The sequence below is a fragment of the Thalassophryne amazonica genome, chromosome 17 (assembly GCF_902500255.1).
Source record: "Thalassophryne amazonica chromosome 17, fThaAma1.1, whole genome shotgun sequence".
In the NCBI taxonomy this organism is placed as follows: Eukaryota; Metazoa; Chordata; class Actinopteri; order Batrachoidiformes; family Batrachoididae; genus Thalassophryne; species Thalassophryne amazonica.
The window spans coordinates 36,335,828-36,457,723 of record NC_047119.1 but is presented as its reverse complement, the minus strand read 5'-3'; the positions used below and the strand labels follow the sequence as shown (position 1 = coordinate 36,457,723).

General features: G+C 41.3%; 3 protein-coding genes across 7 annotated transcripts; all 3 read left to right on the top strand.

Annotated features, from left to right (window-relative positions):
- Nucleotides 1–3,591: 3,591 nt before the first annotated feature.
- On the top strand, nt 3,592–25,721 carry LOC117529653 (adenosine receptor A2b-like). Its single transcript, XM_034192505.1, has 5 exons — nt 3,592–3,690; nt 11,025–11,479; nt 13,609–13,740; nt 21,103–21,206; nt 22,708–25,721. Exons 2-5 carry the CDS (start codon nt 11,280–11,282, stop codon nt 23,667–23,669), a joined length of 1,398 nt encoding a protein of 465 aa, XP_034048396.1. The 5' UTR covers nt 3,592–3,690; nt 11,025–11,279; the 3' UTR covers nt 23,670–25,721.
- An 11,973-nt stretch (nt 25,722–37,694) lies between these two features.
- LOC117529654 (small nuclear ribonucleoprotein Sm D3) lies at nt 37,695–45,230 on the top strand. Its single transcript, XM_034192506.1, has 4 exons — nt 37,695–37,827; nt 39,570–39,711; nt 41,760–41,952; nt 45,012–45,230. Exons 2-4 carry the CDS (start codon nt 39,586–39,588, stop codon nt 45,074–45,076), a joined length of 384 nt encoding a protein of 127 aa, XP_034048397.1. The 5' UTR covers nt 37,695–37,827; nt 39,570–39,585; the 3' UTR covers nt 45,077–45,230.
- A 1,641-nt stretch (nt 45,231–46,871) lies between these two features.
- On the top strand, nt 46,872–100,829 carry LOC117529468 (calcium/calmodulin-dependent protein kinase kinase 2-like). Of its 5 annotated transcripts, none has more exons than XM_034192266.1 (18): nt 46,872–47,124; nt 76,392–76,671; nt 77,845–78,186; nt 81,710–81,757; nt 82,501–82,554; nt 84,617–84,668; nt 84,813–84,946; nt 87,640–87,676; nt 87,802–87,823; nt 87,914–88,002; nt 92,591–92,790; nt 93,017–93,070; nt 93,185–93,258; nt 93,372–93,459; nt 96,019–96,150; nt 97,580–97,683; nt 99,988–100,065; nt 100,422–100,829. In XM_034192266.1, exons 2-17 carry the CDS (start codon nt 76,438–76,440, stop codon nt 100,058–100,060), a joined length of 1,737 nt encoding a protein of 578 aa, XP_034048157.1. In that variant the 5' UTR covers nt 46,872–47,124; nt 76,392–76,437; the 3' UTR covers nt 100,061–100,065; nt 100,422–100,829. The 5 variants fall into 5 exon arrangements, with proteins under 5 accessions (XP_034048157.1, XP_034048156.1, XP_034048159.1 ...); XM_034192265.1 differs by having other exon boundaries at nt 100,153–100,829; XM_034192268.1 differs by having other exon boundaries at nt 46,873–47,124; nt 97,580–97,677; nt 100,153–100,829.
- Nucleotides 100,830–121,896: the final 21,067 nt, after the last annotated feature.

Here is a 121,896-nt window from a genome sequence, read left to right as displayed (position 1 = left end):
ATTAAGCTTTTTGGGAAAGTTAACTACTGTTTAAGCACTATTTTAATAATTGTAATATTACAACACTGGGCCAAATTGCACAGCAAAGTACTGTAATAATTGTAACAGTTATTGCTGAATTAGTTCAGCTTACTGTTAAGGTTCCAGAGAAACAGAACTACTGTTGTTATAATTATTACAAAAGTGGGCCAACTTGCATAGAACCACTATTGTAATGATTGTTACAATTATTATAATAGTGGTTATATTTACCATTAACTTTCCACAGAAACTCAACCACTATCATAATAATTGTAATAATATTACAATACTGGTCCAAATTGCATGGAGAGCTTAACTACTATTATAGAAGTTGTAATAATACAATTATTGCAATAACTATTATTGTGTAACTACTATTGTAATAATTGTAATAATTATTACAACAGTGATCAAGTTGCCAGGGAAACTCAACTACTATTGTAGTAATTATTGCAGGAGTGGGCCAATTTGTTTGTAACCCTACCAAGTATTGGAATAAATATTACAGTTATAATACCAAATTGTATTGGAAACTTAATGATGATAAATGAATTTTGTAGTAATGGGCCACCTTGCTTGGGAAACCTAACCACTGTTATAATAATGGTAAGAATTATTACAACAGTGGTCAAGTTTACCAATAGTTTCCAGAGAAACTTCACTACTATTGTAGTAATTATTGCAGGAGTGGGCCAACTTGTTTGGAAACCTACTCAGTACTGGAATAATTGTTATATTATTATACCAAATTCTAATAAAACCAATTTTAATAATTATTACAATCATTGTTACTTTTCCTGATACACTTCACAACTGTTGTAATAATCATTATAATTATTACGACAATCATTAACTTTCCCGGAAAATATAACTACTTTTGTAGTAATTATTGTAGTGATGGGCCATTTTGCTTGGGAAATTTAACCACTATTGTAAACATTATGTAAACAGTGCTTAGGGTGTACCATTAAATTTCTAGAGATGTTTAAATACTGTAGTAATAATTATTGCAGTAATGGGCCAACTTGCATTAGAAAACTATTGTAATTGAAATAATTGCACATGAAACATAAGCACATTTGTATAATTATTATATGCGTGATTAAGTTCCCTGTGTAGTTCTGCCTGTTTTTGTATAAATTACTGGCAAAGTGATGATCTGAGTAAGAGATGAGACATTAGTTACATTACTAACATTTATGAGGTTTGTGGTTGAGTGAGCTGTGCATTTGTGTCTACTGTTATAATAATTACTACAACTGTGGCAGTTTTTATAACAGCGGTTGCAACACACCTGTAGTGTTTTTGAAAAGCCAAACTGTCAGCGTGCGGTAGAGGACTAAACCGTCTTATTGCGCTAAAATCTGCATTGTTTGGGTCTGTTGATTGTCTGCATGTCTGTGTTCTCCATCATCAACTGTTTGCACAGCCTTTAGTTCCATCCATTAAAAAGTAAATGCAACATAAATGTTTAATTTTGCTGTGAAATGTCTAAAGATATGGAACATATTGCTCTATATGAAACTTAATGGAAATCTCCATTTATTGTAAACATTCCATGACCCTACTATTTACTAGATCGCTACATTTCCATATTATATGTAATATTTTCAAGTGTCCGTTTCTCTGACATCACGCTGAAGCTAAATTAGACGTGGTAGGGTTGTTTTTGTTTGTTTGTTTGTTTTTTATTAAAATGTGAAGCTGAGGATTTGTGACAAACTACAAACACTTTCTCTTTTTATCTGCCTCAGCTCAGACTTGTTCAATATTCAATGTTCTGCTTGTAGAACTGTAAAAAGTAATACTGTATTCTGAAGGCAACATGTTTGAAAGGCATTTGCAGCCTATGTTTGTACACAATGTTAAATAAAATCTTCTGTATCTACACAGTTTGACATTTTACTTCTTTTTTTAACAGCAAACCTGCAGCCTGGTTGCAACTTAAAGGGAGCAGTGCAAAATACTTTTACAGTTATATATGGTTTGCTTTTGTAATTAAATATCCACAACGTCTCACAATATTATGACTTACTTACTTATACATGCTCAAAATCCAGCTTTAAATTGAATTTGGGCTTTAAACTGCACTATTTAGACTTTTGTGACATGTCACGGAAGTCCGTATCTAGACTCTTGGTTGGTTGTTGCCTGATGAGCCTGATGTAGAGAAAAAGGGTAGCGGGTGGGGCCAGCAGGAGATAAACTCTCTGTTCTGTGTGTAATTCTGTGGAATGTTGCTTTCTTGACATGGTTACACAGATTGTGTTCGTGGACTCTGTTGAAAACAAATGCACATGGAGAGCGGTGGGAGGAGGGGAACGCTGGCATTGAGTTTTTACAAGTTTTGTGACATATGTATTACGGAGCTGTAGGAAGAGCTCCGTAGAGAAGAATGCAACCAAAAAAAAAAAAAAAAAAAAGATGAAACGATGAGAAAATAACCAAAGTTGTATAGTACTTTAAAGAAATGGGGACAGAAACAGCTTTTTTCACATAGGCCTGAATTATTTTTTTAAAGATTTATTACCTCAGTGTCCAGGATATATTTGGCCACAAACATAAATATATTTTTGTTGTGGACTATATTAACTTTGCGAAAATATGCATATGACAAGCCCCTTTAATAGTCAATACAATGTCAAAATGATTTGAGTTTATGATTTTAAAAAAGACCAATTTAAACTGAATAATACAGTTACAATCATTTGTTTTTAGTCTGTCCTACATGGGCGTGGTCTCGAGAAAGAAATCTTTTAAGATGAAAGACTGCTTATTCCGTGCACTGAACATTTATGCCCTTATTTTTAAAAAAAATCAGTGAAAATTAACGAAAAAACGTTTACACTGACACCTACTGGCTACTGCTTGGTGTAACATTTTTAAATAAAAAATCCTACAAAGGTAAGTTTATTATGACGTAATAAGAGCGCCAAAATAAAGTACATAAATTACCTTAACGCAGATATAATTATGGGAGTATAAAAAGGAACAAATACTGAAAAGAAAATGGTAATATTAAAAACAATGAAAATTAAACTCATAAATGTGTAAATATTAAATACATTTTATTGTATACTGTAAGGGATTAAATACTAAGACTTTGTGGGCTGTTTTTTTTACTGACATCATCTGCATGTCAAACAAAACAGAAAAGAATTAAGAATTTATTGGGGTGTGTGTAAAATAAATAAATAGCATGAACACGAATAACATTTATTGTGAAATATTTTCTAAATGTATTTAAAAAGTATTTACACAAAAACTACGAGAATTTATTCTTTATGACGCTGCATTATTTGTGGTTGGTTTCTGATTTAAAAATGTGTTTTTTTTTCTGTGCTTAAAAGTCCCATTCTTTCATTTTTATGTTTAGCCATTTTTTGGGGACTTTTTTCCCCACACAGTTTGCGCATTTTATTCTGTTTGCGCCAAAAATACTGCTTATTTCCATTTTCTACGCGTCTCTGGTTTAAAAAGCAAAAACGCGCCGTGCGTCATGACGCAGCGTAAAAGCGAAACCGCTCGTGGACCGCACGAGTCCCTCCTTCCATCGACTGTCACCAGATTTGGAAAAAACGGCTTCGGTCTTTTGCCGCTTTGACATCGACCAGCTGAAAACGAGTGGGTGGAAAATTCAAACCTTTTTGATTTCTAACTTCAAGGAAGGTAAGAAATGAAACTGTTTCTTGTTAATTCTTCTTCTTTTTTTTTCCTGAACGCATTTCTTAACACAGCAGGTGTGTTTTTTCAGAAATCCGGTTTTAATTAGATGAGGCACCTGTGGAGTGCACACATCTACCAAACCTGAACCATACTTGAATTTTCCATTAGATTAACAACAGTTTAGTCATTTACAATGAATTACATTTATTTGAACTTAAACAAGGAGGTAAAGGATTTAGATTTATGTAGATCCTGAATTTATTTAAGCTATGTCAGATGCAGCTTTTTCAACATTTCCATGAATTTTGCAAAAGCATCAGCCTTACCAAGAGGAAGAACTACTTTAGTTTTTGTGTGGGTTCTGGATCTACATATTTATTTATTTTGTGAGACAGAACATTTTAGAACATTTTCATCAGTGTCAGGTGTTTTTCTGTAAATTTGCAGAAACCTTCATCCTGATCAAGGACATTTTATATTTGGGTGTTGCTGGAAATATTTAGCCTGATGAGCTTTTTAAAAAGATTTAATTTTAAATAACTGATTTCTAATACTTTGTTTTTTGCTCTTGATCACCACAGCATGGGGCCACTTGTTGGTTTTGGCACAGGTTTTACACAGGATGCCCACCTTGACTGAACTCGTATGTGAACTTTTTATAGTTTGTTCAATTTCTCAAAAACTGATGAACCCTGACAGACAAACAAGTGAAATCTTCTGCAAATCCTCAGCAATAAATAAAATTAAAAAAAGGTTTATAAAGAAGTGTTGTTTATTCATTTAAAACATGGACACAAATGTGATGTTTACACTGTCAGAGTGCTGTTCTAGTTTCATGTCTGAGATGGAATATTTATAACTGACAGTTTTAACCAGTCACACAGAAATGTTGCAGCTTTACTGTTTCTTTATTTGCTCCCCATGGAGAAAAAAATGAAAAAAAAAACTTTATTTATTTATTTTATTTTTAAGGTTCATGCTTTCACAGATACTGAAACTTAAAAAAATCTGCAAAATGTTACAGAATGTAGTCATGGAAAAAAGTAACAACACAGTAGCTGGAGTACCATAAAAATACTGAGTAATAACAGAAAATATTGATCACTGCAGTAATTTTCATGTAATTTTGTATCGTGCATCATAAAATTACAGTTTTTGTTTTTTAACAGTGTATCTGTGCTTGGATGGATTAAAACTGAAGCCTGTTGTTTTTTTTGTTTGTTTTTTAAACCTCCCAGATGTGACTGAATGATTTTTGGATACAGGTGCTTATGTTTTCAGTTGGTCTCTGTTATGTCTGTGCTCCATGCCTATATCCTCAGTCCGTATCATGATGTCATCATTGCAGTTGCCAGTAGCAACAGAACAGTTCTTATTTTTGTTTTTCTTTGACGTTCTTGTAGCTGAGGTGGCCTATTGATTGACAGGGTGGCAACAGATACCCTTCAGCAGGATGTGCATTTGCTTATCAGTTCCTCCAAAGCCTTTAGTATACACAAACACGCGCTCGCGTGCACACACACATAAAACTATACTGTTTTATGTCACTTTGCACCACAGTATAGCGTTTTTTAAAGACACTGTTGATATAAATATTCTTTCACTGATTTGAGTTGTTTGTTTTTCTTTTGCACGCTGTCTGAGTGTTACGGACACTCAGGTTCCAGCAGTTGCAGCAGCTTTCCTTTAAATCCAGGTTTTTAAATTCCAGCAGGCCAAGGGGTCAGACTTTGTTCTGACAGACTGCTGGGCAGCTCTACAGGTTTATTTTGGAATATGTGGATGTACAGTGACACTTTTTTTTTTTTTTTTGGCTGTTCTTTAACGTTGGCACACAGTGACAGCACATGCTTCCATTTCCACTTAAGTGCACTAAAGCGTCATCATGGCTCAGCCTTCTTCATATATTGCTCACTGAGAGCATCTTGCAGGCCAGATGAAGTGCTTTTTATTTGAGATGAACTTATGTCCACATTGTAAAATATCTTTATAACACGCACTTAGGAAAGTGTGACTTAAAGGCGTTGTAAGATACATTGTATATGCAAGCCGTTATTCTAGGTGTCTTGAAAATAGAGGGTAACGTTCGTAGTCACAGTCAAATCTAGATGCATCCTCAAAAAAAAAAAAAAAAAAAATATATATATATATATATATATATATATATATATATATATATATATATATATATAAACGGCTGAGTGGATCCTTGTCATTTGATAGGTGCTTTGTGTGTCACGTGACATGGATTATTCATCCCATTTGTGTTGCGTTGCATTAAGCGTGCAATTTGGTTGCATTTACCGTGCAAATTTGGTTCCATACGTTTTGTACCATTGCATGCTGCAAACCCCGCCCATTTGTGGGGGCGGCGTTTAGCTAAACATGACAGTTTCAAACCCCACCTGCCGCATTGTAATGTGGCGTTGTCAGGAAGGGCAGCTCTGCATTTTGTATCATCAGTTATACAGCTTCATGATAAAGTGGTATAGAGGAGGATTTTCTTAAAAAGAAGACCTGAAAGTTCAACTACAAATTGCCAGAAGGTACATCTGAGATGCAAGCCTGGATTTGATCTGTTTTGGTGAAAGAATGTCCTTCTCTGCTCTACTCCACTATGAAACTAAGAGTGGTGATGCAAAATTTGCTCTGTGCACAATTTCTCCAATCACAGCCACATCAGCCTCTAACTTCTTCTAGGTTGTCTGGGTGTCTTGGTGGCTTTCCTCACTCTTCTCTTTCTTGCACAGTCTCTCAGTTTTTGAGAACTGTGTACTCCATGCAGATTTACCATAAAGTGCCATACTGTTGGTATTTCTTTGTAATTAATGTAAATAAAGTCCAAGACATATTCAGTGGCAATTTTACCATCAGAGAGCCTTGTCCACAACTACCACAAATACTCCAAACTGTCATTGATGTTAAAGGGGGCAATAAACAGCATTAAGAACAGGTGTATGTAAACATTTTATCATGGTCATTTTGGTAGTTTCTGTTGTCATTATAATTTAAAAAGAGGAAACACAGTTGTTTGACAACAGATGGCTTCACCCAACCACTAACCATGAGTGGAAAAAAAGGTTTTTGTGTTATCATTCAAATGGCCAAAAAGCCCAAAATTCTGCCAGGGTATGTAAACTTTTGAACACAACTGTACGTCCCAGCAAATTTTGCAAATGCCTCCAGATGGCTTATGGCGTACTGGATTTGTTTTTTCTTTTGTGTTAGAAGAATGAGTCGTGTCAATAAGATGCTAAGTGCCATTCCCGCTCGTGTGTGCGTGTGGTGGTTTCAGCGTGCAATGGTACAAATCATATGGAACCAAAACTGCCCACTAAATGGAGCACAATAGCAGATGGAATGAATGATCAATATTACATGACATACAAACCACCAATCAAATGACAAGGATCTATTCAGGCGTTATACAAAATATACATATTCACAATATTGGCAACACTTGTGGGCAGTTGGTAAAATGTATGCGTATAGATTACTTTTTTTTCTTCAGTTTTTGTAAAATAATTTGCAAAGAAATTCTCCTTTTTCTTCTGTTATGAATTATGACGTAACAGAATAGAGTTTTTAGTTCCCTCTACTTCTAGCCATAACTGTGGTGTTTCCACAGAGGTGCCAGACTTGCAGGTGCAGAGAAAATGAACCCACGGTGGAAAACAAAAATGATGCTAGAAACTGCTTGGGGTTGAGAGACTTAATGATTTAAAAATAAATAAATAGATGAACAGATTTTGGTCAAAGAACCGATGCAATTTTAGCAGAACACTGAAGGAAATGTTTTCCATCATTTGGAAAATTCTCTTTAATTCGATGGTTTAAAGGGTGGGGCAGGATATTAACTTTAATTCATCGATATTTTCTTTTAAGATGAGGTCATAATAAATTGACTTTTGCTCTAAAGAATACAACAGGCTTCAATTCATGAATAAAATATGACTTCTGTAGGATTGAAGCGCAGCCTGAAAGTTGACACTAATCAAAGTGTGTGGTCATTAAAACATTATTGCCTCATTAGTCTGCACAGACGTCAGCCATCTATTTTCCAGCACTTAGCCAGGGCCGCGTTGTGGAGGAGCAGCAACAGGCTAATGACGAACCTTAGCCACATCCTCCAGATCCTCTTAGGGGACCTCAGAAGACCCTAAGTGAATACAAAAAGCGCATCTGACAGAATGAGAAGCAGAACAGCCTGAAAATCAGCTTATTGCTTGTCTCCACCAACAGGCACATGTCCATTTTTCTGTCTGTAGACGATAAATCTCAGAAAGCAATTCAGAGATCAATGGGCTTGTCTTTGGAGGACGGTGACTGGAGCAGAGCTGAAGGATCATCCGCTGCACAACGGTGCCCAGCTCCAAATGTGAGGTGGGCACATGGAACATCCTTTCTCTGAACAAGGATGATCATGTTGGAAAACTCGTGGAACCACATGGCAGGAGTTTTATGTGGGGGTTTTGTGCATGTAGAAGAGCTGTGTGTGTGTGTGTGTGTGTGTGTGTGTGTGTGTGTGTGTGTGTGTGTGTGTGTGTGTGTGTGTGTGTGTGTGTGTGGAGTGGGGGGGTGTTCGTGCATGTGTACGTATCGACACTACAATTATATGCAGGGGTAATCATGTGTGGAGGCTCTTAAAGACATGATTATGGTCATGTTCAAACTTCATTCATCATTTTATTTCAGTGGCAGTAGACCAAGCAGCTTAACCCACACTTCCCTATCCTTTAACTCAGGGGTGGCCAAGTTCGGTCCTCGAGAGCCACCTTCCTGACACTCTTAGTTGTCTCCCTGCTCCATCACACCTGAATCCAATGAAAGGCTCATTAAGAGTCTGCTAACGAGTCTTTCATTGGATTCAGGTGTGTTGGAGCAGGGAGACAACTAAGAGTGTCAGGAAGGTGGCTCTCGAGGACCGAACTTAGCCACCCCTGCTCTAACTCTTCCTGGGGGATCCCAAGACATTCCCAAACCAGCTGGGAAATATAATACCTACAGTGTGTCCTGGTTCTTCCTCCCATTTCGATGTGCGTGGAAGACGTCCCTACGGAGACAACCAGGGGACATCCTCACCTTGTGTCCAAACCATCTCAGCTGGCTCCTGTTGATGCGAGTCCTTCCCGCATAGTAAAGCTTCTCACCCTGTGCCGGAGTGTAAGCCCAGATACCCGACGGAAGAAGCTCATTTTAGCTGCTTGTATCTGCGACCTTGTACTTTCAGTCATTACTTAAAGCTCATGGTCTTAGGTGAGGACCTCAGCGCAAATGGTGAGGCTCATCTTCTAGCTCGGCTCCTTCTTCACCGCGATGGTCCAATACAGCATCTGTAAAACATCAGATGCAGCCCCAGAACAAACTCATTTAGGATATCCAATTCAAATTTGGTAAGATTCAAACAAATAATACTCAACTTATCACATGCATAGGAAATTGTGGTTGGTGTGTGTGTGTGTGTGTGTGTATGTATGTATGCATATATATATATATATATATATATATATATATATATATATATATATATACGAGGTCTATTAGAAAAGTATCCGACCTTATTATTTTTTTCAAAAACCATATGGATTTGAATCACATGTGATTCAGACATGCTTGAACCCTCGTGGGCATGCGAGAGTTTTTTCACGCCTGTCGGTTACGTCATTCGCCTGTGGGCAGTCTGAGTGAGGAGTGGCCCACCCTCTCGTCAATTTTTTTTTTTCATTGTTTAGGAATGGCTCAGAGACTGCTGCTTTGTTTGATCAAAAGTGTAAGGCACAACTGAGTGGACACCATTTGATAAATTCAGCTGGTTTTCAGTAAAAATTTTAACGGCTGATGAGAGATTTTGGTCTGGTAGTGTCACCGTAAGGACGGCCCACGGCGCCTGACGGCAATCTGCACTTCGAGGCGGCAGCGTCTCGCCGTTTCAAGTTGAAAACTTCCACATTTCAGGCTCTGTTGACCCAGTAAGTCATCAGAGAACAGAGAACTTTCAGAAGAAGTCGGCATGAGGAGTTTATTCGGACATTCCATTGTTAACGGACATTTTGTAATGAAAGAACATGCGGGCAGAGTCGCATGTCAGGCCGGACCCGACCGCGGGGGGTCGCGACAGGAAAAACACCTCCGTTGGAAACCTTAACGGGCAAGTTGGAACATGCCCAAGCTGTTAAACAGTTTCTCAGTTACTCACTTGTTGAAAGCCATCAAAAGTGGAATGTCCGCATAAAGTCCTCATGCCGGCCTCTTCTGAATCTTCTCTGTTCTCTCACGACGTCCTGGGTGAATTAAGCCTTAAATTAGGATGTTTTCAGGTCGAAACAGGCCGACGACGGCGCCTGGAAGCGCTGCAGGACATCCCGCTCTGTGGGAAGTCCTTACAGCGACAGAAACACCCCATAATCTCTCATCAGCCGTTAAACTTTTCACCGAAAACCATCTTAATTTCTCGAATAGTGTCCACTCGGATATTCCTCACAGATCCAGAAAAAATTTTGATAAAGCAACGCGCGCCGTCTGGAGCAGCGTGTGAAACAAAGGAATTCAGCCGAGAGGGCGGGACCACATCTCACTCAAGGCCTGCCCACAGGGAAATGACGTCACAGACACGCGTGAAAAAACTCACGCATGCGCACGAGGGTTCAAGCATGATTGGTGTAATCGCACGTCATTCAAATCCATATAGTTAAAAAAATAAATAAAAGGGTCGGTTTATTGTCTAATAGACCTCGTATATATATGCATACATACACACAAACACACACACACAGAAGTACAGAGTGTAATTCTATATCCCCCCTTGTGACCATATACATGATTATTTTCAGACATGATTGGCAAACCTAGACCCCCTAACAGTAAACGGAATAACTTGGCCAGCGTTGTTGACAAAGGTTATCTGAGGTTGTATGTAATAATAAACCCTAATCCGCTCACAGTGCAGAGGAATTTTGCCAAAAAACACATGAAGAAAGGTTTTAGAACACAGCAAGTGTGGCTTTGATAAAGACCTCCAGTAGTAACACATTTAAATTTGTAGGTTTCTTATTCTGCGTAATTAGCAGTGATTTGGAAGGGAAGCACGTCAGTGCCAACAATGATTAGTGTGTGGAAGGCTTTTGGGAAAGTTTTCCTGAAACAAAAGGTGTATTGTTGAACTGTCTGCTTGGCTGTGCATGGAAAACAAATGGTGCCCCTGACTTCCAGAGATAGATGTCCTTCTGACATCTCTCGGTGTGTGTGTGTGTGTGTGTGTGTGTGTGTGGTAATGTGCAGTCTGTTTGTTCAGGCCACACCAATGACATTGCGTTCTCTACGTGTCCGTCTCCCTTCAGGACACCGTGTGAGCCGGTGGGCAGAACTCTGAGCCCCTCCACAACAGACTCACCTTCCAACTCAGACAAAAACGTTCAAGAAAGAACATTTGGAGAGGAAGAGTAATAGACCAATTGGGTGGGCCTGACGGTGACATCAAGCTCCACCAGTGGTGACTGTGGTGGGAACTTCCTGCCTCCACCGTCAAGTGATGCAATCGCACTTCCCCGAAATTGTGCCATGCTGTACTGCGCTGAGGTATTTTGTCTGAAAACATGTTGAAGGATAGCCAGCTGGTCTACATGGGTCTGGAGCTGATGATCGCTTGTCTGGCTGTTGCTGGGAATGTTCTGGTCTGCTGGGCGGTCTACCTCAACTCCAACCTGCAGAGTATCACAAACTTCTTCGTGGTGTCCCTGGCAGTTGCAGATATTGCTGTTGGGCTCCTGGCCATCCCCTTCGCGATCACCATTAGGTATCGTTTCTTCTTCTTCTTTCATTTGATGGCAGTCATCTGATGTGAGCATCTTGATGTAACATAACTCTGTATGAGGGAATGAACAGCATTTGTAATGTTAAGTTTATGATTGACGATGCCACGCTGCAGTAGCACAAAAAAACAAAAAAATAACTTTGGACTACTGCAGTAATACACCTCGGAAATGGTTAAAAATCAGACAGATTCATGAAATTCTGACATTTTTTTCACAAGGTACCTCATTCCTTGGTGTTTTTGGTCTGGAGTGTGAGACTGCAGTGCACTGGCGTAGGAGGTGGGGTCTGTTTGGGGGGGGGGGGGCGACACCAAATTTGGCTGAATTACAGAAACCCCCATGACTTTTTAAATTACCATATATTTATATACCCATATTTATATTGGTGACCAAATAGCGGTTTGATTGTTTACATTAATTGCGAAACTGTAAATACTTGTTCACTTTTCTGTCCTTATTGTCGAAATGTCTTGTCCTGTCATCACCGAGGGAAGGTGAGAAACGAAATTTCAGTTCCTTGTATGTGTAGTACCTGTGAAGAATTGACAATAAAGCTGACTTTGACTTTGAAAATAAGTCTGACAACATTTTAGGTCATTCTATTCTGTCTACATGGCCCATGCCCGGATTTTCCAGCCCATCTGCCCAAATTTGAGCATTTTGCCGAGCCTGGGGGGGGGGGTTGTCTGTCAATGGTCAATACTTTCTCCATATTACTTTATGCATTGTGTAAAATAAACACTGTGGTCAATTCATCTGATGCAGTACTCATTATTATGACTGCTGAAAGTTCTATTGTCAGAAGGCACCTTTGTCACATTTTGCATTCACTGACTCCAAAATACTTTTAGAAATGTGTGGAATACCTCCAAACCTCACATGATTAATTTGGCCGCCACTACCTCATCCAACAACATTGAATCGCCCAACAGCTGTTATTAGTACACCCACATTGTGTACACTAAGACTGAATGCAATACTTCATGTCCCTGATGATTTATATAGTGCACTGTGGTATACAAAAAACATCTCTGTTATGAAGTAAGTTATCCCCGCAAAATATTTGTAAGAAAATGTACAAGAAATAATGCGCAAACATTTCTATATATCCCATGTGTTCATCAGCCGGGTGGATGAATTTGGGATTTTCTGACAGAAAAAAGTGCAGTAATGCATCTTAATGTTATTGTTATTCTAGCCCTAATGCACATTTCTGAATGCTAAATACAAAATGCACATTGTGCATGCGTGTGGAAATTTGTAGGAATACGCACAAATTATTACACTTAATGTTTTGCATGATGTCATACGAAGGGCATCATAAGAATATGTTTAATGGAGGGTGTAATAGCAATTTGTTTTTTTTTTGGGGGGGGGTTTTCGGAATTCTCCTCGCTGTTGCTAGGCAGCACAAACAGTCCTCACAAATGCCATACATGTGAAAGTAGTACAATCAATGCTTTTTTCATCGGTGGTGAAATTTAATGTGATTATTTGAACCAACAATGATATAATATTTTAGTACACAAGAAGGATGTACAGCCCGCAGTGGTTGGACTTTTTCGTTGTGGGTGCTCGTCCGTAATTGCCACAGTGGATCTTGTATCTCCGCTTCGGTATGAATGATCATTTTTAGGCTCTGCATATTGATTTCTCACAAGTATTGCAGTGGATGCTCTTTGTCATGCAACTCCATATCTACTCAGAGAAAGAAGGGCAATTCTACAGTTACAGAATTATAATGACAGCAAATCCTGTCCATATTTTACCTTACTGTTAAAAATTTGATTTTTACTTTATTGTAATTCTGTTCCCGTAGAATTACTGAGCAAATGTGTGGTAGCGGAGGTATTCAGACAGCAAAATAGCGGAGGTATTCAGACAGTGGAAAAACGTTTAGTTTTTTTTTTTCCCCCCCCCTCATCATGTTGAGTGACATGCATGAATGTCAGTAGTTTTAGCTAAAGGCTGAAATCCAACAGTGGTCACAGGAATGACTGACTTTTCACATTGTGGTGAAGGATGTGGCTCTTTTTTAATGTCAAAATGGATATTTATTTTTAAATCTGTCATCACATCTGCCTTTTGTGTTCTTGCAAATCAACATCAGTACCGGCTTCTGTTCCAACTTCTACGGCTGCTTGTTCATTGCTTGTTTCGTTCTGGTGCTGACGCAGAGTTCCATCTTCAGCCTGCTCGCTATCGCTGTGGACCGCTACATTGCAATCAAGAATCCACTCAGGTGAGAAGCTTACAAGCCATATCAATTATGCTGATAAGTTGAATTTCAGATCACAAACACTCAGCTCAGTGCAGGTTAGTGGTGGTTGGTTGCTTAGGTCCTTGGGGTGGGTGGTATCGGACGGTACCAGGGGCGCGGATGTAGCTGAGGTGGTGTTGAACTGCTTAACAGTTTCTGGTTTATAGGCCAGTGTCTAGTCTCGGGTAAAATGTTGGAGAGGTCATGTGGTAAGGCCACCAGCAGTTATGTGTTAGTTCTCACATGAAACCAGTTTCTGTAGTTAGACAAAGCTGAGAGTCTACACATGGTTGGGTTGCTAGTCTGTCGCAAGACTGGTGCTCTACAACCCCAATTCCAATGAAGTTGGGACGTTGTGTAAAATGTAAATTAAAAACAGAATACAATGATTTACAAATCCTCTTCAACCTATATTCAATTGAATTCACCACAAAAACAAGATATTTAATGTTCAAACTGATAAACTTTATTGTTTTTGTGCAAATATTTGCTAATTTAGAAATGGATGCCTGCAACACGTTTCAAAAAAGCTGGGACAGTGGTATGTTTACCACTGTGTTACATCACTTTTCCTTCTAACAAGACTCAATAAGCGTTTGGGAACTGAGGACACTAATTGTTGAAGCTTTGTAGGTGGAACTCGTGCCGATTCTTGCTTGATGTATGACTTCAGTTGTTCAACAGTCCGGAGTCTCACTTAATAGGTGTTTGGGAACTGAGGACACTCATGATTGGGTATAAAAGGAGCATCCCCAAAAGTCTCAGCCGTTCACAAGCAAAGATGGGGCGAGGATCACCACTTTGTGAACAACTGCATGAAAAAAATAGTCCAACAGTTTAAGAACAATGTTTCTCAATGTTCATTTGCAAGGAATTTAGGGATTCTATTATCTACAGTCTACAATATAATCAGAAAATTCAGAGAATCTGGAGAACTTTCTACGTGTAAGTGGCAAGGCCGAAAACCAACACTGAATACCCGTGACCTTCGATCCCTCAGGCGGCACTGCATTAAAAACTGACATCATTGTGTAAAGGATCTTACCGTGTGGGCTCAGGAACACTTCAGAAAACCATTGTCAGTTAACACAGTTCGTCACTACATCTACAAGTTAAAACTCTACCATGCAAAGTGAAAGCCATACATCAACAACATCCAGAAACACCGCCGCCTTCTCTGGGCCCAAGCTCATTTGAAATGGACAGACCCAAAGTGGAAAAGTGTGCTGTGGTCTGATGAGTCCACATTTCAAATTGTTTTTGGAAATCATGGACGTTGTGTCCTCTGGACAAAAGAGGAAAAAGACCATCCAGATTGTTACCAGTGCAAAGTTCAAAAGCCAGCATCTGTGATGGTATGGGGGTGTATTAGTGCCTATGGCATGGACTACTTACACATCTGTGATGGCACCATCAATGCTGAAAGGTACATTGTTTTGGAGCAACACAGGCTGCCATCCAAGCAACGTCTTTTTCAGGGATGTCCCTGCTTATTTCAGCAAGACAATGTAAGCCACATTCTGCACGCGTTACAACAGCGTGGCTTCGTATTAAGAGTGCAGGTACTAGACTGGCCTGCATGCAGTCCAGACCTGTCGCCCACTGAAAATGTGTGGCGCATTATGAAGTGCAAAATACGACAACGGAGACCCCAGACTGTTGAACAACTGAAGTCGTACATCAAGCAAGAATGGGAAAGAATTCCACCTACAAAGCTTCAACAATTAGTGTCCTCAGTTCCCAAACGCTTATTAAGTCTTGTTAGAAGGAAAGGTGATGTAACACAGTGGTAAACATACCACTGTCCCAAATTTTGAAACATGTTGCAGGCATCCATTTCAAAGTGAGCAAATATTTGCACAAAAACAATAATGTTTATCAGTTTGAACATTAAATATATTGTCTTTGTGGTGTATTCAATTGAATATAGGTTGAAGAGGATTTGCAAATCATTGTATTCTGTTTTTATTTACATTTTACACAACATGCCAACTTCATTGGAATTGGGGTTGTATTACAGTTGGATGGCCTGGGGCAATGCAAAATAAAGGACAGACAGCCACACGTGGGAATAACTAGAGTTGAACTCTGGTCTTAAAGTTTACAGTTCATATCTAGTGAACCACCTGGTATAAGACACACAAAGAGCATGAACAGAAATTAAGCCATCTTGGAAATATGGTCTAAACATGCCTGTGTTGCGGTTTACCACTACACTGAGATAAGATAGGACCCCAGGATGCAGGACAGCCAGGACACAGAGATAAGGGCAAAAACCAGGGTGTTTAATATTCCAATTTGACAGTGAATGACAGAGGTGACAATCCCATGTGACAGTATACCGAACATGCCACAAATGACTGGGTGAAAAGACAAATGATGAGGTTAAAAACACCTGTCAAAAACTACAGCAGGGAGTGATACTTACAAAACAGAATAATCAGGTGATGACAGATGGAATGCATAACAGGAAACAAAGGTAAACGTAATTGACTGGCAAAGGAAAGACAAACGGAAGTAGCTTAAAAAGACTAATGACAAACAGGTGTGCAGGGGAAAACGGAAGGAGGAACTAACAGGTGCACGTGAAATAACAAACACTCGGAGAGGAATAACTAAACAGACAAGAATTGAAGATCATGAACACAGAACAGCAAACGGTGAGTAGATCAATAACTGACAACAAACAACCCAAACCAGAGATTATAACAAAATTCACACGGAAAATAAAAGACAACCACAGATGACAATACAGTGAAAATGGACCTCAAAGAAGACATACATGAATAATCAAAACCAAATCCACAATCAAAAGGAGAGTACCACAGAACAAACAAGGACTTTTAAGAGGTTTACTTTGAGATTTTCCAGAGACACAAGTGGAGGCCAGTGTCCCAAACCTGGGATAGGTGGCATGATGAGCAGGAATTCCTTTCATGGTATACTTTACTGAGCTCTTGACAAAACTCTGTTGTACTTGCATTATGTGTAAATGTCCACCAGGTGGAGATATTGCTCCATTTCAAGAACTTTGAGTATAGGCTGCAGTTGGACACTGCTAATGAAGACCATCCTGTTGCTTATTTTAGTAGATAATAATAGCCGTAGAGCCTCACTTCATTGGATCTGGCTTAAATTTGGAACAGTAGCCCTCCATAGGTTGGACCAGTGGTGTTTCATCATCTTCCTACCAGAGCAATAGGTAGCTCAGTAGGATAAGTAGAGATGCCAGTTTGGAAACTTGGGTTCAGTTCCAGATCACGCTACCTGTGTCTTTGGAAAAGGCATTTCATCTGCATTGTCCCAGCCCACCCAGCTGTAAGCGAGTACCTAAATTGTGTTAGGGTTAGGGTAAGTCATAGACTTTTGTCCACTTCACACTCCAGAATCCAGAGAGAATTACCATCCTCGGTGTCCAGAAAGGAGTCACTTCTTCTTTTCATACCAGAACTCAAAATGTTATAGATTTTTAAACTTGATTCAGATTAGCTGAGTAAGATGATGCATCTCTTTAAATGTGACCTCAGGTTTACCTCATGATTGGCCACTGCATATGGTACTTAATTTGTGGCTTATTTAAGGTTTGTTCAAGTTCATACTATTCTTTGTCCCAAAAGGACAATTTAAGTTCAGCAGGAATACACCACATGAAAAACATACAGCAAATAACACAACGCAAAGGTTATTGGGTTAAAAACACAATGTAATTTTAATGTAAATAGATGAAAGGCATCACAGCTCTACATGTTGCATTAAAAATGTACATGTAAATGCCTGCAGTGGTGTTTTTTTTTTTTTTTTTTTTTTTTTTTACTGTGTATGACCCCATCATATGACTTGTGTGTGACTTCATTATAAGTGGTCAATCACAAATATTTTACTGATCAATATATGCTTTACATCATTTGTCTAGGCTTCTTGGTTGTTGAGATATACAAAAACAAGAAAAGGTGTTTTTTGGGCCATGGTTTCCTTGATCTTTGAAAAAAAAAACTACTCCAAAATCAAATCATCTCTATATATCTTTACAAGTAATATTCCCACCAAGTTTCAAGGAAATCCATCCATCAGTGAAGAAAATACCCTACTATCACCTCTTCACTGACACACGGGCTACTTGTCTCTGTTAAACGTGCCGGTTTCAAATTAGGTGGAGGTATTCTTCAGCCTGGGAATGGCTTCCCAAGACAGTAGAGTGAAACTAATTACATATATAAAATGTGAGACGACTTGAAACTTTGTTGCCGCTTAAAGTCTGTCATGCAGCAAATGCAATGAGAATAACTGACCTGTTGGGGTGAAATGGTCTATAACTGCCACTGGATTTGCAGCACGCTGATCAGTTGACATGTGGCACCTAAGACATTAGAGCTGAGAGGTGTTCAGGGTGCAGAACACATTGAATTATCTTGGGCCGTTATTCACTTCAAGCTAATTTAATGTCTTGTGGGGAGGACAGTGACAGACGTCTCCGCGGGCTTTATTGGGTTAGTTATTGTTCATCTGCTGTTGGAAGAATTAAACCTGCTAAAGGCTTTGATCATTATATCTCAATAAGTCAACACCAGTGCCTGTTCAAAGAGATTCTTACACAATTTTTCCAAAATAGCTTCTGATTTTGCAGCTTAACAGCAATCTGTTGTGTTCTTTCTTCTCACTTCTTCCTGCACGTGTTTCACCAAAGCTGCTCTTGTCACAGCTGCAGTCTTTGCTGATGTCATAAGGGGATATTTCCTCCAGTAAGCCTCAGCAGGTGACACATTTGCATGAGTGATTACATAACAGGCTGGTTTGGTTTGTGTGTGTGCGTGCATACTTTCATACCACAACCAAAGAGTGTTAAACAGCTAAGTATCACATTCCTCTTGCTGCCACCCAGGACATAAAAGTCAGAAAAGTGATAAAACATGTGATAAGGAAATTCACATATTATTCAAATGTTTAAGTTGAAGGATAAATTCACTTTTTTGTCACAACTGCAGTCATTGTAAAATCTTGTTAGCAATAGGATTGTTACCACTTTTCACCTTCTACATTTGTTAAGTTTGTGATCTATACTTTTTTGAAAAGTTATCTTTGGAAATGAATCTATAAAATGCGATAAATCAGCCTTCATGGGAATAAAACAATCACATTATGCTCAATATAGCAATGAAATAATGCAAGCATTCATCCATCCATTCATTTTTTTTATACTCGCTTATTTCAGTTAACCCTACGGCCACATTGGCTACAAGCGGCAGCAAATGACAGAAACAAAGTGATGACCTGCCATTCATTTTCAATTAGAGTGGGCGTTTTGTAGCAGTAAGAAAAAAAACGGTAGTTCTGCCGCGGGGCCAAAACAGACCAAAAGTCTATTTTATACAAATGCCAAGCGACACGACGTGAGTCAGTGTGATGTCACTGTCAGATGGTGGTTCGCACGAACAGAATAATCCAAGATGGTGGAAAACACTCCTAAATGGCTTATTTCTGTATAAATCTCATGTGTTTCTCATATATTTTATAAAAGTTAGTGAGAAATAAACACTTCTATATCTAAAAACACTGTTTTTGTAACCAGATAAAACCTCTGAAGTAACTTACAAGACAGCTTACGAACATGCTAGCGTTCATGCCCTATGAGGGTGATTCTTTAACTACGGGCACTATTGGCCTTGTAAATGTAATTTCCACCACACCATTGCCTTACAATATTTAGAGGGACATTACAGTGTTGTGGTGGAAATTACGGCAATAGTGTGGGACAACTACATTTTGTTTAAAAAAAAAATCACAACAGTTGTATGACATTGAATACCCCAATTATGTTTTGATTATTTTACTGATATTTTATTCAGAGATATTTTAAAACATTAGAAAAAACGTTTCTTTACCATTCATTTTTATCATTGAAGATCAAAAGTCTGGGTGTGGGACAAGCACAAAACGGCAATATTTGCATATAATGATGCTGAAAAAAGGTGAAAAAGTCATCATAGACTACTAGAACAAATTTCTTAACACACTTTCATTGTAAAGATAACTATAAAAGTGTGAAATTTCCCCTTTTTTCTGTTTTTCATACAATATGATCAAAGGACATAATAAGTGCCCGTAGTCTAAGAATCACCCATGAATGCCCATCAAGCATCAAAGCCAACTGCTTGTCACTGTCATTTGTAGCTAATATGACCGTAGGGTAAGGATCGCGGTGGATCTCGAACCTATCCAACAAGTGGGGGACAGGATGCTAGTCTGTTGCAGGGCCTAATGCTAACATGCAACCAAAATTTAACCCAGAACTTTCCACATATAAAGATGTCAAAAACAAGACTTTTGAACTTTTAAAGCAAAATGAACCAGTTGCTTAAAATTTGAAACGCAAAGGGTCCAGTTGCTTCAGTGATACACTGTTTCAGAATGCTTAACCCTCAAGCGACCAAGCTATTTTAGCGACTAATATGACCGAGTGGAGTTATTTATGACCCCATTGACTTTATATTGGAATACTTCTATATAAATGCTTGTTTAAGGGTTCTTCATATTTATTTCAGTCTCTAATATATTTGTGCATCATCCTCACTCTGGGCATCAAGAACCAGTCTCAATGCTTGTGCAGCTGTAAATCTTGCTATTCTGGGTCTGTTGGCCATGCTTCCCTGCAAAACAGTAAAATATAATGATTAGAGTTGGCAAATTACAACACCATCTGAAGCTATAATGTAAAAAATGTCATAGATCTTCCCACAGTAATAAGTGACCCTGCACAAGTTTGGATTATACTTGCCACATGGACTGGACGATTCTTGCAAAATCCTATGAAGAAATGCAGGACAAATAGATTAACAAATTCATGGTAGGAATTTTTTTCAGATTTAAAATGAGAAAAACGGTGCACAAAAATATATTCCCGGGGTCATAAATGACCCCACTCAGTTGCTTGAGGGTTAAAACCCAAAATAAAACACTTCTTTTGCAACAGGAATCACTGCTTGAAACACTATATTAAACAGGTGCGTCAGAAAATGAGTCGTTTTAAAATGCTTAAATAACAATGTGAAGCAACTGATCCAAGAAATGATTTAATGTGCCCCTCCCCAAGCAAAATCACTTTGTGCCTATATATATATATATATATATATATATATATATATATATATATATATATATATATATATATATAATGGGGAACCGGACAATTGCATATCCTGCTTTTTTCATAAATCAATAATCCATTGTGTCCAGAATGCATAAATACATTTCCTTTGTGTAAATGAGCAAATATTGGCGTTGCCTTACAGTGAAAATGTTACAGTGAAGTTAAAGATAATGTTTTGGTTTGTTCTCCTCCTTTCTTAGGTACAACAGTCTGGTGACAGGGCGGAGGGCAAAGGGCATCATTGCTTTGTGTTGGGTGCTTTCAGTAGGCATCGGTCTGACACCAATGGTTGGCTGGAACACAGGTGGGAGATTTATTTTAGACTGGTCCATTGAAAATAGTAAAATATACAGTATGCTTGACTGCATCCAGTATGTTCTCACCAAATACAAGGGGAAAGCATGAATGTGGCATCTCTTCCACAGTACGAACAAGAACAATGTAGCCGTTTTTAATTTACAAAGGACTGACGCATTCATGAAGACATGACCTGTCAAACATTTGGCACACTATATTTTTTCTGTATTTATGGCAGTTTTTTTTAAAGCATTTCCAAGTAATCATAAAATCATCAAAACTACAAATTAAATGGAGTTCTACATAACAATAATACTGTGAAAGTAATGTGAACAGAAGGCCTTTGATCAAAAACTAGATAAGTACAATCTGGCAGACTTTTGAGTGTTATTAGATTTAAACAAAGACACCGCAGTTATATTACAGAGAGCTCCAACACCAACAATCCTGTTTGAAATTAAAGCTGCAGTGTGTAGGATTTAGGGCCACTTATGGTCAGAAATGGAACAATGAGTTAATGTGTTGTCATCAGCTTCCGTTCATATTTAAATGAGAGCAGACCCACTCTTGGAGGCCGCCGTGTTCCTCTGCAGTGTTGATACTGTAGCCCAAAAGGGGCCGTAAGATGTCTTGGAAATCACTTCAGAGGTATTATTTGGTTACAAAAACAGCTTTTTTAGATTTCAAGTGTTTATTTCTTGCTAACTTTTACAAAATATATGAGAAAATGTCAAACATATTATATTTATAAAGCGATAAGTTGTTCTTGGAGCATCAAAGTGTCTGGGTTTGCACTTGTCCTGGATCATGACTAACATCCGGTCTTTCCTGGAGTCAGCCATCAGGAGTGTATCTGTGTACAGTGAAAGCGGCAACCTTGTAAAGAGATTAAATTGTTGCAGCAGTGACGTTCATGTTTTTGGGTTTGTCTTTGGCATTGAGAGATGCCTGGGAACAGCTTTTGGAGTTATGAGGACACTGGACAGAGGTGTTTGGGGATGCCAACCCCTTTGCAGAGGACAAAGGTCCAAGTATGTCCCTAGTGCTTTCTGTGTTGATGTATGTGTTTGGATGCGGGATGTGTTTTTAGGTCTCTTCAAAGGATCTCTGGGTACTGCTGGAATGACTGTCATTCCAACAGTTACTTATGTAGATGAGGTATATCGTTTATTGTATCACATGTAACATTTTGGATACAGTAAGTAAGCAAGTGTAACGTGTTTCTCTGGGCACTATCCAGCACACGGGTTCTTCAGGGCTGAGGACCCCAGCAACTGGCAAAGGCCAACCGGACCCCTACATTTATTCTGGCTACTGTTGATTTTTACTTTAGACGTGTAGAACATGGGTGTCTGCGTGCTCCCAGATCCAACATAAACTGCATTTTGGGGGATATATGTACACGTTTTTATCCTTTCACTATATGTAGCTGACTGCAAACCATAATTGGTTGAAAAACATGTCAGTTAGTTGATAGCCCTAACATTTCTTTTGTTTCTGTTGAACAGGTGCAAACACCACCTCCAACAGCAGCAGGTGTCCTGAAGGCATGACCCAGTGCCTGTTTGAAGGTGTGGTTACCCTGGACTACATGGTCTATTTTAACTTTTTTGGCTGTGTGCTGGTGCCCTTGGTGGCCATGCTGGTCATTTACATAAATATCTTCATGGCTGCGCGCCACCAGCTCCAACTGATAGGACTCAAAGTTGCGCAGACACCATCGCGCGCAGTAGCCACACTGTCCTTGAGCTCATCTCGTTCGACCCTGCAGAAAGAAGTCCACGCTGCCAAGTCGCTGGCTATCATCGTGGGTTTGTTTGCCTTCTGTTGGCTTCCAGTGCACATCATAAACTGTTTCAACTACCTGTGCCAAGACTGCAGTCGCTCACATATCTGGGTGATGAATATAGCAATCATACTCTCGCATGCTAACTCGGTTGTAAACCCATTTATCTACGCCTATCACATTCGAGAGTTCAGACTGACCTTCCGAAGGATTATGCATCAGCACATCCTAGGACACAAGACTGGACATGGGTTTGGTGTTGGGAGCAGCAATGACAGGAATGATGGGAGCAGCAGTATTACACGGACATCTTTTCATATAAGTAAGGACGGCTCATCATGCAGCACAGTGGTGAATAGTTACGTGTTGGACTCCAGTCCGGATCTTAATCTCCCTGCTCACAAGGGGTCCAGCAACCAAAGGACAACAATGTTTGACCCTTCATCAAAAAGCTATACGACTAATGGCCACCACATAAGTGCTCTGTCACCTACAAAACAGCAACCGGGCATCATGGAATTTGCTATTCAGGTAGGACAAGAATCAACCACATATTTCAGGGGGACAACACATGCGTCACGTATAAAAGACAGTGGAAGTGGCATTTCTTTTGTAAATGTTTGCACTCTATCACCGACACAAACCCACACCGTCTTCTCTGCAGAACTTCAGGAAGCGATATAAAACACCCACGTGTTGGGTAACATCTCTTTGTTTCTGAGATGGGACAAAGTAAGACCACTTTATTTATACGCCACATTTTGTCACTAACTGTAAGCGCTGTTTCACATTAAAAACAAACCTGGAAGAGCTTCTCAAATTGCTGATTATCACACAATAGACTGCACAATCAATCAATAATTCCACACCAACAAACATCTCTCCAAGTTCAATTACACCATCAACAAAGTTCGGCAGACGCAGATGACACACGTGCAACTTATAGGAGGATCACACCAGACGTTTTGGTTGTAATTTGCATAATTACAGTACACTGGGTAAAACCACATTTGCCTGTCAGAGGGCCCAAGGTCAAGCATCAGCCCACCCCCTTTTTTTGAAGAAAGTTGGTTAAACTCCCACCTGAAATTAAATTACTAGTAAATTACATGGAATAATTTAATGAATAAGAAAATGACAAAAAATTGGACACAATCAGGTGAGGTATTTGTATAATGGTATACAATATTTATTTGCGATGAAATTAGAAATTTTATTGAAATCGGCTTTCCAATGGACATGGTTTTGGCCATGCTCGTGCATCGGCCCATCCCCTCTTCAGGCAGAATTTTGCATGGAGAGCCCTGGGCCCTCTGGTGGGAGAATGGGGTAGTACTTGGGGGCATTAAGGGGTTTGGTCCAAACTTTTTATTGGTACTGTTGGCCAGGTTTAAAATTAAATTCCTTGACTTTGACCTTTGCCAAAATGAATTCTTCAAGGGCAATTTTGAGGTCATCCTTCATTGATGGACCAACTTTAATAGCAATACGTAAAAGGACCTGGGAGCAGTAGAACAACAAACAGACCTTTTGGAAATATTGACCTCTGGCCAATTTGACCTTGCTGGGCAATTTTGGAACCCACCTCCATATGTTTGCCAAGTTTGGTGTATCCCAATGACTTTGACCCCAGCGCTTGATCTTTGGTCAATTTGATCTTGTGTGGACTATTACAGGACACACCTACATATGTATGCAAAATTTGGTGGACAGCAAAAATTTAATTTTAACCTTTGACCCCAATGATCTTGGACTTTTCCAAAACAAACCCCTTTGAAGGGCAGTTCTGGAGTTGACCGTCATATTCTCATACCAACTTTGGTTGAAATTGGCCAAAAGACATTAGAGTTGGGCAGCAAAGAGGAAAAATAAGCACATATTGCTCAAGTTATAGTATGATACACTAGTGGCAAACATTTTCTTGGTCATGCAGCTTTGCTAGATTGTCTGGGTGCCTTTGGTTTCAGTTCTTTCTGGTACACAGTTAAAATGGCAGACTTAATCCATCATATGGAACAATCAGCCTGTTAGGGTTTTTCTCTAATGCATGCATTTTTAGTGTTTTTATTTATTTATTTTTTGGTGGGAAGTACAGAGGAAGTGTTCACCCTTTATTGGCGACGCATTCATGCAGTGCCTTAAAACCCTCCACATCACTGCAATCATGTCGTGAACTTAAACACGAGAACAACAATAATTCAACACAGATTCACTATTTTTTTACTGAAGTTAACACTTTATGATTAATTACAGTGAGGCTGAATGCGAAACTCCTGTCAGATTTAGAAGCTAAACATTTTATTCGCAGAAATAGAATATAGGTGTCAAAACCATCTGCTTATTTGGGTATAATTACCTCTAACAGCAAATCGATTTGTTTTCATGAGCAGAATAATGCAATCTGCAACGTCATCACTAGATGATACTAAATCCTACACACTAACTTTAAAGGATGGGTTCACTGTTTCAAGATGTAAGATGTCAAGAGAAATTACTGTCCTTCTGTCCACCCTTCCACCCGTCTGTCTGTATGACCAAACCTTGCATGTCCTAAAACTTAGAACCATAAAACTCTCAATATTAAAATTTTTATGCAGTAATACTGGGAGGTTAAAGATCTGCCTGCCAAAAAATTTGGCATTTCTGACATTTTTAACTCATTGAGTGCCAGCCATTTTCAAAGTTCAGAACATCCCAGTGCCAGGATTTTTTTCAACATTTGAGTGTTTTTTTCAAGACCCATAGAAAATTGAGTTCCATGTCAACAACAAACATACCAAAAGAAACTTCAGACTTTCCTTTATCATCAGAAAAGAAAAAACATCTTTGGCGCTGAGCGTTACTATCGGAAAAGACACGTTTAAGAGCCAATGGCATCGAGTGAGTTAAATAGCTTTTTTTTTTTTTTTAACTGAATGTTGTGTTTCAAATAGGAAATGTACCAGAAGCCCTGAAAGGCCCACTGGATGGCAACAAAAGCTGCACAAATGTGCGGCAATGTCTTGACTCTTTATGCAATTGAGAAATTAACTTTTAGTGAAAATAAGTTGTGTCCATTGCCCTTATGGGCCATTTACTTGTTTTTAAAAGCATTGTTATGTTGAATCATTTTTTCAAATCAAACCTCTGAATACTGTGCTGACCTTTGATGATTGCTACATTTGTGAGAAATCCCTAAAAAAAAAAAAAAAAAAAAAAAAAAAAAAGAATGAGTCCAACCTTAAATCAACCAAATCATTAGAATAACTTTTGTTTGTGTGCTACATTGAATTACTTCTGCCAGGACATTTTCACTTATCAAGTTCACATAAACAGTATTTTTCAATAAACTGAAGACACGGCACTCAAGAAAGGTAGGAAAACGGGTGGCAACTTCTCCTTTTAGTCGTATGGTTTTGAAAGTGGTCCACCACTGTGTGACAATTCTACATATTGACCTGAAACATCAAAATGTCCAGTGTAACATTCCAAGATGCTACCCCCCCCCCCGCGCCCCCACTCAGTCTATATCCAGTGTTAATGTGCAGTAACCAGTTTTATATACCTGCCACGAGGCATAAAACATGCTCAGATATTTCATAATGCCCTAGATGAGATTATAACCCCCTCCCCAGCCCCTCACTGCCATACACACTGAGCCAGACAATGTAATCAGGGGTACAGTGTTAAATTTTGAGTTTAAAGCTTACAGACTAAAGTGGTGCACGTGATGGTGCTGTCCATTTTCAAAAGCTATAAAGCATTGCTACTGCAGTGTCACTATTTTTAAGGTATGATGGAAAATTCATTAATATTACAATAAATACTTAATTCTGAAATGGTCAAGGGGGTACGATTTGGACTGTCAGGGTGTAGTCTGTTCTAGACCAAAATATACCCCCCAGTGTATGAACCACCCAGGACTATACCGCAAGGGTGTATTTTGTGTTATGCCAGGTATAGATTGTTTGGGGAGGTAGGGATGGTGGCCAAGTGGTTAGTGCACTTGGGTTCAGTGCGGAAGGTTCCCGGTTCAAATCCCACCCCTGCAACATTTCTCAATGTAATGTGGAGTTGCATCAGGAAGGGGGTCCAGTGTACAACTTGCCGACCTGTGGACCCATCTCCGATCTGCTGTGGCAACCCCTTGTTTGCAGCTGAAGGGATTTACTATAGATTGTTTGGGGGATTAATCTTGTGTTAAAATCAGACTATTTGCAAATGGGTGGAAGTCAACCATGAAATTGCAGCCAGGCAATATTTGTTCCATATTTCTGGTGAATCTGCAAACACCCACACAAAAATTAGTAATAAAAATTGTGTATTTCTAGTAAGGGCTCGTGCATTTTGTTGACATACAATAACTGTAAGAGTTTGTGTGTAGTACTGTTGTATATGTTGTACTCTTCATGTGCACCTTATGATGTATTCAGCTCAGTGTCTTGCAATGTCTTTCTGGATCTGTTCACAACCACCTGAACTTTTCAAGGCTCAGTGATGATCGCTCACATCTGATTATGTAAAACACTTGAGGATTTTTTTTTCTCACAGAATTAACTTGTAAAATTTGGTGAAAGAGCTTTGCAATCAATACATTTTGGAGTAAACCCATTAGATAATAAAAAGGGCAGATTAAGGAAACACTACACGATAGGACGCTTGGATACTGGCAGAGGTTTGCGCTCTCATGTTATTCATGTATGGTGTCATCATTTGTAATGGTAATCCTGAATGTTTTTACTCATAAAATGAAAATCCTTAAACAATTTTGGTGGTCTGTTTGTTTCACCAAAGTGTGTATGTGCTGTCGACGTTAAATGACGTGACGTCACCCCCACCTATAAAAGCAGCTGCACTAAGCGAAGCACTAAAAAGACAACTGTTCCTGCTCAAAGACCTCATTAAACCATAAAACACTGTCCTCTCTGTCAACACACAAAAAAACACATTATAGTACAGAGAAAGGGTATTATACATACATCTCAGGAATCAAATTCAACATCAAAGAAAATCAAAGACAATTTTGTAATTTATGTCTGTAGCATGGCCCAAGCAGAGGGTCACCCCTTTGAGTCTGGTCTGCTTGAGGTTTCTTCCTCAGAGGGAGTTTTTCTTTACCACTGCTGCTCTGGGGGTTAGTAAGGTTAGACCTTACTTGTGTGAAGCACCTTGAGGCAACCTTTTTGTGATTTGGTGCTATATAAATGAAAAGAAATTAAAATTGTAAATTGATCATTCTAATTACTGAAGTAAAACAATTATCCAACATGACTATACTTACTGTATAAGTACTATGGCATTTTTAATACAAGTGAAAATAGTAAAATAAAATAGTTGTTTGTGCAGCCAAATGTTCAATCAGGTAACTGGAGATCAATTTTCACATTGCTGTGGTGGAATTTTAGTGTGTCGTTATTTGCAGAATAACGGCACACCACTTTTTAACAACATTGGAGCAACATGACCCCTGTGCAAACTGAAATTGACCTTTATCACCATTCTTAATGGGTTTTTTTTAAGTCATAACTCCATAACATTCAGTCACAGACAGTACAAACTATACCGTTTTGGAATCTTTATATTCAGACAAATAATATGGTATAGTTTTCCATATGATTGGATAATTTTTAAATTTTGACTCCTCTGTAGTTCTACAATTGACCCCTACCTGGTTGCCTGTTGAAAATTCAAGTGGCCAGTTAGTTTTTCAAGAGTGTCTAAGGAGCATTTGTGCCGAATTTGGTGCTTACATCACTTTTTGAATGATTGTTTCAGTTATCTGCTGTACTATATCTAGACAACTTGATTTCAGTCAATCACCTTCTTCCTGGCCTTTTGTGGAATTTCTTTTGACCTTGGCGTAGTGTAATAATTGGCGAGGCCACTGTGCTGAATCTGTTCTATTTAACTGAGGATTTGATATGAATAGGACAGACACAGAATAGCCCTGGGTGTCTTGTCCATCCCAACCCAGATATCAATCCATTTTGGTGGATTAACTGGAGGAAAGAAATACTTTACACACAGCCCTGATTACTATCGGATAACTTTTATTTTACTTCCAGTAAATCTGTCGAAACATTTTCGGAACAATGTATATGGTGTGTTAGGTAGGCGCAGTGTATATCTACAGAACTGCTGATGTTGCCAAGATTAATCAGCGATTTAATCACTGCCAGGCAGTGTGACACTTGATGGTCTCACAACTATTCTCAAAACAACACATTTGCACCAACCAGCCAGAACAAAGAGCTGATTTTATCTATTCAAATATTCCATACACCTGTAACATTGCTGCTTTTAGTCTGGGTTATGTACACATTCACATCATGGCACACTGCTGAGCAAAGAGGCATTTACCAAATCACTCGCCTGCTGACGCCAGGCCATGAACCTAATGCGGTCTAAATCAAATGGAGGTTTATTTGATGGTGTCTTTTATTATGCCATTATGTTTTGACTGTCCTCATTAAAAAGCCCTTAAAGTGTAGTGAGGCCCCGCATTAAGCAACACGTAGTCACTGAGCAATCCTGCACAAATGTGCTCACAATCGAATATACTGTGTGGGTATGTACAATACAGCATAAATAATTTTGTGCCTGAAACTTTTTAAAATAAAGGAAAGCTGATAAATGTGTAATATTTCATGTTACATAAAAATAAGTAAAATGTTTTCAGCTTTATTTTTATAATTTCTCATAGGCAGTTAATAAATTATTTTACATCATTTTATGCAACAACGGGTGATTCTTTAACTACGGGCACTATTGGCCTTGTAAATGTAATTTCCACCACACCATTGCCTACAGTATAAAGCGCCTTGGGGCAACTGTTTGTTGTGATTTGGCGCTATATACCTGTGCTCTGATGTCACTGTTTATCTCCATAGAAACTACCCAAACAATCTTTCATACAAACTGTTTAAAGGGACATTACAGTGTTGTGGTGGAAATTATGGCAATAGTGTGGGACAACTACATTTTGTTTAAAAAAATCACAACAGTTATATGACATTGAATACCCCAATTATGTTTTGATTATTTTACTGATATTTTTTTCAGAGATATTTTAAAACATTAGAAAAACGTTTCTTTACCATTCATTTTTATCATTGAAGATCAAAAGTCTGGGTGTGGGACAAGCACAAAACGGCAATATTTGCATATAATGATGCTGAAAAAAGGTGAAAAAGTCATCATAGACTACTAGAACAAATTTCTTAACACACTTTCATTGTAAAGATAACTATAAAAGAGTGAAATTTCCCCTTTTTTCTGTTTTTCATACAATATGATCAAAGGACACAAGTGCCCGTAGTCTAAGAATCACCCTTATATTTAATCAGATTTATCCTTTTTTTGTGATTGTTAATTACCCTGTGTGCCAGCAGTAGTGCAGAGAATGGTAACAATTGATTGATGTTTGCCTGCGTATAAAATAACTCGGAAGGAATTTACCAGATTTTCATAAAACTTTGTAGGAATATTCCTTGGACAAGTGTCTCCAGATGATTGACTTTTGAAGCTGGTCAGTCAAAATTCAAAGTCAATGTCATGAAAAATACAGTCTAAAAGAAAAAAATTCCAGGATGTCCACAACCAATAGAGACAAAGTGAAGATATGTAGATTATATCTAACATTAAATCATTTGTAATCAAATTATGACATCATAATGAAGTAATATAATAGTTTTTCAACACCCCCGTCTCTCACACACACACACACACACACACACACACACACACACACACACACACACACACACACACACACACACACACACACACACACACACACACACACACACACACACATTTCACAGGAACTCTCCACAACCAGAAGGGTTAGACAGGTGAGCCAAAGTTGAGTTTGATCAGCTACCCATTTGTCATTACATGGCATGAGTGACACTATGATCACATCACGTGAGCCATGAAATTTTATTTAATTTAACCTTTAACCAGTTTAGTCCCATTGAGACCGAGATCTCTTTTGCAAGGACAATTAGAAAGTTTCCAGTTCACTTAACCTGCATGTCTTTAAATGTGAGAGGGAACCCATGCAAACATGGGGAGAACATGCAAACTCCACACAGAAAGGACACAGGTGGGAATCAAACCCAACAGTGCTAACCACTAAGCCACTGTGCTGCCACTGGAGACCAAAAAAAACCCTGCAACAAATAGGTATGGAATAAGAATTCCTGTCTTATCATCTTGCTGAATCACCACTTCTGAATCATGAAGTGACAGTTGCAGTCTTACAAATCCATATTACTGTTGTGTGGGCCGCCCGAAGACATTACACCCAGGACATTACATTGCTGCTCTGATGCCTTTCATTGTCTTTGACTTTTCATATACAAGGGAATACACCTACAAATAAACCTGTGATGATGATTATAATTATTATAATTATATTATTTGAAAATTAAAATTGAACCTCAATAATTAAATTGTTTTTTATTAACTTTTCTGTGAAAAGCTACTTAAAAAAACAACTTCAAAAATTATTTTTCAAAAGTCTATATAGGGTGTTTGAACCTTTGAATATTGTGTGTGGCTTTTGATTTCCAAATTTGTGGATATACCTTGTACACAGTGTGATCACGTACAGGACTATTAAATAGAAGGAAGCTATTTCATTTTAATGCTTTGTTTTCTTGGTAATCTCAATAAAAGCCAGATAAGGATTATGAAAATATATATTTCTAGACAGTAAAAAAGGCAAACACAACTCCTAAATAAATACAGGACAGTCAGACAAAGATGCCACAGCTGCCAAACCCTCATAACAGACATCATTTGCAATATAACAACAAAACTGGCTCCACAACAGTCTGTGTTTACATAATGACAATGAGGAACATAATCCAGATGACACATTTATTGCAAATTATGGTAAGCCTGACATTTGGCAGGCAAAAATTTTATATACATCCTTGCGCAAAGAATAAATAAATTATCTGAAGACAGTAGGTTGTTGCTGAGTTTGTTTGTTTGTGTCTTATGACCCAGAGTGTGAATTAATGACAGTGGGGAGGTTGTAACCTATAAGAACATCATTCAAAGAGAACCACACAGCATAGAACAAGCCTGGCAGAGGTAGGGAGTGAAAGATTTCAAAGACTCTGGAAAGAAAACTGGTGAGAGATGTGTCTAAAGACCCCAGAACAACTGTCAAGACACAAGTGAATGATTTAGCCAGGGCGGGAATTGTAGTCTCAAACAAGACCTGAAGAGTTATAGACAGAGGTTTCAGACCAAGAAAAACTCCTCTTCTGCAGAAGAGAAACCTTCAAAACAGACTGAAGTATGCTAAGGACAACCAAAGTTTATGCATGCTGGAAGCATGTCCTTTGGTCAGATAAGACAAAACTAGAGCTCGTTGGCCATAGAGACGTTGCGTATGTTTAGAGAAAGAAAGGAGAGGCGTATAGTCCAAAGAACACCGTTCCTACAGTGAAACTCGGCGGTGGGAGTATTATGTTGTGGGGATGCTTCAGTGCGTCTGGAAATGGGAATCTCAATCATGAAGACAGAAGGATATGTGAAGATTTTGAAAGAAAATCTGAAGCAGTCAGCAGCAAAACTGGGTCTGGGTTGTCGCTTTGTCTTCGAACACGACAATGACCCAAAACATGTGTCTCTCCTGGTGAAGAAAACCAAAGTGAACGTTACTGACTAAGCAGCACAAAGTTTGGACATTGAAAATCTGAAGACCAACTTCCATACCAGAAGACCATGAAATCTGGAGGAGCTTGAGCGATTCACCAAAGAATAATGAACTGAGATTCCTCAGGAGACATGTCTGAGACCTGTTGAAAACTACAACTAATGGGTGCAGGCTGTTATCCTGCAAAAAGGATACATAATTGACTATTAGCATCAGGAGGGCTAATAATTTGACCCTAAGAATTTTGACCCTGGTAGTTTTTGCTTTTGTGAAATAATTTTGTTTCTGTGTGCAAAGTACAATTATGTAATAGTTGTAATAATGCAGTGTTCTCTCTGTTTCCCTGCTGATTTACTGTTGGTGAACTCATACCTTAGGTGCAGTTCTCTCTGTCCGAGGCACTCATGAGACCTCCTGAAGATGAGGGAAACACACCCCAGAGCACTGGACTGACCACAAGACCCTGGCTGAAGCTGGGGCAGTGGCCTGTGGACCACCTTGCCGAGGGTGATCTCTCTGAGCCACTGCAGTCTGCTTTTGGAATAAAGTCTTCCATGAAGACAGCTTTTATTAAAGTGAAACTGATGAGGTGATGGATGGACGCTGGCCCTGTGCCCCATGGTGTTGGACTGATCTCACAATCCCCTGCCTGTGGCGCCAATGAATGCGTGCTCACCTCAGTACTGCACTGTTTTTGATGCTATTCTGTTTTTTTATTTCCTGTTTCTTCAGCTTAGTAAAAATTTTTTAAATCCTTTTAACTGTTAGAATGGCCTAAGTAGTGGGACGCCCTTCTGAGTCTGGTCTGCTTGAGGTTTCTTCCTCAATATCATCAGAGGGAGTTTTTCCTTACCACTGTCACCTGTTAGTCCATGGGCCAAGCAGGTTTTCAGTACCACTTAAGGTCATGAAACAACACTTAGAATCCAGCCTCAGTGTACCATGATCTACACAAAAATGTATTACAGCCATCCCAGGGTGGTAGCTGTAGCCAACTAGGGGTCAATGAAGAATTACACAGAGGTCAAAATGTAAAACTGCTCCAATCATGTGAAAAACTATACTACATTATTTGATCATATCAATTCCAAAAAGGTATAGTTTGGACTGTTTATGACTGAATGTTCTGGAGTTATGGGGTAAAAACAACACAAATGGTGACAAAGGTCACTTTCAATTTGTACAGGGGTCAAAAGTTAAAGTTGCTCCAATTTCAGAAAACAATTATGCAAATTATTGTTTGGGTTAATGGGGTTCTAAATAGGAATAGTTTACACCATCTGTCATGCTTTGCTATCATGTTACAGAGTAACATATGTCACATATCAATGAATCCAATGGACGGCGACCTTGTTTGACCTTTACTTTGGACAGCAAACATTCAACACATTCAAAACTATTTCATTTGTTAATCCTTTTATTTGAACCTTTGTCACCATTTTTGCTGTTTTTACCCCATAACTCCAGAATATTCACTCACAGATAGTCCAAACTATACATTTTTAGAATCATTATGATCAAACAAAAATGTAGTATAGTTTTCAAAAATGACTGGAGCATTTTTACACTTTGACCTCTGTGTAATTCTTCAATGACCCCGAGCTGGCTACAGCTACCACCGTGGGATGGCAGTCATGCATTTTTGTGTAGGCCATAATACACTGAGGCTGGAATCTGTGTCGTTTCATCACCTTACGTGGTACCAATTACACTCAACAAAAATATAAACGTAACACTTTTGGTTTTGCTCCCATTTTGTATGAGATGAACTCAAAGATCTAAAACTTTTTCCACATACACAATATCACCATTTCCCTCAAATATTGTTCACAAACCAGTCTAAATCTGTGATAGTGAGCACTTCTCCTTTGCTGAGATAATCCATCCCACCTCACAGGTGTGCCATATCAAGATGCTGATTAGACACCATGATTAGTGCACAGGTGTGCCTTAGACTGCCCACAATAAAAGGCCACTCTGAAAGGTGCAGTTTTATCACACAGCACAATGCACAAGATTTGAGGGAGCATGCAATTGGCATGCTGACAGCAGGAATGTCAACCAGAGCTGTTGCTCGTGTATCGAATACTCATTTCTCTACCATAAGCAGTACATCCAACCAGCCTCACAACCGCAGACCACGTGTAACCACACCAGCCCAGGACCTCCACATCCAGCATGTTCACCTCCAAGATCTTCTGAGACCAGCCACTCGGACAGCTGCTGAAACAATCGGTTTGCATAACCAAAGAATTTCTGCACAAACTGTCAGAAACCGTCTCAGGGAAGCTCATCTGCATGCTCGTCGTCCTCATCGGGGTCTCGACTTGACTCCAGTTCGGCGTCGTAACCGACTTGAGTGGGCAAATGCTCACATTCACTGGCGTTTGGCACGTTGGAGAGGTGTTCTCTTCACGGATGAATCCCGGTTCACACTGTCCAGGGCAGATGGCAGACAGCGTGTGTGGCGTCGTGTGGGTGAGCGGTTTTCTGATGTCAATGCTGTGGATCGAGTGGCCCATGGTGGCGGTGGGGTTATGTATGGGCAGGCGTCTGTTATGGACGAAGAACACAGGTGCATTTTATCGATGGCATTTTGAATGCACAGAGATACCGTGACGAGATCCTGAGGCCCGTTGTTGTGCCATACATCCAAGAACATCACCTCATGTTGCAGCAGGATAATGCACGGCCCCATGCTGCAAGGATCTGTACACAATTCTTGGAAGCTGAAAATGTACCAGTTCTTGCATGGCCGGCATACTCACCGGACATGTCACCCATTGAGCATGTTTGGGATGCTCTGGACAGCGTATACGACAGCGTGTACCAGTTCCTGCCAATATCCTGCAACTTCGCACAGCCATTGAAGAGGAGTGGACCAACATTCCACAGGCCACAACTGACAACCTGATCAACTCTATGCGAAGGAGATGTGTTGCACTGTGTGCTTGCTCAGGGGGTTTGATAAGGTTAGACCTTACTGGTGTGAAGTAGTGTGCCTTAATTGAGAGAGTGACGTCAACTCAGAACATGGCGCCATTTTGGGCCCAACTGTGCTGAACTACTGGATGAACCTTTAATGTTTTCAACTTTTTTAAAATCATTTAACCACATACAGCAACACATCCAGGTACAGGTGCTATCAAAATAAATATAAAAATAGTTAAGCTTTCAAATTTACCATTTATGATGATTTATTTAATTAATTTAAAGCAGGGGTGGTAGCCACGTGGTTGGTGCGCTTGGTTTCAGTGCGCAAATCCCACCCCTGCCACATTTTTCCATGTAATGTGGAGTTGTGTCAGGAAGGGCATCTGGCGTAAAACCTGTGCCAAATCAACATGCAGATCCACTTTGGATTTGCTGTGGCAACCCCGAGTGCAAAACAAGGGAGCAGTCGAAGGGACTTACTTTTTTATTTAATTAATTTAAAGCCTAATTTATGCTTCTGCAGCTCTGTAACTCCGTGTCTTGCAATGACGTACATGACAGTTTTAAAGTTCTCCGTCTCTGGATTTTGCTTTGTTCTGTACTAATTTGACCCTCAACAAGCTTTTCTTTCTACAATCATCACCTCCAAATCAAAGGTAAGATGTACATTTTCCTCTTTTACTGACTTCATGCTGTAAAGTTGCAAACTTTTGTGATCCATTTTTAATCAGCGTGAGCACCGCAAATACTATTATAATATGATGGCAGACAAAGGAGTAAAAGCAGAAAAGTGTCAAATCACAGCCATTTGTGTCGATTTAACAGGTGCACGTCAGGCTTCAGGTCCGAGTCTGAACACAGTTTTTAAAAAAAATAAATGTTTGGACTTTTAATCACAGAAATTCACTCAAATCAGCGAGTATCAGAGCTGAACTTTAATTTGTACCTCTGTTACTGTGCACATCCAGACTGCTCAGGGTTTTTAATGGAAATACATTGCGACTGGACGGGACATTTTATCCAATGTGAGCGGTATGTATGTAATGGATTAGTTACAGTCAGGAGGCGCCGAACATCTACAGAGAATCCTAAATTGGGACGTGTGCCTCATTTAATGTCAAAATTTGCTCTGAAAATTTTTTGCTGCTAAATGTATTTGATCCATTATCAAAATGTAATCAGTGCGTGCACTGCAAAAAACTATTAAAATATGATGGCAGACAGAGCAGTGAAAGCAGCAAAGTGTCAAATCACAGCCTTCTGTCTCTGATTTAACACGTGCACATCAGGATGCGGCGCCGAATCTGAACACTGCGTGAAAAATAAACGGTCAGGCTTTTAATCAGGGAAATGACTCCGGTCCCACATACGAGGGGTTTAATGTAAATACATTGCATTTTATCCGATGTGAGCGAAAATCTGTTATGCAAAATCCGTTATATACTGTGTTTATTACATGGAAAACAATACAAAAACTTTGGGACTTTTTTGCCCGGTGACTGTGAATATCTGGTTTAAACGATGACGGTTTAGGTGAGTTTTACTGTACATGGGACGGAACAATAAATTTACCTCTCAAAAGCTTCAACAATGAAGTCGGCGTCCATCCCACACGGCTGACTTTATTTCCCCAGATTCTTCTTCTGTTAGGATCTGAAGGGAATCTGTACATCTTGAAGTCCTTGTTGTGTCTATTTGTGCCTCCAAATGCTCAACAACCCGGCATTTTCAGCGAATAAATAAATAAAATAGCTGTATTTTCATGCAGATAGATTAACAGCAAACGCTATTTTGGAACCAAGATGGCACCATGAGTCACGTGACCGATTTTTTTTCCGACTTGTCATGTCATCACTTTCAATTAAGGCACAATAGTGTGAAGCGCCTTGAGGCAGTTTTGTTGTGATTTGGCGCTATATAAATAAATCGAATAAAATGCAAGCATCCAAAAATAAAACTCGGATACTGGAAATGCTGTGCTGAAAATCCTTGTTCTGTTAAGAACGCACTCGGGAAAATGTTGAAGAAAAAGTTAAATTTCAGAGGGCTGATAGGTTGGTCCCACAGAAAAAACTACTAATACCACAGTGCATTGCGCTCTTCTCCCGGATGCACTTCTTTCACCGATTGGCATTGTGGGTAGGCGGAAAAAGGCTCGAAACTGTGCGTGAAAGCGACGAGTGCACGTTTTTTGTTCTTACAAAGAAAGGGGAGAAGTTCGACAAAGACGTAATTTTTCAGGACAGAGTTAAGGTTTGTGGTATTTTTCGTTTAAGCATTGTTACTAGTTTATAGTGTTTTATGATTTTGGGTTGTATATTTCATTGATTCACTCCGCTAGCGTAACTACGTGCTTTGTTGCATTGTGCTGGATAAAAATGCAAAATCTAACGTTTCAGTAATAAGGTCGTTGTTGTAAACTCTGAATTATATATATATTTTTTATTATGTACTCGGTTTTTTCTTAACAACATAAGGCGTTCGTGAGTTTTGCGTTTGAAGTAATGTATTAGCCAGCTAACGGCTAATGTAGTTAGCTTGGCTACAGCTAACTTAGGGAAAAAGCAAGTCGATTAAAAGCAAAAATGGGTTATTGTAAACACGGGAGATGGTAAAAAAATAAAAGATGTGTAAATATTAAAAACAAACGATATGAAATAAAAAAAAATTATTAAAAATTAGATGTCATAAGTCGTGCTATAATTCAAACATTATTTTTGGGATATTTTTCTTGGTATCAGGTCAGAATGTCCACAAGCAAAAAAAAAAGTCCACACCCAAAACGTCCACACTCTACATTTTCCCACAGAAAATAGTAATCATAATAATCACAATAATGATGAAGCAAAATAAGACACTAAACAGTAATCACATTAAAAGCAGAATATATTTGCGTATAAATTAATTTTCCATGATGATCATAAATTAAAGCAAAGGAAAATTATATGCACAAAAAAGATTAACATTTGGTAAGAGCAACATATATTTAACACTTGTTTTGATCAGGAAGCAGAACTAATGATAAACAAATTCAAACTATGTGGATGTTTTGGTCTGTACTGTGGATGTTTTAGGTGTGGACTTCTTGGTTTGTAGACGTTTTGACTAGAAAGCTTTATCTTGATCGCGCTAAAGCTACAACTTCCATAAATGGTAACGGGTTTGTTTTACCATTTAAATTTTTGCTCTGATTACAATTCTGTTGCTGGATAATTACACAGCTCTCAAAGTATTTACTCGTGAATTGTGTTTTAATGTTTGATTGTGCTTTTTAGGTCACAGAAACTGATAAAATAAGGGGATTGTCTGGCTGGCAGCTTGTGTAGACATAAAAAAAAATCCTGTAAATCATCAAATTAAGAGAGCATGTAATCAAGGTGAAATGATTAGTTTCTGGTATACCTTGATATGTTTCCTGTGGAATTCTGCTACTTTGAGCCTTTCTGAGTTGTGCAAACTCTCGTCTTGAAGCACAAATGTTCAAATTTCCATACTTGTTGCACATTTCAGGAAAAAATAAATCAAAACCCTTATACTAATCATAATCCTAAATCATTTCAGAGAAGTAGTTTGCAAGGTTGCTAGGCAACTGAGACATCAAGTTTAGAGCCTTGTTCTAACTCAAAAATATTATTCGAGTTGAACATCCAGTGGTACCCAACCTGGTCCATAGGGTCCCCTTAATCTGCACATTTGCCATCTATCCCTGCTTTGCCAAAAGTAAATTAGCTGATTCAGGTGTGCTGAGCCAGTCAAAAGCAAACACACCTGAACAAGCCTCAGCTTTTGGCAGAACAGAGAGTTATGGAAGATGTGCAGATTAGGGGGTCCCTGAGTACCAGGGTTGGGAATCACCACTTCATTGTTCAAATGCTTTAGAAAGAGAAGTGATCTTTTTTTTTTTTTTTTTTTTTTAAGTAATTGAGATATGTAGTATTGTGTTGTCTGTCATGGTGTCAGTTTGTAATATGTTTCTAACCCCTGTTGCTTTTCAGTAGCAAAGCTGTAAAGATGTCCATTGGTGTACCCATCAAAGTATTGCATGAAGCAGAGGGACACATTGTGACCTGTGAAACCAACACTGGAGAGGTTTACAGGGGCAAACTGATAGAAGCTGAGGACAACATGAACTGCCAGGTAGGCCCATAGCAATGTGAACCCCCAAAACTGCTTAACTTTGGGCCGCGTTGCCCGAGGCTGCTTATTTGCCGTCTTTGGACGGTTTTCAGTCTTTTTGTAAATTGTTGCCATCTAAAAGAACGCTCTTGTGAGGGTAGTAAATGCGCAACAATGTCTTGATGTTCCAGACAATTTCCTACCTACTTCCCGCGCCAAATCTCATAGCATCGTTTAACAAATTTTCTACCTTGTCAGTTTCTGATCGTTTATTTCCAATATTACACAAGATAAATGCAGGTATGGCAATAATTTAAACAACTAAATTCTGTGATGTTTTGGTATTGTATGATAAATGTAACGCTTAGTAAGCTTGGGTGTCAGAACCCGGTTCTCTTCAGGTATCGTTAAGAAATTATTCGATCCACTGACATCAATAGCCTATTTGCTTAACGTTCCCTTATCGGTCCTTCAGAGTAGTCGTTGTTTTGGGGGGTGTTTGTTTGGAAAATGATTGTCTCTACAGCATGGCTCTTCTTTAAAGCATTGATCTGATCCACTGCTTCGTTGGTTTTATTTCACTTTATCTTAATTTCTCCCTGCTAAAACTCCAAAGAGCACGTGTCTGTGAGTAATATTTACTTTTTTATGTTAAACTGACCTGTTATGGTCTTCTGAAACAGTTGATAGATGTATTTTATAACTTAAAAACGGACCGACGCTAACGCGTTAGCATGTCTATAGCGTTTTCAATGTTAAAGTTAGCATTAAGCTCTTTGGATCTCAGCATGTTTGTGTGCATTTGTTTTCTGTATAATAATGGCTCAGCGTTTGTAGAAGTAAAAAATGTAAAAATGTATTACAAATTCTAATTTTTAAATTTATTTTTGTTTAGATATTAATAATAAAGCAACAACAATAATAGTAATAACTAATGTTACAATACAATTTTAGAGGAGACAAAAACAACCTGATTAAAAACACAACAGAAAATATAAAACCAACTAACGATGAACATAAATATAGAAACAAATGTTTTCAGTGAACACCTAGTGACTCTTACACCTCTACTTCATCCCTGTTTTAAGTTTAATGATAATTTGTCAAACCATATTTTTAATTTGTTAATTACTTCAGTGATTTCCTCCAGAACCATCTGCCAAGCTAGAAAACTGCTGCTTCTTAGTAAGGGCAGAATATTACTGGAGTGAATTTAATAAGGAAAGTTGCGTTTTTCTCACTAAAATGGATGCTACACTCAATGCAGTTTATTGTCTGGAATAGTCCCAGATTGCATTTCAGAGCTAGAATTAAAAAAAAAAAAAAAACTTTTTTTTGGGGGGGGGGTGTGTGTGTGTGTGTGTGACTTTGGGTTACAGCCTTTTTTTTTTTCCAGGTAAATGTTTAGTAATATATATTAACAGGTGGTGATATGGTTATTCCAAACAGTTTAAACTGTTTGGAAAACTATTGTTATATTTTGTACATGCTCCTACATGACACAACATGCATTCAAAAGCCACATGTCAGATGTATGGGTATGTGGATGTAGTATGTTGCACATTTTATGTGGATGTAGTATGTTGCACATTTTATGTGGATGTAGTATGTTTTTTGTGATGTGCCGGTATGCAGGCTGCTGAAATTAATTGCCCCTGTTGGGATGAATAAAGTTGTCTAAGTTTAAGTCACATGTTGTGCCATACTGCATGTGATCACAAGAGAAATTTAACAGCTGTTTCAGGTCCAAATTTAGTCCAAAGAATGCACCACAGGGCACTTATATTCTCAAAATTTCCTGGGGGGGGGACACCCAGAATGTGGGAAAAGATTGAGGGTTTGTCTAATATGAGTGTGGGGTGTAATGGACATCAATGAATTGTTCCACGAATATTCACACTGTAAAGATTGGTTTCTCCACAAAGTTTTGAGTTTGTCAACTGGTGTAGATTCTAAGTATTGTTACCTTACTAGCTTAGGCTTTGTCCACTTGAATTGTAATACATTTACTACTGTATGAATGTGAGCTCACAGCTATATCATTTAACTGGTCTTGTCCCCCCCGGCAGATGTCTAACATTACAGTGACTTACCGTGATGGGAGGGTGGCACAGCTGGAGCAAGTCTACATCCGTGGTAGCAAGATTCGTTTCCTGATCCTACCAGACATGTTAAAAAATGCTCCCATGCTAAAGAGTATGAAGAACAAGAACCAGGGGTCGGGAGCAGGAAGGGGCAAAGCAGCCATTCTGAAAGCACAGGGTGAGTCAGAGCCTCTGATTCCTTAACACATTTACACTCTGGTCTATGCATCATGTATGTTTTCTGTACAATATTCAGTGGTGGTAACAGTTCTGCTAGCCGCTACTTATCAAAGCTAATGTTTTCATTAGCAGATTAGCTTTCCAGATAACTTTGAAAACCATTAGTGGACCAATTAGCTTCTGATAAATTTAGTTGTGATGACTTTTAGACCGCTAACACATTTTTTTTTTTTTGGGCATAGTGAATAAAGGATAACAGTAAAAAAAAAAACATTTGGTAGAGCTCTATCCTCTGCAGGCAAAGAGGAGAGAGAAAGGAAGGGAAAGAATTTCTCTTCACACCATACAGACCTGAAAGTCATTTCACTGGAGTCTTGCACAAGCAGACCGTTTTACTTGTGGTTATAAACGTAAGCGGAAGGCCGAAAACCAACATTGAATTGAGGGATTCTATTATCTACAGTCCACAATATAATCAGAAAATTCAGAGAATCTGGAGAACTTTCTACGTGTAAGTGGCAAGGCCGAAAACCAACACTAAATACCCGTGACCTTTGATCCCTCAGGTGGCACTGCATTAAAAACTGACATCATTGTGTAAAGGATCTTACCGTGTGGGCTCAGGAACACTTCAGAAAGCCATTGTCAGTTAACACAGTTCTTTGCTACATCTACAAGTGCAAATTAAAACTCTACCATGCAAAGTGAAAACCATACATCAACATCCAGAAACGCTGCTGCCTTCTCTGGGCCCAAGCTCATTTGAAATGGACAGACGCAAAGTGGAAGAGTGTGCTGTGGTGTTAGTCCACATTTCAAATTGTTTTTTGGAAATAATGAATGCCTTGTCCTCTGGACAAAAGAGGAAAAACACCATCCAGATTGTTACAAGTGCAAAGTTCAAAAGCCAGCATCTGTGATGGTATGGGGGTGTATTAGTGCCTATGGCATGGACTACTTACACATCTGTGATGGCACCATCAATGCTGAAAGGTACATTCAGGTTTTGGAGCAACACATGCCGCCATCCAAGCAACATCTTTTTCAGGGATGTCCCTGCTTATTTCAGCAAGACAATGCCAAGCCACATTCTGCACATGTTACAACAGCGTGGCTTCGTAGTAAGAGTGCGGATACTAGACTGGCTTGCAGGCAGTCCAGACCTGTTTCCCATTGAAAATGTGTGGTGTATTATGAAGCGCAAAATGACAACTGAAGTCGTACATCAAGCAAGAATCGGAACGAGTTCCACCTACAAAGCTTCAACAATTAGTGTCCTCAGTTCCCAAACGCTTATTGAGTGTTGTTAGAAGGAAAGGTGATGTAACACAGTGGTAAACATACCACTGTCCCAGCTGTTTTGACACGTGTTGCAGGAATCCATTTCAAAATGAACAAATATTTGCACAAAACCAATAAATTATCAGTTTGAACATTAAATATCTTGTCTTTGTGGTGAATTCACCTGAATATAGGTTGAAGAGCATTTGCAAATCATTGTATTCTGTTTTTATTTACACTTTACACAACGTCCCAACTTCATTGGAATTGGGGTTGTACATAATGGAAATCAAACACCAGTCACATGATTAAGTCATGCGTAAACAAAATACCATATGCATATTGTCATGGGTAGAGCATGCATGAATCAGTCAATGCATTGGTGCTGTTAAAACTGCTTTTCAGTAACTCGTTTCACACCAGATGTCTGTGAAGTCAAAGTACTACCGTGCCTGAAAAACGTCTTGGAGGGGTGGGATAATGCGCCATCTGCTTTATTTTTATTTATTTATTTTTTACTGTTTTCAAATTAAATTTGTTGAATAATATAGTATCAGTAATTCATTGATACAGTTCCCACATTTATTTTTAAAATATTAAAATCTTGAAATTGTTAAAATCAGGTGCACATAGCAAAATATTTTAATTGGGCTTCTACCAACAGAACCATAAAATGGTGAAAGCTGCCAATTTAAACATAAAACATGAACATCTCCACTATGATGATGTAGATGACCAATTTTATTCACTTTATACATGCTTCCCTTAGGCAGTATTATTAGACGGTATTGCTTAAATTTTTATTGTTACGCAGATGATACCCAGCTTTATCTATCCATGAAGCCAGAGGGGACACACTAATTAGCTAAACTGCAGGATTGTCTTACAGACATAAAGACATGGATGACCTCTAATTTCCTGCTTTTAAACTCAGATAAAACTGAAGTTATTGTACTTGGCCCCACAAATCTTAGAAACATGGTGTCTAACCAGATCCTTACTCTGGATGGCATTACCCTGACCTCTAGTAATACTGTGAGAAATCTTGGAGTCATTTTTGATCAGGATATGTTTGTAAGAGTAGAATGGGAGGCAGAGCTTTCAGGCTCCTCTCCTGTGGAACCAGCTCCCAATTCAGATCAGGGAGACAGACACCCTCTCTACTTTTAAGATTAGGCTTAAAACTTTCCTTTTTGCTAAAGCTTATAGTTAGGGCTGGATCAGGTGACCCTGAACCATCCCTTAGTTATGCTGCTATAGACGTAGACTGCTGGGGGGTTCCCATGATGCACTGTTTCTTTCTCTTTTTGCTCTGTATGCACCACTCTGCATTTAATCATTAGTGATCGATCTCTGCTCCCCTCCACAGCATGTCTTTTTCCTGGTTCTCTCCCTCAGCCCCAACCAGTCCCAGCAGAAGAATGCCCCTCCCTGAGCCTGGTTCTGCTGGAGGTTTCTTCCTGTTAAAAGGGAGTTTTTCCTTCCCACTGTAGCCAAGTGCTTGCTCACAGGGGGTCGTTTTGACCGTTGGGGTTTTACATAATTATTGTATGGCCTTGCCTTACAATATAAAGCGCCTTGGGGCAACTGTTTGTTGTGATTTGGCACTATATAAAAAAAAATTGATTGATTGATTGATAGTGAACAAAAATGTGTGCGCACATGAGAGGTGACAGATTTGTGTACATATTGAGCTTTGTTGGTGTAAAACTATTCCCTTGACCAACAGATTAACTGATTATTAAAATTGGTTCCTGTGCTTGTTTGTCTTTGCAGTGGCTGCTAGGGGTCGAGGCCGTGGCGGAATGGGAAGGGGCAACATCTTCCAGAAGAGACGATAACTGCTTGAGTTGGCAATAAAATTAATCTTTTTTTTTTTTTTTTTGTATAGACCTTTTTCTGGAATTGGATCCTCCCAGTTGATTGGTGTTTCTTATTGGTTTTCTTATTCTTTAAACGAAATAAACCTTTCGATTAAAGCTGTCTCTTCTTGTACTAAATTTGGCTTTTTTTTTTTTTCTCATGAGGTCATAGATTCCCAGAAGCTGCAAACTAAAATACTTATGCAACTTGATCATATTCACACATTTGCCACAGTGCCAGAGACTTTTCCGAACTCCCCCATCACTGAAGACAAGTTTCCTTAAAATAAAAAACAAAGTCTAATTGTCTGAAACAATTGGTAATTTTTAAACTAAACCACATGGCTTTTGAATTGGAGTGTTTGTTTTAAAAGCAGACACCAGTACTGGCCACTTTGTATTTTTAAAAGCTGGTGGTGTGGCTGTGATTTGTCTTCCCCAGCCAGGCACGAGTGTGCACTATTAATTTAGACACTTGCAAGTTGAATTTTTTTTTTTTTTTTTGTTGGTAATCATGTTAAACCTGAGGTGGTGGGTTAATCTATTTGCTGATTGCATTTTCCTTAGGCTTGTCATTGAACTTGCATATAGACATGGATGTGTATTTTGATTTCTGCACAAGCTTCACGCCAGGTACAGATGTGAAGTAGAGGCTGACATTGTTTCAGAAATCCCATGGGTTGTGGGATTCCCAGGGGATGGGAGTGAATTTATGCTATTTATCATGTGATTAGGACGGTACGGGATTAAAACTTTACAGGAGCAGGCATAGTGGGAACCAAGGTTTTAGGCAGCGAGCCGGCCTGCCATCATTTGGGCAGTCAATTTTAGAAAAATGCTGAGAAATAGAAAAAAATTGGGACTGTATTTAAAATGAAGATTAAAAAATAAAAATGCTGCACTATTCCCAGTTTTTCCACTCACACCCACAGAAGTCAAAAGCTCTTCCAGAGGTGTCTTGGTGGCTTCCCTCATCTCGTTCCAGCATGAACATTTAGTTTTTGAGAACTGTCTACCTGACACAGATTTACCATAAAGTACCACACTGTATTTCTGAATGATCTATATAAATGAAGTCTACAAAATATTCAGTGACTTGGAAATGTTCGTTTTCATCCTGACAATTCTCAAGAAAACTGGCTGTAAAAATGATTAATTCTTAAATTTAGTATAAAATGCCCTGTCCCAACCTTTTTTCTTTGAAAATGCTGCAGGCCTTAAATGTTGGAATGGATATATATATTAACAAAAACTAAAAAATAAAGCTGACCACACAAAATATATGGTTTCATACAGTCTGCAGTTACAGAAATAGAAGTCAAAGTAAATGTCAGGATCATTACGTGTCCCCCACTACCACATTGTTAAAAACTATAAGTGCCTCCCTGTATTATCACAGATGAATGGTTCCTGATGCGATATCTTATGAAATAAAACTGCAGAACACAAAGTAATCAAAAAACGAATGGGGAGAAGATCAAATTCGATGTATTGCCTTAAAACTAGAATAAAAAAAAAAAAAAGGTGCAGTACAGGAGTGGGATGGGACAAGAATTTTTCCGTGGGCGTGGGGTGGGACAGGAGTGAAAATCTACTCCCGTGTCATCTATTCTTAAGTTATAAGGAGAAATAACAATGTGCATGTTTTGAGAGGAAATGTAGCACGCACACGCGATGAGAACATGCAAGTCTGTGTGTGCAGCGTTCAGTCATTTCTCGTTAGGGTGCAACCCCATGTTTGACCACCAGGTGGAGCCAGAGCTACGAAATAAAATTATGAAGTATGCCAAGTGAGAGGAACAACGTCAGACGTTTACACAGAGATGCTGGTATTCGTTTTTATGGACTGGCTGACTTGAAGGTATTTTCCGGACACTTTAGGTCCGTGTAGTTCGGGCCTGTGTGTGTGTGTGCGCGCGCGCGCTCTCATCTGGATCGATGCTTTCTATCACACACACACACGGCTAGCTAGCTCTCGCCCCGGCACTGTAATTCTGAGCTCGCACAGACCGAACAGGCACATTAAGGTGAGGGGTGTTTTTTTTTCTTTCTTCATATTTTTACTGGTGCTGTTGGTTCGTGTATTCTCTGCGGTTGTATCGCTGTCCCGTGTTAGATGTTAGCATCCTCAACATCTGTTTGACAACTGCTAGCGTTAGCAAAGCCGACTGGTTTTAGCTTACAGTTCAAACAACTTTTAAACTATACATTCATTAAGTTCGTTGCTATTAAGATACTCTCATTGCCGTGACATTTGTAATATTCAACACTGAGTTGTAAGCTCGCCTTTAAAGGGGTTATATTGTGTATAGTCTATATTTATGCACCATTTTACACTTGGGACCCGGGTTGTTCAACATCCTCAGACTCCCACAATTCTGTGATTATGCATTAAATTAAAGCCTGAAACGGCTTGTTTTAGAATCCTGTGACTTATGTCACAGAGACTTTTGTTCACTCTGAGACACGCCCACATTAGCCGGTTTGTGCTGTGTGACATGCCCACACTTAGTGGGAGGGACATACTGTTGTATACTTAGTATGTGCTTAACGTTAATTAGTACAGTCACTTGCCCAGTTCCGGATCACTGCTGTAGTTTTTGCGCCACCGTTTCTCGTAATCAGCACGAATAAGCTAATACTTGGTTCCAATGTAAAGATTGATGTTTTGTCTACAAACGACCACAAGCTCGACCGGATCCAGCCATCCTTGTGATCAGCAGAGGAATCAAAACATCCCTGTGTCTGCGGTGTGCACGCTTTTTCTGACTCACTCATTCCTGCAAGTTTTAAAATAACGATCTCTAAAACGTAGCAAAGGTGAGTTAGCCATTCAGTGTCATTGGTTCTAGAGTGGGAAAATACTTACTTGGGTAGAAAATGTCAGTGTGTTATGTCTTGCTGTTTAATTGCTGTGCACATTTATCTCCGAGGCAAAAATTTGCCCGTTGTGGATCACTGAAGCAGCAGCCTCGTGTCTGTAGTTGTCAGTCATGTGGACTTTGGGGGTCATCTCAAAATCACGAATGGGCATGAATGTGGGGGCTTTTACTTTTTAATTCGGGAGAAATCTCATCTCCACACTTCATTTTTTGCTTGTAAAACGTATAACGGCGCCTTTTGAAACAAAGTAAATTCTCATTTAATAAGTATAATTTATATCATTTTGTGTTCAAAACACATTCTCGGGCACAGTGTGTGTCATTCTGCATTAGAAGGGCTCCAGCCAGATGCCAGGAATGCCCCCAAAGTGACACAGAGTGTCGTGATCCGGAACCGGCAAAAGTGATCCATTTCTGGCAAATATTTGCACCACACATAATGTGGCTTCACACTTTAAGTAGAAGCGCTACTCCAAAATACCCAATACAACAATAAAGGACATTCAGTTGCATTATGGCTCCGTATAGTGGGACTTTAAAAAGGTGATCCGGAACTGGGCAACCGTCTGTACATACTTTTAAGATAGTTTGTGACGTCTTGTGCAACTTACATTGAAATGAGATTGCGTTTTCCGTAACAGTTGTTGGGGTCTTAGCACTCTCCTAGACTGAGCACCCCCCTACCTTCACTGTGTATGCATCATGTCTGTTGTGAAGGTGTCGTAGCACGGACCCACAACAGGGGGCGCAAATGAACGGACAATGAGTAAGCCAAAAGGTAACAATTTAATGTTGTGATATTACACAACGAAACGTGTCTTAATGTTCACAGTCAATAAACACCAGGTGACGTGTGGGCAGGCTCGAAGATAGAAGACGCCCGACGAGAGAGAAGCCGCGTCCCACACGGCTTCCACCACCAACGGCCTGAAGAACACCGGAGCCGCCAAGTCCCGAGTCCCCAGGTGGCCTCTGTCTTCGGCTGTCGACCCTGGTACTGCTGGCAGAAAACAGAAAGATGATGTGTGAGTGTGAGTCCGCACACTCAGTGATTAACAGTCCAGACACCGTTAGGAGGGAGCACCTCCACCTCCAACATCACTCACACTCGTGCAGCTCCTGATCAACCACTTATCTGGGACGGGGTGCGAGGTGAAGCCGTCACTGTCACACCAAACACCAATCCTCCAGACAAGGCAACACTTCAGGAAAACGGCTGCAATAGAAGTTCAGTTGGTTACACAATGTGTCAGTCAGCAGAGAAATTACCTTAGTACTGGTAGTCGATTTCTCGGCGGGGAGGTGGAGTTGCAGTCCGGCTTATATGGTGGTGTAGATGAGTGACAGCTGGAGTAATGGGTGACAGCTGTCACCTCCTCTGGGTCTGGCGCCCTCTTGTGCTTGGAGCCCGCACTCCAAGCAGGGCGCCCTCTGGTGGTGGTGGGCCAGCAGTACCTCCTCTTCAGCGGCCCACACAACAGGACCCCCCCCTCAACGGGCGCCTCCTGGCGCCCGACCAGGCTTGTCCGGGTGACGTCTGTAGAAATCGGCCAGGAGGGCCGGGTCCAGGATGAAGCTCCTCTTCACCCAGGAGCGTTCCTCGGGTCCATACCCCTCCCAGTCCACCAGATATTGGAACCCCCGGCCCTTACGACGGACGTCCAGGAGCCTGCGGACCGTCCAAGCAGGCTCCCCGTCGATGAGCCGGGCAGGAGGCGGAGTAGGGCCAGGTGCACAGAGGGGCGAGGTGTGGTGTGGCTTGATACGGGACACGTGGAAAACAGGGTGGATCCGCAGTGAAGCTGGGAGTCGGAGCTTCACTGCGGCCGGGTTGATGATCTTGAGGATGGGGAATGGGCCGATGTATCTGTCCTTTAATTTGGGTGAGTCCACACAGAGGGGGATGTCCTTTGTTGACAGCCACACCTCCTGCCCGGGCTGGTATGTGGGGGCCGGGGAACGTCGGCGGTCCGCATGGGTTTTGGCCCTCGTCCGGGCCTTTAATAGGGCAGAGCGGGCGGTCCGCCACACCCGGCGGCACCTCCTGAGGTGGGCCTGGACCGAGGGCACACCGACCTCTCCCTCCACCAGCGGGAACAATGGGGGCTGGAACCCCAAACATGCCTCAAAAGGGGAGAGGCCGGTAGCAGACGAGATTTGGCTGTTATGGGCATACTCGATCCAGGCCAGATGGTGACTCCAGACCGCCGGGTGCGCGGAGGTGACGCAGCGAAGGGCCTGTTCCAACTCCTGGTTAGCCCGCTCTGCCTGGCCGTTGGTCTGGGGGTGGTACCCGGACGAGAGACTCACGGTGGCCCCCAGCTCCTTACAGAAACTCTTCCACACCTGTGAAGAGAACTGGGGACCACGATCTGAAACGATGTCCGATGGTATCCCATGCAGCCGCATGACGTGGTGGACCAGGAGGTCCGCCGTCTCCTGGGCCGTCGGGAGCTTTGGGAGGGCCACGAAGTGGGCCGCCTTGGAGAACCGGTCCACTATCGTGAGAATAACGGTGTTGCCCTGGGACGGCGGGAGGCCCGTGATGAAGTCCAGGCCGATGTGAGACCAGGGACGATGAGGCACTGGCAGGGGTTGGAGGAGTCCCGTCGTCCTCCGATGGTCTGCCTTGCCCCTGGCGCAGATGGTACAGGCCTGGACGTAGTCCCGGACGTCGGTTTCCAGGGACGCCCACCAGAAGCGCTGCTGGACTACTGCCACGGTCCTACGCACTCCGGGATGACAGGAGAGCTTGGACCCGTGACAGAAGTCCAATACGGCAGCTCTCGCCTCTGGTGGGACGTACAGTCTGTTCTTGGGGCCAGTCCACGGGTCCGGGCTCGTTGTCAGGGCCTCCCGGACGGTCTTCTCCACGTCCCAGGTGAGGGTGGCCACGACAGTGGACTCGGGGATGATGGTCTCGGTGGGGTTCGACAGCCCCGCTTTGGCTTCTTCTTCGTGCACCCGGGACAATGCATCTGGTTTTTGGTTCTTGGTCCCGGGGCGATACGTGATCTGGAAGTCAAAGCGCCCGAAGAACAGAGACCAGCGGGCTTGCCTGGGGTTCAGCCGCTTGGCGGTCCGGATGTACTCCAGGTTCCGATGGTCCGTGAAAACCGTGAAGGGCAACGATGCCCCCTCCAGCAGGTGTCTCCACTCTTCAAGAGCCTCCTTCACCGCAAGAAGTTCCCGATTGCCGACGTCATAGTTCCGTTCAGCTGGGGTCAACCTGCGGGAATAAAAGGCACAAGGATGGAGGACTTTATCAGCCTCCACGCTCTGGGACAGCACGGCTCCTATCCCTGAGTCAGAGGCGTCCACTTCTACTATGTACTGGCGATCAGGATCAGGCTGCACCAGAACTGGTGCAGTCGAGAACCGGCGTTTCAACTCCTGGAACGCGGCTTCGCACCGATCCGACCAGGCGAAGGGGACCTTGGTGGAGGTCAGGGCAGTCAGGGGGCTAACTACCTGACTGTAACCTTTAATGAACCTCCTGTAGAAATTTGCAAAGCCTAGGAACTGCTGTAGTTTCCTGCGGCTTATCGGTTGGGGCCAATCTCTCACCGCCGCAACCTTAGCCGGATCAGGGGCGACGGAGTTGGAGGAGATGATGAACCCCAGGAAGGACAAAGAAGTGCGGTGGAACTCGCACTTCTCGCCCTTCACAAACAGCCGGTTCTCCAACAACCGCTGTAGGACCTGACGTACATGCTGGACATGGGTCTCAGGGTCCAGGGAAAAGATGAGTATATCGTCCAGATATACGAAGACGAACCGATGCAGGAAGTCCCGCAAGACGTCATTTACCAAAGCTTGGAACGTCGCGGGGGCGTTAGTGAGGCCGAACGGCATGACCAGGTACTCAAAATGACCTAACGGGGTGTTGAATGCCGTCTTCCATTCGTCTCCCTTCCGGACCCGAACCAGGTGGTACGCGTTTCTAAGATCCAATTTTGTGAAAATTTGGGCTCCATGCAGGGGCGTGAACACTGAATCCAACAGAGGTAACGGGTATCGGTTGCGAACCGTGATCTTGTTCAGCCCTCGGTAATCAATGCATGGACGGAGTCCGCCGTCTTTCTTGCCCACAAAAAAGAAACCAGCACCCATCGGGGAGGTGGAGTTCCGGATCAGCCCGGCAGCTAAGGAGTCCCGGATGTAGGTCTCCATTGATTCGCGTTCCGGACGTGAGAGGTTGTACAACCTACTGGACGGGTACTCAGCGCCCGGGACCAAATCGATGGCACAATCATACGGTCGGTGCGGGGGAAGAGTGAGTGCCAGATCTTTGCTGAAAACGTCAGCAAGATCGTGGTACTCCTTTGGCACCGCCGATAGATTGGGGGGAACTTTGACCTCCTCATTAGCCGTAGTGCCGGGAGGAACGGCGGATCCTAAGCACTCCCGGTGGCAGGTTTCGCTCCACTGCGTCACAACCCCAGACGGCCAATCAATCCGGGGATTGTGCTTCACCATCCATGGAAAGCCCAAAATCACTCGGGAGGTAGAAGGTGTTACATGGAACACTATCTCCTCCCTGTGATTCCCAGACACAACCAAAGTCACTGGTTGTGTCTGATGTGTGATTAATGGAAGCAGGGTGCCATCTAGTGCTCGCACCTGCAATGGTGCCGGCAGAGCCACCAGAGGGAGCCCTACTTCCTTTACCCATCTGCTGTCCAGCAGATTCCCTTCAGACCCTGTGTCTATCAGTGCTGGGGCATGAAGGGTTAAATCCCCACAAAGGATTGTTACTGGGATTCGTGCAGATTTGCGGGGTTTTCCCGCGTGCGTGTTATGACCCACCCTTAGCCCAGTTTCTAAGGACGGGCGTTGTAGTTTGACCGTTTTAGAGCAGTCCTTCTGCATGTGCTCGCAAGAGCCGCAGACAAAACACTCCCCGCGGGCCAGCCTCCTTTGTCTGACTTTTGATCTTAATTTGGCCCTGCTCGTGTCCCTAGCCTCCTTAGCAGGGGGAGCCATAGCCACACGGAGCTCTCTGGCAGTGAAGCGTGGGGACGACGTCACCTTGTCGGAACCGGAAGGGGGAGGGACGGCTCGTGCCCGGTCACGCCCCCCGGCCTGCTCCCGACGATGCTCATTTAAACGGTTGTCTAAACGTATAACCAAATCGATCAGCCCGTCAAATTCCTGTGGTTCATCCTTGGCCAGTAGGTGCTCCTTAAGGACCGGGGACAGTCCATTTACAAAGGCGGCGCGGAGCGCAACGTTATTCCAGCCGGACCTCGCTGCCGCGATGCGGAAGTCGACTGCATACTCGGCTGCGCTACGGCACCCCTGTCTCATCGACAGCAGCACGTTCGAAGCGGTCTCGCCTCTGTTGGGATGATCAAACACTTGTTTGAATTCCCGTACGAACCCAGTATAAGACGTCAGGAGCCGTGAATTCTGCTCCCAAAGCGCCGTAGCCCATGCGCGTGCCTTTCCTCGAAGCAAATTAATAACATAAGCCACCCGGCTAGCGTCTGATGCGTACATGACGGGGCGCTGTGAAAAGACGAGCGAACACTGCATGAGGAAGTCCGCGCACGTCTCGACACAGCCCCCGTACGGTTCCGGAGGGCTTATGTATGCTTCAGGGGACGGTGGGGGGGTTCGTTGAACGACCAGTGGAACGTTTGATACAGGCCCTGGACCAGCCAGAGGAGTGGCTGCGGCAGCGCCCTGATCGCGCGCTTCCACCCGGCGGTGAGAGCCTCCACCCTCCGATTAAGGAGGACACTCTGCTCGGTCACAAACACTAACCGGGCCTTGAAGGCGGTTAAGATCTGCTGCAGCTCACTCAACCCGCCTCCCGCTGACGCCTGCGCTCCTGGCTCTTCCATTGGCCGTTCAAGCTGGAGTTGACGCCCCTCGGAGTCCATGACGATGGCCGAGAAATCCTGTTGTGAAGGTGTCGTAGCACGGACCCACAACAGGGGGCGCAAATGAACGGACAATGAGTAAGCCAAAAGGTAACAATTTAATGTTGTGATATTACACAACGAAACGTGTCTTAATGTTCACAGTCAATAAACACCAGGTGACGTGTGGGCAGGCTCGAAGATAGAAGACGCCCGACGAGAGAGAAGCCGCGTCCCACACGGCTTCCACCACCAACGGCCTGAAGAACACCGGAGCCGCCAAGTCCCGAGTCCCCAGGTGGCCTCTGTCTTCGGCTGTCGACCCTGGTACTGCTGGCAGAAAACAGAAAGATGATGTGTGAGTGTGAGTCCGCACACTCAGTGATTAACAGTCCAGACACCATTAGGAGGGAGCACCTCCACCTCCAACATCACACACACTCGTGCAGCTCCTGATCAACCACTTATCTGGGACGGGGTGCGAGGTGAAGCCGTCACTGTCACACCAAACGCCAATCCTCCAGACAAGGCAACACTTCAGGAAAACGGCTGCAATAGAAGTTCAGTTGGTTACACAATGTGTCAGTCAGCAGAGAAATTACCTTAGTACTGGTCGTCGATTTCTCGGCGGGGAGGTGGAGTTGCAGTCCGGCTTATATGGTGGTGTAGATGAGTGACAGCTGGAGTAATGGGTGACAGCTGTCACCTCCTCTGGGTCTGGCGCCCTCTTGTGCTTGGAGCCCGCACTCCAAGCAGGGCGCCCTCTGGTGGTGGTGGGCCAGCAGTACCTCCTCTTCAGCGGCCCACACAACAATGTCGGAGCATTAGCAGTGATTAACAGATTATTGCATGGTTTCTGCTTAAAATTGAATTTAGAATGATTTAAGAGGGTTTACTTTGTCATCTGATGGCTAATATCATTATTCCCTTTTATCGCTTTGGGGGCAGAGAGTCAGACCCAGACATGCTGCTGTCGCGCTCTGATCGCTCCCCCGTCTTTTATTATGAAGTAATGCTGAATTTATGTGGAAATGATTGTTGTACAAAAGCTTCAGATATCTGTCACTGAGACAGATGATGACTGGAGTGCAGTTTTAAGCAGAAACGAGGTGATAATTGATGATTCCCTGTCGGAGCTCAGAAATGACGCATGCGCAGTGAAGGCAGTGGGGGGTGCTCACACCAGGAATACCAAGTTATTAAAATGTGTATTACAGCAAATGTGTTCCTCTCACAAAGAAATGCCAGTATTTTTATGGACAGAATTTCTAGGTGCAGCCAGGGTGTAGAGGGGGTCTGGTTTGGGAACCACAGAATCTCGTCTCTGCTGTTTGCGGACGATGTGGTTCTGTTGGCTTCGTCAAATCAGGACCTTCAGCGTGCACTGGGGCGGTTTGCAGCCGAGTGTGAGGCGTCCGGGATGAAAATCAGCACCTCCAAATCCGAGGCCATGGTTCTCGACTGGAAAAAGGTGCTTTGCCCTCTTCAGGTCGGTGGAGTGTCCTTGCCTCAAGTGGAGGAGTTTAAGTATCTCGGGGTCTTGCTCACGAGTGAGGGATGGATGGAGCGTGAGATCGATAGACGGATCGGTGCAGCGTCTGCAGTGATGCAGTCGCTGTATCGGACCGTCGTGGTGAAGAGAGAGCTGAGTAGGGGGGCAAAGCTCTCGATTTACCGATCGATCTACGTTCCGATCCTCACCTGTGGTCATGAGATTTGGCTCATGACCGAAAGAACGAGATTGTGTGTACAAGGGTGCTTATTATGTCCTTTGATCATATTGTATGAAAAACTGAAAAAAGGGAAATTTCACACTTTTATAGTTATCTTTACAATGAAAGTGTTAAGAAATTTGTTCTAGTAGTCTATGATAACTTTTTCACCTTTTTTCAGCATCATTATATGCAAATATTGCCGTTTTGTGCTTGTCCCACACCCAGACTTTTGATCTTCAATGATAAAAATGAATGGTAAATGTTATGTGTCGACGCGGGTTGAGGAGCGGACCTGCGTCAGACGGAACCCAGCGCTACAAATAACCAGAAAAGCGGTTCCAAAAACAATATATTTATTACACCCACTGTGCATAAAAGGTGTAAAAACAAAAACAGCGTCCCTCTGGTGGATTGACTGTTGGCACGCTCTCCAGCGCCCGCAAGGATCAAAGCCCGGCACTCCTGGACTCACTACCACCGCCAAACACCCCCCAGGTGAACACGACAAACCGACTCTCTTTGAAGCAAAGAAGAGGTGAGGTAAGTCAGCAGTTACAACAATATCTTTCAAAAGACACACGCTATCAGCAACACATTCAGGTCTGTTATCTTTTTTAACTTTATGCAAATGAGCAGCTTCTCACAACAGGTGGAGGATCACTTATCCGCACGCCACAGCAGTGAGAAGCAAGCTGCACAATTCTCATCACAGTTCAAGTATACTGTGTAACAAAACACCAAGTTACTATCAACAATTAATCAAACACTTAATTACCTGTAATGTGTGCTGACAGCATGTGTCCTCACCCTTCCTTGCTTCACGGGCTCGATGTGTCAAACCCAGGCGCGGTCCTCAGCGTCTCACAAACGAACATCACAAGGTCGAGTTCCCGGCAGTTCTGCTTGAATCACACATGACTTAAATGCAGAACGCCATCCAATTATCTGCTTCAGCTGAAAGTCTTTAAGGTTGCATGTGAGCACCAGTCACAGGTGCTACACATGATGTTGATGAGGGTGAGGACTCTTCAGCCAGCACCTTCTCCACAGACAAATCAGTTTCCATGCCACCTGAAGAGCAAAGAAAAGAAAAGAACACCAAAATATCCAGCCACACCCCCCAACACACAACAGTACCCCCCCCATCAACGGGAAGCCTCCCGGCGACCGAACAGACCAGGCCTGAGAACGGCACCTCCCTCCGGGGTCCACGTCAGGAAGCAGACAGCACCACGCTCCCAAGGTCCACCACAGACAGCAGGACAGGCACCGCAGCTGGAAGGCCGGCTGGCATCAACAAAAGCCCCAAAACATTCCCCAGTACAATTCAACACACAGAAAAAAACATAAAACCCTCCCAAAACCTCCCCAGGGGACCGTCCCATCAAACCCCGGGAAGAAAAGAAAAACTACCAAACGCAAAAACCCAACACAGCCCCACAAACACAATACAAACGTAAATGCATAAAAGAAAAATAACAAACAACCCCCCCAGAATGACCTGCAGAGCCCAACCCCCCCCAGAAGGCCTTCATCGCCAGTTCCAGGAGGAACAGCCAGAACCATAATCCCACAAAGGTCCCCAGGTGTACATGGAGCAAACGGCGCCCTCCAGAGGACCGTACCATCAACCCCAGGAGGTACCCTCCCCACAACCCCGGAACCCCAGACCCGGTCACACTTGGCTAGTTGGCCCCAAGCCAATTCCCCCCCAGAGGACCGTCCCATCAACCCTGGAGGTGGAACCCGGAAGGAAACAGAACAAAATCAAAAATCAACCCCCGGAGGACTACCAAAAACAACCCCGGGGGGATATAAAACGACCGTAAACCCTGTTACCCTCCCCGGCACCCCGAAAGACCCCGGGTCCCTCCCAGAGCCCCTCGGCGGCTCAACTTTGGCGAACTGCTCAAAACATTAAGCCGGAGAAGGGAACAGGAAAAAACTAACCCAGCTCCAACCCCAAGGCGTAGCAGAGAACCAGAAATACGTCCGGTGCCCCAACTCGACCATACCCCAGCCTCTCGGGAGGGGTGGAACTACCGAAATGGCGAACAGCAACAGATTGGCCCACCCCTCCGACTGAGGTAAGTCTCCGCTGCACCACACCCCGGCAACACCAATGACGAACGGTACAAAGGCTCACCGAGGCTGGAGTGGAACCGGGCCCTAACCAAACCAAGAAAAACGCCTCTAACACCCCCCCCCCAGGTGCAGAGGTCTTCTGAGAATGCTCAGCGTGACCAACCTGCACCACCCCACAACCCACAAGACAAACGGTCTTGGGGCAAGTGAGGTTGGGGTTAGGGATGTAGAGAAATAAAAAACAACAAAATAAAACGACCCAACAATCCAAACAGAAAATACCTAAAAACACATAAAAAATTAACAATTAAGTGAGCCCAGGCGGACTTCTAATCGCCTAACAATCACTCCACCAGATACGCCTCTGACTCCCCATACAATTATAACCCCTATTTAAAGAAAACAAAACATTTACTCGTGCTAGATTTTTTTTTATTTTTTTTTTTAATGTGTGTTATTTTGCCTGTCCCAGAACACTTGGAGATACGTCACCATTATTTCTCTTGACGCTTACATGTCGGGGCAATACAGTAATCTCTGCACGTCCGAGCTGCATGGGCTCGTCAACAGGAGGAGCCAGAGGTCCCATCGGAGGAGCCTCAGTGGGGCGAAGAAGAGGCGGCCCAGATTTGATGGGCATCCTCTCTCGCGTCCACGCTCCTTCATCCGATCATCTAGACGAATCACCAACGATATTAGCTCATCTAAATCGTTTGGCTCGTCACGGACTGCCGGCTCGTCTTTTAATGACTCATTTATCCCATCTACAAACATTCCTCGTAAAGCTGCGGCACTCCAACCTGACTGAGCAGAAACCAGAGAACATTGCATCACCGCACAAGGCTCCGGACGACAAACAATCAGTTCGGACGCCGAATCTCTGGGTGACGGAGTTATCTGCACTAGTATCGATGATGCCGCAGCAGGAAGCGGAACGGCTTGCGCTGCAAGCTCCGTAACACGGGCGTCTGTTTGTTTAATTTGGTTTGCGAGATGCTGTAATTGCTCCCATATTTTCTCCAAGTGTTCTTGAACTTTTTCGGCAAAAGGAACCGCTTCTGCCGCTGGGTCCATTATGGAATGGCCGGGAACTACTGTTATGTGTCGACGCGGGTTGAGGAGCGGACCTGCGTCAGACGGAACCCAGCGCTACAAATAACCAGAAAAGCGGTTCCAAAAACAATATATTTATTACACCCACTGTGCATAAAAGGTGTAAAAACAAAAACAGCGTCCCTCTGGTGGAGTGACTGTTGGCACGCTCTCCAGCGCCCGCAGGATCAAAGCCCGGCGCTCCTGGACTCACTACCACCACCAAACACCCCCCAGGTGGACACGACAAACCGACTCTCTGTGAAGCAAAGAAGAGGTGAGGTAAGTCAGCAGTTACAACAATATCTTTCAAAAGACACACGCTATCAGCAACACATTCAGGTCTGTATCTTTTTTAACTTTATGCAAATGAGCAGCTTCTCACAACAGGTGGAGGATCACTTATCCGCACGCCACAGCAGTGAGAAGCAAGCTGCACAATTCTCATCACAATTCAAGTATACTGTGTAACAAAACACCAAGTTACTATCAACAATTAATCAAACACTTAATTACCTTTAATGTGTGCTGACAGCATGTGTCCTCACCCTTCCTTGCTTCACAGGCTCGATGTGTCAAACCCAGGCGCGGTCCTCAGCGTCTCACAAACGAACATCACAAGGTCGAGTTCCCGGCAGTTCTGCTTGAATCACACATGACTTAAATGCAGAACGCCATCCAATTATCTGCTTCAGCTGAAAGTCTTTAAGGTTGCATGTGAGCACCAGTCACAGGTGCTACACATGATGTTGATGAGGGTGAGGACTCTTCAGCCAGCACCTTCTCCACAGACAAATCAGTTTCCATGCCACCTGAAGAGCAAAGAAAAGAAAAGAACACCAAAATATCCAGCCACACCCCCCAACACACAACAGGTAAAGAAACGTTTTTTCTAATGTTTTAAAATATCTCTGAATAAAATATCAGTAAAATAATCAAAACATAATTGGGGTATTCAGTGTCATACAACTGTTGTGATTTTTTTTTTAAACAAAATGTAGTTGTCCCACACTATTGCCGTAATTTCCACCACAACACTGTAATGTCCCTAAACAGTTTGTATGAAAGATTGTTTGGGTAGTTTCTATGGAGATAAACAGTGACATCAGAGCACATGTATATAGCGCCAAATCACAACAAACAGTTGCCCCAAGGCGCTTTATATTGTAAGGCAATGGTGTGGTGGAAATGACATTTACAAGGCCAATAGTGCCCGTAGTTAAAGAATCACCCACAAGCGGCCGAGATGAGTTTCCTCCGCAGGGTGGCTGGGCGCTCCCTTAGAGATAGGGTGAGGAGCTCGGTCACTCGGGAGGAGCTCGGTGTCGAGCCGCTGCTCCTCCACGTTGAAAGGAGTCAGTTGAGGTGGCTTGGGCATCTTTTCCGGATGCCCCCTGGACGCCTCGCTGGAGAGGTGTTCCGGGCACATCCCATTGGGAGGAGGTCCCGGGGAAGACCCAGGACACGCTGGAAGGATTACATCTCTCGGTTGGCTTGGGAACGCCTTGGGGTTCCCCCCGGAGGAGCTGGGGGAGGTGTGTGTGGATCGGGAGGTCTGGGTGGCTTTGCTTGAGCTGCTGCCCCTGCGACCCGACTCCGGATAAAGCGGAAGAAAATGGATGGGTGGATGATGTTCCTCTCACAATAAATAGGTGTCTGTTGGGAAGGTGTCGTGACAGGGACCCACAACAGGGGGCGCTAAGGAACGGACAATGGATAAGCCAACCAGTAACAATTTAATGTTGTGGAAACACACAACGGAATACAGACAGAGATATGGATTGCCAATGATACACCAGGTGACGTGTGGGCAGGCTCGAAGATAGAAGACCTCTGGCGAGAGAAGAGCTGATTCCCACACAGCTTCCACCACCAGCGGGCCTGAAGAACACCGGAGCCGCCAAGTCCCGAGTCCCCAGGTGGCCTCTGCCTTCGGCTGTCGACCCTGGTACTGCTGGCAGAGAACAGAGAAAATCCAGGTGAGTGTGAATCCGCACACTCAGTAGTCCACTCACAGTCAATGTTCTCCAAGGAGGGAGCACCACCTCCAATCACACACTCGTGCAGCTCCTGTGTAACCACTTATCTGCTACTGAGCGTGATGCGAAGTCGTCGCGGTCACGCCCTTCTCCAGCTCCGATAAGAACTCCACAGGGCAAGCGGCTGCAAGGAAGAGTTACGTTAGCAGAGAAATTTACCACAGAGAATATTACCTCTTGGTTGCTGATTTCTCGGCGGGGAGGTGGAGTTGTAGTCTGGCTTTTATGGTGATGTGGTGAATGAGTGACAGCTGGTGCAGATGATGAATGACAGCTGTCACTCTCCGTTGCTCCAACGCCCTCTCGTGCTTGAAGCCCGCACTCCAAGCAGGGCACTATCTGGTGGTGGTGGGCCAGCAGTACCTCCTCTTCTGGCGGCCCACACAACAGGTGTCCTTTTGATTACTTTGACAATGCTATTGACAGATGGTAATAATTTTGAAATATATCGTGTCCACAGAAAATGTAATGTTTGTAGACAATATTATTTTATGTAGAGGGTATATCATCACATCTATGTGTTAATTACTTTGTTAACTTATTATTTCTGAGAATACATTCAGTTGAAAATGAAACATGAGTTGATGAAATGTTGTTGAGTATATGAATGTTAAACTTCACAGATAACAAACATTAGCAGCGATATCTACCTGAACTTCAAAATACCCTGGTTGGAGCAACAAAATATATTTAGGGGTTTTTATATTCATATAAAACATGGATGTTTGGAATAGGTTTCTGTGATTATATTGCTCAAATTATTTTTTGTATATATCAAATTAAAGAGAGGTTTTTCTGTTTCCTGGCTGCAGCTGCATCATGGGATAATGTAGTGTGGTTTGTTTGCACACTATGCAGGTAGTAGATCATCCCAGTACCATTTAACCACTACTAAATTTCTACTGAGTATTTTGGGCACCTTTCAGATTGTGCATACTCCTTTTTGTCGACTATGTAGTACAGTGGGGTGTGTATTTAGATCTACCCATGGAAATGCTCCTAATCTGAAGAGGGGTTTGGCCAGCTCCTTTCCATTTAATGTAACAGGCACAGAAACATGTTTCTTAGAGACTTGAAATTAGGTTTTTGTCAAGATGCATTACCTCAGTGGCTCTGTACTGTAAGAGCCCGGTCAGACGGTACATGGCGATAGCTGAAAGAAGGAAAAAAAGTCACAAATCGTAAAGAAAAGGTGGACGAATGAGCCTGCACTTCTCCCATCACTGAAAAACCTGTGACTCAAGAGCGCATAAAGGAATGAAACAAAACTGAAATTAACAAAAGAAAAATGAAGCGAATGCTGACCTTGACGCTTTAAACAAAATAAAAACGAAACATGCAAACGTGCGCACAGCCATTTGTCGCTGTGCGTACATGCACATGCCAGCCGGCTGTGCGCAATGCACACACGCACACTCCACGTTTGTGGCTGTGTGCATAGCTGTTCCAGACACAAACGGCTGTGCGCAGAACCACAGAGTGTGTGAGTGCTGTTTGTGGCTGGAACATGCGCAAAGTAGTTGATAAAACATTCTTGCCGCTATTGTTTCTGTAAGACAGTGTTGCTTTTCGTCCCAGACATGGTTGAGTCACGTTCAGCTCATCTTTAGTTAGTGATCCGTTCAGATATCGTCAACGTTCGTGCAAGACGTCGGACTTGGGAGGTTTGACGAAGTTGGATGACGGTTAAACGATGGCTCCGAAAGTCAACGTAAGTCCATATTTCTTGATTCGTTTTGGCTTCGGTGTCCTTCATTGGCCCTGTGTGACCGGGGCTTAACTAATATTGACTTGGAAATGTTCACGTGTCCATAAAATGACTTGCCTAAAGAAACTTGGCTGTTAATGTGATAATTTGTATTAAAAATAATTATAATATTTATTTTCAATCAATCAATTTTTTTATATAGCGCCAAATCACAACAAACAGTTGCCCCAAGGCGCTTTATATTGTAAGGCAAGGCCATACAATAATTATGTAAAACCCCAACGGTCAAAACGACCCCCTGTGAGCAAGCACTTGGCTACAGTGGGAAGGAAAAACTCCCTTTTAACAGGAAGAAACCTCCAGCAGAACCAGGCTCAGGGAGGGGCAGTCTTCTGCTGGGACTGGTTGGGGCTGAGGGAGAGAACCAGGAAAAAGACATGCTGTGGAGGGGAGCAGAGATCGATCACTAATGATTAAATGCAGAGTGGTGCATACAGAGCAAAAAGAGAAAGAAACAGTGCATCATGGGAATCCCCCAGCAGTCTACGTCTATAGCAGCATAACTAAGGGATGTTCAGGGTCACCTGATCCAGCCCTAACTATAAGCTTTAGCAAAAGGAAAGTTTTAAGCCTAATCTTAAAAGTAGAGAGGGTGTCTGTCTCCCTGATCTGAATTGGGAGCTGGTTCCACAGGAGAGGAGCCTGAAAGCTGAAGGCTCTGCCTCCCATTCTACTCTTACAAACCCTAGGAACTACAAGTAAGCCTGCAGTCTGAGAGCGAAGCGCTCTATTGGGGTGATATGGTACTACGAGGTCCCTAAGATAAGATGGGACCTGATTATTCAAAACCTTATAAGTAAGAAGAAGAATTTTAAATTCTATTCTAGAATTAACAGGAAGCCAATGAAGAGAGGCCAATATGGGTGAGATATGCTCTCTCCTTCTAGTCCCTGTCAGTACTCTAGCTGCAGCATTTTGAATTAACTGAAGGCTTTTTAGGGAACTTTTAGGACAACCTGATAATAATGAATTACAATAGTCCAGCCTAGAGGAAATAAATGCATGAATTAGTTTTTCAGCATCACTCTGAGACAAGACCTTTCTGATTTTAGAGATATTACGTAAATGCAAAAAAGCAGTCCTACATATTTGTTTAATATGCGCTTTGAATGACATATCCTGATCAAAAATGACTCCAAGATTTCTCACAGTATTACTAGAGGTCAGGGTAATGCCATCCAGAGTAAGGATCTGGTTAGACACCATGTTTCTAAGATTTGTGGGGCCAAGTACAATAACTTCAGTTTTATCTGAGTTTAAAAGCAGGAAATTAGAGGTCATCCATGTCTTTATGTCTGTAAGACAATCCTGCAGTTTAGCTAATTGGTGTGTGTCCTCTGGCTTCATGGATAGATAAAGCTGGGTATCATCTGCGTAACAATGAAAATTTAAGCAATACCGTCTAATAATACTGCCTAAGGGAAGCATGTATAAAGTGAATAAAATTGGTCCTAGCACAGAACCTTGTGGAACTCCATAATTAACTTTAGTCTGTGAAGAAGATTCCCCATTTATATGAACAAATTGTAATCTATTAGACAAATATGATTCAAACCACCGCAGCGCAGTGCCTTTAATACCTATGGCATGCTCTAATCTCTGTAATAAAATTTTATGGTTAACAGTATCAAAAGCAGCACTGAGGTCTAACAGAACAAGCACAGAGATGAGTCCACTGTCCGAGGCCATAAGAAGATCATTTGTAACCTTCACTAATGCTGTTTCTGTACTATGATGAATTCTAAAACCTGACTGAAACTCTTCAAATAGACCATTCCTCTGCAGATGATCAGTTAGCTGTTTTACAACTACCCTTTCAAGAATTTTTGAGAGAAAAGGAAGGTTGGAGATTGGCCTATAATTAGCTAAGATAGCTGGGTCAAGTGATGGCTTTTTAAGTAATGGTTTAATTACTGCCACCTTAAAAGCCTGTGGTACATAGCCAACTAATAAAGATAGATTGATCATATTTAAGATCAAAGCATTAAATAATGGATGACGGTTAAACGATGGCTTAAGGCTCCAGACCCTTAAATAGAATTAAAGGGTCTGGAGTACAAGCACATCTTGTTTCATTACAAATCCACTATGAAGTTCAGAGGCTAAATTCCAAAATGATCACTGTCCAGATATTTACAAATCTAACTGTACATGCTAAATTATGGTTAAATAGCATTAAAAACTGTAGTTGTTGGTAGGGTCTTTATGAACAAATTCATTATTGCAACAATGCCCTACTGTTGGATTAAATGTCATGGTCACAAATGAAATACTTCAGAGTTCAGTCATCTCTGTTGTGCTCAGATGGTCCTTCTAAGTTAGATGAGGACACTTATCTGTCCATCAGGAGCTTTTGGATGAGGACACTTATCTGTCCATCAGGAGCTTATCTCTTGCAGATTGCTGCCAGAGTTGTTGATCTCTTAATGAAGCTGGTAGTAGTCCTCCTGTCCACATTGCCCTGTATCATCTGTGTGTGTGTCTGCAGGACTGTGTCGATGCATTGCTGTACTCACCTCACACCCCCTCCTGTCCTGCTCAGATAGTGAGGATAATGTGACTGTTTTAATGTTAAGTGGCATAGTACAGCATTCGGATCTCAGCAGCATCTGTGAGTGATTCGCAGGGTTCAAATCCACCTGTTTATTCTTCAGCAGGCTGTTCTGGGCATCAGAGATCCAACAAATGTAGCACTTTACCCCTCTGGGATCCAGGGATCCAAGTCATTTTACCATACCTTCAGAAATTCGTCTTTGAAGGTACTTGCATATAGCATAACGCTCATGTCTTGCATCATAAATGTGCAGCGCAATCTCAGTTTTCTGGATGTGAGAAATACATTTGTCTAGAACACTGTGTAAAACATATCATTTGGCTCTAAATCCAAAAATATGAAATATGTTTTCAGAAATTCTTCAAATTGTTAGGGAATATACATTTTTATTCATTTGGCTGAAGTGTTTTGGTGTAAGAAATGGGTTTATCAGTCTTTGTCACAAAATTAGTGTAATATAAGCTATGTAAAATATTTTAAAACAATGTATAATAAAATATGTGCAGTGCAGCAACACCACTTGCTGGGAACTGTATGGTAGTGATCTGCTACATTCCAAAAGAACATATTTCTAAGATAAAATCACTCTCCAGTGCCAGCTGGGTGTCTTGTGTCTTCAGTAACTCTTTACTGAGTGAATAAAGTTTGGATCTGCTGGCGTGTCTGTGGGCCCCAGAGGGCTAACCAGTAGTTCATTCATGATGATCTGTATGTTTATGTTTTTATGTTGCTGGCCAAATGGCTGCTTCTGTCAAAGCTAAATTGAAGCTCATTTCATTGATGTTCATTCAGTCTGAGTTTTGAAATCCTGCTGAGTACTGACTGACACCAGTAGTAATACTGTAGTAAATGTAATGAATGCCTTTTTATTATCCATTTTAAAGACTACTACAAGCCTCTGCATTGGATCAAAGTGAGTTGAGCTGAGCAAGCTGTCCTTCTCTCAATACAAAAAATACCAGTGTAACTGCTGCAATGTGTTTCATCCAGTGTCATAACACAGCATTTCAGCATCTTCACTGCAGATGATTCCAGCTATTGTCCACTCTTGTACTTTGGTAAGCGGAGATACTGCGTTAAAAGGCATGTCAGATTTCAATAGCTTCTTTTTGAAGCTTAAAGAAAAATCATCTTGTTCAGTGAAGGTCACATCCATCTGCTTTGAAGAGTTATCAGCAAAATGTCGAAGTCGGGTGCTTCATAGATACTGAGGATAAGAGCATTTGGTCTGCCTGAGAAGAGCAACACACTCCGAACAATTTTTTTCCAACTAATGCTGGATGTTATGGGGAAAAGACGGAAAGAGAAAATGCCAGCGTCTAGTGCATGTAACTGTGGGCTAGGGGTTGAACATAATAAGATCAGTATATATTGGTACTTCTTGGCAGGTGTGGTGGCCAAGTGGTTAGTTCACTTGGTTTCAGTGCAGCAGGTTTGCAGTTCAAATCCCACCCCTGCCACATTTCTCCATACAATATGTAGTTGCGTCAGGAAGGGTATCTGGTGTAAAACTTGTGCCAGTTCAGCATGCAGATCCACCTCGGATTTGCTGTGGCGACCCTGAATGCAAACAAGGGACCAGTCGACGGGACTTATTTTTCATATATTGATAGTTCTTGACGACCCATTCGTAGAGCAGGGGATTGGATTGATTTCATGTCTTTGCTTCAAGATACCTGTTTCCTTGGACAGTACACTTAATCTGCATTGTCTCAGTCCACCAAGCTGTAAAGGGGCATGGTGGCTTAGTGATTAGCACTGATGCCTCACAGCAAGAAGGTCGTGGGATTGTTTCCCACCCTTTCTGTGTCAAATTTGCATGTTCTCCCTGTGTCTGCTTGGGTTGCCTCTGGGCACTCCGGTTTCCTCCCATAATAAAAAAGCATGCTTATTTAGGGTCTGCTCCTTTCTTTGCCCCTCACCAAGGCAGTGTCTCTACATCTGGAGTTGGTCCCTGGCTGCTGGACTGTGGCTACGCTATGCTCCTAGTGGTTGGATTGTGTCTAACTGTAATTAGGATGGGTTAAATGCAGAGGACAGATTTTGTGTATGTATGTACAATGACAATAAAGACCTTCTTCCTTAAGTGGCTACCAGCTTTGGTTGGGGAAGTAACTTGCGGTGCACTAGCATCTTGTCCAGGGAGAGTCCTAGACTGCTATCCGCTATGGCTACATGCGATGGTGTCTGGGTAATAAGCACCAACCCAGTGGGCCTGTGTCGATGCAGAATCAGCTTTACTGGAAAGAGGGCAAGGGCATTTTGTGGCAGTGGCATGTTGTCTTGGGACTTCCGGTGGTAGCTGTAGCTGCTGGAAGAGCTGCCATGGCAAATGGCAGTATATTCTGTATCTGCCGCGGCAGATGCCAGTATGTTTTTGTCTTGTTTGGAATCACTCATTTTAATAGCTATATGTCATATTGATGTAAAAATGCCAAGCCTCATAAATTACGTAATGAAAAATAAATGTAAAAAGTGTGGAAATAATATAGCCTATAGGGCTGGGCGATATGACTTAAAATTCATATCATGATATAAATTGAATCCCTTCACGGTAACTGTATATATAACAATATAAACTTAAGTGTAAAAGTTATAATGGAAGTGTTTCTGATTGGGTCATATAGTCCCTTTGCAAATAAATAAATAAATAAAAACAAAAAACATATAATTAATTTTGAGCGCTTGATTCTCTGACTTGTTAGACATGTATTTTTATGCTTTGGAATAATTTCATTTCGCCATTCCTGCTTCTGACCAGCAAGAGGCAGTGTTAGTTTGTCTGCTTTGAGATGCCACCATGTGGGTTGATGATCCTGATTGGCTTATGTTGTGGGGTTCCACCAATGATAGAGCGGAAGGCGTGTTTTTTTTTTTCTCTTTTTTCTCTGCTGTCCTGCCCCAAGACAGAGCTCTCAGTGCAGTTGAATGAGGAAATGTGAGACTGTTTATTGCAGCTTTCTGCAAATACGCGCACCAAATATGACCATAAAATTCACAAAAAAATCATTGCCGAAATTATTAAATTATTATTATTATTATTATTAAAATTATTATTATTATATGTAGATTTTTAATGGTTCTTCAGTTTATGGGTTCTTTAATAGATATCAACAGATAGTAACTAAGTTTGGGGTTTCCATTAGAAAGCACGTAGAGTATAGATTTTGTCTTCCTATAGTAAGCTAGCAGGGTGAACTGTAGCTAGATACCTAAAACATATTACATCATAGCTTCTGTTTCTATAATAACATAACCATATTTATAGCTTACCCTACTAGCTATAATTTAGTTTTACAGCAAGTCTACAGACTAGGTAGACATACGAGGTCTATTAGATAAGAAACCAACACTTTTATTTTATTTTTTTTACTATATGGCTTTGAATGATGTGCGATTACACCAATCATGCTTGAACCCTCGTGCGCATGCGTGAGTTTTTTCACGCGTGTCGGTGACGTCATTTCCCTGTGGGCAGGCCTTGAGTGAGATGTGGTCCAGCCCTCTCAGCTGAATTCCTTTGTTTCACACGCTGCTCGAGACAGCGCACGTTGCTTTATCAAAATTTTTTCTGTACCTGTGAGGAATATCCGAGTGGACACTATTCGAGAAATTAAGATGGTTTTCAGTGAAAAGTTTAACGGCTGATGAGAGATTATGGGGTGTTTCTGTCAGTGTAAGGACTTCCCACGGAGCGGGATGTCGCGCAGCGCTTCCAGGCGCCGTCGTCGGCCTGTTTCGAGCTGAAAACATCCTAATTTAAGGCTTAATTCACCCAGGACGTCATGAGAGAACAGAGAAGATTCAGAAGAGGCCGGCATAAGGACTTTATGCAGACATTCCACTGTTTAAGGACATTTTTTAATGAAAGACGTGCGCGCAAATTCGCCGAGTCGTTTCCGTGACGACTTGGCGAATCTGTGTGCGCCGCGACAGGAAAAACACCTCCGTGTTGAAAACCATTTGTAAAATTCAGGCGGCTTTTGATGGCTTTCAACAAGTGAGTAACTGAGAAATTGTTTAACAGCTTGGGCATGTTCCAACTTGCCCGTTAAGGTTTCCAACGGAGGTGTTTTTCCTGTCGCGACCCCCCGCGGTCAGGTCCGGCCCGACATGCGACTCTGCCCGCACGTTCTTTCATTACAAAATGTCCATTAACAATGGAATGTCCGGATAAACTCCTCATGCCGACTTCTTCTGAAAGTTCTCTGTTCTCTGACGACTTCCTGGGTCAACAGAGCCTGAAATGTGGAAGTTTTCAACTTGAAATGGCGAGACGCTGCCGTCTCGAAGCGCAGATCGCCGTCAGGCACCGTGGGCTGTCCTTAAAGCGACACTACCAGACCAAAATCTCTCATCAGCCGTTAAAATTTTTACTGAAAACCAGCTGAATTTATCGAATGGTGTCCACTCAGTTGTGCCTTACAGTTTTGAAAAAATTTTGATCAAACAAAGCAGCAGTCTCTGAGCCATTCCTAAACAATGAAAAAATCGACGAGAGGGTGGGCCACTCCTCACTCAAAGACTGCCCACAGGCGAATGACGTAACCGACAGGCGTGAAAAACTCTCGCATGCCCACGAGGGTTCAAGGATGTCTGATGTAATCACACGTGATTCAAATCCATATGGTTTTTGAAAAAAATAATAAGGTCGGATACTTTTCTAATAGACCTCATATACTACAATCTTCTCTTGTATGAATATTTAGGTTTTAGTAGCTTACTCCAATAATATTATGTAGTAACTATATGCATGCTGTCCATATTCTTGAGCTGCTTAGGTGGGTAGGGAGAGTTCCCATGGGATCAAAAAGCTTTTAAACCTACCATCCCTGGTTCTCAAGACCAGGCACACAAGTGGCTCTACTCTTCTTTTTTTTAGATATTTAGATATACTTTAGTATACACTAGTAGAGATCTACCTTAGGGCAGGGGTGGTGACCAAGTGGTTAATGTGCTTGGTTGGTTTCAATGCAGAAGGTTCCGGGTTTAGATCCCACCCCTGCCACATTTCTCCATGTAATGTGGAGTTGCGTCAGGAAGGGCATCTGGTGTAAAACCTGTGCTAATTCAACATGCAGATCCACCTTGGATTTGCTGTGGCGACCCCGAGTGCAAACAAGGGAGCAGCCGAAGGGACTTACTAAGTAGAGATCTACTTTAGAATTGGTATGTATAATAGAAGATATACCTTACTGAGTTTTCATGTGAGTTTACATGACCAAATTCAGTCAGGTGACTCCAGAGGGATAAAATAACTTATAATTTTACACTCTTACAAGGAGGAGATTTAATCTGCGGAGGTGGAGATGGAGCCTGAGATTGAAGCATTGACTGCAGCCTTTTACAGTTGTTCAGAGTCACTGAGGAAGATATGATGACGTCATCAAGAAGCATTACCGCTATTGGTCAGTGGAGTCTAAATCTCTACCGTTGGCCAAATGGCCAGCTTCCATGTGTGAGCATGAACAGAGTGTACATGGAAAAAAAAAAAAAAAAACTCCAACTACACTGTATAAATAAAAAATTTTAAAACAATTAGCCGCCAGAATATTTTTGCGCTGAATAATTGATTACACCAGAAACTAATCAACAACACCCTGCATACTTTTCCCAAGTGAAGCCATCAAATTGCGTATTCTAGCAAGTTTAATTACAAACCCAATTCCATTGAAGTTGGGACGTTGTGTAAAATGTAAATAAAAACAGAATACAATGATTTGCAAATCCTATTCAGCCTATATTCAGTTGAATTCACCACAAAGACAAGATATTTAATGTTCAAACTGATAAACTTTATTGTTTTGTGCAAATATTTGCTCATTTTGAAATGGATGCCTGCAACACATTTCAAAAAAGCTGGGACAGTGGTATGTTTATCACTGTGTTACATCACCTTTCCTTCTAACAACGCTCAATAAGAGTCTGGGAACTGAGGATACTAATTGTTGAAGCTTTGTAGGTGGAATTCTTTCCCATTCTTGCTTGATGTCTCCATTGTCGTATTTTGTGCTTCATAATGCGCCACACATTTTCAGTGGGCGACAGGTCTGGACTGCAGGCTGGCCAGTGTAGTACCTGCATTCTTTTACTATGAAGCCATGCTGTTGTAACACGTGCAGAATGTGGCTTGGCATTGTCTTGCTGAAATAAGCAGGGATGTCCATGAAAAAGACGTTGCTAGGATGGCAGCATGTGTTTCTCTAAAACCTGGATGTACCTTTCAGCATTGATGGTGTCATCACAGATGTGTAAGTTGCCCATGCCATGGGCACTAACACACCCTCATACCATCACAGATGCTGGCTTTTGAACTTTGCGCTGGTAACAATCTGGATGGTCTTTTTCCCCTTTTGTCCGGACGTCACTACGTCCATGATTTCCAAAAACAATTTGAAGCGTGGACTCATCAGACCACAGCACACTTTTCCACTTTGCTTCTGTCCATTTCAAGTGAGCTCGGGCCCAGAGAAGGTGGCGGTGTTTCTAGATGTTGTTCATGTATGGCTTTTGCTTTGCATGGTAGAATTTTAACTTGCACTTGTAGATGTAGCGACGAACTGTATTAACTGACAATGGTAAGATCCTTTACACAATGATGTCAGTTTTTAATGCAGTGCCGCCTGAGGTATCGAAGATCACGGGCATTCAATGTTGGTTTTTGGCCTTGCCGCTTACGTGTAGAAAGTTCTCCAGATTCTCTGAATCTTCTGATTATATTATGGACTGTAGATGATGGAATCCCTAAATTCCTTGCAATTGAATGTTGAGAAACATTGTTCTTAAACTGTTGAACTATTTTTTCACGCAGTTGTTCACAAAGTGGTGATCCTCACCCCATCTTTGTTTGTGAATGGCTGAGCCTTTTGGGGATGCTCCTTTTATACCCAATCATGACACTCACGTGTTTCCAATTAGGTGTTCTTTGAGCATTCATCAACTTTCCAGTCTTTTGCTGCCCCGTCCCAACTTTTTTGAAACGTGTTGCAGGCATCCATTTCAAATGACCAAATATTTACACAAAAACAATAAAGTTTATCAGTTTGAACATTAAACATTTGTCTTTGTAGTGTATTTAATTGAATATCGGTTGAAGAGGATTTGCAAATCATTGTATTCTGCTTATTTACATTTTACACAACGTCCCGACTTCATTGGAATTGGGGTTGTATTTAGTTGGGATAATTAATATGAGAATTTTACAAAAACATGGGGTCTGTAATGAGAAGTACATGTACACCAAAAATATTTTCCCAATAATCCAAAAGTTTAAATTTTAATTCAAATTTAACAACATCAACAACATAAAACATTTGATTTACAGTAAATATTTTTGTTTCTTTTTGCTGTGCATTAAAGAAGTTCCATTGACAAAGAAGACCAAACTAAAATCCTGATGCCCCAGTCACACTAGAGCACGAATTGCACGAATGCCGTACGAAATGACATTGGAATGACATTCGTACAATTCATGCTGCATTCCAGCTGCACTCCAATACCTCGTACAGCATTCCTACAGAACTCGGCACATTCCTGTGTCGCTCGTGCTGGAAAACATCTGAATGGTGGTGGGGTCAGTCGTACCGCATTCGTACTGCCGTAGGAATGGACATTCGAACATCAGTCATGCAATTCGACCTGCAGTCAAACTGCATTTGAACTGCATTCAAATTCCTTGGGACAGCATTTGTATGGCACTTAGGGAAATACGCCAAATTGGCAGGCCAGCACGAATATAGCGAACAGGCACACTACTGTCGTGCTGCATTCTAACTGGGAAATATTTGTATGGTGGTCGTACTGCTGTGTGACTGCTAGCTCGAATGGCATACGAACTGGCATCCAAATGGCAACCCTCCAGCATTTGGAGCAGTCTGATCACGTCGGCATGTCCCAATTGTGCCCCCGATAATCCAAACCCCTCTGCTCCCCCCCTGCATCCTATTCGGGTGCTCAAAGGAAATATTGTAATGTGCAAAGTCTGTGGCACGCAATCATCATGTGCACTCGATGTGAACATTGTGCAGTCACACTGAATCCACTGTGTTTCACAGCGACTCACTTGGTTGGGACTCCGGCGAGGATGGGTGCATCTCCTCCTCTCTTCTCTCTTTCTGTGTTCCTCTATCTCTGCCCCAACCTTCAAAAGTCCCAGCTTCACCAGAGTGTGTTTTTGCTGCTTGGATTCGGCACTGCCCTGACCTACCAGAAAATTGGCAAGACGGCTGCTACCAAAACCACAACCACACACCTATCCGTCATGATTAATGAGGTGGGCAAGGCAGTACAATCTCAGACTAGGTTAACTCTTGAGCTTAAATGCAAATTGGAAATCATCTCAGAGACTGATATGAACTCATCTGCACACATGATGCACATTCCCCCACCTCTACCCCCTTTTTGTTTCCATATGAAGATGTGCACAATGGAAAATAATTCTGATCTGCCATCTTCAAGGGGAATAATTGGAATTTTGTGTTTAATTGATGCACCATACTGTGTGATATTGACTTCATAACTCCAACTCCGCTTTATGCTTTTCAGTTAAAGTCTGCAAAATGATGTGACATCATGTGAAGCTGTGGATGAAGGAAAATTATTCCAGTTTCATGTCTTTAAAGGGAAATAATTAAACTTTTTTTTAATACATCATATTTGACCGGTTTATTAATTCAGGTATTTAATTCAGCTACTATGGAAGAGCAGAGAGCTTACTCACAGTTCTTTGGGTTTTTTTTTTTTTTTGCTTTTTCTTTTTCATGGGTTTGCTTCGCTTTATATAGACTCATAATGCAGACAGAGGCCATCTGGAGTGGGTGTCTCTTCTCACACATAGTTCTCATTCTGCACTCTCTTGAAGCTTCCACTGTCTTGTTTTTCTTACAGATTCCTTTGTTTGCCTGTATCTGGGGCTTACTCTGCTCCCAAAAACCAATGCTGCCACAATCCTGTGAAAACCGTCATGAAAATCCAGAATCCTTCATGCCATGATTTTCTTTCCATTCCCCTCAGATAGTGAGAAGATAGAGTAGATAGGGAGGAAAAAGCTTTAATCTTACAGTTATTAATAACTAAACACACACACACTTGTGTGTGTGTTTGGAGTGTGTGTGTGTGTATATATATATATATATATATATATATATATATATATATATATATATATATATATATAATATGTGTGTGTGTGTGTGTGACACACATCTAGGATCAGACTGAGCCGTTGCTTTTATAGACGTGTCCAATCTGGCTGGAGAGTGTTGAAGTTTGAGTCGAGATGTTTGCATGCATAAATTAGCACATAGAAAATGTGCAAAAGTCAGTGTGATTCTTCACATTTTATATGTGAAATGGACACTTTCCACATTTAAAATCTAATTGAGAGGTGATGATTGGCGTACGTGACTGTCTCCCCAACACACAGACACACACTTTCATTACACTCACAGCTTGGTTCCTGTGGCAGATCACATACTGTCAGATGTGTGAAAAGATTGATCATAGTTCTTAGAAATTTAATCATACTTGTACTTACTATTCTTGTTATTTTCAACATGGCAATACAACTCTGCATGCTGCTTTAGATTTATCTTGTGTCCTACACAGCTTTTTTCTTTTAGACTCATTTTACTTTTACCTGAGACCACTGAATATGGCCATTGAGTATTGCGAAGGCTTTGCGCCCGTCCGTCTGTCCGTCCGTCCATCCGTTCTTCCGTCCGTCTGTCTGTGCTCAGCATAAATCCAGTCCTATTACTGCCAGAGTCTAGAATTTATAGGAACATTCTTGGCACACAGACCTCGGACAACTTTAAATATGGCTAACCTTGACCTCTTTTAAGAGGTTTAATAAAAAATCACCTTCTGTTTCAGTCTATTCAGTTTTGCTTTTGAGTGGCAGTCGTGACAGCCAATCAGTATAGCTGCACCGTGATGTCAGTGGCTGGTCTCTCCAAAATCGCTTTGTCGTTTATATACATGCTTGTCATATATTATGTAAAATCTAGCAAGAAATAAACACTTCTAAAACTGGAAACGCTGTTTTTGTAACCCGATAACACCTCTGGAGTCATTTACAAGATATTTTGCAAATGTTAGCTTGTATGCTAACTTCCGCTAACACAAAGCTAACTTTCTATACAGTTAAATTTGTCTCATTAATACCTGCAAATGCACAGAGGGTGATCTACAAATATTCCTTGATTTGCACAACTTCGCTAATGTACACGCACACACAAGGCCTCCTGTAGACACTGTTAAAACGTAAATATTGTTTTTGATTGCTTGATTGAGAGAGGGGATCTATTGAACATGTACAAATTGTACACAATTCCAAGGACCTTAATAATTAATTAAACCACTGCAAATTATAAAAAAACACAATGCTCATATGGCTGAGTGTATTTTAGCATTGTGTTGTATTTTGTTTTTGCATGGGTACAGTTCTAAAACAGTAATATGGGTGAACTATACTACTCATTCAGGTAGCAACATACTGAAATTGCATAATGCAGAGTGCACTAAAGCCTTCCCCAAAAGCCATATTGTAAATTTGTTTCTCAGCTTTTTTTTTTTTTTTAATTTAAATTTAAATTTTTTAAAGTAATTTTTTTAAGTCTTGGGGCAAGCATCAGCATCTTCCAGAACCAAGTTAAAACTCCTGGCTATTTCTGTTATCTCCAGGTGATTGTCAACTTTGATGAAGTAATTATGCTAAATGGTTCAGAAATACAATACAAATTTGAAAGGGAAATTGTAGTTGTTTTATTTGCTGCATTGAAAGCGCAGGTAGCATACAGACACAGCAAATTTTTTGTTTGACTTATATTTGTTTATATTGTTTTTCAAATATAAGTCACACTATGCAAAAGCTCATCCTCTTTTTTCCTTTTTTTTCAGTCACATACTGATAAACCGCCAATTAAGTATAATGGCAAGCTGAAGTTTTCTTTTCAGCAGTCTTTGTGGGTTCATCATCTTCTAACATTACATTCTGTCAGACTGTATTTCGTGGCTGCTTGAGAGTTGTTTGACTGCTGCATTTATCTTTAGCTTTAAAGAGACAATTACTTTGGGAGTTGCCCCTCTTTTTATTGCAGTTATATATAATATTTAAAAGTCGATATCCTGAATATAAGGTGACACTCCCCCCCCCCAAGGATTGGAAACCCAAGATATGTTGTTTCCCTAGCAACAGTGGTTGTCTATGTGTAAAGGTCAACACCTTTGTTCTACTTTAATTCTTACTGTCTAATTTGTTCTCCTGTCTTTTGGGCACATTTCCTCCTGAAGACTTCCATCTGATGGAGAAGTGGTTGTCGGTGCTTGAAGAAGTGCCATGTTTCCTTGTCACGCTACCACCTGGCCCACTTCTGAGCCAGTGGCCTCCTGCGGGACTCAGGCAGCCTCAACACAGCCGTCACAACCTTTGCCTGATCTGCTGTGCAGCTGTCCCGCACCACCTTTGAACACTCACTCTGAGACACCCTCCCCAGACCCTATGGAGTCCCTCATCGTGGTCACTGAATACGAGTCGAGTCGACCATCTGGTGAATCTGGAAAAGAGGAGGAGGTAAGGTCAAACAAAGCAGGTTGTATACAAGAGCTGGGATGGACCGTAACTGGTTATTGTGGTCTCAACGGAATGAAACTAGAAGGACACTCATTAGAGATCTGAAATGTTAGGAATTCTTTTAATTCTCTGTATCTGTAACTTTGTCTGATTTACCCTAAAATGTAGTGGTACTTATTCAAGGTCAGAGTCAACCCTTTTGATCAAATGTCTTCAAATTAGTTAATTAGTGAAAATGGGTGAAAACTGAACACCATGTTTGATATAATGTAAGGGAGCAGCAGAAGGGACTTACTTACACCATTTTGATGGCGATGTATCATGTTCGTTTTTTTTGTTTTTTGTTTTCCCCCTCACTTCCCATTTGATATTGTAGAACTTGAGTCTCTGTGGTTATGATTTTGGGATTTGTTGGTGATCCCAGCAAAATCAACATCTCTGATCAATGTTAAGTGCACAATTTTTGCAAACTCAAAACTTCAGATAAATTATATCTGACTGTACAGATGCCATTGTACTGTTACTATATGATGCACAAAAAAGGAAAAAAAAAATGCTACATGGCACTGCTGCTTTTACGTAAAAAAAATATTTCCATATTAAGTGGTTCAAGCAGTATTATTGAACCCGAGCTTATCTTTGAAAATAGACAGATACTGTTTCATATTCCTAGGCTTTGGAAAATTGTAGGCATGTACCCTTTAAAATGCAGTAAGTGAATGAATAGGTGGAGAGTTGAATCTGTCGCCTCCAGTTTTGAATGTGGTAATTCAAAAACAGGTCTTGTCTCTCCAGAATAAAAGGGTATGTAGTGAGCATAAACCAGTTAAACTTTGATTAAGTTTGATGCACCAGATCAATGCAAAAAGCAACTTTATTTAGCTTACATAATGTATCATAGACCTGTCTGCATGGCTAGGCTTTAATCGTGTCATACATGATGGAAATTAGAAGCAGGTGTGGTTACATGTATCTTGAAATGAGCTTTTTAGTCACTTTCTTGCATTTCCAAAGTCTAGTTCTTCTGCTTGTAAAGATGACACACCCCAAAATAATACGTATGAATCTCCATAGGATGCCCTCAAACAGCAAACGTGGCCTTTCATACATGTTTGACATTCATGCAGTATTTAAAAATTTTAAACAGCTCAACTTGACCATCTCACTTTTCAGGTGGAAGAGATGGATAGCTCTGAGATGCTAGAGCCCACTTCATCTATGACGGCACCTTTCCGGACTCCATCCTGTGACCTGCTGTCCCACATGGTTGGTCGCCCAGAGGCTCTCCTACCTGACAACCAAGAACAAAGAGGAAGATTAAATCTGTCCGACAGGAAACTTTCTCTGCAGGAACGCTCACACACTGCAACATCACCCTGTAGCTCCCCGGGACTCAATGGCCGCTATATTTACCCATCATTGCCCTACTCTCCCATCACATCACCCCATTCCTCGCCACGCTTGCCTCGACGACCCACTGTGGAGTCCCACAGTGTCTCCATCATTGATCTGCAGGTACAGTCAGGCCTTGTGGCAACTATGATAGGTATACTTTAGGCCTGTTGTGATGTTTATTTGGCTTCCTGTGACTTTTACTGGTCAATTTTCCATTATCGTTCAAATGTTCAAGATGACCATGACAGTTGGTTAACATGAGGTTGTAGACATGGTAAATAAAAGCAACCTGTATTTATCTTTATGATTAAACAGTGTAATACTCACACAGGGCAGGGCTTTGATCAAATCTTGCACATCTGCGTCATGAATAATAGAAAATATCAGGATCACATATGTCTGAAAGTAAGCAGATCTGCATATGCATTTTGTCTCCAGCCTTAAAAGCAGCAGCACTGGTTCAAACTTGAACTTTATGGATTAAAGGTAAGAAATGGCAGCATCATAGGTTGTAGATGATAGCTGTGATCAGTGATAGAGAGGTGTGTGTATGTAGAGGCAGACACCTGTAGATGCAGTGATGTAGATGGTAACTCTCCTGCAGTGATTGTCTTCAAGACAGATGGTTGATTTATAGCCAATTTATTCAGGAATGGACGGAATGAGAAAGTTGCAAGATAAACTGGCAGAATAGTTCTTTAAAACATATGGACATGCAGGCTGAATCAGCAGCGCATTCAAGCACTTGTGTTCGTGATTGACTGATTGGTTTTAGTTTGTCACAAGGATTATGCAACACACTTCTGAATAGATATTCATGAAGGGTGGTGATAGTGGTGGAACATAGGCTAAAGATGAATCCATCTGGATTTGGGCTCATTCAGGAAGTTTTCTTTTTCATTTTTGTCAAACAAGCAGGTGGCTCTGAAGGGTAGGAGTTGGACCTCTGTTGGGGAACTGTGGAGTGTGGCGAGGAGTTCTGAAAGCATCATATGGACAAATTCTGGAGACTGTTCCTGATCTGGCGTTGATCACCAACTCCCTAATTGTAGTCCATGTACTTCAGAGGTGTCAAACTGATTCCAGAAAGGGCCAAGAAGGTGTGGGATTGTTTTGCAACCACCCACTCCACCAAATGATTTCACTGATTAATTGATTAATCACTTTGAGCAAATGGAATCAGTAAATTAGTGAAATCCCCTGGTGGAGTGGGTGATTGCAAAGGAAACCTGTGCCCTCTTGGCACTATCTGGAATCAGTTTGAGACCTCTGATGTACTGAGACATTTCATCATTTTGATGTTTTTTAAGTCTTGGTTGTGATTTGTTATATTTATTTTGTTTTTATTAATGTGGCCCAAGCAGATGGCCACGTGTGTGAATGAGAGGGAGCCCGCTGGAATAGTGCGGTGACAAGGAGTAGAAGCGGTGAAAGTAGATGAGTTTAAATACTTGGGGTCAGCTGTCCAAAGTAATGGAGAGTGTGGTAGAGAGGTGAAGAAGAGAATGCAGGCAGGTTGGCGTTGGTGGAGAAATGTGGCAGGAGGGATTTGTGACCGATGAATATCTGCAAGAGTGAAGGAGAAAGTTTACAAGACTGTAGTGAGACCAGCTATGTTGTACGGCTTAGAGATGGTTTGGACATATGCAGAGGAGGGATCCAGGGTATATAGGGAGAAGGATGCTGAGGATGGAGCCACCAGGCAGTAGGAGAAGAGGGAGGCCAAAGAGGAGGTTCGTGGATGTGCTGAGGGAGGAAATGCATGTGGTTGGTGTGACAGAGGAAGTTAGAGAGAACAGGGTGAGAAGGAAACAATTGATCTGCTGTTGTGCCCCCTAACATGAGCAGTTGAAAGAAGAAGGAGATGGCCACCCCACTGAGTTTGGTCAGCTTGAGGTTTCTTCCTGTAATTAAATAAAATGCTTGAGGGAGTTGTCCTTGCCACAGTATGCTTGCTTAGGGTGTTCAAAAGGTTTGACCTTGCTCATGTGAAGTGCTTTGAGGTGACTTATTCTGTCATTTGGCGCTGTATAAATAAACTGAATAGATAATTGTGTGGTTTGACTACCAATGTACAGTATAGATCATTGTTTGATTCCAGGTTTGTGGTATGCTACTTGTCTGTGTCCTTGGACAAGAAAGTTCATCTGCATCATCCCACTCCACCCAGTTGTAATGGGTACTGGCTTTGATCACAGAAATAATCTGCAATAGACTGGCACCGTGTCCAGGGAGACTCATAGACTCTCATTCACTTCATGCTACGGTATCTGTGGAAAAAACCAGCAGTCCGATGGGCCTCATGGCTGATTATAGGACGGACTTAATTCTAATTCATTGTTTTTTTTTTTATATTGACCAGTTTCTGGTGAAAATTGGCATAAAAATCAACCTTGATAGAGGTATACGCTTTTCTGCATTCTACTGTAAGCAGGTGCTTTTAATTTGACACAAAAACAGACTGTGGCAGAAGACATTAAAGGTAGCATACTTTTCACTTATGACACCAGGAGCATGACACTTAAGTCACTCATGGCAACAGCAACATAACACTTAACTAAACTCACTAAACCAATTGAACTACAAAAACAGAATAAATCAATGACACTAACAACACTGTTGAACTAACATGAACCATAATAACAACATTTAAAACTCCCTGACCCTGAACTACAATATCCATTGTTTACTGGTTAGCTAAAATTGCTAATTTTGAAAAAAGTATTTGTCCTATCAACTTTCTATTTTCGCAGTGTTCATCCTTGACCCAAAATACAAAAGCATAACAAACGGCAAATGTCAGCTCTCCTCGGTTTCGCCGTGATCGAAGCCATAGACACGCATGCACACAGAGGCCACTTGGCTGTTATAATATAGATAGTTTATTGCTCTTTGAAAGCGTGTGCTTGCATTATCAGTAGCATAGTAGCATAAAATAGTCTGACAATGGCAATAATGTCATCTATCCCAATTTTTTCTGTGACCATCCACCAAAGTAATTGCATATTATGACAGGCTTATAAGATTTTACATGTTGGTATGCAACACTCCACTCACACATTCACTAATGTGAAGTTGTAGAATTTATCACCTTTATATTGGTCATATGGCCTTTGACATTCGGTGATGTTGAAAGGTCAAATTCCAGGTCCCAACTCTTTACTTCAAATAGTTTGTAGCCAGTATTGACAAAACGTGATGGAGGGGTTGTGCATTCATCAGTGTGGTTCAGTTTTGTATAGAATTGATCAACTGTCAAGCCTCCACAGATCCAGTTGTTACTGAATCATAGAATTTGTTTGCAAGATTCAGTTTCAAACGTGTAAGGTGTGGGTGTTACATTCTCTGAGCACCTCTTGCTGGATTTATTTTGATGAGCTGCAGTGTGATTAACTGCATGAATGGATTTGTCACAGCAGAATGTGTTTACTCTAAGCAATGCCTTGGAAAATGAGAAACTGAATTGGCCTGTTAAAGCAAACTGTTAAAGCAAACTGTTAAGGAAGATATTAAGTACCTTTGAAAACAACACATTACAACAAACTGCAGTTGGAAGAATCTTCTGTGTTGAGGATGTGTAGCAGCTGATGTGTATTTGAAAGTATTTTCACTTCTCTTTTCTTTACTCCCTTCCTTCTTCAAGGACTGTGTTCAGCTCAACCAGTACAAGCTGAAAGATGAAATTGGAAAGGTACTGGAACCAGCACAGAGCGCACTCACGACTTTTTCATTTCCTTCTGCTTTTCTGTCTAAATGTGTGCGCTTCGAGCAGCACAGATCATCAAGGACAGGCAGTAACCGTCTCTGATATCCTCTCTCCGGCTGTCCTCATTTCCCAAACTGTGTAAACTACAGGCCACGGGAGGGTTGGAAAATGGATGAGAGGCTGGTATAAATAGCACTCTCCACGGGTTGAGTGAGCTTTACTGGATATGAGCTTGTGTGTGTGTATTTGCAGACACGTTTTTGATCGTGGCTTTGGATTTTTGTTAAGGTGCACATTTATTTTCAGGTAGGCAAACATGTTTCTGTTTGTTTTTGTGTTCAGCAGAGACACTAAAAGCTTTTTCGGGGTGGTGGAGAGGATCCTGTTATCGGATCCTTTCTAGGGCTGCAGGATGAGCTCTGTGCTGCATCTCCAGTCTGCTCTTCCTGCAGGAAGTCATCTTGCTTTCCATCCCTCCCTCTTTCTCTCTGTTTGAATTTTACTGTGTGTATGAATACATGCATACAGTCTGTTAACTTGGCCTGGTGTTTATGCTGATTTCCCCGTGCGTGAGTAGATGAGCTTGATAGCATTAACCAGCCTGAAATCAAAAATAAAAAGGTGAGGGGAGAGATGACTGGAATGTCTCTGTTTTTACTTTGAACCAGAGGCATTTTTTTTTAACTTTTCACTGAATCTAGTTGTATTTTCTTCTGTTCTTTCACAAGGGCTCTTACGGCGTTGTCAGGCTGGCTTACAATGAAGATGACAACACATATTATGTAAGTCTTCTTTCCAAAGATTTCTCCCCAGCCAGTTCTCTTGCCGAGTCCCTAATTTACTTTTGTGTGCACAGTATCTTCATAATAATCAACTCCCGTATAATGATGTTTCCACTTCATTTGTGTTTGTGATCGATGTGGTAACACATCAGCTCAAGCGTTTTCTTGCTGTTCATTATTACTGCTGCAATCCACATTAAGCTGTGTGATATTTACAGACAATGATGTGGATTATATTTATAATCTTCCCAAGTGACAAGGGCCACATGCCCCATTCAGTAATTATGTTAATTCTGTAATAACGGAAGCAATTTTGGCTTTTTAAACATGAAAATATTCCAGAAAAGGGTAAGTTTCCTGTGAGTAGTACAGCTGTTGAACATTTGTGACAGCATGGTGGCCAACTTTTTCACTTTCCCCCAGTATCCAGTCCCTGTCTGTGGGAAATTCACATTTGCCCTGTGTATGTATGGATTTCCTCTGGGCTCTCTTGTTTTCTCTCATGACAAAAGATGTACGTTAGTTAAAATGCTGCTTCCCCTGCCATTGACAAAGGCAGTATGTGCGTACACTAGGGGCCTCGTTTGTAAAACTCTGTTTAATCATGATTGAAACTCTGCACACAAAGTCAGAAATGCACATGTACATTCTTTTTTGTTAAACCATGTGTGCGCATGGGCCTGCTTTGCACTCCCATCCTTGGGCATGAATGAATGTAGATCTAAAGTCATCATTTGCATATGAAGCATTTAAAACATGGCCAGCTCACAGAGAACAACACTGCAAAGAAGAGGGGGAACAAAAAGCACAGAAGGAGTTTTATTTCAAAGAATGTAAAATTGACATTGTCAACTGAGAGGTGGAGAAAAGGAAATTGTTTCATTTGGCAGAGGTTCTCTATTCTGAAATCATGTTTAAAAAGAAAGCCACTGAATGGGTCAGAAGTAGTAGAAGTGATCAGTTCTTGCGCAGCGCAAAGCTACAACCCCAAATTACAAAATGATTGGATGGTACGGAACATATAACTTTTGACGCCTGTGAGTAAGTCCCTTCGGCTGTTCCCTTGTTTTTCCACTGCAGATCTGAGGTGGATCTGCATGTTGATTTAGCACAAGTTTTACACCGGATGCCCTTGACGCAACTCCATATTACATAGAGAATGGGCAGGGGTGGGGTTTGAACTAGGAATTTTCTGCACTGAAAATAAGTGCACTTCACCGCTAGGCCACCACCTCTGCCTAATTTTGGATACCTGTACAAACAGAAATTGACCTGTCACCATTTTTGCTGTTTTTACCCTATGACATTCAGTCATAGATAGTGCAGCCGGTCTGCTCTGTGTCAGCCTGATCCCGTCAAATCTCAGAAGCTCAGCAGAGCAGGATCTGGTTAGTACTTGGATGGGAGACCTCTTTGGAACACCAGCGGCTGTGTGTGTTTCTCCAGGTAAAACTGGAGTTGCATCAGGAAGGGCATACGGCGTAAAACCTGTGCCATTTACCAATGCGGATCTGGCTGTGTCCGCTGTGGCGACCCCGAACAAAAACCGGGAGCAGCTGAATGACCAACAACAACATAGATAGTAGCAGGGGTGGTGGTCAAGTGGTTAGTGCGCTTGGTTGAAACCCCACCCCTGCCACATTTCTCCATTTAATGTGGAGTTGCGTGAGGAAGGGCATCCGGTGTAAAACATGTGCCAAATCATGTAGATCCACCTCAGATCTGCTGTGGCAACCCCGAGTGAAAACAAGGGAGCAGCTGAAGGGACTTTTACATTAAGTCATAGATAGTCCAAACTACACCTTTTTTTATTTTTATGATCAGACAAACAATATGGTATACTTTTTGAAATGACTGGTGTATTTTTAAGTATTGACCCCTTCTTTGACCCAGACTCAGCTATAGCTGCCGCCTGGCATGGCAACCATACGTTCTTGTGTAGGTTGTGGTATACTGAGGAGTGTAAGAATTGTTTAGTGATAATGAAAACCTGCTTGGGCCATGAACTTTCTTTGTCATTATCTCTCCAATCTTAATCACAGTCACTCACTCTCTCTTGTAGGCTATGAAGGTGTTGTCCAAGAAGAGGCTGATGAGACAGGCAGGTTTTCCTCGTAAGTCTCAAGCCAGTTCCAGATGGTTAACACTCCAGTGGTGCATAGACACACAACAGTAATATTCATAGCTAATATCAGACAGCAGAATCTGCTCACCTTTCCTCTCCCACATACACCCCTATTATGCCTCTCCGTTCCCAGGGAGACCTCCCCCTCGTGGAGCAAAAGGAGGTCCTGAGGGTCCCCCTCAGCCTAAAGGACCCCTGGAGAGGGTCTATCAAGAGATTGCCATCCTGAAAAAGCTGGATCATCATAATGTAGTCAAGCTAGTAGAGGTGAGTGCTGTTAACACATTTATGCCAGGTTTATTTTCCCCTGACCAACCGAATGAAACATCAATGGGGATATAGTCAAGAGCACCATCCAGTTGAACATATCTCCAAGACCCTTGGGCCCAAATCAACGAAACGTGGAATATGGATAGTCACAGTATGGAGGACAATCATCATAGCTACAGTGGAAGGATGTTATTTAGGTCACGAGATCAAGGAGATCTAAAATCATATTTTGGCTCACAGAGGCAGTGTTATTTAAGATGGGTACACAAAAGTTTGACCCAACCTAAAATGGACTCCAAAGCACCTGTCAGGTATCAGATGAGCGTACCTTTTTGTTTTGTTTTTTTTACACAGGTACACACATACGTTCATGTGTACATGTACCTTTGCTAAGAAGCAGCAGTGTCCTTAGTGGCCACAAAATCCTGTCAGTTGGCTAGAAGGCTTCATGGCAGTTTGATAGGCCTGTTTTTATTTGAAGTTTTGGTCATTGTGTATGTTAAAAGATGCTAATGGGGCCCAAAATAGGAGGCTTATTTGTATCCATCAGCTCTTAAAATTTCATAATTGAATGTTCAGTAATTTTTACAGTTATTTTCAGTAACTTTTTTTGCAGACCCACTGACTGACTGACCCCGTTAATCCCATGCTTGCCCTGCTAATCACTTGTATAAACTTTCAAACTCAATTTTCCCATGTGACATATATTTCATTTTATCAAACAATGTGTTTTAATTTATTTACAACCCCTGGCAATAATTATGGAATCACCGGCCTCGGAGGATGTTCATTCAATTGTTTAATTTTGTAGAAAAAAAGCAGATCACAGACATGACACAAAACTAAAGTCATTTCAAATGGCAACTTTCTGGCTTTAAGAAACACTATAAGAAATCAGGAAAAAAAATTGTGACAGTCAGTAACGGTTACTTTATTAGACCAAGCAGAGGGAAAAAAATATGGACTCACTCAATTCTGAGGAATAAATTATGGAATCACCCTGTAAATTTTCATCCCCAAAATTAACACCTGCATTATATCAGATCTGCTCGTTAGTCTGCATCTAAAAAGGAGTGATTACACCTTGGAGAGCTGTTGCACCAAGTGGACTGATATGAATCATGGCTCCAACACGAGAGATGTCAACTGAAACAAAGGAGAGGATTATCAAACTCTTAAAATAGGGTAAATCATCATGTAATGTTGCAAAAGATGTTGGTTGTTCACAGTCAGCTGTGTCTAAACTCTGGACCAAATACAAACAACATGGGAAGGTTGTTAAAGGCAAACATACTGGTAGACCAAGGAAGACATCAAAGCGTCGAGACAGAAAACTTAAAGCAATATGTCTCAAAAATCGAAAATGCACAACAAAACAAATGAGGAACGAATGGGAGGAAACTGGAGTCAGCGTCTGTGACCGAACTGTAAAAAACCACATAAAGGAAATGGGATTTACATACAGAAAAGCTAAACGAAAGCCATCATTAACACCTGAACAGAAAAAAACAAGGTTACAATGGGCTAAGGAAAAGCAATCGTGGACTGTGGATGACTGGATGAAAGTCATATTCAGTGATGAATCTCGAATCTGCATTGGGCAAGGTGATGATGGTGAAACTTTTGTTTGGTGCCGTTCCAATGAGATTTATAAAGATGACTGCCTGAAGAGAACATGTAAATTTCCACAGTCATTGATGATATGGGGCTGCATGTCAGGTAAAGGCACTGGGGAGATGGCTGTCATTACATCATCAATAAATGCACAAGTTTACGTTGATATTTTGGACACTTTTCTTATCCCATCAATTGAAAGGATGTTTGGGGATGCTGAAATAATTTTTCAAGATGATAATGCATCTTGCCATAGAGCAAAAACTGTGAAAACATTCCTTGCAAAAAGACACATAGGGTCAATGTCATGGCCTGCAAATAGTCCGGATCTTAATCCAATTGAAAATCTTTGGTGGAAGTTGAAGAAAATGGTCCATGACAAGGCTCCAACCTGCAAAACTGATCTGGCAACAGCAATCAGAGAAAGTTGGAGCCAGATTGATGAAGAGTACTGTTTGTCACTCATTAAGTCCATGCTTCAGAGACTGCAAGCTGTTATAAAAGCCAGAGGTGGTGCAACAAAATACTAGTGATGTGTCGGAGCGTTCTTTTGTTTTTCATGATTCCATAATTTTTTCCTCAGAATTGAATGAGTCCATATTTTTTTCCCTCTGCTTGGTCTAAAAAAGTAACCGTTACTGACTGCCACAATTTTTTTCCTGATTTCTTATAGTGTTTCTTAAAGCCAGAAAGTTGCCATTTGAAATGACTTTAGTTTTGTGTCATGTCTGTGATCTGCTTTTTTTCTACAAAATTAAACAACTGAATGAACATCCTCCGAGGCCAGTGATTCCATAATTTTTGCCAGGGGTTGTAGAATATCTACTTTATTTCCATATAAAATTATTTAAACAAGTTTGTTTAAATTTGAGTGAGAGCAGTTCTCTTCGTTGAGTTTCTTTGACTGTGTAGCAGACCAAATGCATCAAAAGCTTCTGCGTCCTCCAGAAGGAGAAATGTGACACATCATGTGTATGCGAAAATTACATTTTCATTGGAGCTTATCAGAATCTGTTCAATTTTGCATTTCATGTGTTCATTTACACTACCTTCTTTTGATTGCATGTTGTTGCCAGGTTTTGGATGACCCCGGTGAGGACCATCTGTACATGGGTAGGTAGTGGCTTTCAGACCATGTTTACACAAACTTAGTGATACATAAAGGTTTCATGAGGAGGGGAAGCTATATATATATTTCTAAATGTGTTGAGCACTAATTTGGTCTTTTTCTGTCACAGTGTTTGAGCTGGTCAAACAAGGGTAAGCTGAGCCTCTTTTATAATAATCGTGGCAACACTGAAAGCTCCATCTCATTAGTTGTGATGGCTAATCGTGATTGTGTCTGTTCAGAGCTGTGATGGAGGTGCCAACAGATAAACCTTTCAGTGAGGACCAAGCTCGTTTTTACTTCCAGGATCTACTTAGGGGAATTGAGTATTGTGAGTCTTTGATTTTTTTTTTTTTCCTTTCCACTCAGCGTGTTTGTGCATCAATGTAGTGTTTTAATGTGAGTCACGTGGTTGCCACTTTGAGACATTTTTGTGCAGCAGTGCACCAACACTGACTCAGTAGCACTTTGCGGTGATCAATGTATTGCAGTACTATTAATTTATACTCAACAAAAATATAAACGCAACACTTTTGGTTTTGCTCCTATTTTGTATGAGATGAACTCAAAGATCTAAAACGTTTTCCACATACACAATATCACCATTTCCCTCAAATATTGTTCACAAACCAGTCTTAATCTGTGATAGTGAGCACTTCTCCTTTGCTGAGATAATCCATCCCACCTCACAGGTGTGCCATATCAAGATGCTGATTAGACACCATGATTAGTGCACAGGTGTGCCTTAGACTGCCCACAATAAAAGGCCACTCTGAAAGGTGCAGTTTTGTTTTATTGGGGGGGGATACCAGTCAGTATCTGGTGTGACCACCATTTGCCTCATGCAGTGCAACACATCTCCTTCGCATAGAGTTGATCAGGTTGTCAATTGTGGCCTGTGGAATGTTGGTCCACTCCTCTTCAATGGCTGTGCGAAATTGCGACGACGAACTGGAGTCAGGTCGAGACCCCGATGAGGACGACGAGCATGCAGATGAGCTTCCCTGAGACGGTTTCTGACAGTTTGTGCAGAAATTCTTTGGTTATGCACACCGATTGTTTCAGCAGCTGTCCGAGTGGCTGGTCTCAGACGATCTTGGAGGTGAACATGCTGGATGTGGAGGTCCTGGGCTGGTGTGGTTACACGTGGTCTGCGGTTGTGAGGCTGGTTGGATGTACTGCCAAATTCTCTGAAACGCCTTTGGAGACGGCTTATGGTAGAGAAATGAACATTCAATACACGAGCAACAGCTCTGGTTGACATTCCTGCTGTCAGCATGCCAATTGCATGCTCCCTCAAATCTTGTGACATCTGTGGCATTGTGCTGTGTGATACAACTGCACCTTTCAGAGTGGCCTTTTATTGTGGACAGTCTAAGGCACACCTGTGCACTAATCATGGTGTCTAATCAGCATCTTGGTATGGCACACCTGTGAGGTGGGATGGATTATCTCAGCAAAGGAGAAGTGCTCACTATCACAGATTAAGACTGGTTTGTGAACAATATTTGAGGGAAATGGTGATATTGTGTATGTGGAAAACGTTTTAGATCTTTGAGTTCATCTCATACAAAATGGGAGCAAAAACAAAAGTGTTGCGTTTATATTTTTGTTGAGTGTATGAGAGGTTTCATTGAAGGAAAAAAAACTCTTAAAGCAAAACTTGATCTTTTTGCAGAACTTGTTGACATCTTGAATTTTGGCAGAAATCCTGCAAGATCGCACGTGTCATAGTCACAGAAAGTTAAAAACCAAAGGTAATAGAGCTACGCCACTATGAACTGGCTCTATTGGTAGTAATGCAATACATTGTTAATACCACTGGGTTCTGCTGTAGATTATCAAAGTGATGGAGCGGCATGCGTTCATTACTACTGCTGGATATGCACAGAAATATCTCGTACTTGTAGCCATGGTCAGTGTCTAAAACATATTCTGGGCTTGTGATCCATGGATCCATTCTGAGTACTTTTTGTTTCAGCCTTCTTGGGAGGGGGAACCTCAGTATAAAGCTACAGTGTGTAGGATTTAGGGCCAGTATTTATTAGCATAAATGGAATACAGCATTTATAACCATATGCTCATTAGTGTGTAATTACCTGCAATAATACATTGGTGTGTTTTCCTGATCATAGAATGAGCCCTTCAGACCTACATGCATGGTTCTCACCAGTACAGTTGAGCATAGGGGCCCCTTTGCTGTGATTTGGAGCCCCTATACTGTGATTTGGACTGCTATGCTGTGATTTAACCAGCATAGGGGCTTTTTTTTGTTTCCTCTTCTTTTTGAAAAGACATGTTGCACGTTATTTAACATCCCAGTTAGCAACACAAAGTGGCACTCAAAATGCAGGAAATAGTTATAAATTTCAAAATTTTCTTGAGGGGATGCCCTCGGACCCTCCTACAGTCCTCGCGTCTGCAATGCCTGTCGCGTGGCTATACCCCGCAAAGTTCCCCCCCATGCTGTGAATAAATCCTGGTGAGAACCCTGTACATGGGGGTGGGCCCCCTCATGGAGGCCTCCATGTTAATACAGTAGCCCAAAAGAGCCACGCATACGCCACCTTTTGTATTTTGCAGTGCGGCTGGAAGACTTTAGAAAAAAAAGAAGAGGAGTCAGTTGTTACTCCGCTATACACTGTTTGATGGTTGCTACTGCAGGCTAACATGTTTCACAGCCCTCATTTTTGTGAAATGGAGGATTATATGTTCACTTCAGACAACTTTATTGATCCCAAAAAAGGGCAGTTATGTTTACACTCCAATTACCTCAGAATACAGCAATTAATCCACAATTGTTACTTGTTTACCTTAATAATGGCACACATCAAAATTAAAGACAACACATACAACCCCTGGCAAAAATTATGGAATCACCAGCCTCGGAGGATGTTCATTCAGTTGTTTAATTTTGTAGAAAAAAAGCAGATCACAGACATGACACAAAACTAAAGTCATTTCAAATGGCAACTTTCTGGCTTTAAGAAACACTATAAGAAATCAGGGAAAAAAATTGTGGCAGTCAGTAACGGTTACTTTTTTAGACCAAGCAGAGGAAAAAAAATATGGAATCACTCAATTCTGAGGAAAAAATTATGGAATCATGAAAAACAAAAGAACGCTCCAACACATCACTAGTATTTTGTTGCACCACCTCTGGCTTTTATAACAGCTTGCAGTCTCGGAGGCATGGACTTAATGAGTGACAAACAATACTCTTCATCAATCTGGCTCCAACTTTCTCTGATTGCTGTTGCCAGATCAGCTTTGCAGGTTGGAGCCTTGTCATGGACCATTTTCTTCAACTTCCACCAAAGATTTTCAGTTGGATTAAGATCCAGACTATTTGCAGGCCATGACATTGACCCTATGTGTCTTTTTGCAAGGAATGTTTTCACAGTTTTTGCTCTATGGCAAGATGCATTATCATCTTGAAAAATTATTTCAGCATCCCCAAACATCCTTTCAATTGATGGGATAAGAAAAGTGTCCAAAATATCAACGTAAACTTGTGCATTTATTGATGATGTAATGACAGCCATCTCCCCAGTGCCTTTACCTGACATGCAGCCCCATATCATCAATGACTGTGGAAATTTACATGTTCTCTTCAGGCAGTCATCTTTATAAATCTCATTGGAACGGTTAGTTAGTTTTGTGTCATGTCTGTGATCTGCTTTTTTCCTACAAAATTAAACAACTGAATGAACATCCTCCGAGGCTGGTGATTCCATAATTATTGCCAGGGGTTGTATACATTTGACATTGTTTATGTGCACTAAACTTGAGGCAGTCCGTCATCCGAATTTGCTTATCACAAATGAAGGGAACATCAATCCCTGTCACCAAAGAAGCGAAAACCTTGAGCGACTGCGGCATAATGCAGTTAACAACCTCACCACTAGATGACAGTAAATCCTACATGCTGTAGCTTTAAATACATTTTACTACATACAGTATAGTTACAAAGTTATTTATGCCTTTTTAATGTTGCCAGTAAGATACATGATTTTTTTTTGTAGGAGATCTACAAACTAGTGTGAATCTTTGGACAGTTTACATTCTGACATGGATTACAGGTTCTCTGCTTGATCACATTTATGTGCACATTACAAATGTAAAACCGGCAAAGATGTATCTTCTGCTCTTCCTTTAAAAAGGAGCAATTAAAAAAACATCTGTCACACAATTTTGAAGCGTTTGAAGAATAATTACTGGATGTGGCTTATCACTAAAATTTAACAGGGTTCTTGTTTTTATAACAACCTTGATTTGGATCTTGTTTCATAAAAATGGGCACAACATAGTCAAACTGTCTGCACATCTTTAGTTTCATCCTCCATCCTTCCAGCCTGCCATGTACAGAATCCATTTATGCGTGCTGTTCTTTGCCTTGGCCACCCACACGCTCATTCCATATCATCTCGGTGGGTCTTAAAACATTTCAGTGCTGGAGAAAAGCTGCTGCACCAAGTGTTGTCTAGGAGACCAGCACTGAGGGATGGAGTGGGAGAGGGATTCTGAAAGTCAGTCTTCCCTCCCCGTAAGCAATCATAGCTCAAGGGGCAAGCCTGCAACACTGTCTGAAGTCTTGATGTGTCTCAAAAATACACACACTCCATGGATCTATTTAGTCAGCAGCGACTGTGTGTGTGTGTGTGTGTGTGTGTGTGTGTGTGTGTGTGTGTGTGTGTGTGTGTGTGTGTGTGTGTGTGTGTGTGTGTGTGTGTGTGTGCGCGCACGAGTGAGAGAGAACTTTGCTGGTTATTCAGCTTTCTTATGGGTTTCAGTTACTTTTGTCATTTGAGGGATTTTCTGATTTGATCACAGCTAAAAGCAGCCAGAAGATCAACATCCACAATAAAATAATAAATTATGACCTCATTGTCGCTGTAATAGTCTTTCTGTTTTGTTAGTGCATTACCAGAGGATCATCCACAGAGACATCAAACCCTCAAATCTGTTGGTGGGAGAAGATGGACACATTAAGATCGCAGACTTTGGAGTCAGTAACCAGTTTGAGGGGGCAGACGCCCTCCTGACCAGCACCGTGGGAACGCCTGCTTTCCTTGCCCCTGAAGCGCTCTCTGAAACCAGGAAGAATTTCTCTGGGAAGGTGAGGAAGAATTTAGCTAACTAGCACCCTCTGGGGATGACTTTCAGTAGTGGATGGAAATTTTTTTCTTGAATTGATTTATAAACCAATCAATATTAGTTTTAAATTCTTTTCACAAAAAATAAATCAATCAATAAATAAATAAATAAAATAAAACAGATTTGTGTAGGAAAAGAGATCATTTGCATGCACTTAATCTGATGCCTTGTCATTTTTAATCATTTAGGCTTTGGACGTTTGGGCCATGGGTGTGACTCTTTATTGCTTCGTATTTGGAGTGGTGAGTTTCTGGTTTGGCAGAAACAGTCGATACAATAAGTACAGGGACCTAGGAGTGATTTTCCCCCTTGAATGTTTGCTCATCATCTATTAAAATGAATCTTCTTTCATTCAGTGTCCTTTTATGGATGAACGTATCCTCAGTCTTCATCAGAAAATCAAGACACAACCTGTGGAATTACCTGAACAGTCAGTAAAAATTTTACTATAGCAATACATGTTTTACTACTGCTTCTTTTTATGTAACTACTTATTTTTTTTAGTTTAAAATGTAGCTTGTTGTGATTATTCTGTCTTAACAGTGCTGCCGTATCGGAGGATCTCAAAGATTTGCTGCTGAGGATGCTGGACAAGAATCCAGAGACCAGAATATCAATCCCACAGATTAAAGTAAATTCAACAGTGCCTCCCTCCCTAAATTATCTCTCATTTATACCATTAAAAAAAATTAATATTAGGCTGCTATTTATAGGTGTAGTCCCGTCCAGTATTTTTTTTATCATTTAAGTCATAAGGATTTTGTTTACCACCATAGTTTTGCTTTTTTGTATTAAAAAAAAAAAAGGATTCACAATTGTCATAATTTGCCTGGTCTGGAAGCAGTTTAGGATTGTGACCCAAGTGTATTAAAATACAGTGAAGACATCATCACGTACTTTGGTAGCGATGGCATGGATGATGATGGGGGCTGCTTTTCCAACTCTTGAATGGCAAACGTGGTTGGTGTAATCATCATGGAGTCAAAGAAATGCGGTCGAACTTCAATTCTGAATGAAACTGAAAAAGAAACAAAAAAGTCATAAAACTGAAAGAGAAAGAAAGTCAAGTGACAGACACTGTTAATAAATGTAGGCCACCAGAGATCCTTTTGGGAAGAACATAAAGGTTTTGCAGGATATCTGCTGGACACATAAGTCAACACTGTCCAGGTCAACTGTCAGTACTAACGTTAGTTACCGTTTCAGTATTTTTAATTAGTTTGCTAAATATGAATCAGTGAGTACACTTTGCCTTAGCTGTAATTAGCTGTAATTTTACCATACATCACAGAAATAAAGGTACTTTATAATGACTAGATAGCAACATTTTATTTATTTTTTTCAATTTTGTGGAAAATCAGAGTGGACTACACATATAAAGCCTCAGTCCCACCCGAATAATAAGCCACGAATAATGAGCCACGCGTGGTTGTGTCAGTGATTATTTGAAGAATGATCCACGTTTTAAGCTATCACGTATCCACTACTAAGGTGCCTCTCTCTACTTCGCATGTGCCAGGTATCAGCCTCTAGTGAGCCACGACCGACCTGCCATTTGAGCCCCGTCCAGCTTCGAGTGGCTCGTGTCGCTGCATATGATCCACGTCAAGCCACATATGATCCATGTAGCACCATGATAACGCGATGTTGGTGCACGTTTAGCAGTGGGTTTGGTCCAAACCTCCACCCCTCCCACACTTGGTCCCTTTAAAGTGTGGGTTTTCAATTCACAGCATCCATTCAAGATGTCACATTTTTTTAAATGTAGTCCAAAAAAAAGACGCTGCACTGAGTGAGTGCGTGCTACCGCAACTGTGGATCACTTCCAAAATAAAAGAAAAAGACACCACAATGAGGTGGCCGCTTTAATTATATACACCCACTGCCGCAACTGTGGATCACTTACCAAAAAAAGATTTCTTTATTTCTTCCATGGCTTAGAGTCACCATGATCCAACTTTTAACTTTGTTTTGTGTCTGCAAAATCGCTCTTTTGCGCACTCTTGTTCTGCGCTCCTTCTCGCGGCTTCACTGGCATTATACACACAGCCACTTTTACACTGTGATCCAACTTTTAACTTTGTGTTCCTCTGTTATTCACTGCAAAATCACTCTTTTGCGAGTTGGCGTTCTGCCTAATTGCTCCTTTTGAGCACGAGTCACTGCGTCAGTGCACACAAACAGCAGAGCTCATCTGATCCATTATAACAACATATTAAATCTATCATAAACATGCTTTTACAGCTAGGAATGAACATGCAACTGTTTTACCAAGCTATAAGTTATCTTTAAGCTGTTCCAAAATACGTTCCTCATGGAGCAGGACAGGAAAAAAAGCATCCAGATGAAACGGTCTTCTGTGATTATAAAAATGATTAGAGGTGTTTTCAACATCCAAGGTTTGCCAGAAAATGATTAATCTGCTACAGCGTCTGGTGCACAAAGCAGGTGGAATTGTGCGCAAGGGGGCAGCCGCTCCAAAAATAGCCTCTCTGGTCCCTCGTAGCTGCCAGGCGCTCGGATAATGGGCTTTTACAGCCTTGTCTGCACCACACACATGCCTCTATAATCTTCGTTAGTTGTAGTAACTCGTACACAAACTGCCCCACGCTGTTGTTGATAAATTTTGAACATCTTGAAATTAGCGCCACGCTCAGAGATGAGCCTTGTTAACTGAAGATACTGCCTCTAAAGAGCCTCTCAGAGGCACCATTCTCCCATGATAGTTGAATAAACCCTCGTGTAGTAAAAATAAAACCATTGTGGCTCATTATTCATCCTTCATTATTTTGTGGGATCAGGGCTTAATTCTGTGCTGAAGCTAAATGCAGTGAATGAAAATATAAGTTGTAGTGCACCTGAACCTTCTCTTGGCCCTGTAACACCACATTTTAAAAGTCAGTCTGTTTTAATTCTATTGTGAATTTTCAGGGTGTAACACCAACGTTAATTCTACAAACAAAATCTGTGTTGGAAAACAAAAAACAAAACTAATGTAATGTTGCCTTTTCTCTTCACTTGTATGAACATTAGTCTTTCTTTGACTGTTGTTATATAATATGACCATGCACATTGTGCATGAGCACAGAATATATAAATTGCAATGTGCTTCTAAATAATACTGCATGCTGCATGCAAGGCAAACGGAATACAAGCTTTTCACTTTTCGTGTCTTTGTGCTTATTTTCAGGTGCACCCGTGGGTGACGAGGCACGGTGCCGAGCCGCTCCCCCCAGAAGATGACAACTGTTGTACCTTGATTGAGGTGACCGAGGAAGAGGTGGAAAATTCCGTTAAGCATATCCCGAGCTTGGCCACCGTGGTGAGTCATTAGGTTATGTATTTATTTTATGTAAAGCTTTTGGCATAAAGTTTATTTTCACTACTGGTGTCTTAAAGTGCAGTTATGACATTCCATCATTTCACTTTAGCTACAGTCGGTCACATTACACAGTGGTGGGCACAGCTAACCAAAAGTTAGCTTCGATTACCATTAATCTAATAACTGAAACGTTATGACGATAAACTGCTAAAAAAAATTTACCTTTTTTTACAGATAACCGATAACTTTTAGTATTGATTCAGATGCGGCTACATCAGATGACACTGTCGGCTTCTGATAAACCAGTTTCACTTTAAGAGCCGCAGGGGCTGCTGGGTAAATTCAAGGATCACAAACACACAAGAACGCATGAAAAATTAATGAATAAAAAAATGAAACCCCAAACACTGTCATCATCTTTCAAAAGCAGTAAAACACAGTATTAGAAGTCACAGTTTATCTCGGTATTAGATACACCGTCATTTACGAACTAAAAGCTGCTGCTTTTTCACACGCTTTCAACCCTTGCGGCTTAAACAACTGAAATACATCCATTAATGCATTGATTGGCAGAGTAAAATACATGTAGTAAATATAAATTCTTACCTGTTAATTTCAGTGGGATTCATCTGAAAAAAAAATCTTCCTGAGGTTATCCAAAACAATCTAAACGGTGAAGAAACGTCCCTCTGTACACAGCTGCACCGTGAGAGCTCCTCTCTTCCACTGAGTCTTGGCGATACCGTCAGCCACAAAGAAATAAAATAAAATAATATTAACGTTTTGTGTTTGTGTCGAGCGGACGATAACACTTCTTGTTCGTCTTCTCCTTTCGGATCCAGTGGTGGACGGATTATAGCAAAAACATACTCTATAGACATTAAGATGTTGCATTAATTTCTAAGACAGAAAAAAAAGTGTTATCATCTCTAAGAGACAGTCTGCTGGTTGCCAGGTTGCCCCCTCTCTCAGGAGACAACATCTCTTTGTCTCTCTAACAATCTGTGTGGGTGTGGAGCACAGCACTAGACAAGCTGCTTCTGGTGCTTTCTTGGTTGTTAGGGTGAAAAGGTTTCCCCCATCTAATTGGTTGTCTGAGAAGCGCTGCAATGAAAAGTTTAGAAATTTTCAACATAAGCAGTCAGAGCAGCCCGATGAAGAAGGTGAAGCACTCTCTGGAGCCGCATACGCTCAGTCCTCATTTAGTGTAATAAGAAAAAAGCTGCTGGCGCTCAGTCGAAAATCCTACATGAACACAGTGATGTTCAAAACAATGAATTATGTGACTGTCGTTGCATCAGACGGAACCCTTCATATGTGTGAAGCTGAGCCTTTTGACTGCATTCTCGTTTAGAATGAACCTGGAGCCTTTTGGACTTTTCAATGTTTTATTTTTTTACGTTTGTATGAACCATTTGTTTGTTTGCAGATCCTGGTGAGAACCATGCTGAGAAAGCGTTCCTTTGGAAATCCCTTTGACTGGGCCCGTAAGGAGGACCGTAGCGGCGTGTGCGCTCCAGGACAAACGCTCACGTAAGCATCCATTGAGAGACTCTGAACTCTGTCTGAACTGAAAAATGTGCAAAGTCAAAGTAGCAGCATGCTGTCAGTACTGTCCTCTTGACCTGAGTATTCCCAGCTATGTTTGTCGAGCAGGCGCTTATCGTTCTTCTCTTGCCTTCAAGGAAAGACAGAATAGGTGAAGACAGATACCGCTGCAGTCACTGTAACCAAACTTTAGTCGCTTTACGATGGTGCTAAAGCCTCCCACTTACAGTACAGCTAAAACAGTAAAAAACACTTTAGCACCTGTAACTGCAGTAACTCACTAGTCACGAATTTGTGCATCATATTTGTTGCTGTAATATGGTAGATATTTTTGCATGAGCCATTTATGATAATATTATGTGGTGATTCATGTCTGGGGTGCTTGCAAAAGGCTGATTATATTCACATTAAGGATATCTTCCCTTATTTTGCAACAATTGTCATATTAAGGCATTGTCAGCATTCAAGCCTCTGAGTACACTGTTCGCCTTTGACGATTGGTTCATTTGCAAGATCTCTTTGAAAAATTAATTTGGGAAGCAATGAACTGGAATGAACTTACAAGATGTGCATCAGTCTTAGAGGTTAGCCCCAGTCAGTATTTTTTTTTTCTTTAAATATATCTTTTTGGAGTATTTCTCAGCCTTTTTTGTAAAAATGGTGTGAGAGACAGGCAGTAGAGAAGCAGATGGAAAGAGGCATGCAGCAAGGGTCACCCAGACTGGGTTTTGAACCTGGGTTCCCTTTTTTTTTTTTTTTTTTTTTTTTTTTTTTGAAAAGGCAATGTGAGTTTTAAATTACTTTGAGGTCCCACGTGATATCACCAGCCATATGTGTTTATAAGTAGTCATAAATTGCCAAAATGCATTAGTGACTACCAGTGGTGGGCACAGCTAACCAAAAAGTGAGCTTCGATAACCGCTAATCTGCTAACTGAAAAGTTAGCTTTTATAACAATAAACTAATAAAAAATAAAAATTAGTGGAAGCTACAGCTAACCGATAAGTGCTAACTTTCTGTATTGACTCTGGTACACTGTCAGCTGCTGACAAGCCAGTTTTGGGTTTAAGCACCGCCAATGCTTTTGAATAGAATCAAAGGCGATCAGAAACCCAACACAAACAATGAGTCAGCATTCCTGTCTTTGTGTGCCCTGCTCACTGCTTACTGCTGTAAGGAAGAGTCATTTTCATGAACAGCATACAAAGCCCCTGACGTGAGGCAGAAGTCATGAAAAGCAAAGCAGGTTTGACTTATGGTTTGACTTAAAAACCAAACTAATTCCGGACGGTTTATTTATATTAATGTTAACTGTCATTTTTACAAAGTGAAAATATCAATTTATTTGTAAAAACCAACACGTTAACTAACTAACCAGTGATGAGGAGACTCAATTTCCCATAATGCCTCTGGGCATCTGTGAGTTTTAATGCTCAAACATTTAGAATTAGTGCATTACTTTAAAACTAAGAGGTATTTCTGATATTTTGACGTTGTAAAAATGACAGTTAATGTTAATATAAATAAACTGTCTGGAATTAGTTTGATTTTTAAATCAGACCATAAGTCAAACCTGCTTTGCTTTTCATGATTTCTGCCTCACGTCAGGAACTTTGTATGCTGTCAGTGAAAATAACTTTTTTTTTTTGGTTGTTTTTTGTAGCAGCCAGGCGGCCAGGTCCCGTGTGCTGGGGTCGGGTTGAGCTCAGTTCCTCACAGCTGCCTGACTGCTGCAAAACACAACAGAGAAGAATTAACGTGTGATTTTAGGGTTTATAAATGTTTTTGACCGTTCGGCTTTACTTACTATGCCAGCAAATAAAACATTAGCGACCTAAATTTAGTGGAAGCTAATAAGTCCATTGATGGTTTTTGAAGTTAGCTGAAAAGCTAATCTGCTAACAAAAAAGTTAGCTTTGATAATTAGCGGTTAGCGGATTAGCGGAACTGTGCCCACCACTGGTGACTACTGTGCTTTAAAGATCGGAAAAACGCAGTGCCATTTTCCCTTTTTCTTATTTTTTTAATAGGACTTCTCTTGGTTTTTAATGTGACTAATGTTGTTGATTAAGTGAATTCTGTTCCTAAAATAGTCATTTGGTTGGAACCCACCATCATGTAAAATATCATCTTCTTTTCTTTTAACGTTGTGTATCTGTTATAAATTATTTTACATTGTTTAGATTGTTTTCTTCCCCCTTAAACGAGTGCTGCAGTAGATTGCTGGTTTCTGTGCATGGTGACTGAGGCTGGCTGTGATGGACTCTGTGTCTCTGCTGTGTTACTTAGGAAACAGGAAGGCGGGGATGCCAGGAGGCATGTGGATCTGCCCTACGTGGGAGAGGATCAGGCTCTTTCCTGATGCAGGTTTATTAAGCACACTGCCTGCAGTCACACAGCTTGACGGCCCTTTACTCACAGTTTTATACTGCCAGCCTACACGTTTTCTTTCAGGTGGACAAACTGTGGCAGCATTTTAAAAATGTTCTTCTGTCTGTGTGGAAGGCTTGGTCTGAGGATGTAGGATTTGGGACTATGACGTAGAATTGTCTGGAATCTTGAACGTGTCTTCGGCTCTCACCGCCGACTCCCTTCCCTCCTCCTATCCTGCATGCGTTTATATTCCCAGCATGCTCTGTCTCAGGCTTCAACTGTACAGTCTGGTGTTTTGTTGTGATTTTAACCACTTGTTTCTCCTCATCTTTACTTGACAATGATTTCAGGTTTACAGGGCGCAGTGATGGTCAACGGGGAGCGAAGGTTGTCTGTCTGTGACGGCCTCAATCATCACCTTGATATTTGCTTCACGAGAACATGTTTCTTGACAGTGATTGTCTGCTTCAGAGAAGCAGTGGCCAGTTTTGTAACATATTTTAGAGTGAGGACTTTGTACAGTTTATCTGAAATTGAAAAGACAAAAGCATGTTTTTTGTCCCAGTGCAAATAACTTACTATAAGCTACATACAGTATTTATAATATCTACAAACTCATCACATAACCTTTTTGAAGTTTTCCATCTGTTCAATGGTTTATGTCTCCCATTATTTCTTATTAAAGCCATGCAAAGCTTTACAAATGTTCATATGATGGGCTTTGGACACATGTCTTCACCACTTCATAAAAATAGCAAAAAAACATTGAGAATTTTCTTATTAAATGAATAGTAACATGGTTTCTTTTGGTGTCATTAAAGTTAAACATCTACAAGAAAATTACTAAAGGCATTAAACGTCCCATTGAGTATGAGAAAGTAGTCAACGTATGCAATAATGCATAGTATACATTCAAGTCCATAAGTATTTGGACAGTGACACATTTATTTATTTATTTTTTTTTTTTGCCTCTGTACACCACCACAATGGAAATGAGGTAACACTGTTGTGATGGGCTTGTAGTGATGACTTTCAACTTTAATTCAAGGGGTTTAAAAAAAAAATCACCATTTAGGAATTACAGCCATTTTCATATATAGTCTCTCTATTCTAAATTCTAAATAAAAGGATTTTGGTTTTATTTAGTCAAGTCATGGGATGGAGACATGAACATTTCAAAGGCACAGAATATGTCATGAATTAATTTACATAAATCACTGAGGAACACTTTACTCTTGTATAGTAAATCTATTTGGAGTAAGCAGTTCTCTAAAACCAATGAGGTGAGGGAAGGCCAAGAGATTCTTGACAACTGAGGATGTAGGTTTCTGTGGCTGTAACTGGAGAAACTGCATAGAGTTGTCTTGGTGGCTTCTCTCACTAGTGTACATTCTTACATGGTAACTCAGTTTTTGACAACTTCCTACTCCAAGCATATTTACCATAGAGTACCATGCTGTTAGTCTTTTTTAAAGGTATAGGGCCACTGAGCTTTTTTAAGATTTAAGGCATAAAAAGAATTTTTACTGGCACCACTATAATTTTATTTATTAGCCTTTAGGTAGGGTATTTATAATGTGACATTACCAATATGATCAAAATTCATATGTAAAATTCTCCTGAAAGGTAAATTTTCAAAAGAACAGACGGCCTTGATCTACTTACAGCAGCGACAGTTGAGACAGCCAGTGACGGCATAGATGATGTGGGGGCTTCCCTAGACTTGCGCAAAACATTATGGAAAGCACACGGTAGCAGCCAGAGTAGAGGGGTACAGTGACGTATACTGGCGCATCTCACTCAGGCTCCAACTCCAGAATTGTAGAAAATGCTCCGAAACCTTGGTGTTTATGTGTAAATCTAAGATAGTTCCCACACAACATATTATGTAAAAGCTAGCAAGAAATTAACACTTCTAAAAGGAAAAACACTGTTTTTGTAATCTGATAACATCTCTGGCGTGATTTACAAGACATTTTACGGACATCAGCATCACGCATCGCATCAAGGTAACTTCCGTTAAAAACAAAACAAAAAAAAAACATTTATTTATTTTTAAATAAGAAACCAAACACCAGCACATCTGCATCAAAAGTACAAACACAACTAAAACTAAATCAAACGTGCTACAACTCGAACATCCAATCCTAACAAACCAACCACAGTCCTCATGAAACAACAATATAAATAATAATAAAAAAAACAAGCCACACACCCATGACAATCAGCTTAATCAGGTCCAAAAGTTTTCAATGATCCAAGATAATTTATACAAGTTTGCCACAGTTTTAGAAACCCATCAGCCCTCCCTGAGTCGAAACTAGATTTTTTTTTTTTTTCCAAGTTAAAAAAAAAACAAGAACAAAACACAAGGTTTCAACCATAAAGAAATTGGTGGGTGACGTGGAGCTTTCCAGGATAATAATATTCTGTGTTGTGCTAGCAATGAGGTAAAGGCAATTACATCTGCCTGCGAGTTAGTAAGGAAACACAATGGGGACTCCAGGAAATCCAAAAATAGCGATCAGCAGACAAGGCTCTAGCCTGATGCCAAGAACGTGAGAGATAACATCAAAATAAGGAATTGAAAATAGCTGAAGTTTGGGGCAATAAATAAATAAATGAGACGAGGGCAAGCCATATAAGGAAGACATATCAGTAAAATTAAGAAAGTTATCCCTAAAAAGGTCACAGAAACTTTTGATGCCCTTCTTATCCCATAGATGAATTGCAGTGTCTAAGAAGGGGTGAGGAAAGAGGTCATTATTACATATAGGGTCAAGAGCAGAACCAGAAACACATTTGAAGTGAAGTCGAAAAAGATACCATGTTTTCAGAGAGGCAAGTACAAAAGGATTATCTGTGTACCAAGACAGGGACACAGCGAGAGGCGAAAATAATAAGGCTGGGAGAGAGATGGACAAACACAACTGAACTTCTGACACTAAGTTGTATCAGGATCTTTTAGCCAGTAAATGTATTTTTTAAATGTTAGCTGCCCAGTAATAAAACATCAAATTAGATAAAGACAGACCTCCACTGAGCTGACATTATTGTAATAATGATTTACGTACTCTTGGAAATTTACCTCCTCATATAAATGAGGACATTTGATACTTCCGGTCTTTTCAAAAGGTCATGCATGCGCACGCACATGTCCTCCTGCAGATGACATTTAAAAAGAAAATAAAATATTTGTTATGGGATTCTCCCTAGATAAATATTCTCTCTTGATTAAAATGAGCTTTAATTTTACAATAAATAAAAAAATAAATAAAGCGAGATTATAATGCTTGGATTTTGGGAGAAACTAAATTTTGTCAGTTTAGTGAAAAGTGGGTGGCTCTATAGCTTTAATGATGTCTGAGACACATTGGCTTGGAAATGTTCATGTGTTCATCCTGTCATGTACAGAGAAAACTGTTTATAAAAATGATGATTTAATCCTTATATTTAGAATTATGTTAGTGTGTCCAGTTACTTGTGGGCTATGAAAATGGAGAGACTTTAAAAAAAGTCTAATTTTCAAATCGTTAGTTAATGCAATAGTTTTGTTCAACTTGTTGATTTAAGTTGGAAGTCTGCACTATTATACAAATAATGAATGTTTATGAATTCAATGGGACGAATATTTTATGAGGTGAAAGCTGGAACAATTCATTCAATGAGGCCTTGTTGAATGGTTTGTTCCAGCTTTCACTGAATTAAATATTCGTTCCATTGAAAGAATGTAAAAACATTTATTATTTGTTTTATATAACAGCTAAAATAGATCCTTGTCATTTTATATTATATTAATTTACAAACAACAGAAAAGGGACTTACATTTTGGTACCTTGTCAGTGCAACGAAAAAAATAACATCAGAAATTAATCCAGCTTTGGGGCGTCACTGCTGCTTTGATATCAACAATCCAACATGAACTTTAAATAGCAGTCCAAAAATAATTCTGACAATGAAGTCCGTCTGCCATGCCGTGCATCAAATCGTCATCCGTCAGCAAAACCAACTCCGCCGTGTTTGTTTTAAAGCTAAGCGCCACCCGGCTTGTGTGAGCGTGCGCATGCGTGCGTGTACTACCAAAAAAAGACTATTTCCTCAGTGCAGCGAAAAAAAAAAAAAAGACGTCAGACAGCTTACAGCGCAGTGGATTTGGTTTATGTGTGCATGCCTGTTGTGTGCCAGTGTATGTGCGTGCGTGTGTGTGTGTTTGTCTGCGCAGGGTGCAATGGTACCAACGTATGGAACCAAATTGCACTGTAAATGCAATGCACCACAAATGGGACGAATAATCCATGTCATGTGACATAAAATCACCAATCAAATGACAAGAATCCACTCAGCCGTTATATAAAAACACGTGTTCTGTTTCCACTCCATTTATGGCGTACAGAGGTAAAACAATTAATGGCTCAATGTCCGAATACTTATGGGCCTGTTTTTGTTTTGTTTAACTGCAAATCAGTGCGTGCGTATACACACACACACAATGTATGTATTTATTTATTTTCTTAAATATGTCTAGTACTGGTTTCTGGCCTGAAAGTGAATGTTTGCATATTGACTGAAAACAAACTGGTGACTATTAAACCTCAAGATAATTTGTGAATGTTCACCTGTGCTTAGTTTTGTATTTTATATATACTCAACAAAAATATAAACGCAACACTTTTGGTTTTGCTCCCATTTTGTATGAGATGAACTCAAAGATCTAAAACTTTTTCCACATACACAATATCACCATTTCCCTCAAATATTGTTCATAAACCAGTCTAAATCTGTGATAGTGAGCACTTCTCCTTTGCTGAGATAATCCATCCCACCTCACAGGTGTGCCATATCAAGATGCTGATTAGACACCATGATTAGTGCACAGGTGTGCCTTAGACTGCCCACAATAAAAGGCCACTCTGAAAGGTGCAGTTTTATCACACAGCACGATGCCACAGATGTCGCAAGATTTAAGGGAGCGTGCAATTGGCATGCTGACAGCAGGAATGTCAACCAGAGCTGTTGCTCGTGTATTGAATGTTCATTTCTCTACCATAAGCCGTCTCCAAAGGTGTTTCAGAGAATTTGGCAGTACATCCAACCAGCCTCACAACCGCAGACCACGTGTAACCACACCAGCCCAGGACCTCCACATCCAGCATGTTCACCTCCAAGATCGTCTGAGACCAGCCACTCAGACAGCTGCTGGAACAATCAGTTTGCATAACCAAAGAATTTCTGCACAAACTGTCAGAAACCGTCTCAGGGAAGCTCATCTGCATGCTCGTCGTCCTCATCGGGGTCTCGACCTGACTCCAGTTCGTCGTCGTAACCGATTTGAGTGGGCAAATGCTCACATTCGCTGCCGTTTGGCACGTTGGAGAGGTGTTCTCTTCACAGATGATGCGAAGGAGATGTGTTGCACTGCATGAGGCAAATGGTGGTCACACCAGATACTGACTGGTATCCCCCCCCAATAAAACAAAACTGCACCTTTCAGAGTGGCCTTTTATTGTGGGCAGTCTAAGGCACACCTGTGCACTAATCATGGTGTCTAATCAGCATCTTGATATGGCACACCTGTGAGGTGGGATGGATTATCTCAGCAAAGGAGAAGTGCTCACTATCACAGATTTAGACTGGTTTGTGAACAATATTTGAGGGAAATGGTGATATTGTGTATGTGGAAAAAGTTTTAGATCTTTGAGTTCATCTCATACAAAATGGGAGCAAAACCAAAAGTGTTGCATTTATATTTTTGTTGAGTGTATGTATATATATATATATATATATATATATATATATATATATATATTTTTTTTTTTTTTTTTTTTTTTTTTTAGAAAGAGCACATTTTTATTATGACACCTAAAACCGCAGTTATGTGTTTTTTTTTTCTTATTTTTTTGTAAAGTGCAGTATCGTGGGAGGGGAAAGTCCTTTAAGCTATTTTTGTTTGTTGAAGTGTTGAGCCATCAGTTGGAGTCATTTGTGCAGCTACGGACTTTTGTACAAACCTATGCATGACATATGATCTCAACTCTGTGGCGATCTTTGGTCAAGAAAAGTAGGACAGATTGCAAGAGCTTTGTATTAGTCTAAAGAATGTTCATGACTTGTATAAATTATACATTATTCTAAAGCTGTAACTTAGTATTTCTCCACTATTTTTTTGTTGTTACAATTCCCTTGCTGTATTGTTTAAATGGATCACTCGATGTGCGTTTAGTTAACTTGTATTTTTCCTAAGTATAACATTTAATGCTTCCAAGTACAAAAGACTTTAGCACTTGCATTAAATTATGAGAGAGGGGCTTTTGTTTTCTTTTTTAACATTTTACATTGGATGTCACTCTAAAATGTAAGTACTGTACACTGTCTTTTTTTTTTTTTTTAGATTAGTACTATGCATCTGGTCCATCTCCGCTATGTGATGTCTGTTCATCACGTGTGTTTGGCTGGTTTTTAATCCTTTTTTTTTTTTTTTTTGTCCTTCTAAAAGATGAACATTCTCTGTGCTGTAGACATCAGCACAAAAACAGGAAAAAGTCTCTTCTTTGGAGGATATTCTCATTTTGATGGTTCGCTCAGTGATAATGCCCCATGAACTTTGAGATGCAAAGAAAATTATTGATGTTATATGATGCATTACCTTGTTTGTGTTAGGATGCCTTCCGTGCAGTTAGGACATCAGATTTTTCATTCTGGCCAATGTCTGTGGTTTTGGTTGACCAAGATAAAGTAAAAAAAAGTAAAAATAAATCTAATAATAATAAATTAAGGGGTACTTCTTCATAAATATTGATATGCAAAACAGCCTCTGTGACATTCTTTAGTTTGTTTGGAATTGCATCATTTTGTGAATATTGTGCTGTGAATGAGCAATGAGAATAAACTAAGAGATAATTTGGGTTTGAATGAAGAGTGACAGTGGAAAGCAGAGAAAACAGTATGCTAATTTTGATACATAAAATATTTAAACTTGTAGCTTGTTTCAATTCAGTCTTTGTCTGTTCTCATCCAAAGGGCCGGACTTTGTACATTTTTATTATTACTGGGCGTGTGATTTTACAATTTCTCATGTAATTTTAACAGCTTTGGGAAGCATTTTCCCAAATGCATGCCAACAAACTGAAATATGTACTGTTTTATTGTTACAGCATGAGAGGTCCTTTAAAAATGGAACCAGAATGAATTATTCTATACAAATGTATCTGGTTCATTATTTGAATAAAATATTGCCTTTCTACAATGTTTGTTTATTTAATTGGCATTGAACGCTGGTGATGATCTGTCCACTAGAGGGCGGTGTGTTCTGTCATTTTAATGAAGCTGTTGTTTCCTCTTCCCCTGCAACGTTTTGTTTGGTTCATAAGGAACGCTTAAGGTTCTCTTACATTTATTGTATTTTTTCTGCTTTATGCTTGATACGGTTCAGTAATACATAATCACTGAGACATTTAAATTGTGTGTGTGTGTGTGTGTGTGTGTGTGTGTGTGTGTGTGTGTGTGTGTGTGTGGTGTGTGTGTGTGTGTGTGTGTGTGTGTGTGTGTGTGTGTGTGTGTGTGTGTGTGTGTGTGTGTTTAGTGACCTTAACTTCGGATGAGGCTGTGAATTAACGGATGACTTGATAGCAGCACTTGAGAAGTTGATGGAATCTGAGCAGGTGTGTGGTTGTCCTGGAAGAAGACTGAGAGCCAGGTCTTCAGTGACTTCTTTGATTCAGACATCAGGAGTGTATAAGCAGCAGTGTTGAACTTGCAAATACATTCACTTATTTTAGCGGTGACATTCTTCCCTCTAGATCCTTAATGTTTGAAGCCGAGAGATGCCTAGGAAGAATGAAGGACCAAGTCTTTATTGTCTTGAAGCTTTATCTTACTGTATAGTTGTGAGATTTGGACGCTTACTGGTGACTTAAAGTGACGACTGGATGTCTTTGGTACTAAAGCTCTCCTTGGCTACTGCTGATATGACTTTGTGTCAAACAGCTGCTTTGGTAGAGTTCAATTTCACGTGGTTGTGGCAGGTATATGGTTATTTTTCAAGAGGTAGGGATGGACACATCCAAGACCCAAGGCACCATGGGGGCCTCATGTACAAAGGCTATGCACCCACAACAACGTGGCATACGTCCGTCTCTATGCTAAAGTTCAGATGTATCAAAAGTGAAATGACCATGGGAATGTGTGGTGCGCCACGCAAAAATCCTGGCTGGCGTACGCACATTTCTACAGCTATTGTTCCACTGCCGACACATAGAGGTGATGCTGGGAACTGTTAACAGTGTGAAGTGATCAGAGTGATGTGCACACCAGAGACACATTGATGAACAATTAACACACCCACGTTTTGCAATTATATGGGAGGATATTCCATATAAGCATGCGCAAAGTGATGAGGAAAATGGTTTTAACAATGGCAGCGTTAGAGGACCTTGCAAATGGTGCAATGACTCCTCGGTGAGCACGTATTCAGGGAATGCAAGGATTTACTTGCAAATGATGACACTTGGCTTATAAACTGATTTTGATTACCAAGGCCACTGTTACTGAAATTATGTGCAGAACAGAATACAGTGAGGAGCCAGGGGTTGTCTGTGCCCACACAGGTGCTGACCACACTGGGCTTCCTGGCAACGGGCATTCCAGCTGGCTGATCAGTCAGGAGTGCGCCTGTCAACATTGAACTGAGCCATGCCAACAGTGTGGAACGCAATCATCCCAATTTCATTCAGGTACATCACATTCCAACATTAAAGCACAATTTGCAGTGAGAGCCAGTTTCCTGAATGTAATCAGAGCTATTGACTGCACAGATATTGCTATAAAGGCACCATCACATGATAAGTTTGTTTTTGTTAATAGGGAACATTTTCATTCCATCAATGATCAAATCATATGTGATGCGCAAATGCATTGGGCTGGGTTGGGAACAGGCTAGAGGCTGACACGGTGCATGATGGGTGACTGCTTGGTGGTTAAATAGTTTATTTGTGTAATTGTTTTGAGCAAAAACCAGCGTGGGCACAGTTGGGCATGTGTGCATTCAGATATGTTTTTTTTGTTATTATTAATGTGTTTTCTTTTGCTTGGTGGTGAAAGTAGAACTGCTTAACAGGCCCCGATTGTCTCCCTGTGTTCAGTATTTGTCAATAAATGCAATGTGTAATGTTGTGAATGTCACACACTGTTAGTGGCGGCGGACCTCGCTTTTTAACTTCAGTATGTACACTTCTCTGAGCTCACAGCGTTTATGGCCTCTCATACACACGCACTCCCACTAACATTTTTCCAGTTTCACATTTATTCTGTTTGACAGGGTACCAAATAAACTATCCCTGCATGTCTCCACATCATTTCCAATCTGTAGCTTACAGTTGGTGTAATTTCTTTTCTGTTTTTCCCAGATGTACAAAATACTACATATTCACACAGTGGCGACATTTGATAAGGGCAATGTTGACATAGGATGGTAGTAATTAAGAGTATAAAGACATTCCCCCCTTGAAAAGACCTGGTTTGTCAGTTTCCTTCATTTCTAAAGCCTGAGCCGAGAGGCCAACAAAGTCACTGCTGCTCGTCGAAACAGAGTAGACAAAGAAAAACAGCACTGAGTGTTCCAACTGCTGCCCAAACAAAGTATCAGCTTAAATTTAAAATTTGATTTGATTATGTGTCACTCCTGAAAATGAAGCTTGTTCCACATATATCCTTATACTGTGTCCTGGTGTATGGGGAAACTTGACTAGTGACTCTCAATTTAGGCACACTAAACTTGAATGCCCGCCCCCATCAGCAGACCAAAGTGCTGATTGTGACAGAAAGTGACAGCCTCAACTCATCACGTTCAGCTAATTGCTTACCTGCTGGGAGCTGCAATGGGGAGACCTACAAAAATACAGTCAAATGCTGTTTATTTTTTAAAGGCTTACTAAGCTTTGTGTGAAACTGCATATAGTTGATGTGCTTCTACAGATGGTATACGAAGTCTGTTAGAAAAGTATCCGACCTTTTAATTTTTTCAAAAACCTGATTGATTTGAATCACGTGTGCTTGCATGAGCCAACCTTGAACCTTCGTGCGCATGCGTGAGTTTTTTCACGCCTGTCGATTGCGTCATTTGCTGGTAAGCAGCCTTTGTGTGAGGATGGGTGGAGTCTCTCGTCGTTTTTTTCTTTGCAAGGAAAATGGCGGAACAACTGGAGCAGCGTGACTGCATCAAATTTTGCTAGAAACTGGAAGGCAGCCAGGTGGAAACCATTCAGATTATTCAGATGGCTTTCAGTGATGATCCTATGGGCATCACACAGATTAAGGAGCGGTACAACCGGTTTAAAGACATCTGCACAACGGTGGAGAGCGCGCCGTGCTCCGAGTGGCCATCAACATGCTGAAACAACCAGATCATTTCCAAAGTGAACGCTGTGGTGATGTGGGGCCGTCGTGTGACTATCCGAGAAATTGCGGAAGAGCATCAGCACTTTTTCGGCACATTTCACTGTGACAGAAGATTTGGCCATGAAAAGGAGTGGCGGCGAAATTCATGCCGATGGCTTCGGCACGAAGCTGATGGCGGAGCAAAAGCGCCACTGTGTTGAAGTCTCACAGGACATGTTGTGATATGCCCACCTCTTCCACAATTTCTCAGATAGTCACACGACTGAAAAGCCACCGAAAGCCGTCTGAGTCTTCCGAATGGTGGAAGAGGTGGGCATCATTTTTCGGAGTCCAACATGTCCTGTGAGAATTCAACATGGAGGCGCTTTTGCTCCGTCAGCAGCGGCACAAATTTCGCTGCCACTCCTTTTCATGGCCAAATCTTCTGTCACAGTGGAATGTGCCGAAAAAGTGCTGATGTCCACCTCTTCCACAATTTCTCAGATAGTCACACGATGGTCCCACATCACAGCATTCACTTTGGAAATGATCTGGTCGTTTCAGCATGTTGATGGCCGCCCGGAGCGCGGCACGCTCTCCACTGTTGTGCAGACGTCTTTAAACCGGTTGTACCGCTCCTTAATCTGTGTGATGCCCATAACATCGTCACAGAAAGCCGTCTGAATAATCCGAATGGTTTCCACCTGGCTGTCGCCCAGTTTCTGGCAAAATTTGATGCAGTTGCGCTGCTCCAGTCATTCCGCCATTTTCCTTGCAAAGAAAAAGCGATGAGAGACTCCACCCATCCTCACACAAAGGTTGGCTCATGCAAGCAACGTGATTCAAATCCATCAGGTTTTTTAAAAAATAAAAAGGTTGGATACTTTTCTAACAGACTTCGTATTTTCACACAGTGGAACCATGTTCCCTGTTTAGCTCCCCTCTTTTCATCCTGTCAGTCTGAAAGCTGCACTTAAAAGAGCAGATCCTTTTAATTATACCTGGATACTAAATGAAGTTCCAGCAATGATGAGAATGTGAATTATAGGGAGGTGATGGTCTAGTGGTTATGCAGTGGGCTTGAGACCAGAGGATCCAAACCCCCGTCTGGCTGACAAATCACTAGGGGCCCTTGGGCAATGTCCTTAATTCCCCAAGTTGCTCCCGGTGTGTAGTGAGCACCTTGAATGACAGCACCCTGACATTGGTGTGTGTGTTTGTGTGAATGTGAGGCATTACTGTAAAGCGCTTTAAGCATCTAATGTCGATGGAAAAGCACTGTATGTATGCACTCCATTTTCCATTTATGCTTCATTCAAATCTTTGAAGTAAAAAAAAAAAAAAGTCAAATGAGATGCTTTACATCAGTCGTGTTATTTATCATTTCTGCAACTAGTTTCGTGAAAAAAGCATGCTTTGTTAAAAAGGTATGATGAGAATGAATGACAGATGTAGCAGAAATGCACACATGGGTTACATAGTTTGTAGATGCTTGCTTAAATTCAAGATGTCTTTGAAATGCAAATCTTACAGCAATCTGTATGGTGTTAACTACTGTAAAATTTAACAGAGCTTGAGGACATTGCGTCCAGTTACGTTCTGCTCACTTATCTGCGTCAGTGGCAGCTCCAGAGGTTTTGTTGTTGGTGGAGGAATTATGCATTGACAGGGCGAATGAATCTGCAGTAAAGTGTTCTCACATTCACCTATATGCATTTGGAAAGGTCACAAACTATAACTGTGCCACACCTGTATGCGAAGATCAGGATTTGTTGAGATAAAGGTCAAGGACGTTGGGTTCAAAGGTCAAAATATGGGTTTGTTTCTTTTCCTCTTTTCTTTCCAGGTCTCTGTCCCCATTTTCACCAATCTTGGTATGTAGATGAACCCAGAATGACAAACGTTTGTTTTGTTAAAGGTCCACGTGATGAGGTCAAATGTCAAAAATTTCATTTTCACACTGATGTCCACCAAACGTGGCACACATGGAAGTGGGTTTTGGAGTTGTCCAGTAAGGTCATATATGCCACAGGTCAATCACAGGGCTCAAGGCTATGTCTGCCTGTCTGTTGGTCTGCTCCTCCCGGGGCCTTTTGTTGAGTTTTACCAAACTCACTATGTCAATGAAGGTTGAGCCAGAAAGTGCCCTTAAAGATTTCATTGTGTTTAAGGTCAAGGAATTTGATTTTCAACCCAATTTGGACCAACCGTGGCACACGTTTAAGTGAATTCATCATTTGGGTGATGGTCAAGGATACTGGTGTCAGATTGCCATAGCCCTTAGTGTCCTCATGTCCATTGGTACCTAGTCGACAAAAATCAGGAAGCTATAATCCAAAGTTTACATTAAAAGGGCTCTGCCATTGTCTTGGTGATCAAGTGGAAACTTTTGTCTAGCTTTTTTGTTTAATGTAAATTTGAGAAAACAAAATAAACCTGCCAACACTGCATTTTAAAAAGCTAAAAATGTTCCAATCCAGCTTTCTAAAAATGCCATTTTCTCCTCATAATATTGATTAGTTTTGTTGGTTTGTTTGTTTTGTGTTTATTGCAGTTTAATTTAAAAAATCTGGTTCCACCCTTCCCAGTCTACCAGGTACCATCATCACAAGAAAACTCCTGTGCTGCCAATGCCACATATCAAATGCACCCCTTACAACTGGCAGATCTATAACATAAATAGCCCACCCACTAATTTCCTTTATGTTCATGGGGACCTGCTAACTTTGGCTACCCTTACCAAAAAATAGTACTGATAAGTATATAAAAAGTAAACTGGAAGTATACTTGAAACATACTTGCATATACTAGTTTTTGGTAAGGGTAATGCTAGTGGCACTGCTAATATTGTGCTCAGCTGCCAGCAGCTCCATAATTAGGGAATAACCCTGTTGTGTCTGATGATTGCGGATGTTCATGCTGGTTATACGAGGTCTATTAGAAAAGTATCCGACCTTATTATTTTTTTCAAAAACCATATGGATTTGAATCACGTGTGATTGCGTCAGACAAGCATGAACCCTCGTGCGCATGAGTGAGTTTTTCCACGGCTGTCGGTTGCGTCATTCACCTGTGAGCAGGCTTTTAGTGAGGAGTGGTCCACCCCCTCTGCGGATTTTCATTGTCAGGAAATGGCGGAATGATTTGGACTTTTTTTCCATCAGAATTTTTTCAGAAACTGTTAGAGACTGGCAGCTGGAAACCATTAGAAAAATTTATCTGGCTATCGGTGAAAATTGGTAGAGAATAAGGACTGTTACTACAGCTTTAAGGACGCTCAGCGTGCCGTGCTCCGTGCCACCATCGAGAGCCACAAACCACCGGATCATTTCTAAACGGATGGCTCTGTGGAGCCGGGACCGTCATGTGCACTTTCTCTGGTTATCACAAGAGCTGGACATCAACCATTTTCTGGCAGATTTCACTTTTAACAAGAGATTTTGTCATGGAAAGCCGAGCGGAGGCTTTGCGCGTCACGATGGATTCGCTACTGGAGCGAGACAAAACCACCTCCGTTTTGGTCTCACAGGACGGCTTTGAGATGGCGTTCAGACAGCTGTCGGTGGTTTTTCCATCGAGTGTTTATCCGAGAAATTGTGGATGTGCCTGGACATGCCAGAACATGTCCCGTGAGGCTTCATCACGGCGTTGCTTTGCGCCATGCGGCACCGCCGCGACGCGCGGAATTCCTCCGCATGTCTGTCTCAATGTGCCGAAAAAGTGCTGATGTCCACGTCTTTTCACAATTCCTGTGCTAGTCAGACGACGTCCCGGATAAAACAGCGTCCAGTTTGGAAATGAACGGCACATTCCACTGTTACAGGAATTTTTGTCATGGAAAGAGGAGCGGAGGCTTTGTGCGTCGCGGCGGTGCCGCATGGCGCACAGCAACGCCGTGATGAAGCCTCACAGGACATGTTCTGGCATGTCCAGGCACATCCACAATTTCTCGGATAATCACTCGATGGAAAAACCACCGACAGCTGTCTGAACACCATCTCAAAGCCGTCCTGTGAGACCAAAACGGAGGTGGTTTTGTCTCGCTCCAGTAGTGAATACATCGTGACGCGCGAAGCCTCCGCTCGGCTTTCCATGACAAAATCTCTTGTTAAAAGTGAAATCTGCCGGAAAATGGTTGATGTCCAGCTCTTGTGATAACCAGAGAAATGGCACACGATGGTCACGGATCCAGACAGCCATCCGTTTAGAAATGAAATGGTCGTTGGCGGCTTAAGAGCGCGGCGCGCCCCACAGCCGCTGGGGGCCGTCCTTAAAGCGACAGTAACACTCCTTATTCTCTACCAATTTTCACCGATAGCCAGATAAATTTTTCTAATGGTTTCCAGCTGCCAGTCTCTAACAGTTTCTGAAAAAATTCTGATGGAAAAAAAGCCCAAATCATTCCGCCATTTCCTGACAATGAAAATCCGCAGAGGGGGCTGGACCACTCCTCACTCAAAGCCTGCTCACAGGCAAATGACGCAACCGACAGGCGTGGAAAAACTCACGCATGCGCACAAGGGTTCAAGCTTGTCTGACGCACTCACACTATTCAAATCCATATGGTTTTTGAAAAAATAATAAGGTCGGATACTTTTCTAATAGACCTCGTATGGTCACAAATTGAGCTTTACGGGCGATGCGTTAGCGGAGCCGTAAAACGGCTATTTGCGATAATATAACAGCATGAATGTCCGCAAATCATCAGACACAAGGGGGCTATTCCCCTTCTAATTCAATTCCATCGTTTGCGCGGTTTAGGTAATTCGGTCGGTGAGGTTTACCGTCGAGCCGAAACAGCATCGCTCCAACAGCGGTCAGGGCGCGGAGTAATCCATCAAACGTGAAAATCCAACATATGTAATTCTGTATCAGAATCCACATCGGTACTTTTGTATGGTATCTTAAATTCACCCATTTCGGTGGCGTCGTCTTCGTCAGTACGTGATTTTCTTTTGCTCTCAGCTAACAGCTAGCAGCGCGTGTTCTATCGAATTGTGCATCTCGTCGCATAAATCAACAGTTTCGCATCCCAGCAATACTGCATATGCGTGCGCAGTTGCGTCCTTCGCGGGATGATATTCGACAGGAATGACATCTGGTCAGGAACACCAGCAACCAACTACTAGTCATTACCAATCAGAGTGGGTGTTTTACATAACAAGAGTCAAGTGGTCACTACGCTGTCAGCTAGGAGTGGCCAAATAAACAAGAGGTCTGCTTTGTGTTGTGTGGGCCGCTGAAGAGGAGGTACTGCTGGCCACCACCACCAGAGGGCGCCCTGCCTGGAGTGCGGGCTCCAGGCACCAGAGGGCGCTGCCGCCTTATGGGAGTAGCCTGGGTGACAGCTGTCACCCATCACCAGACTCAGCTGTTCCACTCAGCACAGAGGTATATCAGGAGGACGGCGTCTCCACCTCAGTGCCGAGATATCGCCTTACGTTGAGGTAACGTTCTCTGCACTAATATTCTGATTAACTGGCTAAAAGATTTGTTAAACCTTTGCAGGACAGCTGCTTATTGTGAGCTAAATTGCTTGGAGAAGTACTCACCTTTCTGCAGTATTGACGTGAGGTGGAGTCAGCTTCTTCCCTCTCTGTGTACTGGGTGCAGCCGCATCCACACCTGTGTGTTTGTTCTCTTGCCAGCAGTACCGGATCCGACGAGCGGAGGCAGTGGCCACCTGGGAATTCGGGACTTGGCGGTTCCAGTATTTCCAGGGTTCGGTGGCAGGGGAAATCTGGGTGGTTCCGGCTCGACTTGGACGGACGTCTCCTACCTTCGAGCCTGCCCACACGACACCAGTGGAATTCGGTGCAAACCCAAATTGTCAATTGTTGTATTGGTTGTGCATTTTCACGACAGTAAAACTTGTTATTTACTTTCTCCATTGTCCGTTCATTGCGCCCCCTGTTGTGGGTCCGTGTTCCAACACTTTCACAACACTTTGCTGAGTAATGCTACATGATGACTACCAATCCGAGTGACGGCAGCAAGGTGTTTATGTTTAAACCATAAAGTTATGATCCTTTGTCATAAGGGTTTGACAATGAAAATGTTAGGAATCATTCCATGTATTGGTATACTTATTTGTATTGGAAACTGTTTTACTCCCTAATATCCGTATCAACCCCCAAAAAATCCATATGGGTCTGGCTCTTAATTTTTACACACTGTAATGAACACTGAAATAGAATAACTTCATTGGCTCATTATTGGTGTACTGAGACTTTTGTTGCAGCTTTATACTATACACAGTAAAATCACCAGTATAAAGGCAACACTGTTCATGTCAGTGTTGCTTTTACACTGGGGATTTAACTGTGTATACATTTTAAACTTCTCTGCATTAGAAGAGCATAATAAAATGTGTACGTGGCCTCTATGCACTCTGCTGTTTGTAGCCTCAGGAGGTGCAACGCACAGATGTTTTTGAAAATGACTCTGCATACATGTATGACCTGTGTTACAGTAATAGGCATTTTCTTCTTTTATTGTCTAATAATTTGTAGTTTAATTGATTTTTCATTCATCTTTTTAGTTTTGTTGTTGATATGATATGCTACCAAAGAGAGAAAAAAGTAAGGCGATATTGTTGCGGGGATGGAAAAGCACATTGATGTTAATTATGTTAAAGAGATTGTGCCTGAATATTCAAGTGTTTGCAAATTGTTTTGCACATCAAACCAAATTCTAATTCACCACTTTTATGTTTTAAGTGATGAGAGGTGGATCAGGGCTTATGGAACGCAGAGACTGAGGCATTTTTGTCTTTGCATTCAGTTATGTTCTGTTATTGAGGCTGAACCAAGTTTAAATTAAACAGTTTTATCTCAAACAGAAGAAAATGTATCACTTTAAAGTTATGTGATTTGTGCTCTAGTGTTTGTTTGTGCTTTTTAATCCACATACTCAATTTTGTCTGTGCTCTGCACAGATTGCCTTATTTCACTGAATATCAAGGCAATTTTGTAAAGGTTGTGCTTGTTGACATTCAGTCCGTGCTTTCTGACCACTGTGTGAGATCAGGTCATTCTTACTCCTGAAATTATGTAATTTTGAAGCAATCCTTTAGCCGAGAGAAACTCTTGAAATACATCCAGTCTGTGATGTAAGAATTTTAAGTTATACAAATGTTAAAGTGACTCCTTTTTAAAGCCATTTAGGGGCTTTTACGTTTTAAAAAAATTGATAGTTTTATCAAATGATTTAAATATACTAAGTGGCCAGTTGACTTCTCAGTGGGCTGGAGCTCAATACCCATTGGACAAAATACGGTATCACAATTCACTGAGGAGCTACAGCTATCTGAGCTTGCACAGAGACGAGCTTTCTGCTGCAGTTAATATACGTGACACTGGAACCAGCAGAAAGTTTTTTGACCAAGTTCAATCCCAGACAATCTGCATAACTGTAACAATCGTCTACTGTGACATCATCACTAATGGCCACTTTTAGATGACAGATTTTGCCCTGAATCACGGTACCAAAAAGAAAGAAGTACGATGGCAGTGCGTCCGAAAAGTATTCAGTGCTTCACTTTTTCCACATTTTGTTATGTTACAGCCTTATTCCAAAGTGAATTCATTTTTTCCCATCAAAATTCTACTCACAACACCCCATAATGACAACACGAAAAAAAATTTTTTTTTCCTTTTGAAATTTTTGCACATTTATTAAAAAACTAATCACATGTACATTAGTATTCAGACCCTGTACTCAATACTTTGTTGAGGCACCTTTGGCAGAAATTACAGCCTCAGGTTTTCTTGAATATGATGCCACAAGCTTGGTGCTCTTATGTCATTGTGCAGCTTTGCCCATTCCTCTTTGCAGCACCTCTCAAGCTCCAACAGGTTGGATGGGGAGTGTCGGTGCACAGACATTTTCAGATCTCTCCAAAGCTGTTCAATCAGATTCAGGTCTGGGCTCTGGCTGGGCCACTCAAGGTAATTCAAAGTTGTTCTGAAATCACTTCTTTGATATCTTGGCTGTGCGCTTAGGATGACTGTCCTGCTGAAAGATGAACCATCACCCAGTCTGAGGTCAAGAGCGCTCTGGAGCACATTTTCATCCAGGATGGCTCTGTACATTGCTGCATTCATCTTTCCCTCAATCCTGACTAGTCTCCTAGTTCCTGCTGCTGAAAAACATCCCCACAGCGTGATGCTGCCACCACCATGCTTCACTGTAGGGATGGTGTCTAGTTTCCTTCAAACATGATGTCTGGCATTCACACCAAAGAGTTCAATGTTTATTTCATCAGACCAGAGAATTTTGTTTCTCATGGTCTGAGAGTCCTTCAGGTGTTTTTGGCAAACTCCAGACAGGCTGCCATGTGCCTTTTACTAAGGAGTGGCTTCTGTCTGGCCACTCTACCATACAAGACTAATTAGTGGATTTCTGCAGAAATGGTTATCCTTCTGGAAGGTTCTCCTCTCTCCACAGAGAAATGCTGGAGCTCTGACAGTGGCCATCGGGTTCTTGGTCACCTCCCTGACTAAGGCCCTTCTCCCCCGATCCCTCAGTTTAGATGGACGGGCAGCTCTAGGAAGTGTCCTGGTGGATCCGAACTTCTTCCATTTATGGATGATGGAGACCACTGTGCTTATTGGGACTTTCCAAATAGCAGAAATGTTTCTGTACTCTTCCCTAGATTTGTGCCTTGACACAATCCTGTCTCGGAGGTCTACAGACAATTCCTTTGACTTCTTGCTTGGTTTGTGCTCTGACATGCACTGTCAACTGTAGGACTGTATGGGCAATTGTCAAGTTTTATCAGACTGTTGCAATGAGGAGGTTGTATAGTGTGCTGAACGTCTTTTTTTTTTTTTTTTTTTGCTGTCATGGAGGTCGGAATGATGGAGTGACAGTAGAGACATTTTGTTTGTGTTCTTTTAGATAATTGGGAGTACTTGTTAACAGAAACAGTGAGGGACATTAATTTGTCTTTGCACACTGATAAAATAGTCTCACATGTATTGTTAGTCACTTATTTCCAGTCAAACAAAAGGTCACGTTTCTGAACTCTTCACAATTCTCAGTGATGATGTTGAGTAAAGTTTCTTTGAGTGTGAAAACACAACCTGCTGGTTTTGTTATTTTTCCAAATATGTGTAATGAAAAGTCAAATAATGAAGCACAGCCTGAGAGAGCTCAAAGCACACGTTTGCATCTTTAATTAGATTTCCAGTGAAATGCTTTTTGTTGTTGTGATTTTCTTTTCTTTTCTTTTCTTTTTTTTTTTTTGCTGAAGTAGAGGAAAACAAGAAAGCTCTCTCTAACTCCTGAGTCCGAGTGTTCTTCACATCATGGCGTTGATCAAACAGTTCTACCCCATTAAATTCAAACAAAACAATTAATTGCCAGTAATTTTCAAATGGACGGAATCCTTTATATGGCGAAAACCAACATGTAGAATTTCCATTTCAAAGAAAATGACCTCTTGAATCCTTGCTTAGCTTTGAATTAAGTCAGCAGCTGTTTGGGTCTACATGTTTGACATTCTGGCAGTTTACTGCTTCTGCTGGATTTCAGACGGCACCGTGATGAGACTGAAACAGGGACTGCACAACACAGGCTGAGAGAGCACTGTAGGCCTGCAGTGCAACGCCAGAGGGGCAGAAGCAAATTAAAATCAGACTACAGGTGGAGACGGAGAGCTCAAGACACAGGTGGACTTTCAACACAATGCTGTAAATATCAACACATCCACACAAAAATCTACTCTTATGAGCATGTCTTTGCATTGCAGGGCAAAGTGCGTTCGATTACAGAAACATTCTTTCACGAAAAACGCCCTGCGTACACACTAACCCTAACCCTAAGCCTAAGGGAGCTGCCTGCAGCCCATTCACATCGGTGAACACCGCAGTGACTGGTGTGGCGTCCCACCAGGGATGCACCGCAGCGATCCATCAAGCGCGACACAAAGTCTGCATGTAGCCTGCTGTGATTGGCTGTGTGACAGTATGATGTCTTAAAACACTGAGAAATTTTAAGAAAAGGTACGTTTATTATTTTATTATTATTTTAATATTTTTATTAAATTTCTTTGTTTTTAACATAATTTATTATTTTATAAAGTGATTGTTAATTCTGTAAGCGGGGATAAAGTGTTAGTAAATCAGTACAAAATGTCATTTAATGAAGCAGATATACCAAATATTCTCTGGTGATTTATGATTTAATTTACAACCCCAATTCCAATGAAGTTGGGACGTTGTGTAAAATGTAAATAAAAAAGAATACAATGATTTGCAAATCCTCTTCAACCCATATTCAGTTGAATTCACCACAAAGACAAGATATTTAATGTTCAAACTGATAAACTTTATTGTTTTTGTGCAAATATTTGCTCATTTTGAAATGGATGCCTGCAATACGTTTCAAAAAGCTGGGACAGTGGTATGTTTACCGCTGTGTTACATCACCTTACCTTCTAACAACACTCAATAAGCGTTTGGGAACTGAGGACACTCATTGTTGAAGCTTTGTAGGTTGAATTCTTTCCCATTCTTGCTTGATGTACAACTTCAGTTGTTCAACAGTCCGGGTCTCCATTGTCGTATTTTGCAATTCATAATGCGCCACACATTTTCAGTGGGTGACAAGTCTGGATTGCAGGCAGGCCAGTCTAGTACCCACACTGTTTTACTACGAAGCCACGCTGTTGTAACACATGCAGAATGTGGCTTGGCATTGTCTTGCTGAAATAAGCAGGGACGTCCCTGAAAAAGATGCTGCTTGGATGGCAGCATGTGTTGCTGCAAAACCTGGATGTACCTTTCAGCATTGATGGTGCCATCACAGATGTGTAAGGTGCCCGTGCCATGGACACTAACACACCCCCATACCATCACAGATGTTGGCTTTTGAACTTTGTGCTGGTAACAATCTGGATGGTCTTTTTCCTCTTTTGTCTGGAGGACACAACGTCCATGATTTCCAGAAACGTGGACTCATCAGACCACAGCACAATTTTCCACTTTGCATCTGTCCATTTCAAATGAGCTTGGGCCCAGAGAAGGCTGCAGCATTTCTGGATGTTGCTGATGTATGGCTTTCACTTTGCATGACAGAGTTTTAACTTGCACTTGTAGATGTAGCGACGAACTGTGTTAACTGACAATGGTTTTCTGAAGTGTTCCTGAGCCCACGTGAAAGATCCTTTACATAATGATGATGGTTTTTAATGCATTACCTCCTGAGGGATCGAAGGTCATGGGTATTCAATGTTGGTTTTCGGCTTTGCCGCTTACGTGTAGAAAATTCTCCAGATTCTCTGAATCTGTTGTGTGGGCCGCTGAAGAGGAGGTACTGCTGGCCCACCACCACCAGAGGGCGCCCTGCCTGGTGTGCGGGCTCCAGGCACCAGAGGGCGCTACCGCATCATGGGAGTAATCTGGGTGACAGCTGTCACCCATCACCAAACACAGCTGTTTCTACTCAGCA

Bases quoted from the DNA above. Each gene is read 5' to 3' on its own strand.
- LOC117529653 (XM_034192505.1), top strand. From the start codon at position 11,280: ATGTTGAAGGATAGCCAGCTGGTCTACATGGGTCTGGAGCTGATGATC. The intron at 11,480-13,608 runs GTATCGTTTCTT...AATCAACATCAG, and splicing joins CCCTTCGCGATCACCATTAG to TACCGGCTTCTGTTCCAACT. The intron at 21,207-22,707 runs GTGGGAGATTTA...TCTGTTGAACAG, and splicing joins AATGGTTGGCTGGAACACAG to GTGCAAACACCACCTCCAAC.
- LOC117529468 (XM_034192266.1), top strand. From the start codon at position 76,438: ATGTTTCCTTGTCACGCTACCACCTGGCCCACTTCTGAGCCAGTGGCC. The intron at 87,677-87,801 runs GTAGGTAGTGGC...TTTCTGTCACAG, and splicing joins TGAGGACCATCTGTACATGG to TGTTTGAGCTGGTCAAACAA. The intron at 93,259-93,371 runs GTCAGTAAAAAT...CTGTCTTAACAG, and splicing joins CCTGTGGAATTACCTGAACA to TGCTGCCGTATCGGAGGATC.
- LOC117529654 (XM_034192506.1), top strand. From the start codon at position 39,586: ATGTCCATTGGTGTACCCATCAAAGTATTGCATGAAGCAGAGGGACAC. The intron at 39,712-41,759 runs GTAGGCCCATAG...CCCCCCCGGCAG, and splicing joins AGGACAACATGAACTGCCAG to ATGTCTAACATTACAGTGAC. The intron at 41,953-45,011 runs GTGAGTCAGAGC...TTGTCTTTGCAG, and splicing joins AGCCATTCTGAAAGCACAGG to TGGCTGCTAGGGGTCGAGGC.